Genomic DNA, 144,179 nt, shown 5'->3' with positions numbered 1-144,179 from the left:
AATAGCCTAATATAAAGAACACCACTTCCAGACCTTCGTGGATATGGTATATTTTTAATAAGTCCCCTCAAGTTCTAAAACATTCTTTTTTTTAATTATTCAGGTTTAACCGTTCACGAAGAAATTAATTCTTTGAAATCACCTCGAACTAACACATTTAGAAATGTTCTATTTATTTTCAAGACCTTTTTTTTCCTTTCATTCCTGATGCATATAATAATAAATACTAAATATTCATCATGTTTTTATAAAATATTTTTTTTATAATTTATGTAATCGATGTTATAATAAATTATCTATATTAGAACGCTTTTAGTTGTATTTGTTTCCTTTGTTGAGGAAACACATAAGGCATAAGGAAACACAAAGTGGAAACGAACAACCCAAACAACCCTAGGAAGAAATATTTGAAAGTCGAACAGCAACAACATTCCTTTACAAACGAACCATTGAAAAAGGAACACAAAGTCTTAACTAATGTATCAAAAAGAAATAAAAATGTGGAGGAACTATTTCAGTATCTCAACTGAATGGTTAAAACAGGATATGGGGTACCAATCCATGACACATAATCAGTATGTGCACATCAATCAATAAAAACTCACATAGAGCCAATAAATAGTGCATTTATTGCTGTACCTTATCTTAAAGTCACAGTGAGAATCAATCTAAAAGTTTAATTCAAATTTCACAAACATTCTGTTTCAGCAGTCAAATAATGTCCGCACAAGAAATGCATATTTAAAAAAGCCTTTTTGACGTCTAAAAACTTGTTTAACCCTACATCTGATGTTGTTGTTATATTTCAACCATATGTCATTTCGGTATTTATAAGTATTGACAGATTCTGAAAGTCATTTTAAAATTTGTTATCAACTTTTCTTGCCTAACCGCGATCTACAGCTTTATATTTTGTATGGATAGATGTTTATTGTTTGCAATAACGGTTCAATAGGTTATTTTTAGTATTCCGTTAACATATGAAAGGTGTCAATTCTTCAGGGAGATCAAACTATGATTATTCTTATGTAATATCAATTTGCAATTTCTTCATCTAACGTTATTGAATTATCGTAAGGGTTTCACCAGTATTCATAATATTATAAACATAATGTAATTTAAAAAAAAAATAGAGGTTAAGTACTTTCCATTGGTTCATCACGTCCTTTTGATTTGTTTTCTTGGATTCATAAGTGTCTCATTATGCTTCAACCTTGGAGAAATCTAGCCAGTAAGCCTCACAATGAATAAAATTGAGAATGAAAATGAGGAATGTGTCAAAGAGACAAAACCCAGACCAAAGACCGGAATCAGTAAAAGGTCACCAATGTGTCTTCAACACAGCGAGAAAATCCCGCACCCGGAGTCGTTCTTCATGCAGCTGGTGCAAAAACTAAAATGTTTAGCCCCGCCACATTCTTTATATATGTGTCTGTTCCAAGTTAGGAGCCTGTAACTCATTGGTTGTCGTTTGTTGATGTGTTACATATTTGTTTTTCGTTCATTTTTTTTTTACATAAATTAGGCCGTTAGTTTTCTCGTTTGAATTGTTTCACATTTGTCATTTAAGGGCCTTTTATAGCTGACTGATACGGTATGAGCTTTGTTGAAGACTTATGCTGACATGTAGTTGGTATTTTTTGTGTAATTTGGTCTCTTGTGGAGACTTGTCTCATTGGCATGCATACCACATCTTCGTTTTTTTTATAATATTAACCCGTATGCAAAGAATTGTCATCTCATGGAGAGTTAATTCAAACTATAGTAAGATACTATTTCATCGCACAAAGCACTAGTTTTAGACTGATCTCCACCTAATACAGTCAAGACTGAAAGCTCGCAAAATGCTTCACTTGCCTGTCCAAATTTAGCAGACTATATGTTAGCGGGTTGTCATTAGTTTATGTCTGCCATGTTTGTTTTTCGTAAATTGCTTTGTTATAAAATAGTATGTTAGTTTTCTTAATTGAATAGTTTCATGTTTGATATGTCGGCGCCTTTGATATATGGTATGTTTTTTTTCTCTCTCTTGTTAAAAGTCATATAGTTGCCTTAATTTGCTTACATCCATACATTTGTTCTATGGTCGGGTTGTTGTCTCTTGGACACATTCCCCATTTCCAATTTAATTTTTTACAGAGTTTGTCTTTAGTGCCGTGTGGAGACAGTAGAGTGTCGCCCCGTACTTCGGGTTTATGCTCTTATAATATACTAGATTATTGAGTGTGTGTCCGAGCGAGAACTTCTTTTTTTCATTACTTTAGGAATATTTATCATTATTCAGCTCCATTCTACTATTAAGTCAGTCATCAGTCGCTACCCTGATATACCCTACCTTTTTCGGGTACTTAATAAGATAGCGTTTGACATTTTTAGCCGAACAGATTTATCATGTTTACGTAACTTAATTTATTGTATGCTGGTTCATATTCTGGACGCCAGTCTTTGCTCCTTTATTATATAATTCACAAACAAAAAACAAATATGAAGCTTAGAAATGGACCTAAATATCGCCCGCCGTCAATTATTAATTGAAATGAGTGTCGTAATATCATCCACGACTCACTCCATACATACTGTTTGAAATGGATAAAACGGGAAAAAGCTGACAAAAAAGTCTTTGGACTATTTTTTTTTAATTCAGTAATGAAAATAGATGATATACGTATTCAACATTTTAAAGAACATTTTACTATTAACAATAACCACAATACACCTTTTTCTCGTATCAAACATAAACTGAAAGAACTAGCCAATGAATTTGTTTTTGTCCCGGACGATAAAGCTGCTAATGATATTATTATTGTTTGACGTAAATTTTACATTGAGGTTCTGAAAAAAGAAATCACCAATTCACCAACATTCCAACTGACTCCATTTTCGGAAAACGACATCTGTAACAAACATAAACTTTTAGCTACTGCTTTACAAGCATAACCAAATACAATGAAAGTTCCAACTATGTATTGGCTTCCGAAGCTACACAAAACACCTTACAATTATAGATTTATTTCGTCTTCAAGCCATTGTTCCACTACTAAATTTTATATTCTTCTTACATGTACCAGTACACTTGGTACAATCAAAAACCTGATAATAAATTGTTCAAATAAGGACTTCAAAAATAGTGGAATTAATCACTTTTGGAGTGTCAAGAACTCGTTGGAAATACTTGATAAATTGCATGTTTATATTGGTGATTTTGAATCTGTCAATTGGACATGCTTTGATACTATGTCTGCCCTTGAATTTTTACTAGATAACATTTTTGTTCGCTTTGGAGATTCCGTATATCGTCAGATTATCAGAATTTCAATGGGGACTAACTGTGCACCACTTATTGCGGACCTGTTTTTTGTATCGCCATGAGTTACAATTTATGACAAAAATCAGCAAAGACCAATCGAAACAACATCCGGAAATTAGCAAAGCCTTGCTTCCAAAATCACCTATGGCCTGTACATTTTAATGCTTTGGTAACACGTATTATTTATAAAGCTGTTTTCATAATATTTTATTGAATGATTCCGCACAATAATGAGGCCCGTCTTTACGTTTAGACGTAACAACACTGTCACTGAGCGGTAAATATAAACAAAAAACTGCCGAAATGTTCAGTTTCATTCTGTTATCAAATGACCATTGAATGAGTGCGTCCGATCTTTCGCCCCATCTTGTCAAATCTCAAATCCAATTTATGTTTCAACTCAACTCCAAGCAAATATATTGTGTTTCTTTCAAATATTAAAGCTCTTTCATGGCTGAAATCTCTTTCCAGGTGCTAGAGATCTCTTAAACATCTCATATTTCGAGGATAAGCTTATTTTTGCATTGGTACAGCAGCCATCTTGGATGCTTTAATCATATGATTAAAATTTAATAGACCTTAAAGAGGTTGGTTAAGTTAAACGACAGTTTTTGCCTTTTTAACGCAGCGTTAAAATTAACGACAAGTTGAACAACACACTATTCATATGATTAATTTTAATCGAATGATTAAGAAATTTTAACAACGCGTTAGCACTAACGACAAGTTGAACAACAGACCCCTGATAAACAAATTTAATAATACTTTTAGATATTTGGATGATATGTTGGCTCTCAATAATAACGACTTCAGTATGTATACTAAAGAAATTTATCCTGTTGAACTTACTTTAAATAAAGCTAATACTAACAATGACCACTGCCCTTTCCTCGATCTTGATATCTATATCATTAACGGAAAGCTTAATACTAAAATTTATGATAAAAGAGATGATTTTTCATTTCCTGTCGTTAATTATCCATTTGTAGATGGTGACGTTCCCTTGTCACCATCTTACGGTGTTTATATATCTCAACTTGTACGATTCGCTCGTGTATGTAACAATGTTTTATATTTTAACGAGAGAAATTTATGTATTACTGAAAAATTATTACACCAGGGTTTTCGATATTTCAAACTAGTCAAAACATTTACTAAATTTCATCATCAGTATAAGGACATCATTCGTAAATATAGCTCAACTTGCAGACTTCTTAAACGTTCAGGTATTTCACATCCAATTTTTATGGAAATATTATGTATAAAGCACAAAAATGTCAGTTTTCACCTCAGAAACTAAAAAAAACTTTAAATAGACTTATTAAGAAGGGTTATAGTTACGATACTGTTGTCAGGTCATTGAAGATTGCATATCTTGGCGTTAATATTAATGCATTTATAGGGTCTTTGCATCGGAACTAAACACATTTATTCAAAAATCAGTTGGTGGCATGACACGGGTTATGTTCTTCTCATATATGTTATGATGGTATGACACTAAACCCCTAACGGGAAGGATTGTGCCTGATATTCCTATGATGAAATCATAATCTTTCCATCAGTTTAATTGAAGTCTGGAGCTGGCATGTCAGTCCACTGCTATTAGTCTGTTGTTATTTATGTATTATTGTAATTTTGTTTATTTTCTTTGGTTACATCTTCTGACATCAGACTCGGACTTCTCTTGAACTGAATTTTATTGTTACTCTTCTACATTGGCTAGAGGTATACGGGAGGGTTGAGATCTCATGAACATGTTTAACTCCGCCGCATTTATGCGCTTGTCCCAAGTCAGGAGCCTCTGGCCTTTGTTAGTCTTGTATTATTTTATTTTTAGTTTCTTGTGTACAATTGGGAAATTAGTATGGCGTTCATTATCACTGAACTAGTATATATTTGTTTAGGGGCCAGCTGAAGGACGCCTCCGGGTGCGATAATTTTTCGTTGCATTGAAGACCTGTTGGTGACCTTCTCTGCTGTTGTCTGCTCTATGGTCTGGTTGTTGTCTCTTTGACACATTCCCCATATTCATTCCCAATTTTATTTGAACGTTGTTAATAGTTGTATCATTGACAATCATCCCATATCTCCTTCTTTTTTATACAGAGTAGGAGAATTGCAACCTTGATTCATTTACAGTACTATGGCATCACTTATGAACGTGACTTTTCATTGAATAATAAACCAACCGGTCTCTGTTCAATATAGAATTTCTGCCCAAAATGAATAACTAGTCATATTAAAATGTTTTACGTGCACTTTTACTATTCCCGCGAGATCACTGCTTTATGTCCACGATATTATTTAGTGATAGTTATTTTACCCCACATTAGATTCTACGATAGTAAATCATGCATGGTTATGAATCTGACACTGTTATGAAAATAATTGTATCTTAAAACAAGTCTTGTCACATATTTTATTAATAACAATGGGGCGGAAATGTATGTAATATGTATGAATTATTTATTTCAATGAAAGGATGGTTTCCGCGAAACCATTTAGATATTCACTAGCCAAAACTATTCATGAAACATAAAATATTTGAAAGCAAATTAAAGAGCGTCATGAATTGCTTGTCCGAATTAAATTAAAGGCAAAATTAAAATGAATTTAGAAACAAATGTAAAATGTGATGGCATTTTAATAGTCGCCTAATTGCTTTACTTTGATTAATAGTCTAGATATACATTTAAAAAATATTCTCTTATTCCAGGAAAATACATTACTGAATTATTATCTTGGTTGAAAAGATGTGGGTTTTGTTTCTATTCTTAGATCATGTTTATGTAATAATTGAACGTGCACATTTGGTCCATTTTGCCATTTATCAATCGCTCCAATAGTATAACATCGATATCAACACTCCCCCCCCCCTTATTTATTTAAATTTTTTTTCAGTATACGTTCTGTGATTAATTGTAGAAAATAAGTATTCAAGAGATTTGTGTTTTAAGTTTTTTTAGAGTCTCTGTAATCTTAATATCTACATGTATGCAGTGATTCGTAGATAATCTAAATAATGTTCATTCTGGTATTTGTCCTTCTTCTGTCATATGAAGTATCCTAAATTTCGTGGCTATATTTAACTTTATTTTTGGGGCCTTTTTTTAATTTATCTAAGTGGAATACATTCAAACTGAACATACAAAATTTACCCATAATACATCATGCCCTTATATCATATCTCTATTTATCGAAGAATCTGCTACCTACATGTATACATCATGCCCTTATATCATATCTCTATTTATCGAAGAATCTGCTACCTACATGTATATATCATGTCTTTATATCATATCTCTATTTATCGAAGAATCTGCTAGTTACATGATTACAATATGCCTTTATATCACATCTCTATCTATCGAAGAATCTGAAACCTACATGTATACATCATGCCTTTATATCATATATCTATCTATCGAATAATCTGCTAGTTACATGTATACAATATGCCTTTATATCATATCTCTATCTATCGAAGAATCTGAAACCTACATGTATGCATCATGCCTTTATATCATATCTCTATTTATCGAAGAATCTGCTAGTTACATGTATACAATATGCCTTTATATCATATCTCTATCTATCGAAGAATCTGAAACCTACATGTATATATCATGCCTTTATATCATATCTCTATCTATCGAATAATCTGCTACCTACATGTATACATCATGCCTTTATATCATATCTCTATTTATGATTTTATCGAAGAATCTGCTACCTACATGTATACATTATGCCTTTATATCATATCTCTATTTATCGAAGAATCTGCTACCTACATGTATACATCATGCCTTTATATCATATCTCTATCTATCGAAGAATCTGCTCCCTACATGTATACATCATGCCTTTATATCATATCTATATTTATCGAAGAATCTGCTACCTACATGTATACATCATGCCTTTATATCATATCTCTATTTATCGAAGAATCAGAAACCTACATGTATACATCATGCCTTTATATCATATCTCTATTTATCGAAGAATCTGCTACCTACATGTATACATCATGCCTTTATATCATATCTCTATCGAAGAATCTGCTACCTACATATATACATCATGCCTTTATATCATATCTCTATCGAAGAATCTGCAAACTAGCAGACTACATGTGCAGACACACTTGGGTCTTAAAGGTGTCTTTGAATTCAAATTGTACAACATTTTGACGTCTAATGAATGAAATATTTGAGGAGAAAATAGTTTATCCTATTAGTATGTGCCTGTCTCTAGTCCGTACAATTTTGACAGTAGCTGTCAAGTGTATTTCATATCATAATGTTTTCTTTATTTATCAGATTTGGATGTTATGTCGGAATTTGGATTTTTTTTAAAGACTTGTTTAATGGATTCATTCACAATGTAGATATAGACTCGGGAAGATGCAAAGCTTGACGTTATGTTTAGATGCCTGTTAACGGTTAAAGATTGTAAATGTTGCTCTAGCTATATATAGATTTCGTTTGATATTTTTTGTCATTGACTTGCTTCCTTATAGAAAAATGATGTATAACACACATACCCTCTTCTTTAATTACGTAAAACCAAAATGGTGAAAATTTGCCGCTGTCACCTACATTAAAAACACTCCTTTCACTTACATTTACCACACTCGTGTCGACTCATTTATGACCATTTTAAAAGAGCTATAAACCCAAACAAAGAAAAAAAAACATTTAAACACTTCTCATGTTGACATGAATTAATAAAGTCGTTAATTAATATGAACCAGTCTTTCTATTTCAATGTTGTGTATAATGTCATCAGTTTAAATAAAATATCGTTTTAATTGAAACGTTAAAAGTGTGCAAACATTTAAATTGGTTACCTTTACATGCATGAGTTTGACATCTATAAAACAGATTTCAATGTTATTGACTTGGTCTAGAAATAAGTGAAATTACTACATTATAATTGATTCAACTGTCTATTCTAATACAACAACGTTTGTAACGTTCATTTTGATTGGATAACGTCACTTTCTTACATGGCATCAATTGACAATTGATGCTATGGGACGTACGCGCAAGCGCAGACAGCATATGACAGATTTTAAATACATGTTTTAACGTTGTTTTCTCATTCATGTCCAGTGAAGGATGTTTATTCAATATTGTCGACATCGCGATATCTACAAGGTTAACACGATATAGTGTCAACATTGTTTACATTGTTTGAATCCTTATATAATGTATACATCGTTGACATCGCGATGTATACAATGTTAAAACGATGTTGTATCAACATCGTTTACATTGTTTGAACCCTTATATATTGTTTACATCGTTGACATCGTTAACATTGAGATGTATACAATGTAAACACGATGTCGTGTCAACATCGTTGACATTGTTTGAACTCTTATATATTGTTTACAACGTTGACATCGTTAACATCGCGATGTTTACAATGTTAAAACGATGTCGTGTCAACATCGTTTACATTGTTTGATCCCTTATATATAATTGTTTACATCGTTGACATCGTTAACATTGCGATGTATGCAATGTAAACACGATGACGTGTCAACATTGTTGACATTGTTTGAACTTTTATATGTTGTTTACATCGTTGACATCGTTAACATCGTTATGTTTACAAGGTTAACACGATGTCGTGTGAACATCGTTGACATTGTTTCAACTCTTATATATTGTTTACATCGTTGACATCGTTAACATCGCGATGTACACAATATTAAACCGATATCTAGTCAACTTCGTTCACATTGTTTGAACTCTTATATATTGTTTACATTGTTGACATCGTTAACATAGCGATGTATACATATAAGAAGATGCGGTATAAGTTCAAATGAGACAACTTTTTATTTAAGTTACATCTTTTATAAGAAAACCCCTATATGTTTGTCATTAATACGGAGTTTTGGTTTTTATCGAGTAGCAAGCTATGAAAGACACAAAAACACACTAGTGTAAAACTATTTGAACAGGAAAAATAAAGGTCTAATGTAAAAAACATGAAACCAGAAACACGTATGAACAATTCAACAAACGACAACTACTGAACGACAGATTCCTGACTAAGGACAGGTGAAACAAATGCAGTTAGTTTTAACGTTTATATACGTACCATAGACTCAATATAAAATATAAACACGATTTTGACACAATATTGTTAGCATTGTTATGTGATAAATTTAAACAGAAAGGTATTTATAAAAAAAGAAGTAGTATGATTGCAAATAAGTAAAATTTCCAGTACATACATACTAACTGGCACATCTACATCTATAGATAACCGTATGGCCTTTAACATTGAGCAAAGTTTATATGGCATAGTTAATAATAAAAGACGCCGACATGAAAAATGGATTTTACAACAATTTTAACTATATAACTAACTGCTTAACCATATGACCATGTTAACTTATTTAAAAAAAAAAAGAACGAAAAAAAATGTATATACGACAACAACAAGATTTTGACACTATAGTGTTAACATTACGATGTATACGATGTGAACGATGTAAACAGAAAGGTGTAGACACTATATATACAATGTAAACACGATGTTGACACAATATTGTCAACATCGCGATGTATACGATGTGAACGATGTAAACAGAAAGGTATAGACTTTATATATATAAATACAATATAAACACGATGTTGACACGATATTGTCAACATCGCGATGTATACGATGTGAACGATGTAAACAGAAAGATATAGACTCTATATATACAATATAAACACGATGTTGACACAATATTGTCAACATCGCGATGTATACGATGTGAACGATGTAAACAGAAAGATATAGACTCTATATATACAATATAAACACGGTGATGACACAATATTGTCAACATCGCGATGTATACGATGTGAACGATGTAAACAGAAAGGTATAGACTTTATATATATATAAATATAAACACGATGTTGACACAATATTGTCAACATCGCGATGTATACGATGTGAACGATGTAAACAGAAAGGTATAGACTTTATTTATATATATATATATACAATATAAACACGATGTTGATACAATATTGTCAAGATCGCGATGTATACGATGTGAACGATGTATACAAAAAGCTATAGACTCTATATATATACAATATGAACACGATGTCGACACGATATTGTCAACATCCCGATGTATACAATGTGAACGATGTAAACAGAAAGGTATAGAACATATTGATAGGATACAATGTAAACACAATAACGACACTATAAAGTTGACATTGCGATGTTGACAATATCGACAAAACATCGTGCACTGGACATAGTTCTGTTTTCTGTCAGTTTCATTAGAATGGAGATAACAATATTGTATTTTAAGCTCCGACGGCATCAATTCGGTATTTGATGGTCGCAAATACCCGTTTACTGTCTCCGCTAACGCGTCGCCAGTAAACTTAATTTGCGACCATCAAATCCCCAATTGATGCCGTCGGAGCTTAAAATACAATACAGTTATCTCCTAATTGTATGTATTAACTACTTGTATCAGGATGGATTGAAGAGGGTCTGGGAAGGGGTCACTCAATAATGCATTATTTGAATTTTAAGACATCAAACTTTGTCTCAATTCTTTATTATTTTTGCCTATCATTCTCAATTCTTTATGTTCAAGAACCCATTATTCTCTATACCTTATTGCATGGTGTCTGTACAGAGAAGATCAAATATCGGACATCGACGAGAAATTTATTCGCAACACATTATTTCGTATTCTATATCTTACTACCTTCTTCTCTCTATTATTTATAGTGTTGCCATTTATTCTCTATGTTCTGTAAAGAAGGAAACATAGTGTCTTTACTAATGAAACAACTGTCCAACATAGACCAAAGGAAAATAGTACGCATAATTGTTGGTCACCATATACTCGTCCTTCAACAAGATGTAAAATGCATATATAGGATATGAATACTTTATGCAATGCACATGTTAAACTATTCGAAGTTTTTTGGGGGAAAGCTATGACCTGATTTAAGGTTTTTACATTAAACATGAGAAACGAAAAGATTTATTGTTCGTTGTTTTATTTCAAAACATGACTGCTTTTTGCAGATCAATGTCATTTCAAGGTTAGGGTTATTCATTGTATACATAGCATCACCACCAGGTACAGCATTTGTCCAATCTAATTAAAATATTGATCTCTGATTTCGATATACTGCATATAAGCTCATATACTCATATGCAGTATAACGAAATCAGATATCAATTATATTTTTATTAGATTGAGCATCTGTCATAATTTTGAAAGTACGGTTATTTGTTCTAGTAGCAATAGGAAACTATCTTTCAAGCTAGCCACAACTGGTGCTTGAATACTGCCTCCTAATAAAGAATCAACACTCCTAACGTTTACATGTTTCAGACAATCAGCAGTATTTATTTTATATTCGTTTGCGACAAAGTACCAACGATATGTTGGTATTTTGTCGCAAACGAATATAAAATAAATACAAAAGCGCGCCATTTTTCAGTTGACGTCAGCCGACGCAAAATAGCCCAATTTTCGGCGTAGAACTACTGAGCGCCGCCGAATCACATTTTGGCCAAAAAGGCACATCCGGTTGTCCTACTGATTATCCTCATAAAATATAATTGCAATCTGTATCATACATTTTTTGAGAGGCCGGTAAATATTTGAAATATTCAAACTATTAGACGATGTTACAAATATATTCCTCACACCTAGAGCTTTTGCTGTTTAAAGATGCATGAACTGCTCGTTCTTTTGAAAATCAAAAAACGTGTCTGGAGTACAAAATCTTGAGTCTTCTATCAATTTTTCAGGATTTAGATTGTAGATCATGAGTGACATTCCTAGTTTGTGTTGACTTTTTTACGAAACGTTATACTATAGATTTATTTCAAAAAATAAGATTAATGCTTGAAATTTTCAGGCAATAACTTATAACTTGGCGTTAGCTTATTGCCTCGGATTTAAACTTAATGCCTCATTTTACTTATTTCCGCTCACATATATATTTCATTTAAAGCAAAAGGTGTGTGGATTTTAACAAATATAGTTTACAAACATGTATTCTTAACCTTGGCCATACATGTATAAGGCCTTTGTAAATATTTGTATCAGAAAACGATTGGAGTTTATAGAAGAGAGAAAAATTGGTAAATAGTTAAGGAAAAAGAAGAATTTAGAATAATCGGCAAGTAGTGCAGATTAAATACCCCAAAAAAGAAAAATAATAGAGAATAAACGAATGTTTTAACATATAAAAGAATAGAAAATAATGGTCAGATTAAATAACGAACAGAGAAAAAGGAAATAAAAACCCCTATCCAGAACCTTATGTAAGATTAGATATATCTGAAATGTCGTTTTAATTCCTTATCTCTGATCTATAAACAAAATCATTCGAAATGAGCTATACGTGTAAACAGTAAAGTTATATAATCTCGATAAATTTCTGTTCTGACGAAACTCATGTTACGTAATGTTATCGTAGTATTATAAATGAGCAGCTGTGATATAATCAACTCCAATGAACTACACACCATCGATCCAACAAAAAATATGGTAAGAATAGTGTGTGAATAGAGACGTCTTTATCCTAAGTCATATATCGTCGCTAAGTCATATTCCTCTGAAATCTCGCCGACTTTTGTTTTTATTTGAAAGGCAATGCGCGTTGAATAATTGAGATAAAGCATTTAAAACCAAACACGAAAAATCTTTTTCGCACGTTTTCTTTATTCCCAAATGAAACGTTTAAAATGAACTAAATGTACTGCCATTTATTAAAATACAAAAAGGAGATATTGAATGATTGCGAATGGGACAACAATCCAACAAAGATCAAAGGACAAGGATGTTAACAACAACAGGTCACGGTACGACGTAACAGGTCACGGTACGACCTATAACACAGTGAACAAAACCAAAGGACAAAAATTTTAACAACAACAGGTCACGGTACGACCTATAACACAGTGAACAAAACCAAAGGACAAAGATGTTAACAACAACAGGTCACGGTACGACTTATAACACAGTGAACAAAACCAAAGGACAAAGATGTTAACAACAACAGGTCACGGTACGACCTAACAGGTCACGGTTCGACCTATAACACAGTGAGCAAAACCAAAGGACAAAGATGTTAACAACAACAGGTCACGGTACGACCTAACAGGTCACGGTTCGACCTATAACACAGTGAGCAAAACCAAAGGACAAAGATGTTAACAACAACAGGTCACGGTACGACCTATAACATAGTGAACAAAACCAAAGGACAAAGATGTTAACAACAACAGGTCACGGTACGACCTATAACACAGTGAACAAAACCAAAGGACAAAGATGTTAACAACAACAGGTCACGGTACGACCTATAACACAGTGAACAAAACCAAAGGACAAAGATGTTAACAACAACAGGTCACGGTACGACTTATAACACAGTGAACAAAACCAAATGACAAATATGTTAACAACAACAGGTCACGGTACGACATAACAGGTCACGGTACGACCTATAACACAGTGAACAAAACCAAAGGACAAAGATGTTAACAACAACAGGTCACGGTACGACCTATAACACAGTGAGCAAAACCAAAGGACAAAGATGTTAACAACAACAGGTCACGGTACGACCTAACAGGTCACGGTACGACCTATAACACAGTGAACAAAATCAAAAGACAAAGATGTTAACAACAACAGGTCACGGTACGACCTAACAGGTCACGGTACGACCTATAACACAGTGAACAAAATCAAAAGACAAAGATGTTAACAACAACAGGTCACGGAACGACCTAACAGGTCACGGTACGACCTATAACACAGTGAACAAAACCAAAGGACAAAGATGTTAACAACAACAGATCACGGTACGACCTAACAGGTCACGGTACGACTTATAACACAGTGAACAAAACCAAAGGACAAAGATGTTAACAACAACAGGTCACGGTACGACCTATAACACAGTGAGCAAAACAAAAGGACAAAGATGTTAACAACAACAGGTCACGGTACGACCTAACAGGTCACGGTACGACTTATAACACAGTGAGCAAAACCAAAGGACAAAGATGTTAACAACAACAGGTCACGGTACGACCTAACAGGTCACGGTACGACCTAACAGGTCACGGTACGACTTATAACACAGTGAACAAAACCAAAGGACACAGATGTTAACAACAACAGGTCACGGTACGACCTAACAGGTCACGGCACGACCTATAACACAGTGAGCAAAACCAAAGGACAAGGATGTTAACAACAGGTCACTGTACGACCTAACAGGTCACGGTACGACCTATAACACAGTGAACAAAACCAAAGGACAAAGATGTTAACAACAACAGGTCACGGTACGACCTAACAGGTCACGGTACGACCTATAACACAGTGAGCAAAATTAAAGGACAAAGATGTTAACAAAAACAGGTCACGGTACGACCTATAACATAGTGAGCAAAACCAAAAGACAAAGATGTTAACAACAACAGGTCACGGTACGACCTATAACACAGTGAGCAAAACCAAAGGACACAGATGTTAACAACAACAGGTCACGGTACGACCTAACAGGTCACGGTACGACTTATAACACAGTGAGCAAAACCAAAGGACAAAGATGTTAACAACAACAGGTCACGGTACGACCTAACAGGTCACGGTACGACCTATAACACAGTGAGCAAAACAAAAGGACAAAAATGTTAACAACAACAGGTCACGGTACGACCTATAACACAGTGAGCAAAACCAAAGGACAAAGATGTTAACAACAACAGGTCACGGTACGACCTATAACACAGTGAGCAAAACCAAAGGACAAAGATGTTAACAACAACAGGTCACGGTACGACCTATAACACAGTGAGCTAAACTCATATTGTAAAATCAGCATAAAAGTTACAGGGATGACAATGTGTGTATTCTTTGTTTGATAAAAAAACATTTCATGAACATTTGCATGTTTTGTTCTAAATGATGAAAGTATTTTAAACTTACTGAAATCTTCATCACTTTAAATAAACAAAAATAAGAAAAGTTATATAATAAGATAAAAAACGGTAACAATTATTTTGATAACCGTACGGTTCTGATACATCAGAATTGATATTATATTCATTATATTAGGTAGTTCATGTAAAATATGAAAATTCTTCATTCTGAAAAATATTTTAAAGAAATTTTAACATCAAATGGACAAATATGCAGAATATTTACCTGTAACTTGAAACTTTTGTTCTAGATGATAACATCTTCCAGAAGAATTGCCACACGAAAAAAATGGTGATTTTTGATGAACTAGACTGGCTGGTGTATATTGCACATCTGGCAATGGGGCCCTGTGAGGGAGATGAAACATTTGACAAACAAATGTGTTTCTATTCGTACAGAAAATCAATCGGTGATTTAAACATTATGACATAATAAAAGTTATAAACATTAAGCATATTTTAAAATATAATACTGGTTGTTATTTCTGAAATATTGGTTCAGGACTATCACATCTCTCCTTTTTTATTTGACACAAGCAATTATTTACAGTATATAATCTGAAAATATAATAAACGTACTAAACAAATTATAAATTGTTATTTTCATTTCAAGTATTGGGCGCAAGCTGCTTTTTGTGGACAGTGAGGCCTCGTATCCTACTCTAATAAAAATAGTCAATGCGTACCAACTCGCTTCTTACACATATTTTAGTTTAAAAGTGTCGAATTTTTACAGAACAAAGGTAAAAACTCCCCTGCAAAAAGTTAAACTGATATTGCTTCGGTTATTCAATTTAGACGCATAATTGTCATAAAGCTTCCAAATTTCTACATCATTCGGCTTTCACATTTAAGGCTATTGTCATTCTTGATAAAAATATGTAAAAATGTCACGACAGACGCAACATATTAAATACATGTTATCAATAAAAGACAAAAATATTGGATTAATTGTCAAATGTCGAAGTCATATGACACGGCATTTTAGTGATTATAATGTTGAGGTACCATTGCATTCAACATATTAAAACCAATTCCTCTGTTATTATTCTTATTACAAATCCTTAACGAACCATCACTGTCAACCCAAATCATTTCGTTTATATTCGTTAGCATCAATATTAAATTTTCTAAATAAGAATATGTATGTACTAAGTCGGAAATATGACAGTTGTATTTCATTCGTTTAGTGTGTTTAATATGTTTATTTTGCCATTTGATAAAAGACTTTTCGCTAGGATTTTTCATTGGAGTTCGTCTGGGTTTTTTTTTTTTTTTTTTTGTTGCTATTTCATTACATAACTGTTCCACTCGATTTATGATTTACAAAGTTTTTGTAACGATTACAACTCCATCATCTCAGAAAATTCAATTAGTGAATTGCAAATTTCAAATGAGTTTGTTTCTCGTATTCAAATGGATTTGGATAGTGTTCAAAATATATCTCTATTAGAAATGAAATTTCCAACTGTAACACAAATGTTTGTCGTATATTGCTATCAATCAATTTCCTTGAAAGCCCAAAAAAAAAACATCATGTCATTTATCTGGTTCTGCAATAACATCATGTGGCATTAAAACATATCATATATATTCTCAGAAAGTAAAACAGAATACACAATCACGTATGCAAAACGTTATTATATCAAATCGTCAGATTCCGTGATGTTTTTACGTACATAGTTATATGGCAGTTCAATAGATTTCAAGGCTTAAGTCTAGTGCTACAATACGGATTTACGAGTGGGTTTTTGAAAGGTGCTTAATCAAATCCAGATTAAGATGTAAATAATGTATGTCTAAGCTTCTCACGTCATAAGAAAAATAATTGCATGGAAGAATTTTATGAACAACATTTATATTAGTTCATTCCGAAGGTCATGCCATGTTTATTGTCCTTAAAAAAGGTTCCGAAGTACTCTTAAAACTAACAGTTATATATTTTTATTTTTCATATGATGAAGACATAATATTTCAATCAGTTTAATTGAAGCCTAGGGCTGGTATGTCTATAACTGATAGAAGTCCTTTATTCATGTATGTATCATTGTCATTTTGCTCAGTTTCCTTTGTTAACTATTCTGACAGCCGGCTCGGATATCTTTTTAACTGCTTTTTTTATTTGTGTTTATTGATTTAGAATATGCAGAACTGTTTTGACAAAGACATTAAGCACTGTAACAAAATATATATCTGTGTCACTTCATTACGATGACTTGCTAATTCTACAAGATCTGTTACCAAATGAACAATACAATTAGAATGGAAATAGGTAATACGTCAAAGAGACAAAACCCCAAACAAAAAGAAGACAACAGCCGAAGGTCACCAATGGTTCTTTCAACGATGCGAGAAAATACTGCACCCGGAGGTGGTCATCAGTTGGCCCTTAAATAAAATTGCGTACTAGATCAGTGAAAATGGACTTCATAACATATTTTAAAATGAACAAAAATAAATTAAAAGAAAACATTCAAGACTAACAAAGGCCAAAGACTCCTGATTTGGGATAGGCGCGAAATGCGGCGGTGTTAAACATGATCTCGTGAGATCTCAACCCTCCTCCTATACACCTAGCATATGTAGAATAAAGAAACACATAGCAATACAGGCTAATAATAAAGAAGAATAAAGTACTTATATCAGTGAATGACATCTATATACACCAATTAAACTGATTAAGATAGTATGTCTCCATCAAATGAAAATCCCTCCCTCCCGTTAGGGTTTTAGTATCATACTGTCATAAAATACATGAGAAGAACATAACCCATATGATGCCAATAACTTGTTTTAGAATAAATGTGTTTAATTTCCAATCATTTTACAAAACAGTAATAGACAATGTCTGTTACGCAGCCGACATCCTCTGTAATGCATTCTTCATATTAGTTCTTCCAATAGATATATTTTATAAATGATAAAATATTGGTATGTCCGGCTACAAAGCACTATACAGGATAGTTGTAAATAACAGATCGGTAAGGCTATTTGCACTCAGTACTATGACAGTCTGAAGTACCTTCCAAATATAGGTTAATCATGATGTCAGATACGTTTTCCCCTTAGTACATTGTAGGTCATGTTTTTTATAAAATAAATGGCTTTAAAATATTCATCCTGTTTCAAGATAAAACTCATTTAAATTCAATTAACTCTTTAATTACCAATCTTGCAATATTTACATGTATAAAACGATAATGGAAAGTATACAAAACGTTATTTATAGCGGATATTCATCTTCCATTCAAATTGAAGAGTTAGTAAACCGATTTGTATAGTCCTGTTTAAAAATGAAAATAGTAGTTTTTAATACAGCGAAAAATAATAACACATCAATTTGAATACAATGGATAAGTTTTGTATGCAAAAAAAAGTGTTTTAGTTTAAGAACAGTAGTGAGTTAAATACATCAAACGTACTTTTTGAAATTATCAGTGAGAACGATTTTTATTGTACTTTCATTTCTGAATATTATGATTTTTGCCAAGATAATTCTTTAATTGTTTGATTTTTTATGGTGTTTTCAGTTTGTCTTTGATAAATGGGTTTGTATATCCCTGATGTGTATTCCGCCTCTTTCTTATACTGTATATCGTAGTTCCTTTCGTGCAAATAGTATACTATTCTAGCATTTTTAACTTCACTAGATTAGCTAAATATTGCATGGAAAATGGTTTTAGGTCAGAAAGTTAAAACCTAAACATGTTGACTTACAAATTGAAATGCATTGCGGTCTATATTGCCAATCTCTTTTCTTAAAAGCTGTTGTCTTCATAATATGACAAGTAAGAATCTCCAAACCTCTTCTAATAAAGGAATGCCGTGCATTTTTGATAGATACAGAAAATGCAACTAACATAATTACTAAATATGACTGCTTTTAGACCCAAAATCGGTAGTACAAAGTACCACAATAATTTTATTGAATAATTACCAACATGCACTGATATTTCATTTAGGTGTATTTTAAATACCAGTAAAGGACTAAAAAAAGTCCTAAACTTTGGGTAAACTGAAAAGCATTTCGATATGCAGTTACAGGATTTTCCCTTTTCTGCGGTTTTTATTCTCTGTTTTTCCGTACCAGTTTTTAAATTAACCTGAAGTAATTTGTTGCTTTTAGCAAACTAGGTACTATCTATAGGAAGAATAATTTGAACATTTAACCAGCCTTATTGGGTGATATCCGATTAATATGTCGTTTGTTTTATTTTTTGTCATTTTGCTGTCGTTAAATTTGTTATACATTTTATCAAGTTTAGGCCTAGCAAATGGGTTCAAACATTTTCGAAGGCCGTCAATGGTATAAACGTTTACAATCTATAAGCGGGCGCATGGTGTATTAGATTGTAGGCCTGGTACCTGTTATAACAAATAGCATGTCGAGATGTCCTGCTTTACTGTTTATTTGCGTATTTCTCTGTCCGTTATGTTTTTGCATTTATTTGTCCTGTAGGTCTGTCGTGTAATGTTATCATTTTAGTGTTATATCTAACAATGCCATAAAAGCAGGCGATTTGGCTAGCACCAAAACCAGGTTCAACCCACTTTTTTTTATAAAAAATTCCTGTACCAAGTCAGTTGTTATATTTTCTGTACTTGTTGCATTGTCGTTTTGGTTTTTTTGTTGCACTTCAGTTTTTCTATTGTTTCGTTTTTTCCTCTTTATAGTTGATGCGTTTACCTCAGTTTTAGTTTGTAACCCAGATTTGTTGTCTCTCAATCGCTTTATGACTTTCGAACAGCGGCATACTACGGTTGCCTTTACTAAGACTCTGGTAGATTCTTACTTTATCGACAAATCACACGGCAACTCTTTTTGCTAAAACAATAAATGAAACTATGACGTACATGTATAATGATATTGGAACGCAAAAACTTTATACGCATCACGTCAGAGAACACCGTTATCATTTATCATTTGAATATACATTGTCTGTTTACTCATTGGCTAAAAGAATAAGAAATTCTCTTTCCGTATTACGTTATATCTACCGCGGCTAAAATCACGAGAGGTTGTTTTAGATTTGGAACAGCGTCCATCTTCATAAATATAGATATATCATGGAAACGTCAGTGGCGTAGGTTTATGACGTCAAGTAAATTCCCATTTGTTTTCGTTTTTCTCCTTGTTTTCAGTGTACTACTCATTTCTGCTATTGTTTTGGTGTATTTGATTTAAGAAGACTTTATTGAGTTTTTCAACTTATGAAGAACAATAACTGCAAAAGATCATCATATATTTAATAAATAATTCATGGAAGCCATAGATTTGTTGGAAATTTACACATGGCCTGGGCCGTGATAGTCGAATTTTATCCTGAGCGTTAGCGAGGGATAAAATTAACGAATATCACGGCCCAGGCCATGTGTAAATTTCCAACAAATCTATGGCTTCCATGAATTATTTCGATTCTAATAGGACAAATACGATCATTAAAAAACTGAAGCGATGATGGGTATACCGTGTGTGTGGCTGTTCTATTTTACCCACTGTTCGATAAATATAAAACAAATCTAATAAACCTGCAGGAATGATTTCTTAACTAACCGCTAGAAAAAAAATGTGATTACTTTATTTACTTCTCAGTAAACCCAACATTTGCAATTTTAAATTTACATTTTTTATCGTAAGCTACCGTCAAATTCACTGTTGACATGTTGTAACCAAGGAGCCGCCATGTTGACTTGCTGAAATCAGTAAATGCGCGAATGATGCAATACAACAGAAAACAAGCAACACCTACCTCAAAACTTTATTCTAATGCAATTGTATCCGAGTTTAGAAGGTAAACGCAATAAAAAAAACCTTCAGCGTTGACGTTTTCATTCGTATGACGTCATGTTTTGAAATGACGTTAATGCGCCAAAATCATTACTGGAATTTCGCGGAATTTTAATTTATTTTGTTTTTGTCCATTTTTCCGTTCTCTAATGTGTAAATTCCTTTTGTTATGCGTCAGAATCAGAATAAATGTTCTGTAAGGTTTTATTCAATTGTAATTGTTAACACAGCGAAATCCACAACCGTTTACACACAGGTTACGATACATGTGGATTTACGTGGGAGGCATATTTAAACAGCCATTTGTTTACATCTTGGAGTCTGCGCTAAGTATAGATATATCGAGAATTTTATCACGGTGTTGTTTACAAAGCGAAAGAAGCACGTCATATTATAATTAGTATGAACACAGGGGGAAGATTTTCAAGTATCTTCAAGAAATACTAGAAAATGAAGAAAGTTAAGATTAAAAAACAATTGTTGACTTTTGATTTCAGTTAATACAATCATTTTTCAACACAAGATATATGACATTCGGACGTTAGCCTTGGTGAATATTAAAAGTGAATAATTGTATAATATATTAAATATCGATTTGTGAGAAAACTTCTACGTCAGCTTTACAGCTCCCATTTATTTTACAAACGTCAAGAAAAAAAGGAATACAGCAAAGACATATTCTGCAGTTACAATAAAACCGATAAGTTGAAATCTAAAAGTTATGCATTCAATAGTATTTTAATTTGATAATGATCTATATTCTCCAATGGGTACTTTTTCCTCTTTGTTCAACCGACACCATATGTCAGAAGTATTACACATTTTAGTTAAGCATCGGTATTTTCTATATTGATTTGATTTTATATAAAGTAAATATAAAGTTTGTTCACCTATAGTTTGTTAGGTAATCAAATTTCACAAACCACTGAACAATATTCATAATATGTTTCTTAGGAAGTGCAAATTAGATATCTAGTTATATTGAATACTATACTGTCAGATAATCGCAAAGGAGTTATGCTTTCAAAAAAGGCAATACTTATAGAATTCATTATAAATTATAAAGTAAAAGAACAAATAAAATAAATCTTATTTTTGCAACCAAAGCACTTATCCTTCTTTACCTGGAAATATTAGATTAATTTGATTTGTTAGAAATTGCACGATGTTTTCAATTTACAGCTTATAACGCATGATTGTAAATAACTGGTAGGGAAACATATAGTTAATCAATTTTAATTTGTAACAAATCTTGTTGATGTGTCTGTAATCCTACGCTTTATTCAAAATGGAAGGACATTGAACATATAAAAATACAAGTTTTTCCTGGTTTGGATATTTTAAAATAAATAATAATCCAACCAATAGTTCATATTTACAATATTCACTTTGAACATGTTGCAAACACCTATAGACACTTTAAAACTGAATGTGTTGGATGTGACTAAAGGTATGTACAAATATTATGTAATCTTGTTAACTTAAAAATATTAAATCAAAGTGTAAACAAATGTTCATCTTTTTATTTGTAGTATTAATTGATTAAAAAACACCAATAAAAGACATGAAGAAAGGAAAAACTAACGTGAATATATTGTTTGTAGCATACGTTGTAAACATATAATTAAAAATAGTAGGTGCTCTTCTGTGTATAAATGTCGTGTTTTTTATGCTAAAAATATATTTTATGCTACCGCGTCGCACGTGCGATGATATCTTAGAAAGTTATATTTTCAGCTTTAAAACTTGTACAGCAGTTTTGTCTGAAATGCTATACGCACCACAATGAACATATGGCGGGGTTAAACAGTTTCGAAATCAAAAAAAATACGGCTATTAAGGTCATCTATTCCTGGGATAAGAAAATCCTTAGTTTTTCGAACAATTCAAAGTTTTGTTTACAGGAAATTTATGCAATGATCATATATGAATACTGGGCTGGTGATACCCTTAACGGTATCAGTATTATAATTTAATAATTCAGACGCGTATTTCGTCTACATAAGACTCATCAGTGACGCTCAGTTCAAGATGTTTATAAAGCCAAACAAGTACAAAGGTGAAGAGCATGATATCGCATATATCTCTCTGACGGACATTGAAGATAATGCAAAATGCATACACATCTGTATAAATCAACTGAAAATGGAATAACTAAACAGAGAAGATTGGTATAAAAATATAAATTAACATGAAATGAAAAATCGCTATTTGAGTTCTGGTATACTTGATACTGTCATGAATACCCATGAAATATTAGTTATTGTACTTAAAACATAAATCAATGCAGCAATCTGAAATTTTATATTTCAATAATTTGTTTGTGTTTTAAGTCCCGGTTACACCAGATCGTACGTACGATTTTTTTTTTTGTCGTGGAAGATCTATTTAATCGGGGCACTGTCGTGCAAACTGTAAAAAAATATTTCGAGTGGTCACATCAGCTACGATAATACCACAATGGGTACACGACACAAAAAAAAATGTAATTGTACTGTCTTTGGTTTGTCGCAAGTCTGTTGTGTGACAGTCGTACGACGATCGTTAGTTGTTTGGGGCTATCTTTTTAGGTTGTCATGTCATGGGAATCGCATGTTACTTTCCTGTCACTGTCGTGCCACTGTCGTACGACTGTCGCACAAGAGTCGTGGGTCACTTGCGCGTTTGACTCCGGTCTACTAGTATAGAAAGAAGGCTCGATTTATTGGGTTGATGATGCAAGGGGCGACCATCTACATGAATCCAACTAAATCACCGGCAGATTCCCGCTCCAACTCTTGCATCAGTTTACTATTGACGTATTGTAATTTTACAACACGGGGGAACTATCGGTAGATTTCAATAAATAAGAAATACACAGGTTGTACTTTCAATGTTCTATTGTTGAATCAAAACTATCTCAATATAATTACATAAATCAAAGTTACATATGGGAGTCAATAAAATAATAACAACGACACAGTCTGCTGGAAAGTGCTTAAAAGTAGCAATACGAGTTCCATAGTCTAACGTTTGGAAATCCTCACTGACTATAATTTCTGAATGTTTCTTTTTATAACAAATGTTGAGTTACTCTAATATAAAAAGAATCTAAAAAGACACTAATAAATACAAATTTGATCAATTTGGTCTATTCACAAGAACTCGTATCCGTTATCTCAAAATGACATTAAGTTCTTTTTTACTAATTGTACTTTAAGCAGATTACGACATATGGATTTGTGAAAGTTTTTAACAACATAAAACAGTATTAAAAATTATGAAATAAAATCACAGATTTACACAATAACACAATACTGCCAAAACATTAGTCGCCGTTCGATCCATGGCTTTACCCCCAATTACGGGCGTTTTGATGGTTCCTATGCTGTTCACGGGCTCGAATCAACGCTAACAGTGTCATATTTTGCTCTTGTTGGAGTCCGACAAGGTGCCTATTTTGCAAGGCCAAACGACATCGTTCTGTTGGAATAACCACCTCTTTAAATGGCAGACTGTATGTTTTTTCCAAACATTCATTCCCGCCGTATTGTATTCACTTAAATAAAACGAAAATATGTTGCACGACGAACGTACGATACCACTGTCGTACACTAGACAATTAATGTTTTGCGAGCATCGTACGAAATTTGGTTTCCAAAAGAGACAATTGTGCAACTGTATCACGAGTGTCTTGCGACAGTCATGAGATTATTGAAATGGTTTATGGTGGTACCCACGACAATGTGTTTATCCCACGACAGTCCCACGACTGTGGTAAGACACCCTAACGACAGACACAAGACAGTGACACGACCAAAAATCGTACAGCAAAATCAGGTGAATGTTCAATTTTCGTCCCGCAACACACGACAGCGCGACGATGCTCAAAATATCGTGCGACTGTCATATGACGATCACAGATGACCTGCGATTTGACAAAATTTCATCTCGTGGAGCTGCATAGATGTGTCGTTTGTTCGTTGTGACCAGGGCTATACAGAAAGGAATTGCTGTACCAAGCCAGGAATAAGCAGCTGTTATTCATTCGTTTAATGTATATGATTTTTTGATTTTGACATTTTTTATTGGTCTATCGCTTTTGAATTTTTCTTGGAGTTCGATACTTTTGTTATTTCACTTTTTACTTTTAGTTTGTACTGACTGAGTTTTTTGCACTTGACAAATCTTTTAAGTGATTAATGAAGGCAGTATTTCACATGTTTACTAGAGAAATGATTATCTTGGTTTAACCGATAAGGGGATAATACCTCATCGGTTAAACCAAGATAATAATTTCTCTAGTAAACATGTGAAATACTGCCTTCATTAATTACTTAAAAGATTTTGCAAATGCAAAAAAATCAGTCAGAACAATGAATTTTCTGAATTGTAAAAAAAAGATAACAATTGATCAAAACGGTCTTATGAAAACGAGATCAATATTCTATAATTAAAAATACATGCACTTAGATAAAATATCATAGTTTCATGTGAGCTATAGTAAAAGCAATTTCATATTCAGAAATAAAACAATCACTTCTTTCCTACACGTTCAACGATTGAGTTTGTCCTTTTTTTCATCTCAATAGAGATATGAATGTATTTTTAATTTGATCATTGAGAAGCTTTATATTCCCATATGAATACAACGTCATTAAAACGTTCTGCTGATTTTACAGAGTTATCTCCCTGTAGTGTTAGGTACCACCTTAATATGTTTGTTACAGGTAATAATTGTAAAAAAACAAATCATACATATTTTGATTCAAGTACCTATCGATAGCTTTACATAGCTATGAAATTTAACAAAATCTTTAATATGAATTGAAAAGATTTTACAAGTAAGATAAGTCAAATATGATAATAACAATGTCGCATCATTATTAAATTCAAAACACAAACAACATTTAGATAACATATCTCAAGAATGTCACTGACATGTTTTTGACATGGAATGGCTTCTGATTATGTAGCTCGTTATCAACCCCGACTTTGGTGAGATTTGTGTTGCTCAATCGTTAGCTTTCTATGGCATGTATTGTATACTGGTTATATTTAGGATTTTTTTTTTCCAATCATGGAGTTTTTAGATAGTTTGAGTTTAAATATCCCTTTTTGGTATCTTTCGCCTCTCATTTCATAGACATCATTTTCAGCCGTCAATTCATCAGAGGGGAATTCCACAGGTTACAATATTTACACAAGCGTGGAACAAGCACGAAGAACACTTCATAATGCGGATGCCATAGTCACAAAACGAATGCAAGCCAAAATAACACTGTCTCAGTAAACGCTCGTAGTTACTAAAACATTATAAAAGTATTTAACCTAGCGGATATATCTTCGTAGTAATTTAAAATTCCTATGAACTCTCTGTATCTCCCTTAAACAATCTTTAAGGTGGTATCAAACACCTTGACAAAAATTTATTTGGCTCGTTTGATTTTCATAAAATTTTGACAAAGTATTTACTTTGACCCTTTGACAAAAATAGAAAAAAAAGTGTAATATTAGCATAAATTTAGCATTTAGGCCTTTTTTTTACAGACAGTGTATGTGAAGAAAGTTACAAGAAATAGATTGCAGATGTGACCATGCATGGAAGAATTATCTTCAGCATTGTAATCTGTTTATGTAACATCATTTGTAAGTTTTATGTTTCTTTGTATAATTCAAAACTTAAGACATTAATTTTGCTATTCACACTAACCTGAAAATAGTTCAGATTAGATTCTAAAATCAAGAAGGCCCACTTGATGCAAACGAGTTTTTATGAAAGAGAGTAATTATATTTTGAAAAAAAAACCTTCAGATTTAACTTAATATTTATGTGAAACATATAACATCGAGAATGTTTACTTACTTCGTATATTTTACGTTCGAAGGATCTGTTTTTTCAAGAGTAAATCGCCATCTAAATGGGAAACAACAATTACTATGCTTCATTTCTTTCTGACTTTTCCCTACTTCATATAAGGCAAATATCATACTTGATTATTAAAAAGGTATAGTAACTATGTTGAATTCATTTATAAAATTAAATAAAGGGTACTACGAATACAGTCGTGGACTGATGAAAATAGTATGACGGCCATCTTGTTTTTGTTACTGACTTTATTAACAAGATCATAAAGCAAGCCCGTAAGGGCGTGCTGTTGTTCAAACTGATGAAATTAGTATCAAAATATAAAATGCCATTATTCTTTTATCGACAATTTGTCTTTATTGTATAAGTATTTTCTGGTTGAAATTCTGAAGTAAAGTGAATTAGATATTTAAACTAATTGTACGCGTCTAAAACGTTGAGATAGTCTATTAATGAAGTTGTTTGCATTTCATATGACGTCAGACATATGACGTCATTGCCTTATAATTTTAATGTCACGTCCTGTACATAATCTATCAAATATTAGGCAGATCAAATGGAAAATGTACAAATTACCGATATTTTCGAACACATGACAAGCTTTAGTATTCATACCGTGTTTTTTTTTTTAATATACTACAATTTTATAATTCTGTCATTTATACATTTACAATAATGTATTTGTTAGTTTTAGAGGCAATAATCCAAGTGACCAGTACAGAATCAAAAACATCAGTACCTTTGAATAGTTTTGCTAACATAAATGTTCAGTTTTCCCAAACACCAGTTTCAGTAACCTGGGTTCACCGGAATTTTAATGGATCTCAGACAACAATTACTATAGATGGGAACCACTACTATGAATCGCCGTTTACGGTACTCATCATATTTGCAGTAGGTCGTTATGACTTGGGATTTTACGATTGTTTTGCCTCTGACGGAGTAGATAATTATCATCTTGCAATACCTATACTACTTTGTGAGGCAGGTGAGTAAACAGATTTGTTTTCAAATGTGTAACAATGTTGCTAGAATAACATTTTTAACCCTCTTGCTGCCAGTTGTTTTTAAGGTTGCATTTCTTGCGCCAGACAATACGACAGCTCGACATCTGTGACGTCAGATGTCCAAACCAAAAATGACATCATTCCATATATGACGGCATGCCCAAATGACCATTACATTTGGGACCCATTGAAGACAAATATTGTAATGTGTAATCTTTAGTATTTTATTTGAAAGATATACAGCAATGAAGAGAAGTTTGCGTACTTAAAACATGGGCATCGTGATTAACGGAAATTCTGTTTTAAGGTGGTATGGATGTCTTTCGCCATCTTGGATTGTAAAAAAAACAGAAAATCTAAGGTCCAGATTTTCAATCAAGTTAGCAAAATTTGATGCAGGACTGCAGATAACTAATATGAATTTGCATATAAAAGAACAAAATTTATAAGATTTTACCTTAAAAATGATTATAATATTTTTACTAGTGTAGATTATTTTTGCTTGATTTTCAAATGTTTTTAAATTGGCATTTTAAGGGGAGGTAACTCTGAAACAGCTCATTTCCTGAAGGAATCTACATGGTTTTTCGCTATTTTGTATTTTAGCCCGAAAAAACGCACGGTAACCCTATCTTTTCTTTTTATATTATGAAAGCATTTTCCAAAAGCTATCTTTTCGTGTTTTCTTTTACAATTCTGTCATTAAGTTTAGCTTCTATTTACATAGTGATGTTTTTTCCTGTATAATCTATACAAATTTTGTCACAACCTGTGGCTTTAGAAAATGCGCGGTGACCTATTATTTGTATTATAATTTTGAACATATATCAATATATACTACGTTTTGGCAAAATATGAATACATTCTATCATTTTTAATTTAGACACCCATACCACCTTAACTGTTTTAAATGCTTGGTAAGGTTGCTCATCTAATCTAATTTCATGAATATGACCTACCGAATTAGAATACTTACCGGCTTTGTAATAACATGAGCAACACGACGGGTGCCACATGGGGAACAGTATCTGCTTACCCTTCCGGGGCACCAGAGATCACTAGCAGTGTTTGGTGGGGTTCCTGTTACTAAGTCTTTAGGTTTTAATGTTGTGTCATATGTAGTATAATTTTTCTGTTTGTATTTTTCATTTTTAGCCATGGCGTTGTCAGTTTATTTTCGATCTACGAGTTTGATTGCCTGGTATGTTTCGCCCCTCTTGTATCTTCATTAAAGGGAACGTAAAGAAAAATATTCGGAAATCGATATTATATATAAAAAAGAAGATGTGGTATGATTGCCAATGAGCCAACTCTCCACAATAGACCAGATGACACAGAAATTAACAACATACTATAGGTCACTGTACGGTGATATATGTTACATGTATTACAGATACCTTTACTCGTCACATCGTTAATTAAAATTGAAATTAAAATAAAATCGACATAAAAAATTATTCAACAATTACAAAATGTCAACTATTTTAAGGCAAATATTTGGGTTTCAGGTACCCCGTCCGTAGAATCGTCAATGACATCTCTGGATATTGACCCGATAGGTCAAACACTCGAACTGGATTGTACCTACACAGACTCGCATGTACCCTCTGATCCTAGTATGGAACCTGATGTTAGATGGCTTCATTGTGATATATCGCATATCTGTAGTCGTATAGACAAAGGGAACACTTTGAAATATTCCGGAAGTAATGTAACACATCCGTCCCTAACTATTCTCCTCTATGCTGAAGATGATTTTGGTAATTATTGGTGTCAGGTGGAAAATGAACTGGGTCAATCTAGCAGTCACGTGATAAAACTAACCGGTACAGGTATGTTCAATTCTGGGATTTATATGCCTAAAATTAAATGTTTAAGTAGATGTAGATGAACAAGGAAATGATAAAAGAATCCAAGTTTTACATCTTCGCGACAATTTCAATTCGCGTTATTTTTTGGCTCGCGAAAGTCGCGAAATACATTGCTGGCGAAAATTAGTTGGTTTACAGTCTATGTTGCGTATTATACTACTTGAAGAACATTCGACCATACTTGTAATACGTAAACTAAAATTGAAACTTTTTGAACAAACAGGGAATAGCCGCCATAAAATGAGTACAACAATTCTTAAACTTAGTTCGTTGTTTTTAAACGAGAGCCATTCTAGCAAACATTTCTGGACGAACGGATATGTAGGGAAACACATTGATGACAGTCAAACTAAACAAATGAACAAAAGATGTTCAGGTTAACTTGCGATCCCTATCAGACAACATATACGTGTATACGTAAACACATTAAATACAAAAATGGAAATTGAAAAAGGAAATGTGTCAAAGTGACAACAACCCGCCCAAAACGCACAAAACGGCACAAGGCCACTAAATGATCTTTAAAGATGCGGTTAAAATCCAGCGAACTCAGGCGGGTTTGAACAACAATATTGACTAGATCAGCGTAGATGGACCTTACATTAAATGTAACAGGGTTGATAATGCTTTATGATATCTCAACCCTGCCCCGATACCTCTATCCAATGCAGAATTAACATAGCAACATGCACAGTAAAATTCATTTAAAAAAGCCAAGCACATATCTAAAATAACTCACAGAACTTGGTTAAAAACTCGTACAAATAAAGCGTGGAATGTATTGGTATTTAAATTACAAATATACAAATGATGACCTAATTTGAATTTTCGTGTCTTATATTTTATCGGACAATGTATTAGTTACTCAAACTGCTTAGCACATGCACCTTCATGCTTTAACACATATAGGAATGGTGTGTTCCTAGCTGCTGCCTAGTTAAGGGTTGTGTGAATCAGATGTGGATAACAAAACAACTTAAACCCTCTTTTGGAACAATCAGTCCGTCTTGTGTTAAATCTATTTAAATTTTGTAGTAAATACTATGATGGAAACAACAACAACAACAATAACAATACCAGACTCAATGACAACAATACCAGATGCAACCACAACAACACCAAACTCAACAACAACAACAACAACAATACCAGACTCAACAACAACAACAATACCAGACTCAACCACAACAACACCAGACTCAACAACAACAACAATACCAGACTCAACAGCATCAACAACAACAATACCAGACTCAACAACAATAACAATACCAGAATCAATAACAACAACAACAATACCAGACTCAACTATGACCTCAATATTTATAACCAGTGAAAATGTAACTACAGGACAATGTGGTGGCTATAATAGAGGTATATAAACATGATAAAGTACTGTCAAATAAAAACAATTACCGTTCCGAAGGACATGAGATCAACCTCAATTGGTAGTATTCGAGTTGCTCTGTTTTTAGTTATCTATGTTGTGGTTTTTTTTCTATACTGTTGTTTGTCGTTTTATTGTTTATTATTTTTTGCCGTGGCGTTGTTAGTTTGTTTTAGACATGTTAATTGAGTGTAACTTTGGTATCTTTCGCCTCTTTTTGACATTGGCATTGTACCATTCAATACAGGTTTTCGTTCAAATTAATACACTTACATAAATAAAAAATATACGATAACTTTTGACATTGTATTTCTCTTTTGTCGATATACAACCAGGTGTGGAATCATTTTTGACTGTTTTAAATGCGTTTTTACTGTAACAGTTTATTCGTTCTTAGCTTGATGGTATATGCTTTAGCTTATCTTGATTGTGTTATTAAAGATTGTTTCGTTTTGTAATTTTATTTGGGTGTAAAAGCGTTGACCAAATATATAAGATGTGGTATGATTGCCGATGAGACAACTATCCACAAAAGACCAAAATGACACAGGCATTAACAACCATAGGTCACCGTACGGCCTTCAAAAATGAGCTAAGCCCATACCGCATAGTCAGCTATGAAAGGCCCCGATAAGACAATGTAAAACAATTCAAACGAGAAAACTAACGGCCTTATTTATGTAAAAAGAATGAACGAAAAACAAATATGTAACACATAAACAAACGACAACCACTGAATTACAGGCTCCTGACTTGGGACAGGCAAATACATAAATAATGTGGCGGGATGCCAACTCTCCTCCTAACCTGGGACAGTGGTATAACAGTACAACATAAGAACGAACTATAAAATTCAGTTGAAAAAGACTTAACTCATCAGATGGACAGAAATACAAGTGGACAGTATTTCATCCTAAAAATGTGCGCACGGTCACCGCTTTTACAACCCTATGAAGTTACAAAAAGAAGAATACAATTCTTATAATTAGATTTTTTAGCTAGGATCACGAACACGCGATATTTATCAAGTTGTTATTTAATGTACCTGTGCACTTTATTGTGGAACCTAGTGTCATCATGATGATAAATTTCATTGTGTAGTGAAGTTGATTAAGGAATAACGTGAGATTTCAGTTAGCCAATCAGAATAAAGTACCATAATGAAACATACAACTAATGTAATTATTTGTTTTAAACGAGGTCAATAATTTGAGTCTTACTGTCCGGGATCCCTCAGATTAATAAATAATAACTGTATTTACTATTAGATGGTTTACTCACAATATTAAAGTCTTATTTGTGTGACTTTTGGCTAACAGTCCTTGCTTTATATAAAGTATTTTAGTTATCTGATTAGATCACCGTTTATTTTTGACCTGCCAAAACAATTTTATGAAAACTGCTAAACCCCCATATATGGTAAAAATAAGGTCACAATTTCTTATTTTGAATTTTTGTTCCATAGATCCATTGTTTCCCTAGAAATATAATACACGTGCAAAAAATACGATCTGGAGCTGTGTTGAGTTTGAAATATACAGAAAACAAAAATATCATTTAACCATCTAAATCCATTAATATAAATATGTTGAGTATTGTTATACGAACTAGTATATGGATATCAATATATTTTTCAGATGAAAAGGCTATCTTTATTCAATATGCAGGTGCGAAGAGTTTAACTGGACGCATAGAAGATAAGATGAATATACGGAGCAGTATACGATGTGCTCTGTATTGTTTACAGTGCGACAACTGTAATGGGTATAATTATCAGAAAGCAACCGGATCTTGTCAGTTATTACAGTCCTCGCTATCCAATTATATTATCAGTAGTAGCTGGGACTTTTACTCTCAACACATTTGACATGTTTGAAGACTGAAGGCTATGTATGTCCTTGATAAAACATTTAAAAAAATATTGGATAACTACATGTATTTGGACACATTTTTTATGCCCTTTATAGCTTGATGTTCAGTTTGAGCCAAAGATTTGTGTTATAGACCGTACTTTTACTTATTACGTGTTTTCTTTTCTAAATTGTTACTTGGATGGAGAGTTGTCTCACTGGCATTCAAACCTTATCTTCTTATGTTTACATACATCAATAGCATCGTCCACAATTATACTAGCACTTAAATCCACAGCAACAGCTAGTTTCAAAACAGCTCTCAAAGCACATTTATTTTGTAAAGTAGTTTTTTTTTTGTCATTGCGATTTGTTTATCCTAGACATGTGATGTGCCAGCCGAGGGACGCCTCCGGGTGCGGGAATTTCTCGCTACATTGAAGACCTGTCGGTGACCTTCTGCTGTTGTTTTTTCTGTGGTCGGGTTGTTGTCTCTTTGACACATTCTCCATGTCCACTCTCAATTTTAGATAACTATATATTTTATATTCGAAATCATATCCAGAGTTTCCATCTATTCCATATTATTGTATTATGTGAATGGAGAACAGATATCAATAATGTGGTCATTTTTATAAATTTCCTGTTTATAAAACTTTGAATTTTTCGAAAAACTAAGGATTTTCTTACCCTTCTTACATAGATTACCTTAGCCGTATTTGGCACAACTTTTTGGAATTTTGGATCCTCATTGCTCTTCGACTTTGTACTTGTTTGGCTTTATACATATTTTGATATGATCGTCACTGATGAGTCTTATGTAGACGAAACGGGCGTCTGGCGTACTAAATTATAATCCTGGTACCTTTGATAACTATATCCCGGTTAGAAATTTTAAATGTTAATACTCAATATAATTTTTACCTGTGTCATATTTTTTATACCAAAATAACTCTTGGTGATTTCTTTTTATCCCAGTTATTGTCAATTTTGTCATAAATAAATTTTATGATAGTTTTAATTATTTTGTTTTATTATCAAATAGTATATTTTGTACGTTGTATCAATACATCAATAAATTTAGTGGCTTTCTTTGGGAAAACAGTCTGCTCAAATATGTAATTAAATGCTGATTCAAACAAATCAAGGTTAAATGATTGAACATTTACATAGTAACAAATGAATTATATAAAAGGATTTTACAATATATATTTTTATATACTAAATATAAAGTGTAAACATCATAAAAACATAAGGAAATGGTATAATGCGTTCGCTTAATCAAAATATATTCATAAATAAAATGTTGATATTAATTACTAAGGATTTTCTACCCCGGGAATGTAATACCGTCTCACAATTTATGTAACTTCGTACTTGATTTGGCTCTGAAACATTTTATTCCAGCGTTGCTAGTTCGCCATTTGTAGACGAAACGTGCGTCTAACATACAAATAATAAGCCTGATATCTTTATCTTTCTTTTTTAAACATTGCAAACCTAAACTGTTTCTAGGTATGGCTGTAAGATACATCCCAAGTTTTAAACATGCAGTTTTTCTTTCAGTGTGGTCAAAGGGGATATCATCCGAAAAGGTAAAAACACAAAATGTGGGATAAATCAACAGGATATAGATAAGAAAAATAGTAAAAAAATGAAGAGCAAAACCATTATCTCTTTTTTAGGTAAAAAGATACAGTGAAATTCTGTTTCAAATTATTACGAAGCTAAGATTCAAGTTCGATTATGCAAAGTTAACCTCAGATGGATACATTCTTTACATCTCGGTCTATTCCGTACCTCGAGATGGAAAGAAGCGGAGTCATCTGATGTTAGTCGATTGCAGATTGATATTGACGTTTTTGTATTAGGCCTCTTATGATCATATACTCCTCATGCATGCAAGTCATAAAATATGCATGGCTTTCGATTATTTGGGTTTGACCGATCCTGGTGAAGATAACTCTCGAAAATAACCTGGAACGAATAATCGATATTTGAAGTTGTGGATGGGGTTTACAGAATAGTGAAAACTTGACAAACAATACAAAGAATAATGAAAATGAATGAAAAAAAAAGGAATAAAGAATAATGAGGTGCTAAATTAAGAAAAAAAGAGAATATGGGCAAAGGGTACAAAAAATAAAGTAAAATAGCATATAAAATAAAGAAAACAAACATAAAAAAATACCCCTTCCAGACCCTTATGATATGGTATATTTCTTGATTTGGTCAACTTAACTCTAGTTCTACAAAATTCTTTGTTTTCGAATATTTAGATTTTACGTTCATGGTAAAATTAAATTTTAGAAATTACATCGGACCACCAAATTTAGAAATATTTTTTATTTATTATTTCATTCCAGAAGCATATATTTATAAGGACTTACTAAATATTCATCATGTTGTTATATTTTTTTGTTGTAATTTATGTAATCGATGTTATAATAAATAACTTATATAAGAACGCTTTCATTTGTAATTGTTTCCTTTGTTGAAGAAACACATTAAGCATAAGAAAACACAAAGGGGAAAAACAAAATTTAACCAACCTTACGCATTCGTCTCAACTCGGCCGATTCCGTAGAGTAGCGGATTCTACCGAGGATTGCCGAATGCAACCTTAGGGAGAAATACTTGAAAGTCGAACAGAAACACTTTGCAAACAACCCATGCATTGAAATAGGAACATCAATTCTTAACTAATGTATCAAAAAGAAATAATAATGTGTAGGAACTATTTCAGAATTTAAGCTGCATAGTTAAAAACAGGATATTGGGTATCAATCCATGACACATAATCAGTATGTGCACATCAATAAAAACAAACATATAGCCAATGAACAGTACATTTATTGCTGTACTTTATCTCAAAGTCACAGTGATAATAAATCTCATAGTTTGATTCAAATTTCACAAACATTCTGTTTCAGCAGTCAAATAAGGCCCGCACAAGAAATGCATATTTGAAAAAGCCTTTTTGACGTCTAAACACTTGTTTAACCCTGCATCTGATGTTATGGTAATATTTCAACTCTATGTCATTTCGGTATTAATAAGTATTGACAGATTCTGAAAGTCATTTTAAAATTTGTGATCAACTTTTCTTGCCTAAGCGCGATCTACAGCTTTATATTTTGTATGGATAGATGTTTATTGTTGGCAATAAAGGTTCAATAGGTTATTTTTAGTATTCCGTTAACATAGGAAAGGTGTCAATTCTTCAGGGAGATCAAACTATGATTATTCTTGTGTTATATCAATGTGTAATCTCTTCATCTAACATTATTGAATTAGCGTAAGGGTTTCACCAGTATTCATAATATTATAAACATAATGTCAAGTAATTTAAAAAAAAAAATAGAGGTTAAATAATTTCCATTGGTTCATCACGTCCTTTTGATTTGTTTTCTTGGATTCATAAGTACTCGGTGGTCTCAGCATGTACCAACCTGGGGGAAATCTAGCCAGTAAGCCTTACAATGAATAAAATTGAGAATGGAAATGGGGAATAAGTCAAAGAGACAAAACTCCGACCAAAGACCGGAAACAGTAAAAGGTCACCAATGTGTCTTCAAGAAAATCCCGCACCCGGAGTCGTTCTTCATGCAGCTGATACCAAAACTAAAATGTATAGCTCCGCCACATTCTTTATGTATGTGTCTGTTCCAAGTTAGGAGCCTGTAACTCATTGGTTGTCGTTTGTTGATGTGTTACATATTTGTTTTTCGTTCATTTTTTTTTACATAAACTAGGCCGTTAGTTTCCTCGTTTGAATTGTTTCACATTTGTCATTAAAGGGCCTTTTATAGCTGACTGATACGGTATGAGCTTTGTTGGAGGCTTATGGTGACATTTAGTTGGTAATGTTTGTGTAATTTGGTCTCTTGTGGAGACTTGTCTCATTGGCATTCATACCACATCTTCTTTTTTATAATATAAACCCGTATGCAAAGAATGGTTATCTCATGGAGAGTTAATTTAAACTATAGTAGGATACTATTTCATCGCACAAAGCACTAGTTTTAGAATGATCTCCATCTAATACAGTCAAGACTAAAAGCTCGCAAAATGCTTCACTTGCCTGTCCAAAGTCAGCAGACTATATGTTAGCGGGTTGTCATTGGTTTATGTCTGCCATGTTTGTTTTTCGTAAATTGCTTTGTTATAAAATAGTATGTTAGTTTTCTTAATTGAATAGTTTCATGTTTATTATGTCGGGGCCTTTGATATATAGTATGTTTTTTTTTATCTCTCTTGTTAAAAGTCATATAGTTGCCTTTATTGGATTACATCCATACATTTGTTCTATGGTCGGGTTTGTTGTCTCTTTGACACATTCCCCATTTCCATTCTCAATTTTATTTTTTACAGAATATGTCTTTAGTGCCGTGTGGAGACAGTAGAGTGCCTCCCCGAACTTCAGGTTTATGCTCTTATACTAGATTATGGAGTGTGTGTCCAAGCGAGAACTTCTCTTGTTCATTACTTTAGGAATATTTATCAAAAAGTAGTATTTCAATATTCAGCCCCATTCTACTATTTAGTCAGTCATCAGTCGCTACCCTGATATACCCTACCTTTTTCGGGTACTTAATACGGATAGCGTTTGAACAGATTGGTCATGTTTTTACATAACTTAATTCATTGAATGCTGGTTCATATTCTGGACGCCAGTGTTTGCTCCTTTATTATATAATTCACAAACAAAAAACAAATATATATGAAGCTTAGAAATGGAAAAATATGAAATACTAAACTCGTTCAAAGGGTATTTACACGTCTCAATCTTCAAAATCGGTTATCTAAAAATACTACCATCGCTAACATTTTTAACAATAAAAATCGTGGTTACCCTTCTTTCGATAAGTGTCATGCCAAAAAATGACTTGCATGTCCCCGTCTTTCCACCAACAATACGGTAAGGTCCACGTTTAATGGTCGCACATTTTCTTTAAATTTTTGAAACTTGAAAAACAAACAGTATTATCTATTTACTCACATGAAACAAACCGGGATGTGGTATTCAGTACGTAGGTGAAACTAGACGATATTTATCTAAACGCACTCAAGAACATCTGTATCGTTTTAAAAGACATTCAAAAGTACCATTTATCAACACCTTGAGAAACACAATCATCCTATTAAATATTTAGCAGTTCAACCTTTAGAAGTAGTAAATAAGCAGCCTGGTGAATCTCATTCAAAGTTTGTACGATCACGGAAAATAATTGAATTAAATTGGATTAAAAATTTACAGACAGTCTACCCTCTCGGTCTTAATGATAATATCATGGACATTGGTAATATATCAAGAATCGATTCCGTTAACATTTTGAATATAGTTTCTAAAACTGTTCGTAAAAACCGTTCTCACGGTCGTAGAACAAATCGCAATCAAAGAAAATTTCGGACCAATCATACTAATGTTTCGGACCTAATTTCTATTTCAAAAAACAACGGTAGACATTATTTGTTAACAAAGCTCTGTTCATTACTGGTTAATAAGTTAAAAAAAATGTGGAGGATTGCAACACAATTTCATATAGCATGCAGTCCTAAGTATGAAATTGTTCAAATTATTATGGCATATTGTTATTCTAAAAAATTTCCCAAAATTGATCGCCCTGAAGATTATAAAAAAATATTTGATTAAAATAAAGTCTGTCAATAAAGCTTTTGATATTGTAAATATTGCCGGTATCTAACGCCCATTCTGTTAAAGAACAAATTCCTGGATATTTTGACAATACTGAGCTACCTCTTATTTGTTATATTTACAAAAAATCTACCCGGAAATTTGTGTTTAATTATAGCCAATGGTGTAAAGATGTTAATATCAGTGAAAATACACCTACTTCATGTAATTGTAGTAATTCCGAATACATTTATGGACCCATTACCCATGTTATATAAGGAGATCTTAACATCGTTCAAGACCGAGAGTTTAAATCATTCCACAGTAAAGAACTAAATATTGTACGCCGTCGATTATTAATTGAAATGATTGTGGTAATATCATCCACGACTCACTTCATACTTACTGTTTGAAATGGATAAAACGGGAAAAAGCTGACAAAAAATCTTTTTTTAATTCAGTAATGAAGATAGTTGGTATACGTATTCAACATTTTAAAGAACATTTTACTATTAACAATAACCACAATAAACCTTTTTCTCGTATCAAACATAAACTAAAAGAACTAGCCAAGGAATTTATGTTTGTCCCGTCCGATAAAGCTGTTAATAATATTATTATTGTTTGACGTAAATTTTACATTGAGGTTCTGAAAAAAGAAATCACCATTTCACCAACATTCCAACTGACTCCATTTTCAGAAAACGACATCTGTAACAAACATAAACTTATAGCTACCGCTTTACAAGCAGAACCAAATACAATGAAAGTTCCAACTATGTATTGGCTTCTGAAGCTACACAAAACACCTTACAATTATAGATTTATTTCGTCTTCAAGCAATTGTTCCACTACTAAATTTTCTATTCTTCTTACATGTACCAGTACACTTGGTACAATCAAAAACCTGATAATAAATTGTTCAAAAAAGGCCTTCGAAAATAGTGGAATTAATTACTTTTGGAGTGTCAAGAACTCGTTGGAAGTACTTGATAAATTGCATGGTTATATTGATGATTTTGAATCTGTTCAAAGTTTTGATTTTTCTACCCTGTATACCACATTGCCTCACATTCTCATTAAGAAAAAATTCACACACCTTATTAAATGGGCATTTTAAAAGTCAGAACGTGAATTTATATGTTCAAACTCATTTAGGTAATTTTTTAGTAGCAATAAACAAAAAATCTATGTCAATTGAACATGCTTGTATACTATGTCTGCCCTTGAATTTTCACTAGATAACATTTTTGTTCGCTTTGGAGATTCCGTATATCGTCAGGTTATCGAAATTCCAATGGGGACTTACTGTGCACTACTTATTGCGAACCTGTTTTTGTATTGCTATGAGTTACAATTTATGACAAAAATCAGCAAAAACCCATCGAAACAATATCTGATAAACAAATTTAATAAAACTTTTAGATATTTGGATGATATTTTGGCTCTCAATAATGACGACTTCAGTATGTATATTAAAGAAATGTATCCTGTTGAACTTACTTTTAATAAAGCTAATACTAACAATGACCACTGCCCTTTTCCTCGATCTTGATATCTTTATCAGTAACGGAAAGCTTAATACTAAAATTTATGATAAAAGAGATGATTTTTCATTTCCTATCATTAATTATCCATTTTTAGATGGTGACGTTCCCTTGTCCCCATCTTACGGTGTTTATATATCTCAACTTGTACGATTCGCTCGTGTATGTAACAATGTTTTAGATTTTAACGAGAGAAATTTATGTATCACTGAAAAATTATTATACCAGGGTTTTTGACATCACAAACTAGTCAAAATATTTACTAAATTTTATCATCGGTTTAAGGACATCATTCGTAAATATAGCTCAAGTTGCAGACTTCTTATACGTTCAGGTATTTCACATCCAATTATTTACAAAGCACAAAAAAGTCAGTATTCACCTCAGAAACTAACAAACCTTTAAATAGACTTATTAAGAAGGGTTATAGTTACGATACTGTTGTCAGGTCATTAAAGATTGCATATGTTGACGTTAATATTAACTCATTTATAGGGTCTTTGCATCGGAACTAAACACATTTATTAAAAAACCAGTTGTTGGCATGACACGGGTTATGTTCTTCTCATATATGTTATGAATGTATGATACTAAACCCCTAACGGAAAGGATTGTGCCTGATATTCCTATGATGAAATCAGAATCTTTCAATCAGTTTAATTGAAGTCTGGAGCTGGCATGTCAGTTAACTGCTAGTAGGCTGTTGTTATTTATGTATTATTGTCATTTTGTTTATTTTCTTTGGTTACATCTTCTGACGTCAGACTCGGACTTCTCTTGAACTGAATTTTAATGTGCGTATTGTTATGCGTTTACTTTTCTACATTGGAGAGAGGTATAGGGGAGGGTTGAGATCTCATAAACGTGTTTAACCCCGCCGCATTTTTGCGCCTGTTCCAAGTCGGGAGCCTCTGGCTTTTGTTAGTCTTGTATAATTTTAATTTTAGTTTCTTGTGTACAATTTGGAAATTAGTATGGCGTTCATTATCACTGAACTAGAATATAATTGTTTAGGGGCCAGCTGAAGGACGCCTCCGGGTACGGGAATTTCTCGCTACATTGAAGACCTGTCGGTGACCTTCTGCTGTTGTTTTTCTATGGTCGGGTTGATGTCTCTTTGACACATTCCCCATTTCCATTCTCAATTTTATTTGAACGTTGTTAATAGTTGTATCATTGACAGTCCTTCCACATTTCTTTTTTATATTGAGTAGGAGACTTGCAACCTTGATTCATTTACAGGACTATGGCATCACTTATGAACGTGACTTTTCTTTGAATAATAAACCAGATATAGAATGTCTGCCGAAAATGAATAACTAGTCATATGAAAATGTTTTACGTGCACATTTACTATTCCCCCGAGAACAGTGCTTTATGTCCCCGTTATTTATATAGTGATAGTTGTTTTATCCCACATATAGGGAGAAAGATTGATTCTACGATAGTAAATCATAATTGTTTATGAATCTGACACTTTATTAAAATAAATGTATCTTAAAACAAGTCTTGTCATATATTTTATTAATAACAATGGGAAAGAAATTGGTATATATGAATTATTTATTTCAATTAAAGGATTGTTTCCGCGAAACCATTTAGCTTTTCACTAGCCAAAACTATTCATGAAACATTAAATATTCGAAAGCAAATTAAAGAGCGTCATGAATTGCTTGTCCGAATTAAATAATTCAAAGGAAAAATTGAAATGAATTGAAAAACAAATGTAAAATGTGCATAAAATACTGATGGCATTTTAATAGTCGTCTAATTGCTTTCCTTTGATTTATAGTCTAAATATATACATTCACATATTCTTTTATTCCATAAAAATTCATTATTGAATTATTATCTAGGTTAAAAAGTTTTGTTTCTTTTTTAAGATCATGTTTGTATAATAATTGAACGTGCACACTTAGTCCATTTTGCAATTTATCAATCGATCCAGTATAACAACGATACCAACATCCCTCGCCCATTTTTTAAAGTTATCTTTTAGTATACGTTCTGTGGTTCAGCATAAGTATTCAAGAGATTTGTGTTTTTAGTTTTTTATGGTCTCTGTATTCGTTAAGATTTATTCAATGATTCGTAGATCTCATTTTGGTAGTTTTCGTCTTCCTTCTGTCATATGGAGAATCCTAAAATTTGTGACTGTATTTTCTTTATTTCTGGGGCCTTGTTTTAATTTATCTAAATGGAATACATTCAAATAGAACATACAAAATTCACACATAATACATCATGCCTTCATATTATATCTCTATTTATCGAAGAATCTGCTAACTAGCAGACTGCATGTGCAGATTGGGTCTTACAGGCGTCTTTGAAACCAAATTGTACAATATTTTGACTTCTAATGAATGAAATATATTTGAGGAGAAAATAGTTTATCCTATTAGTATGTGCCTGTCCCTAGTCCGTACAATTTTTTCAGTAGCTGTCGAGTGTATGTCATATCATAATGTTTTCTTTATTTATCATATTTGGATGTAATGTCGGAATTTTGAGATTTTTTTTAAGACTTGTTTAATGGATTCATTCACAATGTAGATTTAGACTCGGGTCGATGCAAAGCTTGGCATTTTGTTCAGATACATGTTAATGGTTAAAGATTTTAAATGTCGCTCTCTAAATTTCGTTTGATATTTTTTGTCATTGTCTTGCTGCCTCATCGAAAGTTGACGAATAACCCACATCTCCTCTTTTTTTTATTACGTGAAATCAACATAGCGAATATTTGCCGCAGTCATCTACATTTACCACACTCGTGTCGACTCATTTATGACCATTTTAAAAGAGGTATAAAACCAAACAAAGACAAAAAGCAACATTTAAACACTTCTCTGTTGACATGAATTAATAAAGTCGTTAATTAAAATATGGACCAGTCTTTCAATTTCAATTTCGGTTAATGTCATCAGTTTAAATAAAATGTCGTTTAAATTAATATGTTAAAATTGTGCAAACATTTAAAGTGGTTACCTTTACATGCGTGAGTTTGACAGCTATAAAACAGATTTCAATATTATTGACTTAGTCTAGAAATAAGTGAAATTGCTACATTATAATTGATTCAAATGTCTATTGTCTGTCTTAATTACTTGTATCAGAATTGCTTAATTGAAGAGGGTCTGGAAGAAAACCTCAATTATGTATTCTTTAATTTCTAAGCCAATTTTCTTTGTATTTTTTGTCCATTATTCCCAATTCGTTATATTTTAACAACCAAGATTCTCTTTTCTATCATTTATTTTTTTCTTAGTCGTTTTCGTTCCTTTGTTCTGTATTCATGTATTGCTGAACACAACTTAGATTTATTGGAGCCACCTGCGGTCTTCAGACATGTCGTGGGATAAACTCTAACTTAGAATTTTGCTTCTAAACAACCTGCATGGTGTCTTTTACAGAGAAAATACTTTCGCAAAACATTATTTCGTATGGCTGCTAGCTTGAGCCTGGTTATTTCGTATGGCTGCTAGCTTGAGCCTGGTTATTTCGTATTATTGTTTTGTAATAACTGTTGTTTCTCTATCATTTTTGTTTTGCTCCTTTGTTCTATTAGAAGGAGGTGTAGTATTTTGCTACATGTAATGATACAATTATCCACCACGGACTAAAAGAAAACGGTATGCCAGTGGCGGATCCAAGGGGGCGGGGGGGGGGTGTCCGGGGGTTGGAACCCCCCTTTTTTGGCCGATCAATGCATTTAAATGGGAGCATATAGTTGGAACCCCCCCCCCCTTTACTCTGTGTTGGGAACCCCCCTTTTTAAAATGGCTGGATCCGCCACTGTATGCAGAATTGTTGGTTATCGTCAAACCATTAGAAAAAGTAACAAATGCTCACCAGAGCTCAAAAACCTTGTCATGGAAAGGTGCAAGAACTTCCCCTCTTTCCGTAATCTAACCACGAGTCTCAATCGTGAACTAAATAATAAACTTTCAATTGATTAGTTTTTGAGGATGTAAATGATAGATGATAAACTATTATAGTCCGAGTTGTATTTTCCCCAAATTTTGGACTTACTAGATTTATACAATGTTTGCCATAATTTATTGTTGATGGATTGATAGGTGGTTGCTTTACTCCGCCTCGTCTATTGTTGATGATAGTATGCTAATCCCTAGATGTCTCTTTGTTATTTTCGTTGCTGGGTTAATTGCTGCCTATTTGACGTATATCTCTCATCTCTTCATTCACGTGATGAACGAGTTCTGATTTATGAACAATTTAAATATGAAGATGTGGTATGATAGCCAGTGAGATAACTCTCCACAAGAGACCAAATGACACAGAAGTTAAGATGATTAAAAAAAGTTTACAGAAGATGGAAGACCGAAGACAGGGAGACCGATGAGAAATGGACAATTAACAGACGTAAAGTGATGGCAAATGCTCACACATTTTTACACAATATAGTTATCAAGATAGACTTACTTTTAATGCATGAATAGTGAATGTATAATCTCAAATGTCCCTACCCTTGGTCTTTAGAAACCAGACATTGAACATTCTTGGTCTGTGTTTTGTGGTAATGAGTTTTGCGATTAAGTTTCATAACATGTAGTTTAGGCAAACTAAAGTTAGAGAACGGAAACCAATTTTGAGAGGTATGTATGGGCTGATGTTAGTACATACAGACGGACAAGGGTAAAACTTATTCCCCCCTCCCGGCTACAGGGTGGGTATAAAAATGATCAATTTTCCCTATTCATGCAATTTAAACTTTAAACCATCCTCACAAGCTCTCATCTTGAAACTGTGTCCATTCGTCCTTCAATCCTAGCCAAAAAACACATGTTAACACAACTTACGAATTAGATCTAGAAGAGTGAAGAAACTCAGTTGATATTAAGACTTCATATAAATGTGATGTATGTGGTATTGGTTCAAATATAACAATATCCCTCCACAATCATCACATTCACATTCAGTCTCTTGTTCTATCTGGTCCATTTACAACTGGCCCAATACATCTGTCATAAATATATCCATCCAAAAACATTCCATTCGGTCCATTGTTCTATCTGGTAATTTTACAATCAATTAGCCCATTACATCTGTATGACTCATTGGGGGGGGGGGGGGGGGGGGGGGTTTCGATCCCGGATTCTGCTTACTGTTTTGTCAGATTCCCGTATCTCGCTTACACTATGTACGTAAGCAATTCTCATTTTTTGTCATTTCCCGGGTCCCGCAAGACCTCATTTCCCGTTTTCACGATAAAATAATTTGACTTTTACATGTTATGCTTACAAAAAATCGACAATCCCGCGTCAGGCTTAGACCCCAATGAGACCCACCTCATTTATAACAATATTCTAATAATAAGATGTGGTATGATTGCCAATTAGATAACATTCTACAAGAGACCAAATGAAGTAGAAGTTAGCAACTATAGGCTATCATTCAGCCTTCAACAATGATCAAAACCAATACTGCATAGCAAGCAATGAAATGCCCTAAAATGACAACTGCAAAATCAGAACACTATAAAAGGTATGATTTATGTAAAAAAACAATAAACTAAAAACAAATAAACCCAATCTTTTAAACTTGCTTAATTAAAACTGTTGAATCATACTAGCTAGCTATCCTAGGCCTGTTCACCTCAAGTCTATTTCCTAATCTATCTACAACTGGTGAAATTTCTAGTCATACTTCAAGAAATAAAATACAAAAGCGACAACTATTTCAATCAAATTGAACTTCACATCCTGTCCCAAATCTGTTGTTAAAATTTTCAATATTTTTTTAATATAAAAAAGAAGATGTGGTATGATTGCCAATGAGACAACTACCACAAAAGACCAAAATGACACAGACATTAACAACTATAGGTCACCATACAGCCTTCAACAATGAGCAAAGCCCATACCGCAAAGTCAGCTATAAAAGGCTCCGATAAGACAATGTAAAACAATTCAAACGAGAAAACTAACGGCCTTATTTATGTAAAAAAATGAAAGAAGAACAAATATGTAACACATAAACAAACGACAACTACTGAATTACAGACTCCTGAGTCAGATATATTTGTTCATATACTAATCAGATTATGAATTTTATTAATTGCTATAATAAATATACAATAGTATGTATAACTATATCTCATCAGGTTTGTATAGACACTAAAAACAAAAATGAATTTTTAAAACAAAACGGTAAAGAAAACAAATATATATTTCAAATTCATTGAAACATTAGAACGTAATGGTACATTTGTATACCATTTCTTAAACAATATTGTTCTAAATATAGCACACACATAAAGTAAATTGCACATCCATGTCTAAATGCAGGTCTAAACACCATTTTACAATTTCTACACTTTAAAAGTAAACAAAAATATGAATTTATAAATTAAAAACAGTAATGAATTTCATTGATGTACAAAATGTACATGCTCAATTTTGATTTTTTTTAAAAAGGTTACTTTCGTTCAAAATTTGTGTTCCTTGTGTTTGAGAGGCTGATATTTCAGCAATAATAACCAGAAATAATATCAAAATGTGCCAAATATTTGAGAATAATTTTCAAACATAAAAAGATAACAAAAAAAATACAATATTTCCCAGTCACTATCTTTTTCATGTTATTCATCAAGACAAAATTAAATGAAAACTTCAACATTGTTACAAATTGCCCTTATCATCAAGAAATATCCTGAATATAGACATTTTGAAGACAGCTCTATAAACGCTGGTACTAACATTAAAGTCATTTACAGGTAAGTATTAAAACCTTTATATAAATATTCATTTAAGAAGTCATTCTAGGAACAAATATGCAAGTAGAGAAATGCACCTCAAAATATAGTAAGAACTATTCCAGAAATAATTGAAAGAGGATAGAAGGTAAACAGGAAGCAGTCAAGATTAATTATAGTGTGGTAGTGGGTTTTGAAACAATTTTGACAAGCTAAGGCATACATATTTTTCATTTGATTTTTTGGCCAAGGCAGTAGTCTCTCCAGTTCATTAAAGCACAATGGATCCCATAATCTTATCAATCAAAGCACAATAAATGACTGTCCTATTGTGATATCTTAATAATCAAAACATTGTAAAATAGTTTTTTTTTCCAAGTGGTATTAAATTGAAGATGAAATGTTATCTGCATACTGATTGATTACAGAATGTGACTGATTTACATGGTGAAACTTAGCTGTTGATTTGAATAAATTGTGTGTAAGGATTAAAAAGTCTTTACCACCCCATCCTCCCCCATTAGGCCAAAAAAAAATATATGTCTGTTTCCTGTTTCCCGACCGACCCTGACTCAAAGCCCCCGACCCTAGATCTTTTTATTCAATTCCGGAAAAAAAAATTGTTTCCAGTCCAGAAAAATTTGTTTCCGGTCCGATCCAGATCCGTATTTTACCAGAGCTCCAGATAAGAATTCACAAATTGGGTTTTTTACCCACCATTTTCTTATATAATTGGGTGATAAAGTTTTTTGATTGCATTATCAATTCCAATTCACCCCTCATGTTAATATCAAATTGGGTTTTTCACCACCAAGCTCCTTAATGTATTGGGTTTTTTCATCAACACAATATTGAATATTTAGGCAATATCAACCCCAGATTTTTTTTCCATCTTAAATATGTTTCTTTCTTTGTTTAGCTGTTTTATTTGGTTTAGGGTTAGGGTTAGGGTTATTTGCTAGCTGTTTTATTTGGTTTATTGACTGAGAAGCAATTGTAGGTTTAATTTGTGTTCCGTTTCAAACCTTCTGCCAGTTTTGTATTTTCTCATATAAACTGTAAAAAAACGGATATGTGTATTCACAGGCACTCGTCTTTATATAATAAATTCTGAGACCAGTGCCTGTGTGTGTATTCTTCAATTAACCGTAAATGAAAAAAAATAGTATATAAACTCTAATTATACTTGAATGTTTTTGTTTTATTCCAATTTTCATAAATCTGGGTTTAGTTGTCTTTTATTAGAACTTTTGGTTTCTGATGCTTTATCATGTCAAAATTAATTTGGCCTTTCACTTTTTCCAACTGATTTCGTTTTTGAGGAAACCCTGCTTTTATTAGCAATGTTCTCGTTAAGGTACGTACACACGCCCGTGTGTTCGATGGACGCTTCCTAAAAACACTGGCTGAGTCTTGTTATCATCATAACTTTCCCTAAGCTTTTCAAAAGAAGCAGAAAACATGCTTCTATTCAATATTTTTACCGGACATTCACTTTTGTTTTAATTCAATGTATGTAATGATAAATCCCAAGCAATGCGAAAAAAAATATGACTTCATGACACACGCTAATTGGATAAACGCCGAGAAGATCGAAATGTTTTCAAAAACACGTGTACCTATTGAGCAACGGAAAACTCTAACAGGGACCCATTTCAGCTACTTGATGCAGGGATCTATTTTTAGAACGAAAGGAAATTTCCAATTATAAATATTATAAAAATAGTTTACGCGACCACTGTAAACAGATAAGGGTTAATAACGCAAATGGTAGCCAATAAAAGGGTTGAGAACTCATGGTTTTGGAATATAATTGGGTTTTCCTTTGAATTAATTGGGTTATTGAACCCTGCAATGGGCAATTGCATTGGGTTTTTTATTATTTGTATTGCGTGATCACGCAAATACGCAGCTTATCTGGAGCTCTGTTTTACTATACCCAAACAATCATAATGGCTGCTCCCAGCACAAATGTGCTACAATTAAGGTGTAAAAAATGTTGGCACTGAGGATTATTCAATTAAAGCTTCTTTAAAGAGATTAAATGATTTTAGGGTACAGGACCCTAACCAAACATGACATTTAACCATCTGCAAATCTGACAGGGAGTGCTAAAATAATAATAAAAAAAAAAAAAAAAAAAAAATCCTGACCTACCGACCCTGATTTTTGGCAGCAGGAAACAGACATATATTTTTTTTTGGACTTACAATTATTCAAAAATTTATAATATTTTATTTATATCTTTCTTGTGTTTTCCATAGATGCTAGCATACCAGTAGTAAAAAAAAATGAATACTCAATTCATGTACACTGCTGGAATGATTAAACAGTTGTCATACTTATTCAAAAGTATAGTTTTTTTTCTGGACACAAAAAAAATGAAAAGCTGTTAACATATATTCTCTAATTCTAAAAAAAATAATATATACTTTTATATGAAACTTAGTACAAAGAATATTTTGGACCAATCATTTACAGGCTTTTCACAACTATGAATTTAAAGGTTCACATTTTACGACTGAGGTATTAAATTCTACATTAACCCTTGAACTAACTACATGATTTTCTGCTAATGCCGATTCGTCAATGATTTCTTCAGGTTCTACCTTAACAATTGAAGGATCAAAATTAATATATTTATTATCACCCAATCTAGATTTTAGTTCATTAAACCCTATTGGCTCAGTTTTAATATCAGTATCTGTAAAATTGTCTGCATAATCCTGACTAGCATTTACAAACTCCAGCATGTCAGTTGAATTGTCTGTTTCCTCAGTACCGAACTGTCGACTTTCCGGGGACCCATCTATATCAGTCGCAATGTGCATGATCATGTCAGAATATGCATCAACTTTGTCCATTTCTTCATCACTGTTATCTTTACTTTCTTCTTCTGATGTTATTTCTTCTTCATCATCATCATCCATTATATCCTTGTATGTCCCTAAAATGGAAAGCATTGTCTATTATATCATTGTGTGTGCCTAAAAGTAGCTCTCAAATTATCCTTAGAGGTAAGTCTGTTAAAATTCAAAAATGGCATGGTTTTACATGTTTTACATTTGTCATTCAAGCCTTTTACAGCTCACTGTAAGGTATGGTTTTGCTCATTATTGAAGGCCATATGATGACCTTTAGTTCTAAACTTCTATGTCATTTGGTTTCTTATGAAGAGTTGTCTCATTGGCAATCATACCTATATCTCCAAAGACTTCTTATTTTCAAATGGTGTGTTCATTTTACTATTGATCAGGACTGTAAATATCATAAAGTCAATGCAAGGTCCTCATATTTTTAATTTCCAAACTACACAAATTGATTGGTGATAAGAGAATTGACTTAGAGACAAAAGGTTGAAAACATGAACTAAGACATGTTACTAAAGTATTTTTTTCTCAAACCATGTCCAAAGGGAGATAAACCTTATGATTTTACAACCTCAATATTGTAAATTCAGAAATTATTGTGAAGTTTTTCTTTATGCAAATAATGCATCAGGGGAGTCTTGAAATACTGAGAAATCACATTCTGATATCCAATATGTATTTCTGTATGTAGCTTTTCCTAAAATAGCAATAATTTATCTTGCATTTATATTCATTCTATAAATATAAAGTAATAAATGTACACAATCATTTCTGATTTACATTTATATTCTCAAAGAGTGAGTGGTATAACATATGTAATGAGAATGATAATATCTTTTAAGGATGTACTTACTACTTAGGTGATGTTTTGGAATTTGTGTCAAATGTTTGGACTCCTTGGTATTTTACCATACAATACAATGTAAAATATTTTGCCTCATAACACCCATTTATTTTTTCATACAAGACTTAATAGCTCATGATAGGTCATTTATCAAAATTTTAGAAGATTCTTAATTTTCTTTCTTTTGTTTTGAAACCTAATAACACCAATGCAAATATCAGGTAAAAGTCCGAATCAGCCTTTACCCACCATATTTTAAATCTCAAATATCTGGAAAAGGAGGTCCATGACCTACATGTATCAAAATATTTAGCTTATTTTTTATCCTTAATTGATGCTCTACTAGCTTATACATGTAGTATCAATTTTAACTTCTTAATTTATTTATTTTCACCTAACCTCACCTAAGTACATCATTAAGAACATGTGTTGTTATTAAATGAACTGTTAGAGTTAAACATATGGTATTTTATCTTAAAGTGCATATTTCAATCATGAATTAGTACGAACATGAACATAAATGTATTGCTAAATTTTCATCTGATCCTATTTTTTTTAATTTCCAATCTTATCAAAATACAGTTCCTGTGACCAAGCTCTGCTTACAACGATCTGATTTAAGGATCCTCTGATTGTATCTGATCAATACACATCTTCAAAATTTGAAGGCTGACATTTCATTTGCTTATGCTATATTCCAGAAAAGTAAGTAAAACGGAGTGATGTGAGATCTTGTATGCAAATCTTGGACACCTCACCTGTATTTTAATTTAATTGTTTCATTTCAAACATTTATTCCTTTTTAAACCCAAAATTGTAAAAAAGTATTTCATTAAAACAAATGTTGGATAGAGGAGGAGAAGTCCTAATTTTGGAAGTGTACTGTGCATGCTGTGTGTCATTAATCATATTTAATGCTGAAAAAATGATTGACAAAATAACAAATTGCAATTTGACATAATTTGCCATAACCTGTCGGTTTTACAACCAAAAATTTCAACAGGTCCGCTTTATAAATTTGAGCCTGTATAGTTTCAATGACCTCAAAGATGTTTGCTATTTACTTATATTTGTTGATGCAACATTGGGAAGTTAAATTATGAATAACTGGTTTATTGTTTTTTCTGCCTTTAAAATTGATAAATTTTGCAGTAAAGCTTTTCATTCTATACAAAGGTCTATTCTCCTATATATATATCAGTAATAATAATTATTTGGTAAACACCTAATTTTAACAGTTTGAAGAAAATTTGAAGAACAACAAGGACTGTGTCAAAGTACGGTGCAATATTATTTTCTAGGCATACAAATTTTAAAATCAAACCGTTAAATGATTTGGCTGAGTTTCTCCTGCCTCTACTTGTATCCTCTTTGTCCTTGTGTACTGTTGCTATATGGTCTTTTAAATCCTTTCTTAACTCAAACCTCTCAGGACAGTGTGAACAATCAAAACCCTTCTCACCTGTGTGGAACTTCTTGTGATTCTGAGAAACAAATATTCATAATTAATTTTAAAGTTTCAAAAAATCAATGACATCATGTTAATTGTTTTTTGTTTTTTTTTACTTTATACTATAAATTTTGAAGGCAAAAAGTCCATATAAAATACAAATACATCTAGAATGTAAAACCAACTTCATATGCAGTATGATGCCAGTATCTATATGTAAATAAACATCCAATTTATTTGAACTTTTGTGGATAGTTGTCTCATTGGCAATCATACCACATCTCCTTATTGTAATATTATTGTTTGCATATTTTGCTAACTAAGTGTGCATGATGCAGAATGAGTTCTTGTGTTTGCAGTGTATGCCATTGTATTTCACAGTTAGAAATGCATTTAGTTGTTTTCTCTGTGAGAGAGTTGTTATATTTTTTTTTTTTTGTCTTTGCTTATACTCAGCTATAGGTTAGTTGTATCGTTGGCAATCATACCCAATCTTCTTATCTTTTTACATTTTTTATGTTTTAACTTTGGTTAAAAAGATATCTTACCCTAAGATAAGCAACTTGAACAAAACTTTTCCCACATTCATCACACTGATGTGGTTTAGACTTAAGGTGAGTTCTGGTATGCATCCGTAGATTGAACTTGTCCGTAAATCCTTTTCCACACTCCTCACACTTAAACGGTCTTTCTCCGCGCTCCTTCCTCATGTGTTTCTCATAGTGAGCCTTACGGGAGAATCCTGACCCACATATCTCACATTTGTATGGTTTGTCGTCAGTATGAACATTCAGGTGGAGGCTAAGTCCATTACTTTGGCGGAAAGTTTTACCACATATACTACAGGTGTACGGTTTTTCACCCGAGTGGATTCGCATGTGGATTGAAAGTTGTGACTTTCTGGTGAATCCAGTTTGACAAACGTCACACTGATACAATTTTTCACCTAAATGCATCCGTTTGTGAATCAACAAGTTTTCTTCACTAGTGAATTCTCCCTGGCATGTTTCACACACTAGTTGTTTTGTCGGTACGGGACACGATCCTCTTTTCTGATGTGTTCTCATATGAATATCAAGGTATCGTTTAGCGGTGCAGAGCTTACCACAAATATCACATTTGAATTCACTGGTCCCACTTTCCATTACATGAGTCCGCATGTGAACACTCAGTGTGCCATGATGTTGGAATCGTTTACCACATATCTTACAGGAGAAGATTAAAAATTTACCATCTTTATCTTGCATGTGTTTTATATTTGTGATTATTGGCGACACTGGAACTGGTTGAGATTTGATAGAACTGGTTTCTACTGGTTTTGTTTCCTCTGCATCATTTTCTGATGGAATAATTATATATTCTATAGGTGGTTCTTGAACAGGTGTTTCTGGTTTTGTCCGATTTACATTTGATTTATTTGTTAAGCCTATTAAATTTGAAACTAGCTTTTTCACTTCTTCTGGTGGGACAGTTGGAGCAGAGTTATTTGTAGAGCTCAGAAGCTCCTTTTCTATTTCAAGTTTTTGGACAGTAGGCTTTGAATTAGTTGGAATTTGTTCATGAAAAGTCACTGTATTACTGTGATCCGATTCACTAGCAGAAGACATGGTAGATGAAGCTAACAACTTTGCAATATCTTGTGAACTTTTCTGAATGTTTTGACATACATTTATTAAGTTGATATCATCTTCCACATTCAGACCCTTTGCAATGTCCTTGATTCCACATCCATTTACTTTATCTGCAAGGGACTGTAATAAACAACTAGCTAAAGATGAAACTTGGTTCTCTTCACCTGGTACTGGTTTTTCTGTACAACAAGATGTTGGGGCAGGAACAATTGGCACAGGATTAGTGGAAGAATCTTTTATACTGTCAATTATAGCCTTCTTTACAAAAGAGTTTAATGTTGCATTGACATCTTTAGAGAATTCAGCGATGACTTTCTGTGTAATAACTTCTGTCCATCTATTTATAAAATCAGTTTGTAGTCCAGCAGGTACACCATTATTCTGTGGACTACAATTCACAATGGAAGACTCTGTTGGTACTATTTTGCCAGGATGGGGGTCGGGCAATAAAGTTTTGTCAATTATTGGATTTATCTTTGTTAAATTGGCTTCCGTAAACTTGGTCAGAGATTCATTAATTGTGCTTAAATTTTGTCTGTCATTAGAGTTTTTCTTTAAAGGAATATCTGGTCCCATTTTCAATAAAACAGGAAGTTTCCTTTTGGTTGTAGATTCTGGTGTAGAGTTTGACCTATTTCTATGACCTTGAATAGAATGTACTGAATTAACCTGGTTTGAGTTAGCTGTAGGGGTTGAGAAAACACTGTCAATGGTTGAATCAGTTCTTGAAGGGGTCTTTAACATTGAAGACAGCAGGGGACTTTTTCCACTGTATGGAGAAGCCAGCATTTTTTGTAAAGTAGAACTGCTCCCTGATTTTGCGGACGATGGTGCTGTAATGTGTGTTATATGAACATCATTTTCAATTTTATCTGTAACTACCAAAGTCTGAGGTATAGGAGGAACTGTGCCGTTTAGTAAACCATATAAAGTAGGTTGAGACCTTTTACGATTTGTTTCACTTTTTTCATCTGTTACCATGGTTACATTTGATCCATTGTGTTGAGGGCTAGCATTGAGAATTTTTAATAATGAACTCGACATTCTCGTCTTCTTTCTGCTGCTGATACTTTTGTCATTGTCCTCTGAATTACTTCCCTTGTTTTTATTATCTGGTTCAGATTTAATATGTTCGGCTATAAAGAGAACATTGTCACCATTGTCATCTATGATCGAACTCCTTTCAGAAATGGTATTTTGCTCTATCTGATAAAAATCTGGAGCTCTCCTGTCATGAAGTTCTGTTCCTAAATGAATGACTGCAATAACAAAAGAATAAGGTTAATCTAACAATAACAGTGAAATTCAACTGAGAGATAAATATATCCACTACATCTGGTTATTTTCACACCTGGTTTTGATGTCTGCTGTGCATGAGTGCGGGGCCAGGACACTAGTAAATTCTTTATCTGTGCTTTGTTGCCTTACACAATATATTTGAATGAACAGTGAAATGTTTGTGTAGCTAAATTTTGTGGTAAAATGCATATGTCTACTTGTACATGTTGTACATTGTTGTACAAAAAATAAATATATTTTATCAGTGATTAAGCTTCAAGTACTTATAAATTATATTTGAAAGATTTCAATTTTCATTTTTTAAAGAATAATTTGAATTATCTCCCTTTAATATTCTTGAAACATTTTTTTTTACACCTTAGTTTCAAAATTTTAGAACATGTTAGTAAGGTTAAAGAGTTAAAACATGCTGATACTTTTGTTTTCCTGTTTTTAATGAGAGTTCAACTTTTTATCTTAAGGTGGTACCTAACACTACAGGGAGATAACTCTGTAAAATCAGCAGAATGTTTTAATGAAGTTGTGTTGTTAGGGAATATTAAGCTTCAATGATCAAAATAAGTGTTTGTCAAACTGCTATATAACCAGTGTAATTTTTCTGATTAAACGGTTGGTTAAATTTTTTGTGAAATTTTTATATTTTTGTCAAAGGGTCAAAGTAAATATTTTGTCAAGATTTTAAGAAAATTAAACGAGCCAAATTAATTTTAGTTAAGGTGTTGGGTACTACCTTAAGAACGAAACAAAGAAATCTACTGCAAAACTATGCTAAATAACCTTGGTAACCATGGTAACATTGCATCTATAGCCTTTAAACATGTAATAATTCAATTCTTAAATATAGGGCTTGAAAATAAAACTACTTTAAATACAAAACTCTAATCAAATCAACTTGTGTGTGTAATGGACATAAATTAGGTCATTAGTTTTCTCATTTGAATAATTTTACATTGTCATTTCCGGGCCTTTTATACATGTAGCTGACTATGCAGCATAGGCTTTGCTTTTCTAATTGTTGAAGGCAGTTACGGTGACCTACAATTGTTATTTTCTGTGTTATTTTGGTCTCTTGTGGAGAGTTGTCTCATTGGCAATCATACCTTCTTTTTTCATACAGTTCAAAATGTTCACCTTCATAGGTTTCATCCATAGGCTCTTCTTTGACCTGAATGATATAATCCATTATTCTTTCTTCATTCTTTCTATCTGTAAAAACATCATGTAAATATATTATCAGGGGTGCTACAAAGGATTTTGGTACATCATGATTATTGCTATATATATACATGTATACGTTAAAAATAAATCAACTTATACATTGTACATGTATATTTATGAAATAAATTGAATTTGTAATATAATTTGTATTTGTGTTGGGGTTGTACATGTTCATGATGTTTCAAAGACATAATTTGCTTAAACACATGTTAAAAAGTGCTGAAGGAAAAAATGATTGATTAAAAAATGTATGAAGATTTGCAGTTTGATGTACATGTATGTACAAAAAATGTATCATACCAACTAAACCTTTTTTTAGTAAATTTCTGGATTTGCCACTGTTGCTCAAGACTGACGGTTGACAAGTGCCTGATCAATTCATTGGGTTATACCACAACTGTGTACATGTACATGTCCCAAAAAGTAGGAAATCCTAAAATCAAATCTTATAACAATATTATGCTATTTCGCCTAAATTTCTATATTCATGATATTAGGGCCAAACTTTTTTTCCCTCGACTCACTTTGACTTGAGATTTCTAAAATCTGTAAAATTTGATATGTCTCATTAGGAATGCCTAATCCTGTATCTAGCTTATTGATTTTTCAGAATACATAACATCTTTTAACAGAAGAGATCGTCAATTTCCCACGCTTTAATGACGTCGTTTACCAGATAGAAGGCCCTTCTATCCCTGTTTTATAAAAAGTTTCTAGCGCTTTTATACCCATTCTGTAGGGTCCTGTATGAACTGTGACGCCCTTATATGACACGGAAACCAGGCGTAAAAGTCATACTTTATCCTGGCGGCATTGAAGTTTTTACAAAATGCATGTCCAGGTGTCAACCAGCGAAAAACCAGGCATAAACCAAGCGTAACTGAGGCGTAAACCAGTTGTAAAATTAGGCGTTATATTTAAATGAGTACGCCTGGTTCACAAAAAAATAAGCGTAATATGCAAATGAGTATGCCTGGTCAATAAACATGATAAATAAACCAGGCGTAATATCCTTACATAATACTACACTTATTTTAGTTCAGTATATTAACCTAGCTGTGTACTTGATACAAACTTCTGTACTGTTGCTTTTATTTCTTATTGTTTGACAAAAAACTTGAAACATTAACCATTGAAGAAGCTAATATAGAAATAAATACATTTTAGGCAGACACTGGCTCAAATAAGAATTATGGGTATTTCTATTTAGGCCATACCAACAGTTTTACGCCCGTAAAAAAATGTATGCCTTGCTTATTTCAATTTAAGCCCATAAGAAAACTACCGCCTTGCTTATTTCAATTTACGCTAGGTTTACTGCTTTTTTCTACGCCTGTAAGGACTACAAATTTACGTTTCCTGCTCCCTTACGCCTGGATCTAGACATGTAACTACCACTTACGCCTGGTTTACGCCTGATTTCTAGGCGTAATACGCCTTATAATTTTGTACGGGGTAGTATAGAAATAATTTATGTTACATAAGTATGTAATCATGATTGCCATACAACTGAGGGAATGTGATCACATCTTATTAGACTTTAATCTCCCAAATATTTTGTGCAGTATAAAATAAAACTTTTTCAATTGTTTGCTCAACATGTGTTTGAAATGACGGTTTTTTGTTACATGGTGACTGAAGTCACATGACAGATTTGTCTAAAAATTGTATCCCGAAACTGGCCTAGCCTGTATCATACCTATTGTTGTGATTATTACACTCAGAAGTTATAATTTCTTGAGTGCTGTCTGATTTTGTTTCCTGTTTTCATGGTTAAAATTCATGCAAAATACTTCACCTTTCAAATGTCACACTTGCAATTCATATTGGGAAACAACTGTATATATATGTATTTAGTTTGAATAAATCCTATATATCAACATGATCAAACTCGGGTCTCACTAATTAGCGACAAGAAGCGACAAGAAGAATAATGTTAGCGACAAGAAGCGATAAGAAGCTATTGAGCGACAAGAAAACTTTTTTTTTTATTAAATATAAAAAAATATGCATTTAGTCTTTTTTAATATACGGGCAATGAATTGATAATTTTTATTATTATATTGATAAATGAAGAAATTAAACATTTGTGAGGAAGGGATCGTGTAGTTTTTAATATTATATGAATGGATGAAGAAATTAAACATTTGTAAGAGTAAAGGAAATGCACACGCTATAAAATGAAAATAAAAACAAAGATTTTTCACCTTTCCTTTGAAGGATTTATTGAAACAAAAACATGAAATGTTATTTCCTTTCAAACTGTACAATTCATTTTTCCTGATAGGACCAACGTTAGCTGTGGCTTCACCATAAGGTAATACACAATGTAGAACATCAAATGAGATTAACGAGGCGCGCGTCCTTTGTTTTATTGCTACAATAACATCCAATTAACACCTTCAACTTTGTACACGCGTCAGACTATACAATTACACGCGCCAGAATATACAATTATTGTAAATACTTATAGTGAACACCTATTGAAAACTCAAGATTGTCATTGATTTCCTTAAATCTTCAATCAATATGCATAAACATGATAAATATCGATAAATGAGGCAATACACTATATAAAATGATGAAATAGATCACATTTTAATTATGTTTTCCTCTTGTTTGATTTCACTTCTTTTGTATTTCACCATTTGTGCAAATTGTGCATGTACATTTATTATATATTGTACAAAGATAGTTTACAACAAATTATAAGATAAATATATTATTGTTCTTAAACACAAGTAAAAGTTATATCATAATATGACAGGGTAAACGTAATACATGTACTTGCTGTTATACATAATAAAATATCATGTAAATAAACATGATAAATGTAGCAACTGAATTAGATCTATGTTTCATTTTATTTTCTATCAATATTAACTTTCTTGTCATTAAAATTGTTTTCTTTTGCATATTCTTTTAATATTTATTTGGAATAAGTAATTTTGATAAAAAAAATATGTTTTCTTGTCGCTTCTTGCCGCTAATATTATTCTTTTTGTCGCTTCTTGACGCTTCTTGTCGCTAAAATTGTTCTTGTCGCTAATTAGTGAGACCGTCAAACTCAGCTGTATTTCATACACCTTATCGCTATTTGTCCCCCATTGCTGGATGTCACACAGGGTCCCATAAAATTTTGACATCATAAAACAAAATATCTGACGCCACAATGGAAAAGTGATTGTTGTTGAGGTTAAAAGTTCAAGCCGGGAATAGGGATATGGTTAGTCAAAATAATTATGACCTCTGAGTATATATTATCTAATTATAAGGCCTAACCAGGTTCAGCAAACCTACAGTTGGCCCTAAATTAGGTCACCTAATACAATACACCTTATCCTAGTAGTCCAAATAATTATGACGTCTGGCAAGGCTATTTCATTTTTTCTAGGATGAAGGCTGGCATTGCCAGAGTCATAATTATTTGGACTACATGTAGGATAAGGTGTATTGTATTAGATGACCTAATTTAGGGGCAACTGTAGGTTTGCTGAATCTGGTTAGGCCTTAGATAATATATACTCATTATTATTAAGTACAAGCCTCTGATAAAGCAGAAATTTGTGTCAAAAATAAACAAGTCTTTACAGGCCATGTTGAAGGCCACATCATAAATTTGTTTCTGGATAGTTGGTGACCGATTATTATTACTTATCAATTTTATAGAAAACAATTATCACGACTTCATCAGTAGCCAACTAGAAAGGTTTTAACTTTTAGTTTAAAGTGAAAAAGTTTGAAATGAAGGAAATGATAAGAGAATGACAAAGTCTATGTCGGCTTTGTTTATTACAGCAAATGGAATACAGGTCAAACTCAGGTCAAGGCCAGATCCATCAAGAACTAATTGGGTCTTGATTAGGCGCTTATAAAGTATTAAAATATGCATCATTCCAAATAAATCTACTTTGATGATACTTTCTACAATATTTTGTGTGTGCATCCTTACCTGTGTACGTGAAATTCTCGCTTCACGCCCTTTCTGGATGCTACAACCTACAAAAATCAACAAAATGGCAGGTGCGACCTATTTACCGACTGACAGGAGAGTTTTCGGTTATGTCCCTTAGTACCTGATTTTGCTTAGGGGCTCTGATTGGGTTAATTTCTCCTCTGATACTGAAAAAAAAAGAAAATTTGTAAATATTTTCTGGGACTATTATGCTATACTAACGTTATATTTTTAGTATAATATTCTCAGATATTTTCTAATAAATGAATGAACATAAAATAAATAATTACATATATTTGAAAACTATACATACTGTACATATTAAAAAAAAAATCCTTAAAACATTTTTTCTAAATAAAAACTTGTGTTCTTTTGGACAACATTTGTTTTCCTATTCTTGGGGACTTAAAATTTCGGATACATGGGAGGGAGGCTGGTCATTTAGAAATAAAAAAAAACATATAGAATTTCTCCCCCCCCCCCCATAATATTTCACTATTTTTATTTGATCCAGCCTTAAAAACATTTAAACAAATGGTATCCCCCCTCTAGTAAAACATGTCAAAATTTTAACATGCAAAACACTTATGGTATTTCACAGAAATATTGAAAACATGAAATATACACAGTACATGCAGTAGATTGAGTCCCAAAAATATATTTGAGGGAAAATTGCCATAAAATACGACTCTTCCATTAAGATTAGTAGGTAGAGGCTGAGCAAGCTATACTCCATGTTTTTGGAAGCTTTTTCTAACTTTGTTTTCTTATTTCCTATATTGGGCTATAAAAGAAAACTTATTTTTAGGTATTTCTGCAAAAAAAAACCAACAGTAAAATGTAAATGACTTTGAAACATTGACAACACATCATGTAGATGAACAACATTTTATAACTAGTTGTCCAGCATACAAAAATGATAGGGAGATATTTTTCAAGGAAATAAACTGTATTTGTCCTAATTTTATACATATTTCAAATGAGGCAAAATCTGTTTGGTTATTTACTAATGAAAATGTGTCTGTACTTAAATATTTAGGGAGCTATGTTATTACATGTCTAGATGTTAGACGAAATGTTAATTAATGTATGTAATAACAATGATAATTGTAATGATTTTATGGTTCTGATCCTGCCTGGAATTACTTTTTTAATGTTTTATTTTAGTTTATAAAAAAAAAATAATGTTTTTTTCTGTTACAAATCATGATGTATTGTTTTATGTATACATGTTATGCTGCCCATCAAGGGCCCTTATTGGAATAATAAATATTCTTATTATCTTATTCTTATTCTTATTCTGTACTTATGATAAGGAATTCCGATGATAATATGTTCCTCTCTCGAACGCTGCCGCGGTAAACTTATAAGTTTTAAATCAGCAGGCCTTATAAATTGAAACCTCCATGGTGTCGGTAAACTTTGATATGGATAGTTTATTCAGCTTTGACAGCTCAATTACTCATTTATTGTCACATTTCATTCATAAATGTGTGATAGTACCCCCAATTTTTTTTATTTATTAGCCTAAAATACAAATTTTGAGGTATGAGATGTATATAAATGAACCCAACAGGATCTTATAATGAAAACGAACAGGTACATTAGTGGTGTTTATCTTTAAAATCATCTTTTGTGTCAAAATCCACTGTTTGTATGCAGATTTGAAAATATTTGATCATTAATTTTTGTTGGTGAATACTACATTCATTCATGATGCGACGTAACGCGGATCTGGATTTTTTGGAAGAATAGTTGCAAAAACGGAAGTATAGTTTTCTATAAATATTATAAACACCAAATGTTATCTAAAACTATTAAGCTGATAATAACAAAACTTGACAGTAATGCTTGAAATAACCAGTCAAATATAGAATCAAGTTGGAAGAACTGTTATTAAATGGGCTTGAATCAATTCTACTAAGACAGAAATTGGCAGCTATTCAAAAAAACTCTCTGCTTCTGAAGCATCGAGACGGTAAAGAATGTTTACAATAAAAAAAAAGTCTTCTTTACCAATATCTGACGTGCACGCAAAGTTAGATGAAAATAAAATTTAAGTAGGAACTAGACACTTATGAAGTTCTTAAAATGCAAGGTACAGGGGGTGAGGAAATGCAATCTTCAGAAGATGAGTCCGACCCGTTTTGACTCACTGTTGAGCTTTTATGTCCTGAGGGTTATATTGATGTGTAATCGGTGGACTAGATTTTATCAGATACATATACAGTAATACTTATATATATGGTAGTAAAATGAATTTGTTCAACGGTGATAACAAAATAATTTCATTTGACTATTGTAATGTTCTTCTCAAAATGTTAACCCTTGAAGTATGTATACTTCTTATTTCCACGTGCAAATCCCTCTCACTTTAAATTTATAAAAGAATGCGAACCCTCCACTAACAGAAAAAAAACTTGACCCCTACATTTTAACAAGCGCCCCCCCCCCCCCCCCCACAGCCCCCATCCCAACCAAACTACCACCACACACACATCCTATGTAAAACATTGTATGTCCCTAATGATGCAGTGAATTTATAAAGTATATTGTCTTGTTGTAAAATGAAAAATACTAATAAATGAAATATGCAAAATTTATACTCCGTCACATCTGGGACTATTATAATAGCAGAGTATAATATATAGTCTTAGGTCAAATTAATGTATATAGCTAACTTCTTTTCAGAGAGAAGTACATATGCACTTAACATTAGGACTTGAACATGTATAGAGACCCAATACTATCTTTTATATCATCGGGTATAACAATAATACGAACTAATATATATATTAATTTGTATTTGAATACATTATCATGTATATTGATATGATTTATCTATTTGGGGACTGTATCAAACTGATCGTAGATACATGTATGTACCCGGTTATCACAGACGAGGGACGTTTCAAAACAATTATTTAGGCTACTGATTATCAAGTGGACTTTTGGACACTGGCGGAGGCGACACGTATCTTTCACATATGAATTCGTATACAAACTGATTTTAAGATAAAAAGGTATGCTTAATATAATATATAATATTTTCATAAATTACTAAATCAATGTGTACATTAATGTTTAACTATTACTAGATGTAGCAATTACAATAACTGACATTTTCAGATGCGGATCTAGGATTTTGAAAAGGGGGACCTACATGTAGCAAGCCAACGTGTTGAGGGGATACTTGTAAAACGTCTATGTATTTATATAAGAAGTGACATAAAGGGGGATCCTCTAGCGTTGTCACTCGTGTAATTACCTGAACGATTATGTTATCCAGCTTAATGTGTCTAAACGACATATTCAAAAGATGGAGTTTAATATTTACTATATATCGTAAACATCGCTAGAAATGAAGTGTTACTCATCCCTGTGGTGCACAAAACACTGTACAAATAAGGTCCGGGATGGGAGAATCCTTTATTTCTTTATTGTCTTATACTTGTTTGCTCTATTCTTTGTATTTAAGCACCCCACCCAATTACTCTATATTCTCTATTATTTTGCATATGTTCTCAGACTCTATTCCGAATATGTTCGCCCTTTGTTCTGCACTTGTGCCAAATATTCTTTATTTTGTAAACACCATCCAGACCCTCACCAATAATATACAGATTCCAAACCAAACTATGCTGATTGGTTGATTGTTAGTTGATTGACGTACAGTTGCACATATTTCTCGTTTAGGTAGGTCTTTTAGTAGAGGCCGTCTGCAATGACAGTCGGTGAAAATTTGGACTCCCAAGGGGAAATAAGAGTAAATTGGTTAGGGACAGACAGTTTGCTTGGCAACAGGCCACCTGTGGACTCCTAAAAAGAGTTGTTGCGAAGTTTCCTCACGTTAAGAGAGCGTGCCACTCTCTCTACACGAGGTATCGGATTTATTAAAGGTCCTCATTCTGACCGAACGTGGCTGCGTATATTTACATCCCGCTAAGCCAACAGACGCCCCACTTTTGAATGGGGTTATTGCCGATCGGAAGATGACTTGCAGTGATCGTATACTCCGATTCCTCATCCACTCTTCGGGTGGGAAAAAAAACCCACAAAAAATAACTTCTTGTTGAACTGTGTTTCCGATAAATCCTAGACATATCACATGTCTGAAAGTCTAAGTCAAATATTTATATTCTTTATAGACTAAAGAACCGATTGGAAGTTTAATAACGTATATTTATATTATATGGCAATGTATAGAACTCTGACCGAGTACTAGCCCATTAATGGAAACCACCGCATTTTAATTGATATGAAATCACACAGGATTTGTTTTTCATTGACGGCTTGTTTGAAGACTATCGTTTAAGATTTAATATTCAAGTAAGAGAGATATCGGCGTAAATATTTTACTAATTATTGCTAAATGAGTATTACATATATTAACAAAAACATGAATGCATGTTAACTTTTTTCTATCTTCATTTTCAAATATATTAAAACTGTCTTCTTTCAATCTCTTTAGACAAACATGTGGTATTGTTTACTTCTTGCCCTGCTGGGAACAACATTTGCTCAAAACTCCGGACCAAAGCATGGACAGGATAACTCTGTCTGTACAGTTTCACCGACTCCGGCTCCGGGAAGTAAGTTATTAGTTAGTGAAAGAAAACTCATAAAAGGGTTGCTGGTGGAACAGTAGTATTTCCTGTGCCATAGAGAGGATGACAGCCTTTTTTAGAATTTTTAACATCTTTTTACACTGCCCAATAACCTTTACATGTATACACAATTATCTAAATTACTTTCATTATGATATAACATTCAGAATATGTACGATAACCGTTTTTATAAAACAGTCGTGTATTGTGGTAAAAAAAAAATAATTGTTAAGTTTTATGCTTACAAAAATGAACTTGCCCACTGAAGGGTTACTATTGCCGCCTACTCGTAAACTGGAAAATAGACAAGTTTAGAAAATGTAATTTGTTTAATTTGAATTGGTCTGCAAGACAGCAATGATATTCATTTCCAATTGTTAATGCTTTATGCAAAGAACATATATATCTGCTCTAGTATTATACCCCATCATTGGTTCTGATTTATCCTATTATGTTAAAACAAGTTTAAATTAACTTTAAGGCTGACAGACTCAATAAATGTTTTATGAAAAGAAAGAAAAAGTGGAATTTCAGAATTAGTAAAATCTGCATGAATAGATCGAAAGGAAATATACATTTCTTGTTATACAAATATTGGCCAAAAGTGAGACGGTTATAAAAAAAAATACAGACAAACCCTGATTCTGGTATTTACTTTCATGCGCTATTCAATGATGTATTTTTCAGAAAGTTAAATTTCTAGATTAATAAGGCAAAATGCATTCTCTTTTTTTTTTCAGTTTCGTGTAATTTGTCCTATTACGGTCTTCCTTAAAGGTCAAATTTACAAAACGTATTTGCCAGGGTTTGTTTTCCCAACTTTCCTATTTTATTCTAAACTTTCTTAAAGACCAATTAAGACGAGCTGATATTTTCGTAATTTGGTCTTAATCGCGATATTATCTTGAATAAATAAACCGAAAGATTTCTTACTCTACACATTATAAATTTTACACTTTCAATTGTATTTTAAACCATGCATACAGTATCACTGGTGTCAACGTGATGGTCGTAACTGCAATGATCGTAACTGCAGTTACGATCATCCCAATATGGCGGACACAAATATAGGGAAATTTTTTAAGGCTGATTTCTCCACTTTAACAGTTTATATTCAGATATGTATTATGTCAAGAAACATCTTTATAAGCATTACCATTGAAATATTTTTTCGGACAGGATGGAAACGCAACAAGAAGAATGTATCAAGTCAATTCTCTGCTTACATTAGTCTTTTTACTCTTTCAGTTGTATCTAAAACCATGCCCACAGTGTCAAGTCAATTTTCTGCTCATATTGAATGTGTCATAGTAAATAAAAACATGACAACTGATTTACATGAGTACTATGATGACACCAACAACAGGGGAGCCGTCCATCAACTCGATCTTGGACTGGAACTGGATGCTTGGTATGATTACAACACGAACGAGTTCATTGCATATTATAAACCTACACGTGAGTATGACGGCTTCCTTTGGTTTATAATATATAGACTAAGAAGATGTGTTATGATTGCCAATGAGACAATTCTCACCAGGACACTAAATGACACGGACATTTAAACAACCATATGACTTCAACAATGAGTTAAACATATACCGCATAGTCAGCCATAAAAGACCCCGAAATGAATCACCCGTCGTAGAAACAACGATAAAACTGCTTCGGCACATCTGCAGTGGCTTGGCTCTTTACGTTCCAATCTGACGTGATATACATCTAGGCGGACGCAAAGCTACGTGTTATATCAACAAAACATTACTAGTATCCTGTAACTAATTATTTAATTAAACAAGATAAACGTCTGTCCCGAAAAGTATAATATCAAGCTTTACAAACATTGACCATGATTTTTATTTAGAGCAATGTTTTGTACAAACATCATATCACATGTTTTGTTTGGTAACACACTATATGTTTTATTTTGATTTATTTATGAGCAATGGTGTATACAAGCATTATATATAGGCACATGAGATCAGGGATGTAAGTTTGGTCTCAACCGATATATGCTATTTATTAGATCAATGTTTCGTCCAAGCTTTAAGAAGATCAGATAAGATATTTGTTCGGTTTCATCCTATATCTTTGTTTTTATTATTTTTATTTTAGAGCAATGCTTTGTACAGAAATTAGGCACATCCGATCAGAGATTTTTGTTTGGTTACACACCAAAAGGTGCTGTAGGATCTATTTTCTCTGCTGGGAAGATGTTGCACATGAATGGTCCCGGGATAAACCAAGTTTATACTGGTGTACAAAGTTACAGAGGTATTATGGTTGACACTTGGCAGTCCTGTCAATATTGGGCTGCGTATGATGCAACAATGAAAGTCTCGTGGTATTTCTCAAGTAAGCTTTTGGTATTTTATATCATCAATTGGGACGTAAAAAAACAATCGAGTTACTAAACTATCTATATACTGTACAAAAATTATTAGAGCTACATGTATGGGCTCTTAATTGGTCGTTATAGTCTTGTGGTATTTCACAAGTACAAGTCATGTTTGGTATATTAATGTATCATCAAGAGTAAGATTTTGGCAATTAAAAAAATACTTTATGAGTACATAAACTGTCGAGTTTCTATATATCAAAAGTTATAAGAGCTTTGGGCTCTTAATTGGTCATTTATAGGTTCGTGGTATTTCACAAGTAAGTTTTTGTATTTTGTATCATAAATTGGGAATAAAATAATAATTTTCGAGTAAATAAACTATCGAGTCTCTATAAATCAAAATGTATTTAAGTTTTGGGCTCTTAATTGGCGAATGCTAATTTCGTAGTACAAACAGTGTACTAGTATTTCATAAGTAATTGTGTTCATATTATATATATTTTTTTTCAATTCTCTGAATTTTGTAGATCTACTACAATTGTACATGAAAAATGTGAAAACATTTTTGAATCTGTTGAAACTATTTGAAGTAAATAAATTCGTTTTACTTATGCATACCCGTAGCCACGAGGGCTCGGGGGGCTCGGGGGTTCGTTCCCCCCTTGAAACCAAATCAGCGCTGTTAAAGTCAACGTTCTGTTTAAATTGTGACTGTTAAAGTCGAGTTCATGAGTCCAAATACCTCCCCTCCCCCCTTTGGAAATTCCAGGCTACGGGCCTGTCATGTGTTTCCTTTTTAGCTCACCTGGCCCGAAGGGCCAAGTGAGCTTTTCCCATCACTTGGCGTCCGTCGTCGTCGTCCGTCGTCCGTCGTCGTTAACTTTTACAAAAATCTTCTCCTCTGAAACTACTGGGCCAAATTAAACCAAACTTGGCCACAATCATCATTGGGGTATCTAGTTTAAAAAATGTGTGGCGTGACCTGGCCAATCAACCAAAATGGCTGCCACGGCCAATAATAGAACATAGGGGTAAAATACAGTTTTTGGCTTATAACTCAAAAACCGAAGCATTAAGAGAAAATCTGACAGGGTTTAATTGTTTATCAGGTCAAGATCTATCTGCCCTGATGTTTTCACATGGATCGGACAACCCGTTGTTAGGTTACTGTCCTGAATTGGTAATTTTAAGGAAATTTTGCCGTTTTTGTTATTATCTGGAATATTATTATAGATAGAGATAAACTGTATACAGCAATAACGTTCAGCAAAATAAGATCTACAAATAAGTTTACATGACCAAAATAGTCAACTGACCCCTTAAGGAGTTATTGCCCTTTATAGTTAATTTTTAACATTTTTCATTAATTTTTGTAAATTTTTAGAAAATATTTTCCACTGTAATTACTGGGTCAAGTTCATTATAGATAGAGATAATTGTAGCAACAAGAATGTTCAGTAAAGTAAGATCTACAAACACATCACTATCACCAAAACACAATTATGTCATGAATTTATCCGTGTCCATTTTTTAATATGCACAAGACCAAGGTGAGCGACACAGGCTCTTTAGAGCCTCTAGTTTTCTTTTTCATGTTTAATTATTACTAAATTCAAATTGTAATTCGAACAAAATGGTGTAGCTGAACATTGTAGCCATTTGAAAATAGATAAGTCAAAAAACAAAAGCAAAAAAAATAAAAAAACAAAGAAAGACCATTTTTTTAGTTTTCTCTACTATATATTTGTTTTATGTTGTTAATGCTTTATTGCATCTTGACATTCTTGAATTAAATGACAGGTCAGAAGATGATGATGCTCAAATTTTGGGCTCCCTGATTGGTTAAAAAAATTTCTTATCTTATGATTTTCCAGATCCAAATGAATGGGACACCTCAGTCGGACAAGTCGTACCCGTAGCAGCATACGTGAAAGGTATTGTGTATGATACCAATACAGTGTCACACCCTATGGAACATTACTACAACTTCTTCCACTTTAGACCAACTGTTGATGACCCTACAGTCTTCGAGGTAACTTAGACGCATTCATTCAATTATTTTGTTACTCACCCTATCCCGACCCTACCGTCTTCGAGGTAACTAAGACGCATTCATTCATATCTATATATCCGCAATCTTCTAAATATAAGACATATAGTACCGTTTGACAACAAAGAAAAAAGATCGAAGATTGATGGATTCATTATTTTTGTTGGATACTAATTTTTGTAGATTTAGTGGGTACAGGTAAACCACGAATTCAAATGTTCAACGAAAGACAAATTTTCCATAAAGAAGTAAGCAGATATTAGTAAAATCACGATAGTAAAATATTTTTTTAATTATCATGTTTCAATTTTATTCTTCATACAATTCCCCCAGGGTACGATATTCAAGGACAACAAAACGAAATACATGTTTCGTCAGTATGCGAAATATTCCAAAACCAAGCCATGTGTCTCTCTAACACATAAAGTACCATTTTGAATTATAATTCTAACATCTATTTTGTTTATATTCTTCGTAGACCCCTGCAGGAGTTCAGTGTCCCGGAAGACAGAATACAAAGAATTTACCAAAAATGCCAAATGGTTTCAGCTTCACCTCAGAATTCATAGACAAGACCAGATATACAATCTCATTCATGCAGGTATTTATCTTTTTGTATATCTTAAAAGATGAAATTGAGAATGGAAATGGGGAATACGTCAAAGAGACAACAACCCGACCAAATAGCAGTACCTAGTACACATACTTATAAAAAGGAGAACAGTAATACTTACTAAAATTGAGATCGAAAATGAGGAATGTGTATCAAAGATAACAACCCGACTATAGAGTAGAAAACAGCCGAAGGCCAGCAATGGATCTTCTACACAGCGAGAAAATCATGCACCTGGAGGCAATGAAACTGAACCAGAATTAAAATTCCTACAACACTCAAAAAGGTCAGAGACTCCTGACTTTGGACGGGGTTAAACATGTTAAGTGAGATGTTAAAACGAATCATAACAGACCACACTAACAAACAACACCCGACTTTTATAAGGGGAAAATATGACACAAACAACATCGAACAAATGGTCGAGATAGCCTCACATTGTGTAACTTTCGGAATTTTCAATTTTCTTATGGGCATTTCGTATTTGATTTGGAATTTTAACTTTTCATTGTAGCAACACTGGTAACTCCTATTTAAACAAAACGTACACCTTGCGCACCAAATTACAGATCTGGTATCTTTCATGTAATTTCGGTATATAGACACCTTCGAAACATTATGTATTGGTTTAAATCATGTCAAACCTTTTTTTGGGTTACTAAATCTTTAGCATTTAAACATGATGTTTTCTAAATTTTATTGTTTTTCGTTTGTTTTTCTTGACCTATACAGTTTGAATATGCCCTTGGTATCTTACACCTCTTGTTTTTAGTTTAAACATATTTATTTATAGTGGATTGGGAAACAAATTGTGCAACTTGTATAGTAATCCCTTTCTACTTTGCGGGCGCGAGTGGTGCCTTGTAGCGGCATTAGTCTACCTTTTTTTCGAAATCTACAAGGGTGTCTTTAACGTGCAAGAGATATGGCTCACTCTTAACACGGGTCAGCCATTTATCGTCCCCTTCCAACGGACTATCATCGTTTCCTCAAGACCATACTCGAATATGGTGTCAAGGGAGAGCTGAAAATTGAGTTCCTGAAATTTTCATCCCAAAAGGGAATCGAACCATGAACCTTTGTGTTAGTAGTCCGATGCACTAACCACTACACCACGGCTCTCTATTTTTATATGCAGACTGCAATATATGCCGTATCATTTTTTGTGTTCGGAACTTCCTGTTTCATTGGCATATATTGTACATTTCTATTTCATTCTGAATAAGTTAATACTTCATTTTGTTTTCTTTTGAAGGAATTCTATGACTACAGTGGCCAGGCAGTATTGTACAACTACAGACCACTGAAAATAGAAAATAACAAATTTGGAACTAACACATTGATGGAGGTTCACGATTTTAGTACAGGTTTGAAACTTTTTCCTTTTTAGCTCACCTGGCCGAAAGGCCAAGTGAGTTTTTCTCATCATTTGGCGTCCGGCGTCCGTCGTCGTCCGTCGTCGTCGTCCGTCGTCGTCCTGCGTTAACTTTTACAAAAATCTTCTCCTCTGAAACTACTGGGCCAGATTTATCCAAACTTGGCCACAATCATCATTGGGGTATCTAGTTTAAAAAATGTGTCCAGTGCCCCGCCCAACTAACCAAGATGGCCGCCATGGCTAAAATAGAACATAGGGGTAAACTGCAGTTTTTGGCTTATAACTCAAAAACCGAAGCATTTAGAGCAAATATGACGCGGTAAAATTGTTCATCAGGTCAAGATCTGTCTGCCCTGAATTTTTCAGATGAATCGGACATTCCGTTGTTGGGTTGCTGCCCCTGAAATGGTAATTTTAAGGAAATTTTGCTGTTTTTGGTTATTATCTTGAATATTATTATAGATAGAGATAAACTGTAAACAGCAATAATGTTCAGCAAAGTAAGATCTACAAATAAGTCAACATGACCAAAATGGTCAGTTGACCACTTTAGGAGTTATTGCCCTTTATAGTCAATTTTTAGCCATTTTTCGTAAATCTTAGTAATCTTTTAGAAAAATCTTCTCCTCTGAAACTACTGGGCCAAATTAAACCAAACTTGGCCATAATCATCATTGGGGTATTTAGTTTTAAAAATGTGTCCGGTGACCCGGCCAACCAACCAAGATGGCCGCCATGGCTAAAAATAGAACATAGGGGTAAAATGCAGTTTTTGGCTTATAACTCAAAAACCAAAGCATTTAGAGCAAATCTGACAGGAAATAAAATTGTTGATCAGGTCACGATCTATCTGCCCTGGAATGTTCAGATGAATCGGATAATCGGTTGTTAGGTTGCTGCCCCTGAATTGGAAATTTTGAGGAAATTTTGCTGTTTTTTTGTTATTATCTTGAATATTATTATAGATAGAGATAAACTGTAAACAGCAATAATGTACAGCAAAGTAAGAACTAAAAATAAGTCAGTATGACAAAAATAGTCAATTGGCCCCCTAAGGAGTTATTGCCCTTCATAGTAAATTTTTAACAATTTTCTTAAAATTTGAAGATTTTCAACAACTTTTAATTTGGATTGACAACGGTTTGTATTATATACAAAAGTTTATATTAGTTGAAATTTAAACAGTCTTTGGGGTGGTCAGTCGTGTGGTAGCATGCTTGCTTTCTTGTACTGAAGGTCGTGGATTTGATTTCTGGCCGTGTCAAACCAAAAACCTGAAAATTAGCATTTGCTCTTTCTCCGCTTATAATTCTACAATTGACGGTGGCAACTCTTCAACTACAGTACTATTATTCCTTAATTGTAGGCTCAAACGCAGGAACTTGAGGAATGGAACCCCTTTTCTATATTTTAATAATATAGTGTAGAGTTTTAAAATTTATAAGCTACAGTTATGGTAATATTGTACGAACAGGAACAAAAACGCTCTGAATAAGTGAAAATAGTTTAAAATGATACAGAATATTTACAGAAAAAGATATTTTGAATAAGAGGGGGAGGGGTCCATTCCCCGTGCGCCTGTGTCTAGTTACAGTTCATATTTATTTCACAATACTATTATTTTATCCTGAAATGCATGTGATATTGGCATCTGGACGTAAAATATAATCCATCCATCATAACCTTCTAATAATAATATTAAAAGTGTAAAGGTATTCAAGTATGTTATTGAAAAATCAAGTAATGCCAAGATTGATGCAACAAATCTGGTGCACTGTTTTATTCCTTCAGATATGATAATTTTTTCCTCTAAAACAAATAATATGTTCTTTTTTGTATTGGATATTTTGATCGTTGCATGTTTGTTTTTGTTTTTAAATTGTCTATTATCGGTTTTATATTGTACCTATTCAGTGACCGCTATAAATGTAAAATCTATTTATCTCAGTCCACATCTGGGAGTCTGAAGGGGGTTCTTTATTTTTGTACTTTATTATTTTTAAAACGATTTTTTTTTCTATTCTTTAAACTTTTAGCTGATAAATTCTCTATTCCTTATATGTTTAAACCTTACTATTCTCTTTTTTTATTGTGTGGTCCATTTTTGTCTTTATTCGTTATATTTCTTGCCGATTATTCGCTATTCTGTAAACCCCAATCCACATCCTACCATATGAATCGGTATCAAAGAAATTTATTTTCTCTCTCTACAATATATGTATTAAGCAAGTTGAAATTACACTTTATTGATTTGGTGCGATCGAATCGCTTTTTCTAGATTTCAATTCAAGAAATCAGGAACGCCAAAACTCAAAATTGTAAAGCCAAGAACGCATTAATTAAAATGTGCCAAATAAAATAAAACACAACAGAAAAATAGAAAAAAAACAAAACAAAACAATGATGAAACGCATTAGCAAAACACAGTTACCCTATAAACGGACATAGCTCAAAAACTGTAAAAGTGATGCTACCAACATTTGTACTTTGATCTGATTTTTGTGGTGATACGCATTGCTTAGAAGTTTGTAGAGGATGTTCTTAGTTATTAAGACCACAATCAGTTGTCTATCCATAAACTTATTATAATTGTTATCATATCATATAGATTGCTTATAATTACAGGAGTTGCATATGTTACCGATACCATGCACGGAAATTGCACGGCCCAAAAAATAGAAACTACGTTTGATGACAGAAGAGTTGACCTAAGCCATGTTTCAATGAGAAATCCCGCACAATTCTTCTATTTTGACGTCATTAATTATACATACGAAGGAGTGGTGAGTTAATAACAGGACTCGGTTTAAAAAATTGAAAACAACACGTTTAATAATTCTTGCGTCCGAAGCGCTTTTCTGGATTTACCTTCATCAGGAACGCTCAAAGCCAAGCATTTGAAATCCGAAGATGTATAAAGATATGAGGGTAGTAGGAAATGTATGTTTTAAAAGCCAGAGTCACTTAGACGTGAAATACAAATATAGAATTCAATTAGAAAACCGCCAACTTCTCCGGTATTGAATGTATGTTTTAAAAACCAGAGGCAATTAGATGAGAAATAAAAATATAGAATTCAATTAGAAAACCTCCAACTTCTCCGGTATTGAAATATTAAATGTTCTTATAAACATATTCTCTCTTTGTATACTAAACAGATTTTTTTTTTAAATTAAAAAAATACAATGATGAAAAGCATTAGCAAAACACACTAACGTTATAAACGGACATAACTCAAGAACTGAAAATGTGACGCTACCCAAACTTGTACTTGATCTGAGTTTTGTGGTGATAAGCATAACAGTACTCGGTTAAAAGATATGAGGGTAGTAGGAAATGTTTGTTTTAGAAGTCGCTTAGACGTGAAATAAAATTATAGAATTCAATTAGAAAACTTATCCGGTATTGAAGTATTATATGTTCTTTAAAACATATTCTCTCTTTTTACATATTTAAAATGTAACTTTACCATATTATGAAAATATTGCTACATGATTAAAACAGATCAGACAACAAATGTGTGTTATATTCCTTATTAAAATGTTGCATTTTTTCAAACCAGAAAAAGATCCGGAACATTGACTGTGACAGCTGGGTAGGGATCCGGGCGAACTGGCCTTCTTCAGGTGTTAACACAACATGGATGTGGTATTTTGCAACAGTAAGTATCGCGATAGATAATAACACGAAGACAGTTTAATGTCATGAGGTGTCCCGTACAAACACTATTGATACAAATGAATAAAATAAAATATTAATCCAACGACAAACAAAATTCAACAAATATCATCCCCATGTCACACACTGTATGTAACAAAACAGGCTATTCTCTGATTGCATTCACTATTTTCTTATTTCTCAGACGATGTGAACAAAACGTTCTTCTCAATAGTGAAATATCCCAGTAAATTATTTGTTGATTGGTATAAATGTACTTGCTTTCTTCTGGATTTCCTATTGTGACGTACAAAGGCAACCATGTCTGTTGACATCAAACATTAAGAACTTTTGTAATCTTTGAAAAGGAAGAATACAAATCAAAGGAGAATCAGATTCCGACATAACTATAAAATGTCTGCACTATCATCAATTGAGTTTTAATTATCTAAAAAGATCGGCAAGCCCCGTGCTTGAAATGTTATAAGAAAAATATCATAACACACTTATTGCGGTGATGGAATCTACATTTCTACAATGTTACAACATTAACTGTATAGATTTTACCTCACAAGATGAACATTTCGACATTTAATGTCATTTCACTTATGTTCGAGGCCGACACATTTGAAACACCAATACTTTAATACACTTTGATCACACCAGACAGAGCCTAGTCCAACCCAGACTGACGCTTTCAATCATAACTGAGTTAAGATCATGAATTACGTTTGCAGACACTTTATTTAATTGGGTTTCTTCTTAGATACTTTTAAGACATGTATATTGTTCTTATGTCTTATGTATTATATATATTATTGATGTAATAATTCATTGGCTTAGTATTTTCTGTTTTGTGGGATACAATACTGCGATTTCATACCTGCAAACTTTTCAAAATGCCCATTGGGGTTTTGCGTGCAAGATGACTGTCTTAGTTCTAAAAAACCTTCAAGGGGGCCTTCAACTACATTTTAATGTTGTTTTTTGGCTTCTTTATACTTTTATAAGCACAAAGTCATTGCAAAATTAATTGTTTTGTTTTAAATTGTGGACAAAATTACTCTTTCAAAATTTCAATTTGGGAGCTCCATGGGGGAAATCCCCCGCAAATAGTGACAGTTGGCAGGTTAGGTATGCGATTTACATTAAATTTCCCGTTGTGTCTAGTTTCTAAATAAAATTACAATAAGGTACAACATTTTTGGTCCTATTTTTCAGGCTGATTGGGTGCAAATAAATACAGGAACGGAACAAAGTAGTACACCTATCCGACTCACTATTGATAACGGTGACGTAAGTACATTGTACATTTTGTTTGTATACCTTTTTAGGATTTTTGCTTGTTTTGCATGCTTTTAACCTCGATTGCTATTTAATTTTTAAATTGTTGTTTTACAATGTTTTTTTTTTGTATCGACCTTTTATATTATAGTAGGCATTTTTGTTTTATATTTTATGTTAGTACTTGAATCTAACACAGTGAATGTTTACTGTTTTTGTCTTTGATTAGTTTTAATTACCATGCTGAATGTACAGCGCCTTAGAGTAATTTTTATTTTTTATATAGGGCGCTCTATAAATTTTCATTATTATTATTATTACATAAACATGTTACATATGTGTAATGTAAAATAAAATCAAGATGAGGCAACAGTAGTATACCAATGGTTTGATCTTAAATTAGAAGGTATAAACGTGTTCTCCAACAGGAACGAGACCGTTCGCGTCATCGGGATTCGAATCAGCTATGCATACATCGCCCATTATTAGCGAGTATACGTCATGGGGACAATACACACAAAGAAAGGCTTTATACCTATCAAAGTAATCAGTAGTTACCCATTTAAAATAACTTCTAGTCTAGGCTATATTTATAAGACAGGCAGAATAATTCGAAAATTTACTAATGTTATGCATGTTAGACAACCAACAGCAATTAAGCGGACAGTTCCCAGGCCTCTGATCAGGTCAAAAAAGTGTATTCTCGACATAGGCATTCAACTATTTGCCTTTTACAATGAAAAGTCAGAAACTAAAACAAAATAGAGACACAGAATAAGATATTGTTTTACTGCATACGGCAATATGCATTTCACAATTATCATTAACAAATTTACTACAGTATGAAAAAGTAACTGCTATTTTAAACTCAATTGTAATTTTTTTTTTATTTGTAAATGAAAAAATCTGGTATTTTCCTAACGTTAAAAACTAATATTATAAACAAACACCATACTAATTCAATTGAAATAGAATGCTTAACATCTTTGACAAATAATACAAATTACATAAGTGTTTCGCTTATCAAAGGTTCAACATGTACAGTTATAATCAAATAATCAATCCAAATTGATGTTAAACCTGGTATCATTAATCTAAAGTAAATATTTAGACAGATAACCTTATACATACATGTATCATTGTAATGATAAAGTATATTCGATGTTCAACATTAATCCTATCCCGAATTGAAATATTTTCAAATAATGCTGACTCCATTACAAACACTGCAAATACAACGATCTTCTCAAATTTGAATAAAAAGATCACATTGCGATCAGCGAACGAAAAAAAGTTTAAACCAAATTGTTAATCAGATCATTACAAAAATGTAGCATTTAATGCTGCACAATTAATGTAATAATTGCCATGACGTAATAGATGTTGGCTCTAAAAGTCAAATAGTTTAATATCTTTGTTTATATGTATTATAAGCTAAACTATAAGCTATAAAACCAAAGTTTCAAATTGGAAAGTTGAAATCATCCTTTCTTTAACTTTGTGGACGCCATCACGAGTTGGTTGACCTTTAAGGACTATCCGTTTTACATATGATATCGGATATTCTCCTTATGTCGTAACTACAATCCCATTCCTTTTAACGTATATGACCGAATTAGATTATTTTCTGGGTTTGTAATAACATGAGCAACACGACGGGTTCCACATGTGGAGCAGGATCTGCTTACCCTTCCGTAGCACCTGAAATCAACCCCAGGTTTTGGTAGGGGTTCGTGTTTCTTAGTCGTTAGTTTACTATACTGTGTCTTGTGTACTATCTTTGTCTTTTTATTTTTTAGCCATGGCGTTGTCAGTATATTTTGTATCTATGAGTTTGACAGTCCCTTTGGTATCTTTCGCTCCACTTTTAAACATGTTGCACCCTATTAGTATACATTTCGAACAATATATATAATATGTAAGATAAGTGAATAATCTTTTCCAGGCTGGCATACATTATGAGTATAATTTGTATAATTATGTTCTTTTACAGGCTGGCATGCATTATGAGTATAATTTGTATAATTATGTTCTTTTCCAGGCTGGCATACAATATGCGTATAATTTGTATAATTATGTTTTTTCCCAGGCTGGCATACATTATGAGCATAATTTGTATAATTATGTTCTTTTCCAGGCTGGCATACATTATGAGTATAATTTGTATAATTATGATCTTTTCCAGGCTGGCATACATTATGAGTATAATTTGTATAGTTATGTTCTTTTTCCAGGCCGGAATACATTATGAGTATAATTTGTATAATTATGTTCTTTTCCAGGCTGGCATACATTATGAGTATAATTTGTATAATTATGTTCTTTTCCAGGCTGACATACATTATGAGTATAATTTGTATAATTATGTTCTTTTCCAGGCTGGCATACATTATGAGTATAATTTGTATAGTTATGTTCTTTTTCCAGGCCGGCATACATTATGAGTATAATTTGTATAATTATGTTCTTTTCCAGGCTGGCATACATTATGAGTATAATTTGTATAGTTATGTTCTTTTCCAGGCCGGCATACATTATGAGTATAATTTGTATAATTATGTTCTTTTCCAGGCTGGCATACATTATGAGTATAATTTGTATAATTATGTTCTTTTCCAGGCTGGCATACATTATGAGTATAATTTGTATAATTATGTTCTTTTGAAGGCTGGCATACATTATGAGTATAATTTGTATAATTATGTTCTTTTCCAGGTTGGAATACATTATGAGTATAATTTGTATAATTTTGCAAAGAACAAACCAGATATATTGAAATTTGACATTAGTGCGTGTTATGTAAACGGTAATAGACGAAAATTCCAGCTGAATTTCCCAGGTAATATACACTAAGGTGGTACCCAACACCTTAACTAAAATTAATTTGGCTCGTTTAATTTTCTTAAAATTTTGACACAGTATTTACTTTGACCCTTTGACAAAAATATAAAATTTTTAAAAAAGTTGAACCAACCGTTTGATCAGAAAAATTACACTGGTTATATAGCAGTTTGACAAAAACTTATTTTGATCATTAAGAAGCTTAATATTCCCTTAACAACCCAACGTCATTAAAACGTTCTGCTGATTTTACAGAGTTATCTCCCTGTAGTGTTAGGTACCACCTTAAATGATTAGATTGATCGATATTTAAACTGACAATTTTACACATATCTATGCACATGTTACCCTTAGTTATAGTTTGATTTTGAATGCATGGTCTTAAATGCCTATACATTTGAAAAACAAAAATCTAAAAGCATCAATTCACACTTAAGTGAAAATAAAGCTTGGTAAATTTATTGTGCCTGAGTTCGTTAATGGAACTATTTTTACCCTCAAAGCTTATGATCAAAAACGTGTAGCCCAGGCCCATGATGATTAACTTCCTGAACAGCTGAATGCAAAAAGGCACAAAAGAATAACAAAATCCAACTTGTGTCACCTTTGCCGAAGATTTAAGAACCTTATTTTTTTTCTTAAAAAATCGACGGAGAATTTAGTTGAAAAAGTATTAATAGATCAGTCAGTACCGAAACATCGACTAATGAGCTGCTGGTAACGACCCAGATCTAGGAAAATAAAAATGATACATTATAAATTTGTAGCGTCATTTAAGATTTTACATAAACAGGATGGCAGAAAATCAACTAATTAAAAGCTGACGAAGAACTTAAATATTTGAATACTTGATGAAAATATGAATCCGCCAACATAGCCCACACATATACCAATTATTAGTGACGATATACAAGGCATGACAACCTCATCCGAAATAGATTAACATAGCTGTATTGAGTAAAACCTACCGATATTTTGGGTTTTCAATGGTCTACAACTTTGTACATTATTGTGCTTTATAATGCTTGTGGTTCCATTGTCATTGTCAGTGAAACTTTTGTAGACAAAACATATGTATAGCGTACCAAACTTTATTCCTTGTGTTAATGATGAGTTCAATTCTTGTAACAATTAGTGAAGTTATATATTTAAATTTATTTTTGGTACAGGTAGCTATGCAGGTGCTGTCACTCAAAATATGAAACTTTTCAAGTATTATATACTTATTTCGCTGACACAGCAGTTACAAATATCATCTTTACGAGTTGCAAACTTAAAGGTAATACATGAATATACTTTAATCACCGACACCGCAGTTAGATATTTATGCTCTATGAATAGCAAACTTAAAAGTTATAGATGATTATTTAACTAGCACAACAGTTACACATATCACCTTAATGAGTTGCAAACTGAAACGTAATATACAATTATCTCACTGACACAGCAGTTACAACAATCAGCACTACGAATAGAAAACTTAAAGGTAATAGATAGTTATTTTACTGACACAACAATTACAAATATCAGCTTTATTAGTAGTAAGATTAAAGGTAATACATTCTTATTTCACTGCCATAGCAGTAACACATACCATATCTACGTGTAGCAACTTTAAAGGTGACATATACTTAAAATCTTTCGACAAGAAGCACATTGAAGTAGTTTATTTGATTTACACTTAAAATGGTCAACGAAAACTGCCATAACAAATCCCTTCTTTTGCAGGTGTTTATTGACCAAGACATCCTGGTTGTGTTCGAGATTTTGGACGTTGCTCCAATTAAAGGCGATGTAACCAATATTGTTCAGGAAACACCTCTACTTACAGCTGCAAATCAATTAGTCAAAATGGTTAACAACAATCAGTTTTTTGTATTGTTGCAAGATCCAGCATTCAAAAATGTAAGCTTGTCGGTCAATTATACGCCATTTCAGATATTTTCTTAACCAGGAAATGGTGTTGGCTGGTAACTTCAGTATTTGGCTCAGTTGTTTTGGAATTTTGGGTCCTCAATGGTCTTCAACTGTGTACTTCTTTTGGCTTTCGAACTATTTTGATCTAAGCGTCACTCATGAGTCTTATGCAGACGAAACGCGCGTCTTGCGTATCAAATAATAAGCCTGGTACCTTTAAAACCTCAAATGTCTGATTACAAGTTAAAGAAAAGGGAACAAATATCAAGAGAAAGATAAGATTAAACACTAGTCAAAAGTACCAGACTTAACATATGTTAGACCAGACGTGACTCATTAGTGATGGTAAGACGTTGGTCGCCATATCAAAGTGATTCTGATTTAATACAAGCACATTTAAGGGCAGAGCGCAATTAAAAACTTGTATTTAGTTAGGCTCTTTATTTCAAGTTTCACTTGTTTTTTATAATTCCAAAAAGACTTTTTAAACTAAAACGCATATTGCTTTGCTTGCGTCATTATAGATTCTTTAATACTGTGGAAATTAGAAACTTGCTGTTATGGCAGGTGGATTGATTATTTTATCAACATTGCAAATAACAAACATGACACAGGTTATGTTCTTCTCATATATGTTATGATGGTATGATACTAAACCCCTCACGGGGAGGATTGTGCCTGATATTCATATGATGCAGACATAATTTTTCAATCCGTTTAATTGAGGTCCGGAGCAGGCATGTCAGTTAACTGCTAGTAGTCTGATGTTATTTATGTATTATTGTCATTTTGTTTATTTTCTTTGGTTACATCTTCTGACATCAGACTCGGACTTTTCTTGAACTGAATTTTAATGTGCGTATTGTTATGCGTTTACTTTTCTGCATTGACTAGAGGTATATAGGGAGGATTGAGATCTTACAAACTTGTTTAACCCCGCATTTTTGCGCCTGTCTCAAGTCAGGAGCCTCTGGCCTTTGTTAGTCTTGTATTATTTTAGCTTTTAGTTTCTTGTGTACAATTTGGAGTTTAGTATGGTGTTCATTATCACTGAACTAGTATATATTTGTTTAGGGGCCAGCTGAAGGACGCCTCCGGGTGCGAGAATTTCTCGTTGCATTGAAGACCTGTTGGTGACCTTCTGCTGTTGTCTGCTTTATGGTCGGGTTGTTGTCTCTTTGGCACATTCCCCATTTCCATTCTCCATTTTATTTATAAAATAACAATATTAACATTGGTAATGTCGACAAGAAATTTTTTTTACAAATAAGTATAAGTCTTAATACATTTTTGGTAAATCGGGTGACATGATTGCCTTAAGATTTCAGGTTTCACTTGTTTTCGTAATTGATACACCCCTTCTTACAGAATGTAGGATTACATATATTTGTTAAACATTTTACTTTTAGCAGAACAATTTAAACCCAATTCATTTATTATCTTTTTTATTTGGTATTTGGTATTCAAAAATACCAAAAACGAGACGAGCGTTTTCAATGCATGCATTTTTTAAAAGAAAGTAGGCGATACATATGTTTTATCCTGTTTGCTTCAACTTGTCCTTAATATTGTATTTCTAATATCATTTGTATCGCTACTTACTTTAATTTTTCTACAGTTGGTTGGTATGGTACCAAAGAAGACAGGATTTGTGGAAATAACATACTTACTACAAAATACAACAAGCTCCAGTGATACCGGCAATGGCCCAGGTTAGTGTGAAGAATAAACAGTACTTATAGCTCAAACGATACCCGAAATAAAAAGTGCCAAACTAACAAAGTTTAAATAGAATAGTAACCCGATAGTCGGTGATGGACTCAAGGAGATTGTCTGACAAACCAAGTTTTGATAATAATCTTATAGCTCAAACCATATTGAAAGAGTTAGTTATTACTGAAACAAAACAAAAATAATTCGACAGGCTTGTGAATACTGTTTATTCACCCAAAAACCAGAATTGAAATTAATGTCATGTAATTGATTACACGTTTAAATATACGCATGTGTAAATAATAGAATGCGTATGTATAAATGCAAAGATCGGTGGTTATACGTTATATGGTTGACATTGAGGTCCGTACAGTTACCTTTAATTGGTGACATCAACACCATTTGCATTCAGGTGTAGAGTTCCTCATTTGCAGTCGTACCACTTTGAAATCAGCATACGTCCCCATTCTGATCGGACGTGGCCGCGAATTTATACATCCAGCAACGCCAAACGGAAGTCCAACTTTGACAAGATTTTATGACGACCAGAAGACCAAAGAATGACCACATATCGATCCCCTTGGAGTTTCAATGAGTCGACAATCTATTGAACTTATAACAAGAAATGGCAATCCATAACTGCAAAACATAAATATGAACTGGATTATAAAGTACAAATTGTTTTTTGTATGAAATACATGCTCCATGTTAAGGCAGTTACTATAATAACACATAAACGGTAACTTTTGCAATGGATGCAGTACAATCGAGTTTGTGAATGGATGCTTTCATACAAAGTTTCCTATAACATTTATAATCATTTACCATATACATTTTTATTCCATAGGTACTATGGCAGCTGTCGGTGTGGTCATGCCTATTGTTGGTGGAGTCCTTGGCGGACTGTTCTCATATTTCTTCTTTAAATGAACACAATCTCATAATTAATTAAATGTATTTGTTTTACTGTACAATATATACATTATCATATCGTTACAAACATCAATATATCAGGCAAAATCATGGTAAAGCGTTAGTTCCTTTAAATTAAAGTGTATGTTGAATAAAAAACAAAAAAGAAATATAAAGAGCTACAGTACTTTTATTTAGTGTTATTATATAACAACAAACACACACTAGTGATTTTGTGTAATACAGAAATACATCCTTAAACATCTTCAAAACACATTTTTGAAGGTAATCCGTTAGATTTAATTTGTCAGTACGTTTTGAAAAGTCCTAAGTAGGCTTCCATACATATTCGATATTTAAATCTACATACATAAAAATTGGAAAGATTAAATGTATATAGGTTGAATTACAATTGTGTTATGTTTACTTAGGGAGTTTAGATACGACCAGTTTCTATGATTTATTGTGTACAATATGTATTGTTGCTGTCCTAGCCCCTATAAAAAATCTACCTTGTTATACATCATCTTCCAATAAAGAAAAGTTTTATAATAAAATGTGTCATTTTAAAAGCATTTAGTGTACACAAAGCGCCATTCAAAAAATCTTCCATGATAAACGGTCAAACGTATTTGTGCTATGAGTCCTTTTCAATACTGTTGATTCTACTTATTTTTAAATAATTGATTGAAGACATTAAACGGTAAACATAAAAATGCACCAAAGAAGCCCCAAATTCTTGTAAAGGTATATAAATGACAGTACACATGCTAAAGCGTAGATAATTGTACACAAACACACTTTTTAATATAAAAAAAAATCAAATATTGTCACTGTTTTCGTGGTATCAAATGTTACGTCTGATACACGGGTGCATTCGGAATTACTTGTTGTGAATATATTTGGACGGGTCCTGTTTTTGGGGGACACATATATCTTGTTCCTATGTTCGTTTGCTGGTAATTATATTGTGCTTGACTTTGGTAATTGTCGTGACCAGCTGTATACTGTGAAGGTGGTGGTATCAACCTCCCTCGTTCACTCAACCCTCCTACAAATAGTTTGATACACTTTAAAAATAGATATAAGAAGATGTGGTATGAGTGCCAACGAGACAACTCTCCATCCACATTAAAATGTAATGATTTTACTGCAGCAAATACGAAGTACCACAACATGAATAACTTATAATTTTCAGTGTAAAAAACAATGAAGAGAATGTGCAAGAATGTGCTTGAAATAATTTTAAAAGGATTAGTAAATATTCAATTTATGGTTAAATACAGTTTATCATTTGATATTCAAAAACATTAAAAAAAGTGATGCCATAAAGAAGGAGATGAAATACTAAAGACATAAGAAAAAGATAAAAGTTTATAGAACGCTACGTATATACAAAAACAAACTAAACAGTGGGCAACATGAACCCAAACAAAAAGTAGACGAACACAAATTGAATGTAATCATTTACTCCACGTGTGAAACTCAAATAACCACAAACACATGGATAGCTACAACAGAAGATTTAACATATTCAACAACGACACAGCTCCCCCTAAATAACAAATATATCTAGAATCAAATTATATACAAGGCACCTAATCGCCTGTACTTACACCCAACAGCAGTGATAAAACTTAATTTACATGATTTTCTTTCTGCATTTGAATGTGACATTACCAAATGAGACTTATTTTGTACTTAGATAAGCAACACAACAACGGCCTTCCATAACACATCAGACCCCCTACCCGTTTTAAGTAGGGTACGTGTTCGGTTTTTTATGTTGTGTTACGTAGACTGCTGATTGTCTTTTCGTAAGTTTTTGTACTCTACTACGGTTTTTTATAGTTTGATTTTTAACGTTTGCGTGTTAATGTCCGAGCCTCACTAATGAGTATTATGTAGACGAAACGCGCGTCTTGCGTATCAAATTATAAGCCTAGGATCTTTGATAACCATTTATTGGTATAGTTCGCCCCTCAATATCTTTTATTACAATAATCGAACATTCAACTCCCAAGTAGACACACTTCCCATTTCAATTCTCAATGTTTTTCCTTATGTGAGTTATATCAGGGCCAGCTGTGGATGAATACTGTGTATGTAAAAAGTAAAATCACAAAAATACTGAATTCAGAGGAAATTTCAAATTGGAAAGTCCCTAATCATGGCAAAATCACACGACAAAACACATCAAAAACGAATGGTCAACAACTGTCATATTCCTGACTTGGTACAGGCATTTTCAAATGTAGAAAATGGTGGATTAAACCTGGTTTTATAGCGCTAAACCTCTCAATTTGTAATGGTATCAATCTGCCTCTTTCACTAAACCTTTCTATAAAATCTTTTTTGATTTTGTTTTTCTTTTATCACTTTGTTACACTTTGTTACACTTTTAAAACCATTAAAATGAAAATATTTTACTATACCAAATATGAATTACGACAATCTATATTTCGGCATTGAATTTCGAATTTAAAATGTTTGAAAATTTAAAACCTAATACAAATGATTGAAATATGTAAGGGATGCCAGTTGTAGTGTTGTTAGGCGCTTGTATATATTTCTCTTTTATAAAAGATTGTAGATAACAGAGTATATAAGAATTTGGACATAAAACTGATCCAATTTGGAGTGAAAATTTCAACTTCAAAAAGTGTCATATTACCATTTATGCGAAAATTCTGCCGACTTCCTCGTCTATATAGTGCACATGCTGCTGCAATCAATACACAGAAGATCATCATGCCAACAAATATCCCGAAAAAAACTCCTATTTCGTCACAACAATTTTTCATACCACCTATTGTAGTTGAACCGCAACAACCATTTAGACAGAACTCGTAGACCGTAAAATCGTCAGGGTGGTAGTTTGGGAAAACTGGATCGTACATACTCTTTTTATAGTAACATGAACCTGTATCAACTCCAGCTACAGTAAAACAACGTTTATTAATTGAAAATAATTGTTGAATATATATGAATGCATCTAAGAATAATATTAACATATGTATTTGTCTCTTGCAAAACTTCCTTCTCGGTCTTGATGGATGAGAAAAAGGGGGTGTACGTACTATTGTAATGAGCCACTGGGATATGCAACTATGTCGAGTTTCAGGAGATATAAGAAGGTCGTAAAATTAAGACGAAACAGATTTGATAACTAATCATTTCTCACTACTCAGATGCTCATCTTTAACACAGGTGCAATACAAAAACTTGTCGTAAAAGATAAATATAATTGTGAAAGCTATGTATCTTTCATTGAAATATCGAAATAAATAATGATTGCTACAGATACATTTTGTTATAAAACAAAACGTGATAGTGTATGTTTATTTTTATATTAACAAATTTGAAACGGGTTATCTACTAGATGTTAACCCTACCAAAAATGATATAAAATGTCAACCTCTAATTATCCTCTTCTGTACTGAGATAATACTTTTTTATACAACAAACTACATGCAAGCTAATATAAAAAAGAAGATGTGGTATGATTGCCAATGAGACAACTGTCCACAAGAGACCAACATGACACAGACATTAACAACTATAGGTCACCGTACGGCCTTCAAGAATGAGCAAAGCCCATACCGCTTTATAAGCCATAAGGTGACTATACACAAAAGGTAAACATGCAAGACAATAATATGTGATGTTTCATTCGATGTCTCAAACTACGTATTTGATCAAAGTACGTGCTGTCGAAAACAAACATTTTGGTTTTACAAAAACATAGAACGGCGAATAATAACGATACTCAAAACCTTTAAATCACATTTGTTTACCTCTGGTAATATTTTAAGCAGGTATGAATTGACATGATTTTTTTTATAAAGGCGGGTCGGTACGTTAAAGACATACATGTAAAATTGAGAAAGAAAATGGGGAATGTGTCAAAGCGACAACAACCCGATACATGTTTCAAAAATATTTCTACATATATAAATATAAATTAGCTTGTTTTAATTTACACATCTATGATAGAATCGGTAAATGTATAAGCCTGAAATTAAACTTACCAAACAACGACAAGAGAACAATTTTCTCCATATTTCTACGTACTATACGGCCCAGGTACATGAAGTGTAATAAAAAGTTTTGTTCCTTGTTATATTAAACACGGAAGAGAAACTTAATCACTTCCTTGTGACATTTAAATGCTAACGAGTGTTTCTACATGTCTATGCATAACAAATAGATATAAAAATAAGAAGATGTGGTATGATTTCCAATGACACCACTCTCCACAAGAGACCAAATGAAACGAAAATTTTAAATATATGTACGAACAATGGGTTATAAAAGTTATTTCTATGCTATGTTATGTACCATAGGAACTTTTTCAATTTCTAGTAATCTTCATCTGTCGTAGAAACCCCATAATCCCAAATTTGCGCATCTGATGTGGACACATGTGTACCGTAAATGCCATTGCATAAGCATTCAAACTATTGCACATGGGTCATTTAAACGAAACGCAAACAATCTTAGTCCGACCCACAATTTGATTATTTCCACAACTTTACTGATGATTAACTAATTGTTATATTAATTTAAAATGTTGAAACCATAACTGAAAGAGTATCCTTAAAAAAAACTGTTCTATACAGCAAACACAGACAAACAATAGATGAAAATCAAGATTTGATCAACAAAAAATAAATTCATATTGTCCTATATCGCTCACCAAACATTGACAACTGACAAAAACGCAGCTAAAATCAACATAACTGTGACAACAAATCCAAAACAGGTTGTTTTACTTGTCTTAATAGGTTGGTTGTATGTCTTTTGATGTACAAGTTTATATTCAGATTTCAAAAAAAGTTTCAAAATGTTTTATTCGTTAAAAGACGTTATCTTGTTGTTTTTGTTTTTTACAATTTTCAGAATAGATTGTCTCAACAGTGTTAAATGTGTAGAGATATAAGGTTTGCTCGATATGCTTGCATTAATAGTTGTTATTGAAATCCTAAAAAAGAAGATGTCGTATGGGTATTAAGGAGACATTCTCCTTCAAAGACTTAACAATTATATGACAAAGTACGGCCTTAAACGGGGCTACAAAATGACTAAATGACTAATGGAAAACAATTCAGTTGTTGTCCATTCGTTTGATGTGATTTATAGTTTGATTTTGCCACTTGATTAGGGACTTTGCGTTTTGAATTTTCCTCGGAGTTTAGTATTTTTTTTAATTTGACGTTTTTCGAACAGGACAACCAATTGTTTAATCTATATAAAAATTGAGAAACGAGAAACACATACGAACCACATAAACAAACGACAACTATTATACAACATGATCTCTAAATTGTCCAAAGACTGCTTAAAATTTATTGGATAAACGTTGTTTGTTATTCAGTATTACCATTAACAAGACATGTTATCGCAGATTTTTAATCATTACCAACATTACAGAGCTAAACAGTGGAAAAAGCATCAATAAAACAATATAAAGTTTAGAAAACACTAAATGTGTCTTTAAAATATAAATTTATAATATTGAGTCTTGATACTTTATTTGACCTTTTTTGTTTGATGAGTTTTATAGACGAAATATGCGTCTAGCGTACAATGTTTAAAGCTTGGTATCTAAAATGTGTTTATTGTAAACAAAGTAATATTATGTCTGTTGTACGGACTTTATATAGTACTCTTTGGTGGACACACATTTCTGGGATCTGTTTCTGTTTACTGGTAAATATTCTTTGCTAGTCTGTCTCGTTCCGTCGATCCAGCTACAAAACGAAAATGTTTAAATAAGATATTCTGACGTCAAACACGCGAAGCAATGAATGTGGTTTTTAAATTTGATAGATGCTTTTGTGCTTTGTTTCAAAATACTTTTTTGTTTTGAGATTGTGACACAATGATGACTGTTGTACCCATGTTTTGAATATTTTACCTATTATATATGTTTTGTTCACGCATCGTTGTAAATTTTATGGAATTCAATGCAACTGTCATACACAAGTGTGAGGTTTAGCGATTTAAAAAAGGCTCAATCTGACATTTTCTACATTTGAAAATACTTGTACCAAGTCAGTTGTTGTCTATTCGTTTGACGTGTTTTATCATTTCATTTTGCCATTTGATAAGGGACTTTCCGTTTTCAGTTTTCATCGGAGTTCAGGATTTTTGTGAATTAACCTTTTAGGTTAATTTAAAGTTTTTGAACTTGATTTAATGTGTAATTTGTTTGTTGTGGTATGTAGTAAGTTTGAGAAAATTATATTCTTTGTTATAAAATGATATAAATCAACTTACGAAAAAAACAAATCGTTTAAAAACCAATCAGGTGCAGTTTTGTTTTACACATTCTCCCATTATCATTGTAAAGAATTAAATGTTTAACAACTAATAGTCCCTGTTTATGCTAGAACAAAAACAGAGAAGTCTGACTGACATTATGCATGATCATGACGTGCATCAAGTTATAACAAACTAAAAATCCGATAATCTTTATAGAAATTGTCAAATCAAATTACGGTCATTAGGCTTGACAAAGGCCTCTTTTTAAAACTTCAAAAACTTGTATAAAACGTACATGACGTATTTGTTGAATAAGTTCTGAGTGTTTACAAATGTGTTGAACGGACGGAAAACACTCTAAATATGTTCCTCCAACCAAGTGCACAAACGGACAATTTAATTTAAATACAGTTCCTGTCTCCAAGTTTTGCGTACAAGGATATGTAAACACTCCGTTCTACTCTCTATTCAAAACAATTTTTTGGATCCTTTAGTGTTGTTGGATTGATAGATGTTTTTCAACATTTTGAAGGGAAAACTTCATTGGGTGATGAAAAAGTTACAAAAACAGAAGGTAAAAAAACGGAGAGTTATGTTATTGTATGCAAAGCTTAGGCACAGGATCTGCAGATCTGCATTTTAATCAGGTTGTGAAAAGGACAGTGACACAATCAAACGAATATCATTACGTATACCGAGTAAAAGTCTACGTCGTCGTCGCCGTCTATACATGTATAAACCTGTGAGCACCAACGCCACGAAGACCACTATAGCAATCATAATCCCGATAGTAGCCCCTGTCGAGTCACAGCAATGTTTTAATCCACCAAGTTTATCGGCGCCACAGCAGCCAGCAAGGCAGTACTCATAAGTAGAGGTATAGTAAGTTGGATCCGTATGTTCGTAGTAGCAAGATCCTGCATACACGTTACCTTCAGAGGAAGAATAAAAAACTACGATAAATTTACGTAAATTATCAAAATGCATCATCGCATTGCCTGGTAGTAATCTAATAATTCTGTCGGTCAAATTAAATTTCATAATCATGTAATTGTATTAGACATGTTAGACAAGGCTTCAGGCTCCTTTGGTATACTAGCATATTTTGAATACTGGTTTGATTTGGCTAATCTGCTTGCGATTATTGTCTTTAGGAAACGATGATAGTCCGTCAGAAAGGGACGATAAATGGCTGATCCGTGTTAAGAGAGAGCCATATCTATTGCACGTTAAAGACACCCTTGTAGATTTCGAAAAAGAGCAGGCTAATGCCGCTACAAGGCGGCCCTCACATCCGCAAAGTGGAAAGAGATTAATATAAGTTGCAAAACGTGTTTCCCAATCCACTATAATTAAATATGTTTAAACTAAACTAAACTAATGCTTATAAATAAAAAAAAATGATGATGAATTGTTTGTTCATCTGATAAGAAAAAACATACTTGTTGATATATTTTTGTTTGAATTGGGTCTCATTGAATCTAGTAGAGGAATGCAAAACAAATCACCGTTTTCTATTACATTATTAGCAGATAAAAATAATACTTCTGCACCACAGTACAAAAATTAATAAATACAATAAAACGTTTTAATTATTTTGTGTTTTTTTCTGTTACTGTCTAAGGTGTTAAAAGCGTTCTGTCGTCGTTAACGTTGTATTTTTTCTTACTTAACGTCGAGATCAATTGTTTTTTAATCTGAAAATAAAAACCATATTTGCTTTTTGTTTTTTTCAATTTCTGTAATTGGTCTGACAATTAGGTATTAGAAAGTACATAAAATCATCTTTTTCTTCGTCCAGTAACTACATTTTTTTAAAAAATAAAATGAAAATAATACTTCTGACCCAACAAAACCAAAAATAATAAATACAAACTTCAATCAACGATTACAAGATGCACGAGGCGCACAATCTCTTAACTTTTAAAATTATCTGATATTTGTTAATATTTAAACAAAATATATGATAAATCATTTGGGGTCATTTTACAATTTTAAAAGCAGCGCATGACGTTAAATGTGTACAAGCATTTATTAGAAAATGTCTGAATACATGTATCCGCAAATTGAACTGAAAACATTACGTTAAGAGTTTAAATGTAAAACAAAATGAAAAAAAAAACCAACATATTAGTTAATTAACTTACCAATTAGTGATAACAACACAAAATTTTCCATGTTTTAATAAACACCTTACATTATAACCTATCAATTTGATATAAATGAATATTTAACTATATTTAAGAAAAAAGTTTAATCGTATCACACCTTAATATGACACTTAAATAATTATAGGGTATCAGCTGTAATCATGTAGTTGATAAGAGGTTTATCAACATCTTATGAACGAACGAAAATTGACCTAACTTGACGTTACCTGCTGTAACGAGGAAAAAGTGACAGCATTCATTTATTCAATAATTATGGATAGGCTGTGATGTCCTCTCGTTTGATTTTTTTTAACATAAGAAATATATACATTGTGGAATTTAATAGACCATTTTTAGTCGTGGATACATTATATTGACTTGATATATAAAACCGTTGAAAATCTAATTGATCAATAAATTATGGCAAAGAATATAAAATATTTAGACGCAGGACAGTAATCGTATACAGATTTTGATAAACATGACAACATTATTTCGATTTTTGTAGTACATTTAGGAAAAAGGTAAAAATAGAACTTTAGAATGGAAGAAGGTCTTTCGCAAACATGTGGTAAAACAAATCTAGGCGGGAACGCCTCTAGTTTAGATTGAAAAAAATAAACATCATCGGATCCGGCCCCAACTCTGAAATCCAAATGATTGCTTCTTGACCTTAAATTATCATAACTAATTAATATTCTAGCTTGACAAATTAAGCCAAGAAGGTAACTAAAGGGAAACATTGAAATAGATATTTGCAAAAAAAAAAAAAAGATGTTCTGTGATGTTTTTAATTATTTTTGATTTTTTGTTCTCATGGCAGTTCTAATTTTCTTTGTTAGTATTTATATAAACAATTAGTTTTCTTTAGTTTTTATGGAATGCTGTATATGTTTTCTTCAGTTTTTATTTTTCCAATTTTTTGCTTTTTACTTTGGGAAAGGACTATGTAACTATCAGTTTTGTAGGTGATGTAGCATTCACACTTTCAACAAGAATACACAAACATCTTTAAATATGGACCGAATAAAGCAAGGTGAGTTTGGGTAAATTCTAGAACAAAGCACCCTACAGAAAAGTTTCAATGTGCGCTACGTATTTGTTTAATTAACGTACTACTTTCAACCACCCTCGCTTTTGAAAATCCGATTGACAATAAAATGTTTGCAAAATCGCAGCTAAAATCAACATAACTGTGACAACAACTCCAACACCGGTTGTCGTACTTGTCTTAATAGTTTGGTTATATGTCTTTTGATGTAAAAGTTTATATTCAGATTTTAAAAAAAGTTCCAAAATGTTTTATTTGTTAAAAGACGTTATCTTGTTGTTTTTGTTTTTTTTACAATTTTCCGAAGAGATTGTCTCAACAGTGTTATATGTATATAGATGTAAGGTTTGCTCGATATGTTTGCATGAATCGTTTTTATTGAAATCCTTAATAAGAGGATGTCGTATGGGTATTAATGAGACATTCTCCTTAAAAGTCACACTAATTAATTACTTAACAATTATATGCCAAAGTACGGCCTTAAACTGGGCTACAAAATGACTAATAGAAAATAGTTCTGTTGTTGTCCATTCGTTTGATGTGTTTTATCGTTTGATTTTGGCATTTGATTAGGGACTTTCCGTTTTTAATCTATAAACAAAATTGAGAAACGAGAAACACCATACGAACCACATTTAAAATTTATTGAATAAACATTATTTGTTATTCATTATTACCATTAACAAGACATGTTATCGCGGATTTTTAATCATTACCAACATTACAGAGCTAAACAGTGGAAAAAAAGCATCAAAGAAACAATATAAAGTTTAGAAAACACTAAGTGTGTCCTTAAAATATAAATTTATAATATTGCGTCTTCATTCTTTATTTGACCTTTTTTATTTGATGAGTTTTATAGACGAAACATGCGTCTGGCGTAAAATGTTTAAAGCTTAGTATCTAAGATGAGTTTATTAATAACAAAGTAGTATTATGTCTGTTGTACGGACTTTATATAGTACTTCTTGGTGGACACACATTTCCGGGATCTGTTTCTGTTTACTGGTAAATATTCTTTGCTTGTCTCTGAAAGTGTGTATGACCATCTGTTGACTGAGAACCTGGTATCACCAATCTGTCTCGTTCTGTCGATCCAGCTACAAAACGAAAATGTTTAAATATGATATTCTGACGTTAAACACGCGAAGCAATGAATGTGGTTTTTTTTAAATTTGATAGATGTTTTTTGTGCTTTGTTTCAAAATACTTTTTTGTTTTGAGATTGTGACACAATGATGACTGCTGTACCTATTTTTTGAATATTTTATCTATTATTTATGTTTTGTTTACGCATCGTTGTAAATTTTATGGAATTTTATGCGATAAAAGCAGAAAAGTCTGATTAACATTATGCATTATTATGACGTGCGTCCAGTTATAACATACTAAAAATCCGATGATCTTCATAGAAATTGTCAAATCAAATTACGGTCATTAGGCTTGACAAAGGCCTCTTTTTACAACTTCAAAAACTTGTATAAAACGTACATGACGTTTTTGTTGAATAAGTTCTTAGTGTTTACAAATGTGTTGAACGGACGGAAAACACTTTAAATATGTTCCTCCAACCAAGTGCACAAACGGACAATTTTAATTAAATACAGTTCCTGTCTCCAAGTTTTGTATAAAAGGATATGAAAACCCTACGTTCTACTCTCTATTCAAAATAACTTTCTGGATCCTGTATTGTTATTGGATTGATACATGCTTTTCAACATTTTGAAGGGAAAACTTCATCGGGTGTGGAAAAAGTAACAAGAACAGAATAAAAACGGAGTTGTATGTTATTGTATGCAAAGCTTAGGCACAGGATCCGCAGATCTGCATTTTAATCAGGTTGTGAAAAGGACAGTGACACAATCAAACAAATACCATTACGTATACCGAGTAAAAGTCTACGTCTTCGCCGTCTATACATGTATAAAGCTGTGATCACCAACGCCAGGAAGACCACTATAGCAATCACAATCCCGATAGTAGCCCCTGTCGAGTTACAGCAATGTTTTAATCCACCAGGTTTATCGGCGCCACAACAGCCAGCAAGGCAGTACTCATAAGTAGAAGTATAGTAAGTTGGATCCCTATGTTCGTAGTAGCAAGATCCTGCATACACGTTAACTTCAGAGGAAGAAAAAAAGATAACTACGTTAAATTTATGTAAATAATCAAAATACATTGCCTGGCAGTAATCTAATAATTCTGGCTGTCAAATTAAATTTCATAATTCATGTTATTGTATTAGACAAGGATTTAAGCTCCCTTGGTATAGCATATTCTGAACACTGAATACTGATGAGGCTAATCTGCGTATATATATAAAAAAAAATAATTGTGGCTTGATTGCCAATGAGCCAAAATTACACAGAAATTAACAACTATAGGTCACCGTACGACCTTCAACAATGAGCCCATAACGCATAGTCATCTATAAAAGGCCCAGAAATATTTGTTTGGCTTTATTTGTAAACATAGACTGTGTTACCGTTTTATGTGCAATTAGCACTACTGTTTGGAAATGTTTAGTTTTTGATGCTGTTCAACTTCGTATTGGATTTGCCCTTCTAAATGATTTGATCACACCTCCTGGCATTCATACTTATAAACCTTGTATCTTTGTTAGGGTATTAAAATTGTACTAAAATCAGCTTGAATTACTTTTAAAAATGTTTTAATTAATTTATGTTATTTGTTTTTTCTAAGGTGTTAAAAATGTTCTGTGGTCGTTAACAGAGTATTATCTCTTATTTCACATCAAGATGAATTGTTTATTAATCTAAAATTAAAAACCATATTTTTTTTTAATTTCTGAAATGGGTCTGATTTAATCTAGTATAAAAGTACAAAACAAATCATTATTTTCTATTACAGTGACTTCACTTCTTTTTTCAGATAAGATAAAAATAATAATTATGACCCCCCCCCCCCCAAAAAAAAAAAGACTCATAAAAACAAGCTTCGATTAACGATTTCAACGTGCAAGATTCGCACAATCTCTTCAGTTTGTTAGTTGATATTTGCTAATATCTATATTGGACCTTTTTACAATTATGCAGCACATGACATTACAATTGAAAAAGTACGTATTAGAAAATGTCTGAATACATGTATCCTATATTAAACTGAAAACTGTTACGTTTACAGTTTGAATGTAAAACTAAATGAATATGTTCATTAATGAACTTACCAAATAATGACGACAATAACACAATATTTTCCATGTTTCAATTAACACCTGAAGCTAACCTATCAATTTGATATAAATGAATATTTACCTTCATTGAAGAAGGAAGTTTAACTGGATTACTTCCTAATATGACACTTGAATGATTATACGGATCAGCTGTTATCATAGGGTTAATTTAGAGTAATCAAATTTCAAAAGTACTTGACATGTTTGTTTTTAAAACCACGCACTATTTGAACCATCCTAGCTTTTAAAACGTATTGATAATACAATGTTTGGCTTCTCTTTTACTTACTTTTCAGTTTAAATTGAATGCATTACATTACAAAATAGTCAGTCAAGCGTATAATGTATAAAACGAGAACACATTACATCTTCTAGTAGTAGTCGTCTTTACATCACCCTGTATAAACACAAAAACAATAAAGCCGGAAGTAGTGGCGTCTAAGCCATTATTCAGAATTTATTCAATTGGGCCATCTTCATATACCAATGCCAAAGTCTGAATACTTCAAAAAGACTTTTCAATATTCTTGTCGAATCATTTGGAATAGTTTGCCTAATGATATAAAAGATTTCAGACATTTAGAAAGCTTTAAGAAGAAATTTACTAATCTCTTTATCATAAAACAAAATGAGTAGACAAACTGTTTTTATTACATTCTGGTCATGCTAGTTATACAGTCTGTTTTCATGCTTGTGCATATACATTTGTAATTGTGATTATTGTGCTATATGCATTGATTGTTATATGAATTGTTCATTTACATGTGTGAAGGTCTTGTGTTAGATTAACAATTGTATGTTAAATGAGTTTCTTTCGTTAAATTTTTTATTATTATTATTATTATAATCGAGCATATAATGTTCAGTGCTTTTCTAAAGGTAATGTGAGAACAGATTAAAGTGTATGCGTAAACGTTAGTTTATTAAATCATTCATAAAGTTGGTGCACCTTTCACATGTTTCATCACTTAAATCACACAGGCTAGATGTGTCAGTTTAGTTTCGTATAATGAGTTGAATGTCCCTTTGGTATCTCTGTTCTTTCCTTTAAGCTAAGGTATTTAGAGTTACTTTAGTTTGAAAGTCTTTCTGGTATCTATAGCCCATATTTTGTTCGGTTTTATTATTCAAAAAATTACTCATCTGATTATTGATTTTGCAAAGTGATCTTTATACCATGATAAATGATTTCCCACAAAATAACACCAAATGTCCTACCTCAAAAAATAAGGCACAAGATATCATAGTCAGTAAATGCATTTTTAAATGTCGTTAAAACAAACAAACAATTGACCCGCATGTACTGACATCGGTGGCACTTCTTATCTATTTCTATTGTAAATTGTCAACTATAAACTTCGGGGAAAATGATGGACAGTGAAATCTTTAGTCATTTAAAGTAAGGATCCACATGTTATATTAAACTCCAATTTTATTCCTTGTAGAATAGAACTGTTCAACATGTAATTCCAGAAAACATAGAATTGTGAAAGTTATTTCTGCAAATAAAGCTTCCAGTATAGCATAAATCAGATCTTTAGGGTTAACATTTTGTCATACACCGGACCTTTATAGATCTTTCAATTGAGCATTGTATAAGTACTGAATATATCCCAGACAAAGAGGTAGGGTAATTTCCTCCTGACTTTTTTTTCAATTTGATAAGGTAGGTAAATCATGTTTTTAAATAGCCCGATATATACTTATTATAGGACATTAAAATACGTCACATCATCTATTTTACCTTGAACAGGTATTCCTATTATAAACAAGGTCAAACCAATCGATTTGTTGGTTTATCAATACCGATTTAGTTTGCGAATGCCCCTGAGAAGCATAAAAATATGAATTATCAACTAAAAGATATTAAAAAATAGTTTCGTTTTAAAACAAAACATGTTTCCTCAGTTAGCCTGTTAATGGTGGAAGGTGATTTGCAACGTACATGTATTGTATAGCTTTGTTTAACTTAAAATTAACCAAATATTAAAAAAGACAGTGTTTAAATAAAAATACAAAACACTTCTTATTTTGTCGATGGTAACAATTTCAGTACTAGTCCACAGTTTGTAGATTGGCGATAAAATTATTGTCTACAGTTGTTACATATAATACCATATTTAAAAAGGTTTCAAAATGATTTTTTTGGTTGTTTTGAAATTGTTCTGCTATGGTATTTTTTCTTTATGTGTATATTACATACACAACGCGTAGGCTTCATTGCTATTCAGAATCTATTCTCGTGTTTTTGGTTATGTACAAGCATCTACGTGTACTCCAGTTTGACGGCAATTGTGTCTTGCATATATATAATAAATGTAAACATAGGAATAGAAAGTAGGTAAAAGTATGTATAGTAATAGAAACAGACACAAAAAGCAACACATTACTTTTGTTTTCTTTATTGAAATAATATATAATCAAAAAGATGCATAATGACTCTTTGAATTAAAAAAAAAACATAAAAAATAAAGATTATAGGAACATCAAATTTTAATATTTCAACACACAAAAATGCTAAATACCTGTGATATTTGAATCTCTTCTTAATTTTTTTTTATCACTTAATGTATAGTACTATGCGCTACCGATTGAGCCACGGCGACTCTTAGAAACAAAGGAGTAGGTCCGGTAAGGACTCATTTTGGCCTCAAATTTCAGTTTCATCTGACGAAAGATTTTGACCACTTTTTAAACACTTAAGTGTCTATTTCACTTGATTCAATTAGTTTATGTGAAAGATTTTAACTGATTAAGTCATTAAAAACGATCCGATTGAAGCTCAAATATGAAAAATCTCTCAAATATGCCAAAAAACGTCAATTTTCAGATTGTTTTTGTCAAAAATGAAAGTGGCCGCATCCGTGTTCATCCACAACCTTTATATATGTTATGTATTATCATAAAATACAACTTACATTGCAATATTAAGGATGAACACGAATGCGGCCACTTTCGTTTTACACGGAAACCGTCTAAAATTTAACTAAAATGATAGAATTTTGAAGATTTCAGTAATTTAGCATGACTTAATGGTGCTACAACCCGATATATGTGCATTGTATTGTCAAAAACAGCCCATATTTATGTAGCAGAAGAATTCAACTGTCCAATAAATAACTAAAAGTTTACATTTTAACAATTTTGTAAAACTGTTATATTTTGGGGCCAAAAAAGGGCCTTACCGGACCTACTCCTTTGTTATTAAGCAGATATTTGTTAAAAAGTTTTTTTTTTAGGTATATAGGACAGACTAAATCAATATCATTTTTAAGGAAAAAAGTTGTTTAAATTACAATAACAACAAAAAACGTAACTTTGTTTTGATTTGAAATGCACAGAAGTCAACACTTCGGTGTTGACATGAATATCAATAATGTGGTCATTTTTATAAATTTCCTGTTTCCCAAACTTTAAATTTTTGAAAAAAATAAGGATTTTCTTATTCCAGGCATAGATTACCTTAGCCGTATTTTGCACAACTTTTCGGAATTTTGGATCCTCAATGCTCTTCAACTTTGTACTTGTTTGGCTTTATAAATATTTTGATATGAGCGTCACTGATGAGTCTTATGTAGACAAAACGCGCGTCTGGCGTACAAAATTATAATCCTGGTACCTTTGATAACTATTTACCGGGGAGTTTCCTGTTTTATACGGTGGAGATATTGGATAGTCAGTAAATAGTCGATACAAAATTAGTTCCTCAACTCTGGTTGATAAAATTTTACCCAATACAATATTTAGCACAAGAACTACACAAATTAATAAGGTAACTAGTTCTAACCATTTTTGTTTCGCAAATTACCCCAACAGTGTATTGAAGTTAATGAAATTGACAAAAATCGAAGATTGCATATTATAATGAATCCAACATTTCTGTAATACTCCACTTATCAATAGAGCACTTGGTCAATGTTCGATAATTCACAATTATAATTATATATATATCTAACAATTGTTATTGTGTTTTCAAAGCCAAGATAATTAGTTTAGAAATGAGGACGTCCGGTTTGCCCAATATAATTTGTACTGTATATAACATGTTAGTTCTTAAAGCCAACAAATAATGCACCAATTGTATTTGCAAACATGAATCTTTGAAAAAAAACACACTTTCAATAACATGTATCCTACATGTAGTAGTTGATTATTGGTCTTTTATCAGTCAATGTAAGAGATAAAAAAAAAGTCAATTGAAATTAAGCAGGCCAAGTAAATGTCTTCAATTAAGGTGAACAAACTTACTTTTTAAAACAACGAATCCTCTGTTATATATTTACTCAAACATTGAAAATTAATATATCAAAAGTTAAGATTGATCACATTGTAATGCACAGATTGAGATTTTTGTTTATAATGTCTTTATCATGATGATCCATTCCACAATTATTGTAACCGTTCTCGGTGCTGTTGACCATCAGTTCTGGTACGCAGGCGCATTAGGAGTGATTTGATGTGAGTATATGTTTGTATTTCCTGTTTGTGGCGGATATATATACCCAGTTGTTGTGTTTGTTTGCTGGTAATTGTACCGTCCTTGACTTTCATAATGTTTATGGTCAGTTGCTGAAGGATACTGCGTGGCTGTTGTAGTTGGTGGAATAAGCCTGCCTCGTTCATTGGATCCGTCTATAACAAATTTATTAAATCAAATTGACTTTATTTACATATAATTTGACTCAAATACCAATAATTTTTTATAATATTTTCTGCGAAAATTAATAGATGCTGTCATTTGAAATGCAGCTATTTGTATTCGCAGAAGTTTTAAACTTCCGTACAAACATTGTTGGACTATTTTGAATTCACCAACGCAAAGATCTGCGTTATAAATGTGATATGAGACTGCAAAACGACACCATCCGGATTCAACTAAAGCGGTTTAAATCCCTAAGATACATTCATGCTTTTATAAAATACTGGCCAAAACAAATATACTTCATTTACTCGTATGAAGATCCTGGATGCTATATCTACATTGTACATTGAGTTATTGCAGGCAACTTTAAAATCATGTTTAGATTATCAACGTTTGCACCTTTTCCCCGTGTTGAAAACGTGTTTGAAAATTCCAGTGTGGGTATGGTTACTCTATATCATATACCTCTAAATATTTTGCAACAACTTGCCAAATTGCAAAGGGCAGACAAGATAAAAGCATGCTGGGAAATAAATGTAACAATTGAAAACGTGGTAATTCAAACTAAAATCAACATAGCACAATGCATATAGATACATATAATTCCTTTAGAAACTGGACCAAGGACAAGTGATTTGAAATTATGAAAAACAAATCTTGCCTCAAGTAAACAAATGGATCTTTCAAAAAGTCTAAGCACACTTACTTATTACGAATGCATCACCCCGATGTCTTCTTCTACACAAGGCACAAATTATAAGTAGAAAGGCAAGAAATCCTGCTGCACCAAGAAATATTCCAATAATGGCTCCTGCATCCTTACAGCAATGTTTTATGCCATCTATTTTCGTTGAACCACAACAACCAGTAAGGCAAAACTCATAAACCGAGTAATCGTTGTAGTGAATAAAAGGTGATTGGCTGTGGTGTTCATAATAGCACGATCCTGCATTACCCCCAGCTGCAGTATAATAAAAACTCGTGGTTAGAAAAAAAGGTAATATGTAATGTAATAATTATCATGTTTATAAAATTGCTGATGTCAATCTAAATTACTACTATAGTATCTATTTAGAATGACCTTTTTTGTGGTCCATTGTGCCGGGTGTAATTTAAATTTAAATTTTATAATATTATACATATTTTGTTATACAAAATGTCACTATAAAACATATTTGTATTGTATTATATTGTAATGTAAATAATGAAATATTTGAATATTTACAATCAAAATAAATAAGATATGATTGCCTTCTTTTGAAATGATTTATTTACTCGCTGAATAATTTACTATAAAACTGTTCTTTAATATTCAACCCCAAAAAACATCTTATTTAACGGCATTACTGTTAGATTCAGTATAGGGTTGAGCTATCCATAAATGTTCTAGAATAAATCCGTTGTAAAAATAAAATCACAAAAATATTAATCTCCGAGAAAAAATTCGAATCGGAAAAACCCTAATCAAATGGCAAAATCAAAGACTCAAACACATTAAACGAATGTATAACAACTGTTATATCCCTGAATTTGTACAGGTATTTTCTTATGTAGAAAATGGTGAAGTAAACCTGGTTTATAGCTTCTATTCTATATGTTCTTTTGCAGAAATGCACGAACTTATTCTTATGGTGTCAGTTGAACTGTTCTAGAGACTGTTAAGCGCTAGTTCTTTTCATCATCATCCCTGTTAATTTTAATAAAAGTTTATAATTTACCAATTCAATATCTAATTTTCATTTAAAACAGATAATGCACAAAATGTATTCGGTGTTGTGCATGTCGCGGATGTAAAGGCCTGTTTATTCTAAATGTCTCTTGTGAGATGCAACATAAACTCAAAGATTTCGCTTTTAAAAAAATATGTTTACACCTTTCGGTCGGACAAAACGTATGTTGAAATGACGCCTATAAACCGACAACTCTGATAATTGAATACACTGAAATCAACACAAATTCATAATCTAGTTTTATTTTATAACAGTTTTGGAGAACGGTAACACCTATTGGCGTTAAATTCATACACACAAATTTAAGATAAAAGACAACGTTTCCATGTACTATTGTACGAATCTTTTCTTTTAATATGATTGAAAACAACCCATTAATAATTAATGCGTAAAAATTAGAATACAATACGAATAATAAACTTACCGAAGATTGACCATAGCACTAAAATTATCCTCATATTTTTCATCTATTTGTTTGAACGGGTACGTCTCATTTATTTTTTTAGTTTATTTCCTGGTTACACTAAACATGCTAAAGGCGGAAGGTTTCACTTCCTGATATGACTAATAATTTGTTCTATTAATAATGATGAAATGGAAAATTATTGATACATGTTGTATTGTTATTTATTATAACTTCCGTGATATGAAGGTCGTGAAATCAACCCCAATTAGTTCGAAACATGTTTTATTATTCTATTTTTTAACTATTTTGTACTCACAAAGACAATATTTTTCTTCGTAAAGGTGAATTCGAATTTCGTAATAGACCTTAAACGTGTAGCCAACATATTCGTAGGCGGGAAGACTGCCACTTTTGTATCAGATGAGGTCGGCGTCCAACACACTTGTCCACTAGTGATGGTTTTTTTTTGAACTCACAGCCTAGTGATCACTTAAAGTAGACTTATTAGACAAAATTAGAACCAGACAATGAACATAGCACTTCAAAATATGTTCATGAACTATTCATGAACATCCTTATCGTATAATGCTCAAACCGAAACTTTCAATAGTTTGCAATACAAATTAAATAAGATCAAAGACTGTAAACAATTTAATTTGTTGTCGGAAAGGACAGAAGAAACAATGACAATAAATACGTCCTATCATTATTATCAACACTGGATCATTTACAAACGTGTACCTACAAGAACAACTGGTATTGTGAAATAGATAAGCCATGACATGTTCATTCTTCTGGAGCATTTGGTAATACCATAGGGTTTTGTTCTGGTTTCTGATTTATCAGATGTTAATGGCTAGTCTTTTAGTGAAACTGTTATAAATGAGACAGCTATCCACCAAAGTTCAAAAAAAGTAGATGCAAGCAACTTTTGGCAACCATACGGCATTCAACAAAGATAAAAAGAAAATTAGACCGTAAAGTCGGCTTTAAAAGATGTCATAACTGATCATTTTTAAACAATTCAACTGAGAAAACTAACGGCCTAATTTATAACAAAATATTAACGAAAAACAAGTATGACAGACATGAATTAACGACAACCACTGAGGTATGCATATGGGCTCCTGATGTTTTTTTAATATTTGTTTTTTTTTTATTATCGTGTAAGATAAGTTTAATAATAAGCAAAAGTGTTAAGGTCAATGAAGCAACTATCCACCAAAATTCCAATTCCTATGACATGATCAATTATACAGCGTTCAGACTTCATGAATGCTACAAACATTATACCTATAAAATCCAAAGCTATAAGACGACTTGATAAATATAACATAATTCAAACGAGGACAATTACGTGCTTATTTATCTTAGTATAATTTATAAGAAACTGTCATGACAGCCATTAACAAACAAAAACTATAGAATTATAGGTTTATGACACATTTAGTGTAGATCGTTTAATTATCATAAGTGAGATATATCACAATATAATATCTAGTCTAAAACACAAGGAAATCATTTAATTTCAATAAAACATTTAAGGTGAAGTGAATATCATACAAGTAAAGAATAGTTATTAAAATAGAAAATGTAAAAGACACATATTCCAGAGACACCAGCCCGATCAAAGATCATTAAACAGTTTATTAAAACAAATTCATTGAACTGGACTCATCACAAAATTCCAAAACACACACGCCTATCAAAAGACTAGAGGTTTATATATTGGTGTAAGGGCAGCATACGGTCATGATACGATTTTCCTTCCATATAATAAATGAGATGGAGTCAGTGGGTCCTCGTCTATCGGATCTGTAGATATGTATGTCAACGGACGGTCATTTAGAATTGATTAAGTACATTTACACTCACATAAGATCGCCCTAAAACTTTCTTAATACAGTTTTTTGTTAGTCCAATGAGTCTTTCCCAGAAACCGCCATACCAAGGCGCTCGCTTCGGTGTGAACTTCCACTCTGTCCCTTGACTATTCAATGTTGCTTGAAGTGTTGGTGATGAAGTTAGCCTTTCAATTTCTTTCGCTGATGTTGTCGCATTGTCGGATAACATGATTTTTGGTAGTGATTTCCAACTTGAGAATTTACGGAAAGGTAAAATAAACTGTTGTTCTGTTAAATCTGTAACTATTTCTAAGTGTACAGCTCATGGTATGAGATTTCTGTGTTGAATTGGTTGAGTTGGTTTTTTGCCAGATTTTGCGTGATTTTGTATTTGTGTAGAACGTAGCTGTAGCGCTCGGACTTTCACCTGTTTCTGTACTGTTACCAGACTCTAAAATGGCCAAATCCTTAAAGATAGATCTTCTAAGATTCCCGAGAAACCAATCTGATGACCCGTGCTCACGTGTTAATTTTTTTCTTATTTCACCAGGCATTTTGTTGAGTATGACTGGTAATAATAACGAGCTGTACGAGTCTTGAGCTTGTCCAAGAGATTCTAGTCCACTTAGTATGTTTCTGTTCTGTCATAGTAACTTCTTAGTTGTGAAAGCGTGTTCTTTGGTGCGGGTATGTCTAATAGTGCCTGCATGTACGATTGAATTATCTTATGCTTTTGTCCGAATCTTTCATGAATGAGTGTAATAGCTTTGTTGTAGTTTGTGTGCGCAAGAGCAAATCCGGCAATGATATATGACGCTTTTCCTTCTAGTAAAGATTTTAGGTAGTAGAACTTTTGAACTTCGGTTAGTGTGTTGTTGTTGTGAATTGCGGAATCAAAAGAATCCCAAAAGGATTGCCATTCAAGAACGTTTCCATCAAACGAAGATAAATTCAATTTCGGTAGTTTATTAAAAGTTCTAGCGGCTGCATTTAAATTAGATGTTTGAACGTGAATAAATTTACGAATTTTGCGTATTTTCGTCTTTAAATTAAATTTATACTCATCTGTGTCAAGTGTCTCTTGCTCTATATCATCCTCTTGTACACTATCTAAAACGTTCTTATCCAAATCCTTCAGAATATCTTGCTTTTCCTTTAATGTATCCAAAATTGTTTCCAACTCGTCCTCTTCCGGTTTATCTTCTGTTTCACTTCTCTCCTCAAATCTTCTTAAAATCCTAGAAACTGCGCTTCTGTGTCCTGCTCGTATAGATTTCAGCTTTGAAGTCATCTTCTTCTGGTCACGGTACAAATATCGTAAAGTGGTTTTACTAAAAACTGCATATGTAATAAAAAAGACGTCTAAACTGTATGAATTTGTATTGATGACTAAAGTACAAGATAACGTCATAAGTACACGACGTTGGATATACAAAAAAGCCGCGTTACGTTAACGTTCTCTTCTGTGCGTGATTTCCAACAAACTGAGTGATGAATATGCTCATGTGGATAAGTTCCTAATGATTGTTTTTAAATGATAAAATTAATATGTTTTATTATGCATGGTTAGATTATGTACATAGCATAAAGTTCAGTGTTTGAAAAGCGCCAAGCAGTCAAAATTGCACCATCACTGCAAAGGTACAGTGATCCAGTTACAATATATCCCATAAACGTTACAATGACTTGAGGAAACGGCGTATGTTTAAACAAATGTAGGGTAATGAAATTGATATTCAGTTGACATAAACTAATAGAAATGATTAGATTCTCTAGAAAAGAAGGTAAAACGACTATAATAGCATGTTTAGAATGTTTACATTATTATAGATATACATATATAACCTTAGCCGTATTTGCCGCAACTTTTGGGAATTTTGGATCATCAATGCTCTTCAACTTTGTACTTGTTTGGATTTCTTACTATTTTGATCTGAGCGACACTGATGAGTCTTATGTAGACGACACACGCGTTTGGCGTATTAAATTATAATCCTGGTACCTGCAATTACTATTACGTCGGTCATTTAGTTTCTTCGTTGCATAATTGGGGATATATATTTTTTAATATACATAGATTGAGGGTTGCTGCTCATAAGGTAGCTATTAATCCAAGAGTTCCAAATGGTGAGGTTGAAATCATCCCTTCGTAAATTTGACTGACGCCGGCACATATTTCGGATATGTTCCCTATGACAACTACAAACCCCTTCCCCTTTTCATGAATATGACCTACTGAATTAGACTATTTTTCGGATTAGTAATAACAAAAGCAACACGACGGGTGCCACATGTGGAACAATATCTGATTACATTTCCAGAGCACCAATTTTAGGTGGGGTTGGTGTTCCTTAGTCTTTAGTTTTCTACTGTTGTGTCTTATGTACTATTATTTGTTTGTTTGTCTTTTCATTTTTAGCCATGGCGTTGTCAGTTTATGTTCCATCTTTGAGTTTGACTGTCCCTCTGGTATATTTCGTTCCTCTGCCATTACATTGGCAACGATTGGTGAGAAAAACAAAACCAGATATAATTAGTAAAAATGTAAAAAGATAGGGGTATAGGTGTATATTGAATTCACACACGTAAACAACTTGACATGTGTAGTTCAATAAATATATTGATTCTGTTTTTTTCTGTTTTGTCCACAATAAGCATATGATAGAATTATCACCAGTACATTAGGTTCCTAAAAATATTAGACAACGACTGCTTGTATAAAACCATGTTTATCAAATTCAATCAATTTATTTTTCAAATGAAACAAACATTATTGAAGGTACCTTTTTCAGCTTTTCATTTGCATCTTTATTATTTTGACCTAAGGCTAATAGTGTTCCCCTTGAATATACAAAGAATCCTATTAGACTGTACAACCATGCTAGCACACCAACAATTAAAATATTTCAAACATCGTGAAAATCTATTTCAATTTAAAATCATCGTTCATTATTACTTAAATATGCGATGCAATTGCAAAGTTTTATTTAAACAAATTTTAAGACTTAAGTGGAATTTACAGCCACTAAATTCTGTAATGGTTCCAAATCAATAGGCTTTTTTGTTTTGTTCGTAAAATAAATTGAAATTATTATTTTTATCATACGTTGTTAAATCTTTATACGTTAACATAGAAGAAACTGTATTATGTTTATACTGTAACAAGGGAAACTATTTTATGGGATTATGTAAACAAAACATGTTGGTATAAAAATAATTAAGGCGTGTCTCTTTAAATTCTACATTCAACTGCTATGCAGATAAACTTACTATTGCGACAACACTGAGGTTTCGTATGCCTAAATTGATACATGAAGTAAGCAACGATATGAATAGGTACTTTATGAATTATTAACTAAATCACTACAATATGCATATTTTTTGGTACATCGATGTATACACAGATAACCGATGGAAAAATAATAAAAAAAACACCGACCAATTTTTGATCGTATATGTGATGTGTTTAAATAAAATAAATAAATCAGGTATGAACATTTTATGTTTTGAAGTTTTCATTGTACAATAGTATGCTATTTAAAAAATAATTGCATAAATTGTACAACTATCGTTAAATTTCACCTCCCCTCCCCCACCACCAATTTTTATATGAAATAAGTGTTGTCGTATATAATTATTATAATAACTGTTCTCTTCCGAAACATGTAGTATATATTTGTCACTAGACATTAAGCAATCGTTAAGAAAAATTGAAATAAATCAAGATCAATATGTTTATACAGGTTGTGTATAAAATCGTCCACTCATTTTATATAATCAATTATGGGAATAACGTACCCTTTTTCAAAATCCTGAATCTTCCCTGCTGAAATTCTATCAGTTAAGTGAATCATAATTTGTTCGTTAAGGACACCATAACAGGCGAATGTCTGAAGCAAATCAATCATATCATTTGTCATATTGGCCCGAAATTTTCGCTTTTCATTTATCCCTTAAAAGCGATTGTAAACTTATTAAAGAGATGAACTAAATACACACTAAGGAAGGTCTTGTCAACTTTGACATATCAATACTATATAAAAGTGAATGCAACACGGAACAATATTTATTTATAGTAACGCTGTATCTTATCTAAGTACATTGTATTCTCTTTAACCTATATATGTGAACGGTATTCATGTCGTATAAATAGGACTGAGATCGACAATATTCCCAAAGAATTTAAACAACAAGAGTCCTAACACGCTATGTTTATTTTCAAATATTTCGTATTTTGCTGTATAACTGTTGTCAGTAAGTATATGATTATATTTCTTAAAAGAAATACTGGTATGAAAGGTTTATCTCAAAAATTTCCTTAATGTAAAATGACTTGGTGTGCTAGTTAAATCTTAATGATTATTTTTGTTTTTATAAATCAACGTTATAACGTGATAAAGGTATGTACAGTGTTTTTTTTTTTTTATTTTTCATAGTTGTTTGTGCCCAGTTTCGAATAAAATTTTAATCGAGCTTTTTTTTTCATTTACATAAACACAAAAATAAGGAGGAGAAGTATGATTTGCAATGATAAAACTCTCTATCAGATACAAAATGACGTCAAATATATCAAATATATATTTTTTAAACCATGAGCCAAAACCATACTGTTTGGAAAGTAATAAAACATTCAATCGCAAAAAGTAATTGCAGATATGATAAACGGGACGATTTCAACTTCCCAATTATCAATTTCTCATTTCTCAGCAGTAACATACCCTCTGCCTCTTCGTATGGTGTTTACATATCACAATTGATACGTTATTTTCGTGCTTGTTCACACTATACAGACTTCATATACAGGAGTGTGCTCCTTACACAGAAGCTGCTCCAACAAAGTTATGAGGAAGACATATTAAAATTGACACTCCGTAAATTTTATGGACACCATCACAAATTGGTTGATCCATACGATGTGTCTTTGACCAAACTAGCTAAGGACATTTTTACCACATGGTAGATTGGGGTTTGTCATTACGTCGTCTAATCTTTTACTTACCGAACGTGAATTATTCCCGATTGTGACTGTTTTGCTGAGTGGGAATTCGCATTACTATAAGACGTGTTGCGGTACTTATCTATCCCAAATTCATGTATTCAGTTTGACGTTATATTTGTAATTCTCATCGGATTTTGTCAAATTTGTTGACGTCTTTTCTATTATATTCATGAGTTATGGTAAAGAAAATTGAGCACCGCCTCCTTCATTTATTAGATTTGATTTTGTTCATCGTAATCTTTACGATGTTTTACGTTTGAAGTTAGATTCAAAACAAACCGGACATATATGTAATATAGTTAATTGCTATTAATAAGTATTGCAATGTGCATTGTGTTTAAATGTAATAACAGTATTTAGTTCAATTATAATCTTAAATCAATCCTAATTCTATTTTATTTTTGAGATATAGTTTTAGTCATTCAAATGTGACGTAATTTTTGTACTGTTTCAGAAATTCAAATGTGACGTAATTTTTGTGCCTTTTTCACCACTTCGTATGTGAAGTCATTTTTATGACTTTTTGCGCTAAGGCCTGGACTAAGTCGGGTGTGTCTATTTTTTGTGTTGGTCTTTGTATTATGTATCCGGGTTTTGTTTTTTGTAATAAGTTGCTACTTCAGTTTTATCATATATCTTTTATATTCATTTGATAAAATTTACTGTTTGCAATAGCATAGATTGTTCTAAATAATAAGGATGTTCTTATCCCAGGCAGAAAAACCTAGCCGTATTTGGCACAACATTTTTCAACTTTTGATCCTCAGTGCTGTACAACTTTGTACTTTTTTTAACTGTCGAACTTTTATATCTGGGCGTCACTGGTAAGTCTTGTGTGGACGAGGCGCGTTTTTGGCGTATTGAATTTTAAACATGATGCCTTTTGTTATCTATTATTCATGTGTTTCTTTGTCTAATATGTTCTCCTATTTATTTGTATTGTAGTCCTGAAATTATGTTGTCATTTTAATGTTATATTTAACATTGCCATTAATGTAGGAGGTTATGCATGCCACAAAACCAAGTTTAACCCACCATTTTTTTCTTAAAAAAATGTCCTGTACAAAGTCAGGAAAATGGCCATTGTTATATTATAGTTCGTTTCTGTGTGTGTAACACTTTTACGTTGTGTTTTCGTTGTGTCGTTTGTTTTCTTTTATATTTGAGTGGGAAAACACATTACTATAGGTTGCCTTTCTGTAAATATTGACAATGCAATTTACCATAGGAACTTCTTTTACGGCTAAAACTGTACCACTTTTTCTATGAAGTTTTGAAAAAAATCTTATCCTAGAATTGAAAGTTCATATGCAAAGGTCAAAATATAGGGCTGTGCAGCATATTTTCAACGTTTATATGCCATGAACTTCTCACAGTTTAAACTAACACCTATTTTCTTAACTACCCCTACCTCAAATGAAAGGTTACCATAGATTTCAATGTTAACAATGTGCACATGTTTATTTACTGGTAACATTCCCAAGTTATGTCTCTACGAGATGGAACACAGGGAGCATAACTGCGAACCAGTATGTAAAAAAAAATTGATTTTCTATGAATATCTCCCAAAAAGAGGCGTGTTTTGATAAACAGCTGCATTTTCAAAGTGCAACCTATAAGACGTGTCACGGTACTTTTCTATCCCAAATTCATGTATTTGGTTTTGATGTTATATTTGTTATTCTCATCGGATTCCCATATTAGTTTTTGTTAAATTTTCGTTTTTTAAAACATTCTGTAGAATTTTTTCATATTTTTTTCAAATAGATAAATATTTAAACAAGACTAACACAAGCTAGATACTCCCGACTTGGTACAATCGCAAATGCAGCGGGGTTAAACCCCATTTTTAATATCTCAACCCTTCGAAATTCCCTGTACCTCTAGCCAATGTAGAAAAATCAAACACACATCATTACGTAAAACTTGGTTTGCCTTTTTATGAAATTGTGTGTTTATCGAAAATATTTCACTAAATTTGTGTAAAATTTATTTGTTTCGTATGTAGACTCGGGGCAATTTGAAGAGCGAAATAGTGTACAAACTAATGTGTTTTGCATTGAAAACTACATGTAGACAACTATGTATCTTTTAATGTATTGTCTAATTGTTATAAATATACACCTACATTCAACACCTCTAATTCGTAACGATGAAACTGAGATTCGCTTCGGTTTAAAATAGTACTAATGACATGATGAAAGGTATACCCGTTTTGCTTATTGTTTCATTAAAAAATTGTGGTGGTAGCACCATTATGTAAAATAAGATAATATTCAAATGAAACGTCCCGGTCAAAGGGTGGGAGTATAAATTAAAAAATGAAAAAAATAATAAACATGATAGGTCAACGAGCATAAAGCTATGTTGTTGTGAAAAAATGAAACATTTTCAGAGTAACCTCCCCTTAAAATGCAAATTGCAAAACCATTCAAATTCAAGCAAAAATATCTACGCTTGAAAATCTTATAAATTTGTCCTTTTGATTGAAAATTCACAAAATTTATCTGCATTCCTGCATAAAATTTTGCTTACTTGATTAAAAATCTGGATCTAAGGTTCCTGGATATTTACAATCAGTATGACGAAAAACATACCCTGCTACCTAAACACGAAATGGAACTCGTTATTTGGTATGACTAAACAAATACTACAACTCGTTTCACAATTGATATTATATGTTTTTCCAAAGTAACAGGTGTGAACTACACGCTATGGGGTCTAAAACGTTTATTTTCGTTAAACGGTTGTGTTATGGGAGCTCACTATTTTGAAATTCTAAGCAAGAATATATCTTTTAGGTGAACAACAGAAACATCCGAGTTTGTTTGTACATTTTGTACCAGGTGGTTTTGTTGGAAATACGAACTACTTAAATCCTACTGAACCCTCTCAATTGGGAGAGAAAGATCCGAGTTTCTTTGTACCAGGTGGTTTTGTTGGCAATATGAACAACTTCAATCCTACTCAACCCTCTCAATTGGGACCGCAACAGTCATCTGCATCCAAAACCAGTTTCAAACAGTTGTTTTCTTCGCGGCAGCGTATGGTTATTCATAATAACAAAATAAATACCACAAAAATGTGCATTAACTGTTAAAATTTTAAGATTAAAGATACATTTAGAGCTATTGCCGCCCTCTCCAATTTCCGAATTAAGACAAAGAATTAGAAGTGAACTATATTTCTTTGACTTTGACCACACAGAAACCCAAAGCAATCACACAGTTTACATTTATATGTGTTTAACCGAACAGGTACATTTTTTTACTTAACAAAGCAAACTATTGACACTTTGGGGTGATTGAATTACTGATTTTTTGTTTATCATAATTTGAAATAGAATAAATTTCTTAAAAGAATATGTATCATATGCTTATCAATTAATGCATGTTTCTTTAACAGTATGTAATCCAGCTCCTGTTAACTGTTTGACTCGTATAACAATTGATTCTCAGGGTTGTCCTGTGTGCAATCCTAACGGAAATGGTCAAAACGCTCGTAAGTAAAAGAAAGAAAAATAACACACGTTAATGTACAGATAATAATTGAATATGCGTCTATGACAGCAAAAATACATAATAACAATTGAATAAACATGATAAAAGACATCTTTATTCATGTTAATTACAATATAACAAATGTTTTGTTGTGTAAAGATTAGTTATACTTATTTTCATCTTGGCTTTGTCATGTTACATACTGTGTCTTGAGAATTTTCGGATTGACCCAGTCCTTTATAGTTGAGAGAGTAAATATTTAGATTTGTATATTTCCAACAATTGTGTGCAGTTCTTTGAAAACAAAAGAACACGCGGTATAATATTTTCTTTATTACTCATTCTTTGATGCATATTTATACTTTTTGGGTTTTGTTATTTAAAGGCTAAAAATGTTTCTTTTAAAATAAAGCTTATGCAGGAACTGGACAAGGTGGAACTAGCTGTCCCAAGCTTGATATATCCAAGTGTCCAAATAATATGTGTGTGGATCCAATCAGTGGCTGTCCAACCTGTGACTGTTATCAAGGTAAACATCAAGTCAGATATTAGAGGTATATATATAGATAAGAAAATGTGCCAACTCTTCGCCAATGACAAACTGACATAGACGTTATCAAATAAAGATCAGTATAAGGCCTTCAACAATGAACAGACAGCTATAAAAGGCCCCTACATGATATATGTAAACACTTCAAAGGAGAATACTACCGGCATGCTTTATGTGTAGAAGAACAAATTGGGTGTGGTACTTAAACACATTAAAGGCTAACAAGATGTTATTGTTAGCATTTGTTAAACGACACATGTAGGTTGATTCCTGATACAAAATATTGAAGATTAATCACATTGATAGGTATCTAGTCTAAATACTACATGTTAACGTAGTCGGTTAGATAAATTCGGTAAACAGTATGCTTGTGACTTAAAACGATATACATGTATATATAAACTCACTTAATAGCATATGGGGTGTAAACGAAATCTATTATTATATTCCTCTAGTTATCAGTATCAATAATATTAATATAACTTATGGACGATATACAAGAATGTGTTTTTTGTTTAATTACAAAAACCTGAAAGTGATTGGACTTCAGTATACTTTGTTTCATCTTATGCTGGTTATACCTAATTATTTCTTTAATTACTCTCCTTGATAAATGAAGCAAAACATTTTTATTGTGGTTCCTAATTATTGTTATAACTTGAACAACACGACGGGTGCCACATGAGGAGAAGGATCTGCTTACCCTTCCGGAGCACCTGATATAACCCCCAGTTTTAGATGGGGTTCGTGTTGATTAATTTTTAGTTTTATATGTTGTGTCATGTGTACTAATGTTTGTCTGTTTGTCTTTTTCATTTTCAGCCATGGCGTTGTCAGTTTATTTTCTATTTATGTGTTTGACTGTTCCTCTGGTATATTTCTTCTCTCTTTCAAAGCAATACATCTAGGTTATCATCTTCTGTTGCAGCAGGTATGGGGCCTTCCACACAGACTACAATATCAACACCACCAACAACACAGGCATCAACTACACCAACAAAGGCTCAACTGACAACATCACAAGCTCCATTATACTCTATAAGTGCAACACATCAGGCAGTTACATCAAGTTCATCAACCACTTCGCAGCAGCCATCTTCTTCAAGGCATCGTATGTTTTCATCATATAAACGTTATATACGTCGTAATCTATATTCAGTACAACATGTGTATTCAGAATGAATAAACTATGAGATTCGAATTTCAAGTATGCACTAAGAACAATTGTTGGATCAAATACGACCCCCCTTCTTATTTTGGTCGACAAAGAAGACATTTTCTGCTAAAGAGATATTACCAACCAATGAGTTCCTCTTAAAGGCTATAATAAATAGCAAGATTTACAAGAAAATAGCATGGCTGAAACAAATACAAGTATCGTCTCTATTAGATTTCAAGCTCTTTAACAGAAAGTATGTTCAATTGTTGGTAACCAAATGTTATATTTAACCATCATTTAAGAGAAAGAAAAAAGTGAACAACGAAACTGATAATCATTACAGGACCTATAAACATGGCAAATTACCAAACTGATTTATGCACCCTGATAAAATGTGTTGCACTTAATTCATGATTTGTAGCTGTGTTAGTGTTTGACTTTCTTTCTGAAAGTTAATATCAACAGAAACTGTAAACAGCACAAATACTAAGCGAAATAAGAAATCAACATGAGGCATTAGGCTGAATGTAGGGGTATACGGTTTACAGGACTAAACAACATAAAGTTAAGAAAAAATAAATAATTCTTAACGATTGTGTCAGAAAGGGATGCTTGTACAAAGAGTTGTTACTAAATGACAAACTTCTTTTAAGTAGATATAGGAAGATGTGGTATGAGTGCCAATGAGACAACTCCTCATCTAAGTAACAATTTATAAAAGTGAATCATTATAGGTGAAGGTACGGCCTACGACTTGGAGCCTTGACTCACACCGAACAGCAAGCTATAAAGGGCCCCAAAATATGCTTTTGAAAAGAATAAACTGTTTTCGTAATATCAAGTTTCTTGTTGGTATTATGTTGCAAGTATGCAAAACAAGCTACAATTCATGGTGCCACACCTTACTTTCACTTTTTATCCAGTAGTAATGCACACTTTAATATTACCTGCAAAAGTAGAGATTAAAACAAAAATGCACTATTTTATCATATCATTACCACGAACAATCGGGAAAAAGAAAAATTGCAGCTATTACAAGCAGTTCAAAAGTTCTAGAACAATGGTTGACAACTTAATATTTAACAGAATCAACTGTTATGCAAAACACAAACTCTAAAGAATAGACTTAATAGAAAAAATTGATTGACACTTGACGTGCAACAACTGCTACAAGACAAATTTTAACATTGGTTTGTGTTTGTCATATATGATGTTACAATTTTCCTAGTGTACGTCGTTTTACAGAATTTGTTATTCATATCCACATTTTATGTGCAACATGTAGTCTAAAATGGAAGAAATATGCATGTTGTACTGTCAAATGTTAGTGAAGAATAATTGAAGTAACGCGTCTTCTGATTGGCTGACGTTGTTTCGTTTATCATCTGATAGACATAATTTTGTCATGAGACCGTGACTTCATCAACGTTTTTCATAGTTTACTCCTGTTTAAAATGAAAATTAGAATTACATTATAAGAATTGACTGTACTAGCTTTTCTTGTCTATTCACAATAACATAAAAGTTTGGTGCACACTTTAAAATAGCCCGTTACGCGGGTTATTCAGTGTGCACCGCATTTTTATGTAATTTTTTCATAGACAGAAAAAAATATTACAGTCATTGTTTAAATAAATATTTTCATTTGTTTTTAACTTTTAGAAACAACGAAACTTACAACAAGAACGCATAACGCACATATCGTTATCTTTACTCGCCCTGCAAAGCAAAATCATACGAAGATTGTAATGAATGTATCCTCAACAACCAGCTCTCCAATATTTCTTCAAAAATGGCATACTATCCGTCGATGAAAACAAATAAAACACATGAAAAAGTGTTTGTTTTATTTATACCATACTACATGAATTGTCATGTCATTGTCATCATAGATACCAGGAATAAAATTCAATATTTACGCCAGACGTACGTTTCGTCTACAAAAGACTCACCAGTGACGCTCGCTCGAATCAAAAATGTTAAAAAAAGGCCAAATAAAGTACGAAGTTCAAGACCATTGAGGACCAAAAATAGATTTCAAACTCTTTTTTGTATTTTTAAAACTACTCATATCTTTTCATGGCTCATTGTGTTTTAAAGATATGTATTATTGTGAGAACTCTTATCAGACATCTAAATGCTTTTTGTTGTCTTCTTTATCGCTGTTGTCTTTATGGCGTAATAAAGTCCAAGTGTTATTTTATTTATAATACAGTAACATGTATGTTTTCTTTACATAAACAGAAACGGCGATATCTACACTCTCTGTAACATTTGAAAATGGAACCAACAAACATTTACCTACCATACCAATTAAAACACAGAGCAAGCAAGTAAAATACACAACCTACATAAGAATACTGTCTTGACCATGAAACAAGACTATCTGATATGAGAATTCGATAGCAAAATGTAAATTTTAACAGCAGGATTTAAGGGATACCTCAATGGACACAATAGATATAAACAAAGCTTTACCCACAGATAAAAACCTCTAAAATAATTAGTTGAAAATATATGCCAGATGAGAACCAAGAGAAACCATATTGCTATTTCCGAGTCACCCTAGGGATTAAATAGATAGTGATAACAGCAATTTAATTGCTCACGCAGATGGATTATTTGTAACCCTGCGCAAGAGAACATTTTCAAAAACATTTTTATTTGATCTTTAAAATCTTTTTCATAAATATATGCATTTGAAAATTGATACATTTTTAAATTATAATACTTGTTTACCAAAGTTTAAAAGACATTTTTTTAATTGATTTGTATTGATTATGGTATGAACGTGAAATATTGGATAAACATCGCATTCAAGGCAATTTTCATGGAAAGTACATCACGATAAGAAATAAGCATGTTCAGATATTTTACCAACGCCGACTTTCAAATGGTTAAAACATTTAAAAAAGTGAATTTAATTTTCAAAAATTAAGAAATTACAAATCTAATATAAACCTTTGATAATGTTTCATCAAAATCATGTTTAGTGTTCTTTTGGGAACATGAACAATGCACTTTCCATTGTAATTTGTATTTCAAAGTGTCCGTTAAGAAGATTTTAAACACGACCGAGAACAGTGATCAAAACCTTTGTAATGATTCTATAAAACTCTATTACGTATTTTTGCTTCGCATTATTTCTAGAAATTAACATCGACAATAGTAGTTATATCAGAACCAAAATTAAAGACAAATGAGACTATTTAAAATTTGAAATTATAAATGTTCTTCACATTAGCAGAATACCACGCCACCCATGTATGGAGTATATAGTCCTCATACGAAATTCGAGAGGTTGCTACGCATACTTTGTAAAACCTCATAGGTGTCAGACTAAATATTCGTTTAGGATTTCGTAAAAGAATGTCTCTTCCTTTCGCCTAAATATTTTTTCAGGTTGTATCAAGACCTAAAAAGTAAAATAACAAAAATACCGTTCTCGAGGAAAATTTAAAACGGAAACTCAAAGTATAATCAAATGGCAAAATCAAAAGATCAAACACATCAAACGATATATAACATTTGTCATATTCCTAACTTTGAACAGGCATTTTCTTATGTAGAAAATGGTGGATTCATCTGGTTTCATAGTTAGCTTATCCTCTAACTTGTATGATGGGTACCATACAGGGGTACATCAGCCAACTGTATCTTATTATCTTAATCAGTATAAACACACACCTGTATGTCAACAAAGAAACACAAAAGGCATACATACAACACAAAAACGCACCAAAGGAAGACAAGAGTACAAATACTTACCATAGCTAAAATACCGATCCTCTTTAATTGGATATTACCGAAATTAGATAGATTGATTGATTGTTGGTTTCTTAACGTCTAATGGCAAGTATTTCATGCATGTGCAGGACGAGAACAAGTTAACAATAAATACAATAGGTAGGTCTTGTCATTATAAAGGCCATCTGTGTTGATTGTCGGGGAAATTTCGACTGCCACTTGAAAATGAGGATTGGATAGGGACAGATATTTTGCCTCACAATAGGCCACCTACGGACCACTCAAAGAGTTGTTGCAAGTGTTCTTAATGTGCAAAGAGCGTGGCACTCTCTTTACACGAGGCATCGGATTTAACGTCCCAATCTGACCTGAAGTGAAATTGATACATCCCGCACAGCTAAACGGACGCTCCACTTTGGCAAGCGTTTTACTGCCGGTCGGGGGAATGCCATGTGACCATATTTTGTTTCCCCAATCACCCTTGGATGGACCGAATTACATAGCAGCAAAAGATCGATAAATAAGGTAATGGACTGTCGCTTTCATTTGGGATTTTTTGGGCTTCGGAACTCTTCAACAGAAGTCACATGCAAATAATTAACATATGTATTCAGGATCTTTCCGAGATCGTCACAACAGAGATATAATTTAATTAAATATATCGAGCAAAATTTAAAAAAATAGGTTTTTACACAAATGAGAAATAGGATTACCACTTTTGATTGTTTTTTTTATAATTTTTATTTACGGTCGATGGAAGTGATATATAATAAAAGGTTCATACATGGATGAATTTATGAATGAAAAAATTCTTAAGATATGTCATTTCATTATTTTAGGATGTAGGAACAGTGGTCATTGGTTAGAACTATATAACAACACTTGGGTAACTGGCGAATCATTCACGAATACGTACGATATTCCTAACGATCATATAGAGGTGAACACAAATGATACGTTCGGTCGCTTGCGCATATATAGGCAGTACAATATATTTGAAAATCAACGCTGTAGTAATAAAAAAGTGTTTGTCTGTGAAATACAAGTTATTTAAATAAAAACATGTGTATTTGATTGAATTTTATCTCAACCATAATTTTAAACTTGATTACATAACGTGATTTTTTAATCTTCTCATTTTATGAACATGTTTGTGTTTGTTCAGCAATGGAGTTACAATTAATAGGTGATAAACAATGACTGATTATGTTTTTAAAATTAAATGATGCCAAAATAATGAGGTTCATGTTTTATTCAAGTTCTCACTTCGGGTGTGTTACCTTAACAGTGTATTTATATTAAATATATACTGCTTGTCATTTGAAAATGTGAATTAATACTAGTAAGATAAATAGAGTTGCTCAAATATTTTTTTTTATCTAAATCCAGCCGTTATTATGACAATGTACCACACTTCACAGAAACAGCTAAAAATGCATTGAATTGGAATTTCATTAACGAAATCTTTTAAATCAGAAAGAACAAGTGAATCTGTGAGCTACAATGTACGTTTCATTGATCCTAAAATCTCAATCGATGGACAAATGTTATTTCAATATTCAGAACACTTATAATTATATTATAAGTTTTCATATTCTCGTTGCGTGGAAGGCCCATTTGTGGCATCCAGCTGATATCTGTTCTTTGGTCGGGTAGTTGTCTCCTTGACATATTCCTTATTTCCATTTTCCATTTTATATATTTTTTCTTATGCAATTTTTTTTTGTGAACGCATAAATTGGTATCCCATGAACATATATGAATCCATAGTAGGAACAATAGAAACTAAAGACATATACATGAATAATGTTTATATTCAATGACAGTATATGCAGTAAATGCACATGGTACAAAATGCCCCAAAATACAAATACAAAAACTATTAAAAATTATTAAAAATCAAAGCTTTTATTACTGATCTTCGTGTGCATACTACTAGCTATCTGGGGATCATAAGAAATGATCAAATCATGCATACATGTTCAGAACAGCCCATAGTACTAGTGTAGACTCTTAACAAGTATATCATAATTGTTTTCTTCTATACAGGTTTAACATATAGAAGGTTTGTTCTCAACCTGTTTAAGCGGATCTATTGATAAACATGAAACGCATACAATGTACATGTATATGTTTATTTTTCATATGCTTCATGTTAAATAAAAGGGTTGAGACCACTCAAAACATGTTTAAACCAGTCGCATATTTACACAAGTCCCAATTCATGAGCCTTTTGTCAGTTTTGACACATATTTCCCCATTTCCATTCTCAATTATTTGTAAGCTTATCTTATATTGTATGTGCGAGCGCTATACTACACTTTACCTGCTACATAAAATATACATGATGTTATCCTCAATTTTCGAAGACTGAGCACCAGATCTCGCATTTAGGAATTCAGAGGTGATGCCACCAGAACGGCCATTGTTGTTTCTATTGAAAAAAAACCAAGGTAATATCTGAAAATCAGGCTTTAATCATAGTCAGTTGATTACACTGAAATGCGGTCTTGGTTAAAATACAAAGTTTTTGATGTTTCAAACTGTTTCTCTTTTAAAATTATATCTTAAAAGTTAATGCAATCTTCAAAAGAAGCCATTTTGAAATGTTATCGTTCCACTAGCAGCAAACCGTTATCTTCCAGCGAAGAAATGTTAGGCGTAGACATCTAATAGAAGGAGAGTGGCGGAATCGTCAGATGATTGTCGATTGGGCAATTCACTGCCGCCTCCATTTTGCCTTTGGAACTTTTCAAAAGAAATAACATCCAAACTGTAGATTGGTTATATTCGCAAATAAGGAGGTTGTTATACTGTTCTAACTATTACATTCACAATCATACGTGATTGTGACAACCACAAGAAATAGAAAAACAGAAAAGACAAACAATAAAAGGTCATAAAAGAAACACTTAACAGAAACTCTACTAGTTGGAATCAGATGTTACAGAATTGTAATCAGATCCTGCTCAACAAATACTATATGTTAAACCAGTCGTGATACTTCAGACCTTTAATTAATTGTCCTTTTCAAGTCGAGCGTTACTAATAGGTCTTTTATCGACGAAAAACGCGAATCCTGGTATAAAAGGTAAATGAACATTGTTTTGCAACTGTTAGATAAAACAAGAAACGAAGAATAGGGTAGGATGACAAAACAGGTCAATTTATATATATTTAGAAAAATGTGTTTTATCCATGCATTATCTTTACTGGTGATTCAATGGATCAATCGGTCTGGGAATATATATAATATTATTTGAAAAAGTAGACGTGAACTCTAAGGAAGTGCATACGTTTACTGAGTAAATGTTATCTATTGAATACTAGTATAAAAGTCTTTTTTTACCTAATGTATTTACTGATAATGGAGAAAAAATGAAACACTTTCCGTTTGTGATATTGCTGAATCTATAATGCATTTATTTTACAATAGAACAATCAATGCAATTTTGTTTTTTTTACTTTACTCAATAAGTGGTGATTTAATGAGGTTAGAACATTGTCCCTCAAATGTTTTACATATGGATTTAGTACTTTTTTCATTAAAACAAATAGTTTTTGTTCAAATATAGAACCTCGTCATTGTTATATGATTCAATCTTGCATAGGCGATGCGCAAATAAACAGTGAAAATCAATGCTATTTCTACACGCAATAAATTTGTCAATTTTAAAAGCGAGACAAGCTAAAGGCTTCATTTAACAGTCTCCAAAATGATAATAAAAAAGATTATAGTTTGGGTGACCACAATCATTCTACATGGAAGCGCATTAAGAAATTATGAAGTTACGTTCGTACCAGCGGCAACAGAAAATTATCTAGAAAACATCATTTACAATGTGATAACACCGTCTCTACTCTCTGATTGTGCTGTACAATGTCTGCAAGATGCGATCAATATATGTTCAAGATTTTTATGGGAGTCAGGCACAGAGAGATGCATGTTACAATCAGATAATGTTACTCCTGATATTTCTACACAAATCATCGTTAAAAGACGATCCACGCTGTATTTCCAGAACCATCATGGTGAGAAAATTTTTGTGTTATTGAGTCGATTTCTGTTTTAAACTAAGCATTCACATATTTCATCGGACTTATAAGTGAAATGAAAATATCTTGTCTGATCCTTTGGCAAGATGGAGGGACTTTAATGGTGTACGTAAGTTTAAACAAGTTTACAAATGGTTAAATTATATTACTGACCAAGAGAGTAGGCGTTTCTTGATAAGCATTCAACATCCGCTATGTGAATCCTTACTCAGTCATAATGTCGGTTTAGCGAATAAGGCACAATCGGTTAAAAAACAGACCAGACAATTGTTTGTTTAAGCCAGGTCCACGCCTTCCACAAGCAGAAAAAGGAAAAATATTTATTCAATCGATGTTGAATCTTATTCTCTTTCACTTTCGTTACTTGTGGAGTTCATAATTAGGGGTACTTTAGGACCATTTGTATTCTTATATGTGCAAATGTGTCTATTAATATCATTTTTGATTAGTTATCATAATTTAATGAAGATGATAGCACTGTTTTATGTTCGCATTGGAACCCACAGGTAATATCTTAAATTATTTGTAAGGGACACAAGTCTTGCATTCAATGGTTTATTGGTCACACTTTACCGCTGTACTTTGCAAAAGATGTTGTATTTTGTTTGGTTCTTAAAGAAAACTTGATAAAGATGCCTTGTTTGGTCAAATGCAATAAACAATTGACTATGATAAAACATATCCACAAGAAACCAATGCAATATAATTTACTTTAGGTCACCGTACACCAAATGGTCCTGATTTGTAAAATAGTTGAGCCTAAAAAAAGGCAGATTTTGTTTGTAAGAAAATTATTGTCTAAAGTATTAGTTTTACCAAATGTTAATACAAGTCAGAAGATCATGGTTGATTGAATTAATATCTGGTCCAGTTCAACGTCATTTGATAATGTACACTAAGTAGTATTTCTGTTTGTGTAAAAATTTAATAATACATTACAAGTATTTTAAAATCCGCTTGTCGATTTGATTAAAGATTTTGAAAACAGAACTTCGGTAAAATACACTATCAAATGTGTTCTTCAGTGTGTTTAAAACGCCAATTCTTTAACACATTAGAGTGAATGGGTTATGCCACGGATTCTGATTTGAAGTATATATACGACTTTGACTAGTTGAACTATAACTTTAAAAAATCGAAAAACTAAATTATGCAAAAAATCAAAAAATAAATATTAAACTATTTTGAAAGAATTCACTCAGTAATAATTCAATAATAAAAGAGATCAATGCATAATTTTTTTTCAGTTATAATTTTACGAGCCAAAGTTGTATGCAAAATAATACTAAAATCTGAGACATACCCGATTTACTGTCCCTTGACCTTTAATTATATTACAATTTATGTTTACCTTTTACCAAATACACGGCTTTTTAAATAAGATCAAAGATTGTATTTTTGGGGGTTTTAAACCACTTTAAAAGGGAAACAGATTTTACATATTATTATAATATCATTAACCAAAGATACCAGTCTAACTCTTATAAACATAAACGCTATATGGTTCATCTACGAAAGTTTGATTAGTTTCGTTCAAATGAAAAAATAACGGCCAATTACAGACGAAATTTGAGGAGTATGTAAGATAAACAAAGTTAAGATGACAATCCATAGTTTTTCGTTCTGAAACATTAAATTTATGAATTTTGATCCAACTTCATGCCAACACATAACCGCTGACTACCGGACTGTCGAAACAATATGGTGGTTTGTTTGATTGACTGGTATTTTAGATTACTTTCAGCAGCCAATGATGTTTCATAACTAATTATTTAATAATCTTCCGAACGTAATGTACATGGAGCTCAATGGAAAATTTTGTAAGGATTATATGTGAAATTTAGATTTAGCGTCAACGTTGATATTATTATTTTTATGGTTTTTAAAGGTTTTTATCCAATTTTCTCTGTAGTTATTTAATTAATTCAAATTGTCTTTCCATCTTTAAAACATAAAAAGGAGATGCAAGATAACAAATTTATATTCGATCTCAAGTTAAAAATAAACCACCAACAACATACCGTATAGCGGGTTATTTCCGCGAGGTGTAAATTTTCGCTTGTTTTTCGCGGATATAACTAAATCGCCAAAATAAATTCCGCCAATTTAAAAGTGCATATACAAAGTTATTGATAAAAGTTTTAAAGCCGCCAAAATATTTCGTATACCTTATTCAATGAAAACATTGAAATTTAACACCCACGAAAATAACCCGCTATACGGTAATTAAAAAGAAAAAAGTTCAACAGACAAACAACGACACATAAAACAAAACATAGAAAACTAAAGCCTGAGCAACACATGCAAAACGAAACCAACCATACACTGGAGGTGATATCAGGCACTCTGGAATAATAAACAGATCCTGCCCAACATATGACACTCGTCGTGTTGTTTATGTTGGTAAAAGATCGGTAATACGTATTTTTTCCGGTAGATCACATTCGATGAAAAGGGGACGGAATTAGGAATATATCTGCTATCGTCTGAGAGATGGATAATCCATTACATTCAACCAACTCGTGGTGCCTTTCATAAGATTTACGAAGGGATAATTTCACCTTCAAAACTAGGGACTCTTGGTTTAATAGATTCCTTCTATACAGCAACCCGCTATCAAAGAAATTATGATAGTCTACAAATATGGTATTAAATGGAAGAACAACGTCAGTTCTATGATTTGCTGTTCGTGTCATTGGCGGTATGATTATACCGTATAAAATTTTCAACTCGTTGGTTTTTACTTTCAGTGCGTTGGTTTTTACAACTCCTGAAGGGGTCAACACACCATTTTGGTCACGTTGACTAATTTGTAGATCTTTGCTGAACATTATGGCTGTTTACAGTTTATTTCTATCTATAATAATATTCAAGATAATAACCAAAAACGGCAAAATGTCCTTAAAATTACCAATTCATTGGCAGCAACCTAACCAGGGCTTGTCCGATTCTTCTGAAAATTGCAGAGCAGATAGATCTTTACCTGATAAACAATTTCACCCTCAGGTCAGATTTGCTCTAAATGATTGGTTGCAGAAATATAAGCCACAATCTTTATTTTACCCATATGTTCTATTTTTAGCCATGGCGACAATTTTGGTTGATTGGCCCGGTCACTGGACAAATTTTTAAACTATATACCCCAATAATGATTGTGGCCAAGTTTAGTTAAATTTGGCCTAGTAGTTTCAGGAAAATATTTTTGTAAACGGCGACGGACGCCAAGTGATGAGAAAAGATCACTTGACCCTACGGGCTAGGTGAGCTAAACAGAAGTTGTGGTTGTATTGCCAATGAGACAACTCTCCACAGGAGGCCAACTGACAAAGAAATTAACAACTATAGGTCACTGTACAGCATGTTCAGTATCAAATTGTGAAATCAAGTATTAAGTTGTGAAATCTAGTATTAAGTTGTGAAATCTAGGACTAAGTTTTGTAAGTATTTGTTTATTTTGTTTCCTAAAACATTATTTTGCCTCGCATTGTCAGTCAAATTTTTCCACAGTTTACATGTTATGTGTTGTTGTTTTATTTCAAACAATTGCATTAAACTATCAAAGTTTCCGACAGTCAACTGTACATGTGTCGACAGTTTATTTTTTTATAATAACACATTTATTTACCTAGTAATTGCTTTTGATTCATTGCTTTCACAATGGTAAGCTTAATTGTTTGATACTCCGGGCTGTCCAAACACGTCAAATTGAAGGAGTACATCGTTTTGTGTTCTTTTTCCTAGATAACCCTGCTCTTGGTTGTGAGTCATGAGTTCATCTGAAGTGTTGAAATCTGAAATATCATTTACGATAAAAACAAAATTGCTTATGTGTTTACTATAGTAAAGTATAATGAGTTTGAAAATATAAAATTTGTCATAAATTTTAAATTATTTAATTTTAATTTTAATTTTTTAGATACAACCTCTGTCTGACTGACAAAATGTCAGACATAAAAACAATCGGTTAAACAGAAATTTTTAGATTAAGTTTCAAATATAGTAGAAAAGATCAAATTTCTATTTCGGTCAGACAAACTCTGAAACAGTTCGGAACAGACTGGTATCTAATTACATTTATCTACATTTAATGATTCACGACATTCTAACCTGTGTAAATGTACACGACTCATGCCTGCATGTATAACCTATAGATGCAATCACAGGGGCCTGTCTGAAAGGGGGTCAGCCGGGTCACTTGAACTTGGTTACCACAATACAGTAATACTGAAGATAACAGTTGACAAAATATAAGATAAAAAGCAAGACTTATATATCATTTCTTTTTTTAATTCAGATTTATGAACCCTTCTGAAGACCTGTGTATCAATATTATTTCAATTAAACCATACAAACACTATTTGTAAATAAACTTTATCACCATTGTAATAAACGTGAACTAGGTAGACACGTTAACTAGGTAGATACTTAATAGATCAGTCAACATTATACTTTACTATAGTAAACACATTTCCCGAGGGTAACTGCACGTAAGCAGAATAACTGTTAACCAATAGGGAATATTATTCAACACCGTAAAAATTACCTCATATATCAAACGGGCAACTGACCCTAGGCAAAATAACTGCATAGGCTGAAGTTTGCAAAAATAACTAAAATGAAAGCAAATTATCAGTTCAGTTCAGTACATTTTTAATACTACAGTAACAGTCTTCATAAAAATTAACACCCAACATTATCTAATCTTACAGACCTCAATAATTCTTTTCTTGATTTAATAATTTTGGATATAAACTTTTGACAGAAAAGAGGGACGAAAGATATTAAAGGGACATTCAAACTCATACATCGAAAATAAACTGACAACGCCATGGCTAAAAATGAAAAAGACAAACGGGCAAACAATAGTACACATGAATTAACATAGAAAACTAAAGAATAAACAACACGAACCCCACCAAAAACTAGGAGTGATCTCAGGTGCTCCGGAAGGGTAAGCAGACCATGCTCCACATGTGGCACCCATCGTGTTGCTTATGTGATAATAAATCCGGTAAATAGTCTAATTCGGTAGGTCACATTCATGAAAGGGAAGGGGATTGTAGTTACTACGTAAGGAACATAGTCGGACGATTCAGGCATATTTATACTTCACCGCCAATCTCTAGAAAAATCTAGAAAAAAGATGACGAATACATATTTTTAGAAAATACTTTGTCACAATCATTTTGATTGGCAGACAAAAGTACAAAAGTTACGGTATGGAATTAAAAACCGTTTGAATTACGAGTCAACGCGTTGAAAGTGAAGACCAACGCGTTGATAGTGAAAACCAAGGCATTGAAAGTAAAACACGAATTGAAAATTTCATATGGTACGTTCATACCGCCAGTGACACGAACGGCCACTCATACAGTTCCGACATATATGTAGATATGTAAAGATTTATGTAAAAGAGGTTAAACTTATATTATGATTATGACATTATTTAATTTGATACGCCAGACGCGAATAGTTAGATGACGAATACATATTTTTAGAAAATACTTTGTCACAATCATTTTGATTGGCAGACAAAAGTACAAAAGTTACGGTATGGAATTAAAAACCGTTTGAATTACGAGTCAACGCGTTGAAAGTGAAGACCAACGCGTTGATAGTGAAAACCAAGGCATTGAAAGTAAAACACGAGTTGAAAATTTCATATGGTACGTTCATACCGCCAGTGACACGAACGGCCACTCATACAGTTCCGACATATATGTAGATATGTAAAGATTTATGTAAAATAGGTTAAACTTATATTATGATTATGACATTATTTAATTTGATACGCCAGACGCGCGTTTCGTCCACATACGACTCATCAGTGACGCTCAGATTAAAAACAATATTTAGCCAAAAATTTATAATTTTAGAAAATTAAATATGTACGATGTACTTTATAAATAAATCAGGTAATATCAGATTGGTATAAAAGTAAAAAATATTTTTTTAAGATAAAGAAAAATGGCACAAAATTAAAGAATACAGCAATGAAGACAACCAAGTTCTTATCGAATAAACTATTAAGGTTTATTGATCTTTGTGTATGGAATTGCTACATATCAGCTATTTTTCCATATTTCTATCTTCAGGTTGCATCGTCGGATATGATTATGACAGAAACACGCAAACATGTATAAAGATGGTCCATTATTATTTGAACTGGGATGCTGCACGAAAAAATGCCAGGCAGATGGCGCCGATTTGATTTCCATTTCATCCCAAGAGAAATGGCGCTTTGTTGTCAATTATTGTGGAGACAGTATGGTTCTTTTTAATCCTTCATTTTTACATTAGTATTTATCGAAACAGCGTTTGGTTGTATGTTTTGTATATAATAAATAAAAGTTTGTTAAAACTGAACTTAAGTAACGACAGTAACAAATTTCTACCATGAAGAGTAATTGATTTAAATTGTTTATTATAAGGGCCTTGTTTTTAAAACCTGAAGTGTCGGAACGATTAAAAAAACATCAAAAACGGTCATATTCCTGACTTCAGTTTATGTATTTTTCTATACGTGTTATGACAATACTATTAGTCAATGTGTTGATATTTCTTCTATCTCAGCCGTTGGTAACATTATCGAACATCTTTGCACCGAGTAATCAACAAATAGCATGTGATTGACCTTACTGTTCTTGTTCATTTTTGTTTTTGTTTTTCGTAATCAAGAAATTTTACAACGTCAGTACGATGAGTCAATTCATATTCTGACGTTTGACCAAAGTACTGAACTTTATTATGAGCTATATGCTAATTTAATTTCTAATTATACAACCATAATATTGTTATGAACACACATATACATTTATACAAAAAGGCTAACAGATGGATGCAGTCTTGATATTTACTTGTTCCTTGATAACCAGTCATTAGGACTGTTCAGAGTTAACCTGTGACAGAATCTGACCAGTCCTAGGACCACAATATAATTAACTTAAAAATAGGACTTGGTCTTGTGTCTTCAGAAACGGGTCCGCTACTGATATAATAAGTTAACTTCGAACCTAGTCCTGCCATAAGTTAACAACTCCGATCGAACCAGACCTTATCGCAAGTTCATTGTTGGATAGTTCTGCTCAACGCTCCGCTAACTTGAACCAGGCCGCTCTACATCGGTTTTTAAAAAAAATATTTTTTAATGTTTGTGCTTTTTTGTATAAACTTACAAAACTAAAGTCCATTAATACCTCTGTGATATAAACATGATTATATGCATGTATTTGTAAATGAAATAAAATCTTGTCATACAAATATATTCGTCATCTGCCTTTCCATCAATCAAAAACAATATTTATTACACTGCTAACGAGCATTGAATATATATTTAATACAAATTCTTTAATTTTATAAACCAGATGTGCACTTTTTATGTAGATTTGTATACCTGCATAGTAAAGCATCAAATATTATGTCCGCATAAATTAATAGAGCCAGCATGTCATCTTTTTGTTAAATATATTTACAAGTTACTAAATTTCAGTAGTTAGTTTTGTTAGTTGATTTTGCCATGTGATTATGGACTTTCCGAATTGATTTTCCTCAAAGTTCAGTATTTTTGTGATTTTACTTTTTGATACATCAGGCTGACTTGTATAGTAAAAGAGGGACAATAATTTCGAGACTGTATCAACCAAAACTTACCATATTTGCACTTTATTATGTAAATCTATATAGCCGCATTGTTATTCAGTAAATTTGTTTGTCAGGATGTATTGTATAATGCTGACTTGTACAACAAAATTATTTGACCGAATTAACCTTAACTGACCATACTTGCACTTAATATCTATATATCCACATAGTAAATCAGCAATATTTTTTGTCTGGATGTATTGTATAATACAAATGACAGCACTATTGGAACAAAATGACTACACAATTTTTGTATGCATCAATTTAGATTACCAGCATGTCCTCCTACTGTGTTATATGTGACACGTAACTCATTTCAGTAGTTTTGATACATCAGACTGACTTTTATAGCAAAATTATTTAAGAATTGAATGCTCTTTTTTGTAAATTTATTGGGGTGTAAAAGCGTTGACCGAAGTACATTTTGTATGAAGCGCGGAAGCGCTTCATACTAAAAATTTGCGCTCGGTCAACGCTTTTACAACCCTATAAAGTTACAAAAAAAAGCATTCAATACTTATAATTACATTTTTACCTATAGGATCATGAAAACACGCCTTTTATCAAGTTCTTATTTCATTTACCTGTGCACTTTATTGTGGGACCTCGTGTCATCATGAATAAAAAGTTTTATTGTGTGATACAACTGCTTAAGGAATAACACGTGATGTACAGTTAGCCAATCAGAATAACGTATTATTGTGAAACATACATTTAATGTAATTATTAAACCGTATAAACCAAAACTGACGATGTTTGCACTTTAGTTGTTAAATCTATTTAGCAACAATATAAATCAGCATTGTTTTAGGTCAGGATTGAATGCATAACATAAATGACAGCTATATTGGAACACAATAACTACAGAATTTGGACCAAACAATAAAGAGGGCCAACATGCCCTCTGTTTGTTCACTATACATGATATATTAATACGTAACATGCAGATCTGTCAAGAGGTCTGCAGCAGTCTTCAAAAAAAAAGGAGATCGTAGGTCTGGTCCCACAACAGCGAAGTTTACTTGCTTGTCTGTTTCAAATTTCTCAAGTTAACTTTGAAAGCAGGAAACAAGTCTGGTCCGAGTTAACTTTTGTACAGGTTAGGTCTGCACTTACCTGTAAACTGATTTTGAATAATACCTTATGGAAGATGGAAGTGACATGTAATTAAGGATGTATAGATGACAAGTTTTTTAAAGATATATATTTTTTTTTATATGATGTATGAACAGGGGTCACTGGATAGGACTGTACAACGACACTTGGGTCACTGGTGAATCATTCACGAATACTTACGATATTCCTAACGATCGTATAAAGGTGAACACAAATGATATGTGCGGTCGCATGCGAATGAATTTAGAGTTCATATTGGAAAGTCAAGGTTGCTACAAAGAAAAACCATTTGTTTGTGAGATACAACTTACTTAAACAAACACGTGGGTTATTTTAAACATTATTTTAAACTTTTAAATGTATTTTTGAAAGTGTTCGTTCACCATGTTCAATAAAAATGATTTTGTTTAACAAAAACGTCTACAACTTTCCTGTTGAGCAAATGCGGTATGGGCTTAGCTCATTGTTGAAAGTCGTTCGGTGACCTATAGTTGTTAATTTCTGTGTCTCTTGTGAAGAGGTGTCTCATTACCAATCACACACCGTCTTCTCTTTTGTTTGTTTGTTATATCAAATCAATAACTAACACATTTCATTCTATTGCATAAGTAAGCAAATGGATTTTTCATTCTTATCGGTATGACTCGCAGACATGATTCCTTATTTCATAATTTATATCGATTTTAATTCAATAAATTCGTGATTGACAAAAAAAAAAACTATATAATTCTTTGAAGATTTGGGTCTGTAATGACAGGCATCTCCAATCACTCTCCACTCCTCACACGGAATTTGTACAGAAAATCCGTTACTTTTCAAATAATATTTTTTTTTAAATGCCGTCAACATGGTCAACCACACACTATATTAGATATGCATTTAAAAAAAAATTTCATCAAACTAATATTCTCGTGATTTCTTTAATACGTGTATTTTCTTGTGTTAAAACAGTAAAAAGGGAAGCCTCATTTGGCAGAGTGGTACAAACACCCCTACTTCCACCACCTATAAAAATAGACCGTCGTTAAATAGCATAATAGGCAGAACATCGGATTGAACATCAATTTATTAAAAAAATTAATGAATCATTGAAATAATTTACTGTTTATACTAGTATATCTTATCTACATGTTGTGTATTTTAATGTTATGTTTACAATGTATGTTATTTATATTTGGACTCGGAACGGCGAATTTTATCTTTTTATATATGCTACTATTTTGGGGTCTCCGATTTGTATATTTCAAATGTAAAAAAAACAAACTTTCAATCAATTTAGATAAGAGAGGCCTCTCTTTTCAATTTGTCGTCAATGATCTCTCGGGGTCAGCACGAACATGAATCTGTCATATTTGTGATTGTTTTTATCATCAGCCTTCGATTTTTATTTTCTAAATTATCTTTTGTAAGATTTAGATTCCCACTAAGATACTTAAGGTGGTATGGGTGTCTTTCGTCATTTTGGATTGTAAAAAAACAGAGAATCTAAGGTATAGATTTTCAATCAAGTATGATGCAGGAATGAAGATTACTCATGTGAATCTATATAAAAATTGAGAAACGCGAAACACATATGAACCACATCAACAAATGACAACCATTATACAGCAGGGTCTCTAAATTGTCCAAAGACTGCTTAAAATTTATTGATAAACATTATTTGTTATTCATTATTACCATTAACAAGACATGTAATCATTACCAAGATTACAGAGCTAAACAGTGGTACAAGCATCAAAGAAACAATATAAAGTTTAGAAAACATTAAGTGTGTCTTTGAAATATAAAATTATAATATTGCGTCTTCATACACATGTACTTTATTTGACCTTTTTATATTTGATGAGTTTTATAGACAAAACATGCGTCTGGCGTACAATGTTTAAAGATTGGTATCTGAGATGACTTTATTGTAAACAAAATAGTTGTTTGTTGTACGGACTATATAAAGTACTCTTTGGTGGACACACATTTCCGGGATCTGTTTTTTTCCAGCTACAAAACAAAAATGTTTAAATATGATAATAGTATTATGTCGTCAAACACGCGAAGCCATGAATGTGGTTTTTAAATTTGATAGATGCTTTTGTGCTTTTTTTTCAAACATTTGTTTGCTTTGAGAGTGTGACACAGTGATGACTGCTGTGCCCATGTTTCGAATATTTTACCTATTAATTATGTTTTGTTCACGCATCGTTGTAAACTTTATGGAATTTTATGCGACTGTCATACAAGTGAGAGGTTTAGTGCCATAAAACCAGGTTCAATCCATTATTTTCTACACTTGAAATATCTGTACCAAGTCAGGAATAATACAGTTGTTGGCCATTCGTTTGATGTGCTTTATTATTTGATTTTGTCATTTGATTGGGGACTTTCCGTTCTGAATTTTCCTCTGAGTTAAGTATTTTTTGTGATTTAACCTTTTAGATTAATTTAAAGTTTTTCAGTTTGATTTTAGTTAATAACAGTTTTGTTTTACACACTCTTCCATTATCATTGTAAAAAAATAAATGTTTAACAACTAATAGTTCCTTGTTAAACTAGAACGAAAACAGAGAAGTCAGATTGACATTATGAATGATTATAACGTGCGTCAAGTTGTAACATACTAAAAATCCGCTAATCTTCATAGAAATTGTCAAGTCAAATTACGGTCATTAGGCTTGACAAAGGCCTCTTTTTACAACTTCAAAAACTTGTATAAAACGTATTCGTTGAATAAGTTTTGAGTGTTTACAAATGTGTTGGACTGACGGAAAACACTTTAAATATGTTCCACCAACAAAGTGCGCAAACGAACATTTTTCATTACATACAGTTCCTGTCTCCAAGTTTTGCATACAAGGAAAATGAAAACCCTTCGTTCTACTCCTTATTCAAAAGAACTTTCTGGATCCTTAAGTGTTATTGGATTGATAGATGCTTTACAATATTTTGAAGGGGAAACTTTATCGTTGATGAAAAAAATAACAAGAACAGAAGGTAAAAAAAACGGAGTGTTATGTTATTGTATGCAAAGCTTAGGCGCAGATTCTACAAATCTGCATTTTAATCAGGTTGTGAAAAGGACAGTACCACAATCAAACGAATACGTATACTGAGTAAAGCTCTGCGTCTTCGTCGTCTATACATGTATAAAGCTGTGATCACCAACGCCACGAAGACCAACTAGAATCCCGATAGTAGCCCCTGTTGAGTTACAGCAATGTTTTAATCCACCTTGTTTATCGGCGCCACAACAGCCAGCAAGGCAGTACTCATAAGTAGAGGTATAGTAAGCTGGGTCCGTATGTTTGTAGTAGCACGATCCTGCATACACGTTAGCTTCAGAGGAAGAAAAAAGATAACTACGTTAAATTTACGTAAATAATCAAAATGCATTGCCTGGAAGGGACCTAATAATTCTGTCTGTTAAATTAAATTTCATAATTTATGTTATTGTATTAGACAAGGATTTAAGCTCCCTTGGTATAGCATATTCTGAACACTGAATACTGATGTGGCTAATCTGCTTATATATATAAAAAAAACATGAGTGCCAATAAGCCAAAATTACACAGAAATTAACAACTATAGGTCACCGTACGACCTTCAACAATGAGCCCATAACGCATAGTCATCTATAAAAGGCCCAGAAATTATTTGTTTGGCTTTAATTGTACCCTAGACATAGACTGTGTTACCGTTTTATGTGTAATTAGCACAGCTGTTCGGATATGTTTAGTTTTTGATGCTGTTCATCTTCGTATTGGATTTGGCCTTCTAACTGATTTCATCACAACTAATGAGCGTTATGAAGAGGATCGCTCTCCTGGCATTCATACTTATAAACCTTGTATCTTTGTTAGGATATTAAAATTGTACTAAAATCAGCTTGAACTACTTTTAAAAATGTTTTAATTAATTTATGTTATTTCTTTTTTCTAAGGTGTCAAAAAATATTCTGTCGTCGTTAACATAGCATGGCATCTTACTTCACGTCGAAATGAATTGTTTATTAATCTTAAATTGAAACCATATTTGTTGGTTTTTTTTAATTCCTGAAATGGATCTGATTTAATCTAGTAGAGGAGTACAAAACAAATCATTATGTTATATTAGAGTAACTTGAACTTTTTTGGAATTAAATAAAAATAATACTTCTTGCCCATCAAAACCAAAACTAATAAATACAAGCTTCATTAAACGATTTTAACGAGGCGCAACACCTTCATTTTATTAGTTGATATGTGCTAATGTTTATGATTAAAATAATATGTTATATTTGGCCTTTTTACAATTATGCAGCGCATGACGTTACAATTGAACAAGTACTTATTAGACAATGTCTGAATACATGTATCCTATATTAAACTGAAAACTTTACATTTACAGTGTGAATGTTAAACTAAATGAATAAATTAATTAAAGAACTTACCAATTAATGACGATAACAACATAATATTTTCCACGTTTCAATTAACACCTGAAGCTAACCTATCAATTTGATATAAAGGAATATTTTTACCTACATTGAAGAAGGAAGTTTAACTGGATTACTTCCTAATAGGACACTTGAATGATTATACGGATCAGCTGTTATCATAGGGTTATTTTAGAACAATTAATTTCAACGTACTTATATTTTTAAAACCTCGTACCACTTTCTACCATTCTCGCTTTTTAAAATCATATTGACATAAAATATTTGGAATCTCCGTTACTTACTTATTAGCTTAAATTGCAATGCAATACAACAAAAATTAGTCAGTCAAACATAAAATTTATAAAATGAGATTTTCTCGGCCAAAAATAAATAATAGTTTGTTTCCCCAAACCCGACCCTAACAAGTCAGGTATGGGTAGGTAGGTAGGTAAAATATTTTATTTTTTTGGTAATTTAAAAAAAAATTGGTACTTCAATCTAAATAAGAAATTAAAAACCATCATTATACTGGTAGTTTTTTTTTAATTCAAGGGTTTATCATTGAAGCTATCAGTTTCCTCATGTAACATATATTGAATAAAACTCTATGTATAATTTGAAATAATTTATTTTATTGGGTTTCTCTTGGGTGGTAGCTTTCCAATAACGACACAGTCTCTGCAAACTGGTAGAACAATACGATGTGTTTTAATGGCATCTTGGTTCTTTGTTGCCCCCGCAGCTGCACAGAAGGCACAGATATGGGGCTGTGCCAGGGTAGAGGCATAATATGGAAATTCCACATGTGTATTACAGTCTGTTTGTAGGCGCACATTCACCACTCCTTCAAGAGCATCACCTGAAAAAAGAACAAAAGAGATCTTTGATAAATAAAAAATAATATCCTAGATTACTTTGTACATATATATTGGGAATTTTCAATGAATAAAATACTGAGCCTTCTGTTTATTATATTATAAAATCTATCCAGGTTCAATGTCAGAGTGTGTACTACTAGAATGAAGTTTATTCGGTTCATTCAATTATGCAATTTTCCACTGAAAGGAGGACTTAAACATTGAAATCATATCAACCACTGAATAACTCAATGGAACATGCAAATAAGATACAAGAGTGCATGAACATTTTATTGTATGTTAAATGTGGAACTTTCATTCAATATTGGTTAACAAAATCATGCTAAGCCAGACCATGTTTAAATAGACTTTTTGCTGTAGACACAACGAGGTTTATGACATTCATAGCATCTTACAATTTTTCTCACATTCTGGGCTACAAGTCCTTGATTTCTGACTCCCTGGAAATAGTTAAAGAAAGGTTTAGAATATATGCATCTGACATCTTTTGAGACATTATGATTTATAACTATAAATGGAAATTTGAAACATGATAAATTTCTTATATCAATGAGTGTCAGGGGTACTTTAATTATTTCCAAGTTTGACAATGAGTAGCACATAAGTCATTAATAAATGCATATATTGTTTATTATGTTACAATATAAATGAAAAGTGTAAACAAACACACTAAACTTTCATTTGAATGCAGAGCTAAAACTCTAAAAGAATATAAAGCTAAACACTACAGCTCTCAGAGCTCTGCACTGAAGTATAATCCGACATCATTTATGCCAGGGGCAAAAAATAATTGAAATACCTGTCATTGAGACAAGAACTAAATTAAATTTGGTATACCTGGATTTCCTCAGCAACCGCTTTAGCTGTCTGTGTTTGGGACGATGGTCTATCCACCTCAGTCGTTTCTGTGTTGATGACATCATCAAATGGCTTATAGTGAGCTGGATCGTTGCTCATCATTGGGTCTGGAAGCCATGGAAATTCTGTGTCTGACATCTTGGCTACACAACATGTTCGATTATCACTCTTCTTAATTTGAAACCAGTAGTGACGTTCTCTACAGTGAGTCCTAAGAAACTCATGGTAATCTACAAAAAAGATCATTGGTTGTCAGAGCGTTTATAGGGAAAGGAAAATTCACTAATTTGAAAACTATTATAAAAATCATCACGTTTGTTGTATAATATAGTGTTTAAATGTCCTCTTGTGTCTAATATGGATACAAGAATGCAATGTTTAAATCAAACAAAGGATAAATATGTCAAAGATGTTTTTTAATCTACAATGCCAGGATGGCTCAGAAAATTATTTTTAAAGTTCATTAACAATTCAACCAAAGTTTGTACAAAATGAAGAGTAATTTCCCCTTTTCAATGAATTTTCAGTGCTTACTTATGAATTTATTTCTCTTTAATCTTTCAATACAGTTAAATAAAAAACAACTTTCAAATTTGACAAACGATTAATTTCAGTTTTTATATGAAATGGATGAACAATTTTTGAAAAACAAAATTTTCCTTGTGCCATTGCATCACTGCCTGTTTTTTTTTTTTTTTTATTAAAGGACACCCTCTTTTAATAATAGTATTTTTATTTATATTCAATTCATTCTGCCGATCCAGATATTTTATGTTGGGAGTTAAATTTTAAATAAAGATATAGGTGTACCTAGTTTTGACTTCACATTCTGCTGTGTGTACTTTCCGAGTTCAAGATTGCCATCGACACATGTTAAGACCTGCCGCTAAAATGCATTGATATCCACCTCTTGAGCTGCATTATGTACAGTAAAGGGAACTTCTTTAAGTTTCAGTCTGGATGTTCTTTCCCCTAAAACTGTTTTCAGTGGTTTTACAGACTCCATCCATGCCTCTTTAAGATTTGGGTATTTTGTTGATTTAGTACGAATGTCATTCATTGAATTTGCAGATCGCAAAACTTGTTCCATGGCACTTGTTGACTCTTCTCTCATCAGAGATATATTCTGGATTGCAAGATTTAAAATGGACATAATCCTTTCTGCTGGATTGGCCCATGAATTTCCTGGGGCAGTGCGACCAGCTATTAATGTGTCAACCCCTAACTTTTTGAAAAGTACAATTAAAGCTAACTTCACCGAATGATAAGTTATACGATGATCAGGGCCCCCATCAGAAAATATCATCAACACTGGCATAGTTGGCTTCTCCTGTAGGATATCTTTGATTTCTACAGAATGTCTCCATGGGGTGTTTGGTTCGAATACTGAGTCTTTATATGTCACATGGACTTTACCTCTGTAGAAGGAGCCATCTTGATTTTCAGGGAGGTTAACTTCTAGACACACCGAGGGGACCAAGGAACCTTTGCTCCCCAGGTCATGATCCAACGCTGACAGTACAGAAGTAGTCGGAACAATTAACTTTTACCCCGTACACCAGTTGACATAGCTACTAGTAATAGTTGTCTTTAAAAAACCCTGTATAAACACGATAACAATAAAGCCGGAAGTAGTGGTGGCTAGGCCATTATTCCGAATTGATCTAATCTGGACATCTTCATATACCAAGGCCAAAGTCTGAATACTTCACAATTTTTTTTAATATTCTGGTCTAATCATTTGGCCAAATGATATAAAGGATTTAAGATATTTAGAAAGCTTTAAGAGGAAATGTACTAATCTCTTTATCACAAAACAAAAGGAGTAGACAAACTTTTTTTATGACATTCTTGCCATGCTTGTTATACAGTCTGTTTTCATGCTTGTGAATATACATTTGTAATTGTGATTATTGTGCTATATGCATTGATTGTTATATGAATTGATCATTTAAATGTGTGAAGGCCTTGTATGAGATTAACAATTGTACGTTAAATGCGTTAAAAAAAAAGAATTTGTTATTATTATTATTATAATCGAGCATATAATGGTCGGTGCTTTTCTCAATGTAATGTGATTATAGAATAAAGTGTATGCTTAGACGGTAGTTTATTAAATCCTTCAAAAAGTTGGTGCACCTTTCACATGATTCATCACTTAAATCACACAGGCTAGATGTGTCAGTTTAGTTACGAATAATGAGTTGAATGTCCCTTTGGTATCTTCTACCTCTTCTGTTCTTTCCTTTAAGCTTAACTATTTAGATTTACTTTAGTTTGAAAGTCTTTCTGGCATCTATCGCCCATATTGTGTTCGGTTTTTATTCTTTTGAATTACTCATCTGATAATTAATTTAGCAAAAGGAAATTTAAACCATGATAAATTATTATCCGTAAAATAACACCAAATTGACTATTTAGAATTACTTATCTGATATTTTTCAAATAACAAGGCACAACATATCATAGTCAGTAAGTTCATTTTTAAATGCCGTTAAAACAAACGAACAATTGACCCGCATGTACTGACATCGGTGACACTTTTTATCTGTTTCTATTGTACATTGTCAACTATAAACTTCGGAGAAAATGGTGGACAATGAATCTTTAATCGTTTAAATTAAGGATACACATGCTTTGTTAAACTCCAATTTGATTTCTTGTAGACTAAAACTATTCGACATGTAATTTTAGAAAATATAGAATTGTGAAATAAATTCATTTCTGCCAATAAAGCTTCGCAATGTCTTTGAATGGATTTCATTGTATAGCACGCACAAAGAAAAACCATTACCAAATATCAAAAAGTTCCGTTATGAAGTTAGTGAAACAGCCAGACACACAGGCATACACAAGTATAATATAAATCAGATCTTTAGGGTTAACAGTTTGTCATACACTGGACCATTATAGATCTTTTAATTGAGAATGGGAAAAGTACTGAATATATCCCAGAAAAAGAGGTAGGGTAATTTTCTCCTGACTTTTTTTCCATTTGATAAGATAAGTTAATCATGTTTTTAAAAAGTCCGATTGCTGCTTATTATAGTTCATGAATATACGTCACATCATCTATTTTCATACCTTGAACAGGTATTTCTACAATAAACATGGTCAAGACTATTGATGTTTTGTTTTTATCAATACTAATTTTGTTTGTTAATGCCCCTTAAAAGTGTTTAAATATGATTCATTGAGTTATCAACTAAAAGATCGTTCAGTTAGCGTGTTAATGTTGGTAAGTGATTGTAGTGTACATGTATTATATAGCTTTATTTAACTTAAAACTAACAAAAAAAAAATTATTAAAACAAAACACATTTAATTTGATTTATGGACGCGGTAACGATGTCAGAACTAGTACGCAGTTTTTTGTTTTGAAATATTCTGCTATGGCATTTTTTCGTTATGTGTATATTACACAAACGACGTTATGTCTTCATTGCTATACATGATCAATTCTCGTGGTATTGGTTAATATGAACAAGCACCTACTTAAGTTTGACAGCAAATTTTCCTTGCATATATATGATAAATGTAAACACAGGAATATGAACAAAGGTGAAGAGTATATATAGGAATAGAAATTAGGTAAAGAGTACGGGTAGTAATAGGAACGCACGTAATAAGCAACACTTTTCTTTTTTTCTTTAATGAAATGATATATAGTCAAAATGATGCAGAATGACTCTTTGAATTAAACAAACAGCCAAAATATATAAAAGGAAACATTAAATTTTAACTTTTCAACACAAAAAAATGCAAAAAATCTGCGTGAGATGTAACCCTTTCGTAAAAAACAATCTATCATTTAATGTATAGTACTAAGTGCTACTGATAGAGCAACGGCGGAGACAAATTTGTTATAAAGCACCTGTATACAATGGAGGTAGAATTTAGTGATGTACTACTATTTGTTAAAAAAGGTTTTTTATGTATTGTATTGATTGATTGATTGTTGGTTGCTTAACGTCCAGTGACAAATATTTCATGCATATTCAGGACGAGAACAAGTTCACAATAAATACAATAGGTAGGTTGATACATTAGAGGCCATCTGGGATGATGGTCGGGGAAATTTGGACTGCCACTGGAAAATGAGGGTATATTGGATAGGGACAGAAATTTTGCCTTGCAACAGGCCACCTACGGACCACTCAAAGAGTTGTTGCAAGGGTTCTTAACGTGCAAAGAGCGTGGCACTCTCTTTACACGAGGCATCGGAGTTAACGTCCCCCTTCTGACCGGACGTGACTGCGAACTTTATACATCCCGCACAGCCAAACGGACGCCCCACTTCGGCAAGCGTTTTATTGCCGGTCGGGAGAAGACCAAGTGACCATATTTCTATACCCCAGTCACCCTTGGGGTTTTATGTATTTTAAAAACACTGACTACGTCCATTCCATTTCTTAGGAAACAAGTTGTATTAATTACAATAAATTTAAATAACAACAAAAACCATAACTTTGTTTTGGTTTGAAATTTTCTGTGTTCCCTGCTTTCCCCCACCTCAAAACACAGTTAATTTCTCATACTTGTCTTTCATCTTTTTTTTATTTTGGGGGGGGGGGGGGGGGGGTGAATCAAATTTTTGTCAGACATATCATAATATATATATCGAGATAATGATTTAAAAACAAATCTTGTTTGTATGGTAAATTTTAGAGTTTGCTATAATTCTAGAAACAATATCTCACTGTACAAACAAAAATTAGTAAACATTTTAGAAAGATGTTCAGTTCAAGTGAGCAGTTTTAAGATGGCACACATTCATTGTCTTTTTGTATATTCTATCCAAAAGATAGAAGTTCAAATTTGTCTTTTGTACCATTTTTTTGTTACGGATATCGCTATTACTCCAACAATGAAGTTGATGAAATTGACAAAAATGAAAGTTGGTATATTACAATGATTCTGTAATGCTATACTAGTCAAAAGAACACCTGACCAATGTTCGATACTTCACAATTATCATAATATTGTAAAAAGATATTCATTAATTGTTATTGTGTATTCAAAACCAATATAATTACAAAAAAAATCCATGTAGTTTAGAAATAAGATATCTGGTTTGCAATATAAATGTTGTCCTTTAAACACCATGTTTGTACTAACAGCCCACAAATAATGCAGCAATTGTGTTCGCAAACATGAATCTTTGAATGAAAAAACACTATCAATAAGATGTTTCCTAATTGGTTATTAATCTTTAATCAGTCAATGTAAGAGATGAAACAAGTCAAGTGAACTTAAGTAGCTCAAGTAAATGCCTTCAATAAAGGCGAACAAACTATCTTATTAAAAAAAAAATTCTCTTTGATATATTTACTCAAACATAAGAAAAAATATTATATTAAAAATTAAAATTTATCACATTGTAATGAACCGATGGAGATTTCTGTTAGTATTGTCGTTATCATGCTGATCCATTCCACAATTATGTTCACCGTTTGTAGTCCTGTTGACCATCAGTTCTGGTACGCAGGCGCATTAGGAGTGATTTGGTGTGAGTACATGTTCCATGTTCCTGTTTGTGGCGGATATATATATCCAGTTGTTGTGTTTGTTTGCTGGTAATTGTACCGTCCTTGACTTTCATAATGTCTATGACCAGTTGCTGAATGATACTGCGTGGCTGTTGTAGTTGGTGGTATAAGTCTGCCTCGTTCATTTGAACCTCCTATAACAATATATAAAATCATAATTACGTTTACCTTACTTTTAATTTGATATATATTGGGAACAGATGACGTAAAAACCAATCACATTCTTGTTAAGTATTTGTCTTCTTAAATTAATACATTTTGTCATTTGAAATGAAGCTACTTGTTTTCGCAGAAGATTTGAAGAGGTTCAATCTGGATCTTATTACCAACTAACCTTTTTGCTGTCCGAAAGGGCTAAACTTACAATTGTATAAATACAAAGTCAATACAAAACTGATAGCAGATGTATAAAACTGCAAATTTTTAACATAAAAGAATTAGAATGAACCATAAGCGTTTGAAAATTGGGCATCACCAAGTACTGGAGTCGAAATAAAATGCATCATCCTATGTCATTAATAGAATAATATATTTAAAAAATATGAGGTTGTTTACAAAGACCTGCTAACCTGAACAAGTATTAAACAAGAACTGAGAGATGTGTAATGCATAGGAGGCACAGAAAAAAACGTAGTCAATAAATCTTCACTTAAAGTTTGCATATGAAAAAGTATCGTTATATGGTTATGTCTTTATAATTTATTATCTGTTCAGTACAAACATTGTTGGAACTATTTTGAATTCTTCAAAGCAAATACCTGTGTGATAAATGTGATAATGAGAATGCAAAACAACGACATACGGATTCAACTAAAGCAGATGTATACCCCGATATATAATCAGGTTTTTATAAAGTACTGGCTCAAACAAATATTCTTCATTAATTCATAA

General features: G+C 32.4%; 5 protein-coding genes and 4 long non-coding RNA genes across 9 annotated transcripts; 4 read left to right on the top strand and 5 right to left on the bottom strand.

Annotated features, from left to right (window-relative positions):
* The first annotated feature begins 22,472 nt into the window (after positions 1-22,472).
* LOC143050826 (uncharacterized) lies at positions 22,473-33,084 on the top strand. The gene is made up of 6 exons (XM_076223938.1): positions 22,473-22,554; positions 26,634-26,732; positions 27,641-27,940; positions 29,468-29,791; positions 30,866-31,204; positions 32,855-33,084. The coding sequence occupies exons 2-6, from the start codon at positions 26,681-26,683 to the stop codon at positions 33,082-33,084; spliced, it is 1,245 nt and encodes a 414-aa protein (XP_076080053.1). The 5' UTR covers positions 22,473-22,554; positions 26,634-26,680.
* A 16,295-nt stretch (positions 33,085-49,379) lies between these two features.
* On the bottom strand, positions 49,380-60,331 carry LOC143052413 (uncharacterized). Its single transcript, XM_076225443.1, has 5 exons — positions 60,229-60,331; positions 56,190-56,264; positions 52,677-55,018; positions 52,003-52,162; positions 49,380-49,911 (listed from the first exon to the last, which is right to left on the bottom strand). The coding sequence occupies exons 2-5, from the start codon at positions 56,239-56,241 to the stop codon at positions 49,457-49,459; spliced, it is 3,009 nt and encodes a 1,002-aa protein (XP_076081558.1). The 5' UTR covers positions 56,242-56,264; positions 60,229-60,331; the 3' UTR covers positions 49,380-49,456.
* A 2,794-nt stretch (positions 60,332-63,125) lies between these two features.
* Positions 63,126-84,101, top strand: LOC143052412 (uncharacterized). The gene is made up of 15 exons (XM_076225442.1): positions 63,126-63,254; positions 64,703-64,823; positions 66,087-66,296; positions 66,954-67,193; positions 69,054-69,211; positions 69,708-69,830; positions 71,098-71,209; positions 73,846-74,003; positions 74,783-74,881; positions 76,099-76,173; positions 78,877-79,000; positions 80,172-80,281; positions 80,731-80,907; positions 82,538-82,631; positions 83,480-84,101. The coding sequence occupies exons 2-15, from the start codon at positions 64,709-64,711 to the stop codon at positions 83,560-83,562; spliced, it is 1,878 nt and encodes a 625-aa protein (XP_076081557.1). The 5' UTR covers positions 63,126-63,254; positions 64,703-64,708; the 3' UTR covers positions 83,563-84,101.
* Positions 84,102-89,072: 4,971 nt separating this feature from the next.
* On the bottom strand, positions 89,073-92,145 carry LOC143052411 (uncharacterized). The gene is made up of 3 exons (XR_012971114.1): positions 91,959-92,145; positions 90,507-90,743; positions 89,073-89,297 (listed from the first exon to the last, which is right to left on the bottom strand). It is a non-coding gene; the product is annotated as an uncharacterized LOC143052411 (long non-coding RNA).
* A 1,497-nt stretch (positions 92,146-93,642) lies between these two features.
* Positions 93,643-96,297, bottom strand: LOC143052409 (uncharacterized). Its single transcript, XR_012971113.1, has 3 exons — positions 96,200-96,297; positions 94,900-95,133; positions 93,643-94,112 (listed from the first exon to the last, which is right to left on the bottom strand). It is a non-coding gene; the product is annotated as an uncharacterized LOC143052409 (long non-coding RNA).
* A 2,294-nt stretch (positions 96,298-98,591) lies between these two features.
* Positions 98,592-103,119, bottom strand: LOC143052408 (uncharacterized). The gene is made up of 3 exons (XR_012971112.1): positions 103,002-103,119; positions 101,554-101,808; positions 98,592-100,837 (listed from the first exon to the last, which is right to left on the bottom strand). It is a non-coding gene; the product is annotated as an uncharacterized LOC143052408 (long non-coding RNA).
* A 5,841-nt stretch (positions 103,120-108,960) lies between these two features.
* LOC143051250 (uncharacterized) lies at positions 108,961-113,855 on the top strand. Its single transcript, XR_012970672.1, has 4 exons — positions 108,961-109,081; positions 112,628-112,870; positions 113,232-113,327; positions 113,739-113,855. It is a non-coding gene; the product is annotated as an uncharacterized LOC143051250 (long non-coding RNA).
* Positions 113,856-114,808: 953 nt separating this feature from the next.
* Positions 114,809-116,875, top strand: LOC143051249 (uncharacterized). The gene is made up of 2 exons (XM_076224213.1): positions 114,809-114,987; positions 116,698-116,875. Exons 1-2 carry the CDS (start codon positions 114,810-114,812, stop codon positions 116,847-116,849), a joined length of 330 nt encoding a protein of 109 aa, XP_076080328.1. The 5' UTR covers position 114,809; the 3' UTR covers positions 116,850-116,875.
* A 19,738-nt stretch (positions 116,876-136,613) lies between these two features.
* On the bottom strand, positions 136,614-140,030 carry LOC143050825 (uncharacterized). Its single transcript, XM_076223937.1, has 4 exons — positions 138,550-140,030; positions 137,719-137,969; positions 137,230-137,321; positions 136,614-136,867 (listed from the first exon to the last, which is right to left on the bottom strand). The coding sequence occupies exons 2-4, from the start codon at positions 137,875-137,877 to the stop codon at positions 136,630-136,632; spliced, it is 489 nt and encodes a 162-aa protein (XP_076080052.1). The 5' UTR covers positions 137,878-137,969; positions 138,550-140,030; the 3' UTR covers positions 136,614-136,629.
* Positions 140,031-144,179: the final 4,149 nt, after the last annotated feature.

The sequence above is a fragment of the Mytilus galloprovincialis genome, chromosome 11 (assembly GCF_965363235.1).
Source record: "Mytilus galloprovincialis chromosome 11, xbMytGall1.hap1.1, whole genome shotgun sequence".
In the NCBI taxonomy this organism is placed as follows: Eukaryota; Metazoa; Mollusca; class Bivalvia; order Mytilida; family Mytilidae; genus Mytilus; species Mytilus galloprovincialis.
Note: the sequence above shows the minus strand (reverse complement) of the source record. Positions and strands in the feature narration are given on the sequence as shown.

Bases quoted from the DNA above. Each gene is read 5' to 3' on its own strand.
- LOC143051249 (XM_076224213.1), top strand. From the start codon at position 114,810: ATGGGGCCTTCCACACAGACTACAATATCAACACCACCAACAACACAG. The intron at 114,988-116,697 runs GTATGTTTTCAT...TTTAACTTTTAG, and splicing joins GCCATCTTCTTCAAGGCATC to AAACAACGAAACTTACAACA.
- LOC143050825 (XM_076223937.1), bottom strand. From the start codon at position 137,877: ATGTCAGACACAGAATTTCCATGGCTTCCAGACCCAATGATGAGCAAC. The intron at 137,322-137,718 runs GTATACCAAATT...AACTATTTCCAG, and splicing joins CGGTTGCTGAGGAAATCCAG to GGAGTCAGAAATCAAGGACT. The intron at 136,868-137,229 runs GTCTATTTAAAC...TTTTGTTCTTTT, and splicing joins CGTTGTGTCTACAGCAAAAA to TTCAGGTGATGCTCTTGAAG.
- LOC143050826 (XM_076223938.1), top strand. From the start codon at position 26,681: ATGCATGGAAGAATTATCTTCAGCATTGTAATCTGTTTATGTAACATC. The intron at 26,733-27,640 runs GTAAGTTTTATG...TGTATTTGTTAG, and splicing joins CTGTTTATGTAACATCATTT to TTTTAGAGGCAATAATCCAA. The intron at 31,205-32,854 runs GTATATAAACAT...TATATTTTTCAG, and splicing joins ATGTGGTGGCTATAATAGAG to ATGAAAAGGCTATCTTTATT.
- LOC143052413 (XM_076225443.1), bottom strand. From the start codon at position 56,241: ATGGATTATATCATTCAGGTCAAAGAAGAGCCTATGGATGAAACCTAT. The intron at 55,019-56,189 runs GTGAACATTTTG...TTGTTATTGCAG, and splicing joins TATGGATGAAACCTATGAAG to TCATTCATTTAGGAACAGAA. The intron at 52,163-52,676 runs GTAAGATATCTT...TTTGTTTCTCAG, and splicing joins TTCAAGTTGCTTATCTTAGG to AATCACAAGAAGTTCCACAC.
- LOC143052412 (XM_076225442.1), top strand. From the start codon at position 64,709: ATGTGGTATTGTTTACTTCTTGCCCTGCTGGGAACAACATTTGCTCAA. The intron at 74,004-74,782 runs GTGAGTTAATAA...TTTTCAAACCAG, and splicing joins ATTATACATACGAAGGAGTG to AAAAAGATCCGGAACATTGA. The intron at 82,632-83,479 runs GTTAGTGTGAAG...TTTATTCCATAG, and splicing joins TGATACCGGCAATGGCCCAG to GTACTATGGCAGCTGTCGGT.